This window comes from Haliotis rufescens, unplaced genomic scaffold, assembly GCF_023055435.1.
Source record: "Haliotis rufescens isolate VD_foot unplaced genomic scaffold, xgHalRufe1.0.p SCAF_2, whole genome shotgun sequence".
In the NCBI taxonomy this organism is placed as follows: Eukaryota; Metazoa; Mollusca; class Gastropoda; order Lepetellida; family Haliotidae; genus Haliotis; species Haliotis rufescens.
In genome coordinates, this window is record NW_025963890.1 from 20,339,089 (window position 1) to 20,445,415 (window position 106,327).

The following is a 106,327-nucleotide window of genomic DNA, read 5'->3' on the forward strand; positions in this document are numbered from 1 at the left end:
TCTTTGTGTGTGTGAGAGAGTGAGTGAGGAAGAGGACAAAAAAAAGTTAAAAATTAACTGAAAATAATAAAATTGATGCCATATTGAGTATGGTCTCCTGTCACTCAAGTTACATATGCTCAAAACATGGCTCTTTATTATCCCCCCGGCATATAATGCGGGGCAGAATTCGAAAACCATTCAGTGTATTTGATCGAAACTTGGCAAATCTATCAGGCACATACTGAAGTAACCATTTTTCCTTCTGCCCAGCCTTTACTGTAATGCTAGAGCCCAAAATCACACCCATGACAGGGTTTTGCACCAAGTTTATAAACCTATTCATTGGGATCGCTATTAAGTAAGAGACTTCTTTCTATAGGCTTTAACACCTATTGTGAGGTTTTACTTTCCAGTCGGGTTAAATTTCATAAACAGGGACGTTGTCATGTCCCTGGGATTTTATATAATGTCCTGGGTATTTTATTAATATAACTTCCGTTCAGATTGTAACATGTAATGAAATGTAAAATCAAATGACAAATGTTTTCTTTATATTCCCGAGGATCGAACTCGCAACCTTCATATCTGTAGCCCAGTGAGTCTACCACAAGGCTACAGAGGTGTTGATAAGCCTCACTGGATTTTAGAATGTGCTTTTCAAGATTCGTACGCCAGCAACAGATATTTTACAAGTGTTTCCTAAGGTTCATGGAAAGTATGTTCGAAACATAAAAATGTTGATAAATGTTGTTTTAAGTTTCTTTTTTCGGTTTATAAGTATGGAAAAACACTTTCCCTCAGTTTTGGTAGACAGAGCATGCCCTGGGGGTCAGGAAAAAACGCGGTTTTTCCCTCTCCCCAGGGCATGCTCTGTCTACCAAAACCTCGTAAGCGTTTTTTCTCCGATACAGAGACCTGTATCACTGGACAAGGCATGTTTCTACATGAATATTTTTGGTTACATCAGTCAGTTTATGGCAAAAATTAACTGTGGAGACTAGAAATATTTTGGCTACACTGTTAGCAAGAAATCTGTGTGTGGCATCATGCTTTGTGAGATGCTGTCTAAACGAGTTACATGTTGAAGTTATTTTGAACTCTCTCCATAAGAATACTCCACTGATTTACACATCCACAAACAAATACACAATATTTTTTTCTAAAATTTTATTTCTGTTTTGACATCTTAGTACATCCAGTTAGTGACATGCATTGTATGTGCCGCTGGTAAGTTCAATCACAGAATGTCGGCCAGTTGAAATGTTATAAAAATGAGCCACATAAAAGTATTAAAACATATAATAGAATGAAGCACACTCAGAAAATGTAGCACCAAATTCTTGTGGATTACTAACTAAATGTACCATAACATGAAAACAGGGGAATTACCTGTGGCATCAAATGGACATTGTTAAAATTTGCAGAATCAGCTAAAACAAATATGAAACGAAACAATTTTCATCTCAAACTGACATAACATTTATTCATAAAATTTGCAAATTTGAAAAACATTGAGATGAACCATACTTGAGCATCCATTGATGCCAACAGGAGTGGGTGACTACATACATAAATATCTGACATGTCAAAGATAATTCACCATCTGAGTCCCCTAAATTACTGGCCTCTTGAATGCTACAGTGTAACAGGTGAATTGACAAATAAAATAAATTGTGGATTTCTTTTGATTTGTACAAATTGACATAAATGCTCACACATGACTAAAGGAACAGTAAATGGTTGGTGGAAATTGGCTTGCTGCTCGTGAGCTTGCTCCAAACTAACACCGAGATAATCCTGCGTTTTCATTTATCATATTGCAATCTTGATATACTCTATCAACTTCTAATTAACAGCGATTATAAGCAGAGTGTGTTTCCATATTGTAAATATCATATATTAGGAATAAAATTGTATTATGCGAACCCATGGCGTGTATACATATTTTGTATTCCTGACATATGTTTACAATGCAGGAACACACAAGGGTATAATTCTTTTTATCAAATCATGTTATTCATAAAATAATAAATGTTAAGACATTATTTCAGTGCTTGAAATACAATGATATGAAAACAATGATAGAGTGAACCGCCTCAATTATCTTATAGCGCCAAATGATTTGAATTTGCCTGTGTAAAGAACATCCACACATGGGAGTATGAGTAACAGTTTATTGAGCAAGTAGACATTGCATCGATATAAGCGGCTTATCAAAAGTAATTAAAACCATTTAAACCTTCATGAAAACAAAAAAATGATATTGTAAATGTATTAAAAAGTGCATAAAAACGTGTTAGTCATAACAGTAAAACTCATTCTCAGCATATCAGGATATAAGCTGTAAATATATCCATCAATAAACACATTTATACCCAAAGATTTCCTGAACAGAAATTATAATTAGTTTACATGCCAAAAACCTTAACAATGAGGAAGATTTAATTCAAATATAATTCTTAATATTAATTTTTTTTTTACAGCAGTGTATATCCTGATATGCTACAAGAAATATCTGCAAGATGTCAGATACTGGACACTAAAACTACATAAATATTTTGATGTGGGAAATGACTTAGAAAAACTTCCCTGAATGAAATGAGAACATCCTTTAAAACACATACCCCAAAATAAAATCTAAAATATTCATTTGTTGGACGAATCACAGCACTGATTTTTTTTTTTTTGTAGTAACAGGAACCAGTCACATCTCTCTCCTACATCAAAATATTGATCAGGGATGGGAGGGGAGGGTTTGAAATCATCATCAGGGCATTTTCAGGTTGCCATGGTTACAATTCAGATTCCAATCTTTGGTGGCATTATTGTTTACAACACTGCATGTAAGTTTTGATCTATGATCAGTTTTCTAAGACCTCCTGATTAGTTCCTTCTGATGGTAGCTGATACATGTACACAAGGCACTGAAAGAAACTGTATTATGATTCTATCATATGAACAGTTTCTTTTACTGCCAAGTGATGTATATATGCTAGGAACAAAGGGAAACTGCATATGCTAAGTTTCTTTTGATACTTAATGTATGTTGACAAACATAAATCATGTGTATGATGCTGAGTTAATAAATGTCACTGAATGGGAAGGTAAAATGTTTCTAATATTTCTCCTTGATAGAAAATCAGTGACTTAGGATGAAATGCTTGCAACATGTTCACAGTAAAATGTATTTGAATAATTAAAAGTAACATTCTCCTCCCAACATTCATCAACATTTGATCAAATGTCACTGTAATTGACCCTTGTTTAAAATATATCGGATCAATCAGTTGTTTGCACAAGTGCAAATCTGCATCATATCAAACAACATAACACAACACAAAACAAAAGTTCCAGCAATGTTGTCCTTATGTCATAGTCTGACTCAGTTCATGCTCTTGTATACCCCATAATGCTTGTTAGGTTTCAGTAATATCAGAGTTGAGGGACACCCCCCCATATTGGGCATGAACAAATCGCAACTTCAACATTAACATATTTGAAAACACATGAAAACAAAACATAGACAAACAAACATATTGGCACATATATGACACCCAGCATACACTGATGTACAATTCATCAGGAGATTAAACATCATAATTTATGTATGTATGTAACCATGGCAACTGATATATTATGCTGAGCTTTAGTTGACTGGGCAGGAATCCATCTTGACACTGCCAATGGCACTTCCAGAGCCAATGTATTGCATTTTCCCGTCAAGCTGCACATTCCGTATACAGCCCACAAAGCTGGTCTTGGCATCAATACCCTTGGCAGAGTAGTCTGGGGAAGACAAAATGGAGACACTAAAGTTTCAGCTTCTCTTTTTTTCTTCTTCATACCATCTACATGATCATACAGTTTATTACTTTTTACGAATTTGAAAAAATTCAAAGTCACCATGATTATGCAAACAATATAAGAAACTAGCATTAATGTGTTCACAAATGTATTTCTTTAAAAGAAATGTTTAGTTCATTTTCCTTATTTGCCTAGTTTTAAGGGAAACTGAACAAAGGGAGGTAATTTTTCTCACCTGGTGCGCCACCAATGAAGAGTGGATCATTAGTGTCCGCTGCGGACACTCCAGGTTTGCCCTGTCCGATGGGGGCAGTGACACCATCGACCTCCAGCTTCACTACCTCTTTGGCCTTTATAGCTGAAGCACAAACAACGCAGGCTCATCTACATGCAGGAACATTGCAGTGGGGATTTTATGCAACTTCAAGTCTTCTGTACACAAAAACTTGTATTATGAGCAAACTTCTAGTTACACAGACATGTACACTATCAATAATATTTCTACATTAAAAGCAACCATTACCACACCAACAAAGTATGTTCCAAATTACTGTTGACAAACAGTGGGTGGACGTTGTTGTCTGGAAGCATTGTCTTACCTTTGATGACATGCCACTTGCCATCACAGAGAGAAATGGACGTGGAAGGTGTGAAACTAGTTGTGATGGCTCCCATGCCATTGTCAGCTCTCAAGACGATCTGGAAACAAATTCAGTTGATCAATACCCATCTCTGTTGAATTGTTGAACATACATACCATCAAGAAAGCAGGTAAGCAAATGGGTGTTACAGTTCCTTGGGAACAATGAAGTGAAGCAGGTGACCAAAGCTTAATGGTGCAAACAGAAATCCATTATGTTTTGTTTTATTTATTTAAACATTTTTTATTCACAAGAAGTGAACAGGATTGGGGGGGAAATGTCAGGGTATAAAAGCATTTAAATTGCTACCAGATACGGATCATTATGAATGTCACATATCATGACTAGCCATCTGGTCAGGAACCTTAAGAAGATCATTATAATTGCCATAACAAGAGACATTCAGAATTCATATACCCAAGAAAGCTCTTATAAAACACCTGGTAAGTTTGAAAAACATTTGGTACCCAATGAACTAAATTATATCGTCATTAGAGTATGTGATTAGAAATGTTGTGACCTGGCACATACATATCCAGTGACAATAGTTTGCTTACCTTGCCATCCACCATCTGCAATACTAAGTAGTCTCCTCTGCCATGGACTGCCAGAATCAAACCAGTTACTGACCTAGGTTTGATTTCTACACGTATCAGGAGGTCAAGGCCAACCTTGAACTTATCATCTGAAACAATTAGTTCAATCACCATTTGAGAACACTTTATTCGGAAAACGTCCTGTATTCCTATTTTGAGGTGCCAATGAGATGTACATGATAAACAACATGATTATCACTTGCGCTATCAGTACTAAGACTAAAAAAAGGTCTTAGTTCTCAGGCGCCGCCGCATCATTGCCTGAGAACCAATGTTTTTCAAGCCTAATATGGCAACAATTTCCAGAACTCATTTGATTTAACAGTAGCCTATGAGTGGCATACACAGGGTGACCATAGCCAGGAGTGGCCTCACAATAAGACAATCATAGATGGTCCTACAATAAGCACACAGATTATTTACCTCAAATCAAGAAAAGAAAATGCATGTCTATTGTGTTGAGAGGTTCGGCTATTGTTGGCAGTATAAATTATTCACATATAGAAGCACATAATCATGATATCTTTTCTTGGTGCCAGGATGATCCAGTTGTTCATTACTGTGTAAACTCACATAATTTGACATATCCTCCATCAGCTGTGAAGAAGGAGCCCGCCTCCATCGCATTTGAGCAAGGCTTGATAGCAGTCTGCTCTGATGGTGCACCAAACATCTTATCGTTTAGCTTGAAGTTCTTCAGGCAACCAATGAAACTGCCAGAGACGTCCTACAAATATCATTATCATATCTCCATGTCAGGGTGATGAGATCTGATTGGTTCACATGATCTTGATAAATACTATGAATCCTGCCTGGGAGGGAAATAAGTTTCTGAGCGGGAGAATAAATCCATTATACACAGCCAAGAAGACAGGGTGCACATGGATTTATGAGCAGGAGAATAAATTCCTTGTACCCTGCTTCAAAGTAAAAGGCTGCATGTTTTTTCAGAGTCATTGATAGTCATGTGACATAGGACAAGTTAACATCAGCTTAATCGAACAAGGTGTTTTCTATCAATATTAATTCTTTTACAATGTCAGATTAAAACATATTGGTAAGATTATTTCATTGTAGCAGTATCACGAGGGGTATATGTGATTTTATGCAAGTGGCATGAAACCACATGTACCCCGAGGGATACTGCTTTGTTTTATACTCTTCAAAAAAAGAAACGTTATACAGATATTTTTGGCCATAAAAGCAAAATTAGCGGACCAAGAGGTGCAAAATGAAGAGGTTTAATGTGTTATAGTGTCAGTGACAAATTTCCCGGATAAAAATGATCACAAGAAGGACAAGCAAACCATAAGTCAGGAAACATGTACGATTTGGAAAAATGCACCTTGTGCATTAACAAAATGGGCCACTATGAAGGGTATTAAAGTACAGGGTTTTTGATTGCCTGTCATCTGTGTCAATCGAACAGTGACAGTTCAACAACATGCCAAGATTAACAGAAGTGCAAAGAAACAATGTCATAGGCCGCTTGCTGGCAGGGGAATCCCGATCAGATGTAGCCAGGGTTTTCAATGTAGCGCCCAGTACTATCACAATGCTATGGGATCGGTTTCAAACAGCATGGGTCAACATGTGAGCGGCCAAGGTCAGGACGACCAAGAATAACCAACCCACGCAACTGTGTATTCCAGCAGGACAAAGGACAATGCTCAACCGCATACAGCACAGATCACAAGAGACCTGTCTACACAACAACAATGTTGATGTTCTCCCCTGGCCCTCCAGATCCCCGGATTTGAAACCAATAGCGCACCTGTGGGATGAATTGGACAGACAGCTATGTCGATGTCAACCACAACCTCCAACCTTTTGCGTTGCAGGCCGAGTGGGCTACCATTCCCCAGGATGTGATTCGCATACTCGTCTCTTCCATCGGCAGGAGATGTCAGACCGGGGGACATACGCATTATTGATGGTAGCTGACCTTCACCTTGGACTTTTCCAATGTACCGATAACTGTGATGACTACAATCACCAAGCGTTCTCTTCACAACATTTTGGCTCAATACCGTGTACGGTTCCTCATATAAATGTATTTTTCTACATCACACAAATCTGGCTTTACATTTCTTTTAAGAGTATATAATGTTCACTTTTCATGTGTGTTTAAGATTGTTTAATAACCAAAAGTGAACGCACAATAACTCATTTTTATGAAAGGCAATTTTGGACTGACAAAAGAAGCATGATAATCTACCACAGATTGAACACCATCTTCCAGATTTCCTACCTTTAGATTATTGGCAGCTTTCTTCTTCAGGTCCATGGGAATGCCACCAACAAAGTAAGGTGTCCGTACATTGATGGATCTGGTACGCCCAATGGACCGTCCATTACCTACTCTCTCTTTATTAATCTCCAAAGTACCAAGTGTTTGGGCCCTGGAGAAACTCACCTGGAGGAGAAAACAATCCATCAGAAACTAGCTAAAACACTGTGCAGTCAAGAAAATACTTTTCATCACTTGTGACAGACCTTTTCATTATTCTTAATTCTATAAAATCTTAAATAAAACTAAATACATCAGAAATGACTGGTTAGTGTAGACTTACTTTATGCCACTCTCCATCGTTATATTTTTGGGGGCTTGTTACCACGGCAGCCCCGCTGCCACAATTGAAGGAGTACACCACTTGGCCTCCCTTCATGAACAAAGCAATGTGATCAATGTGGCGGCTGTCAGCCATGTACATGATGATGCCATCCTCTGCTGTAGTCTTAAACTGGCATTCAAACAGTGACCTGGAAACAATACAATTAAATATATGTAATAGCCAGTAAAATTTGACTTAAAGTCAACTCAACAAATTTACAAGAAATTTTAAACAATATCAATGTTGTTGCATGAGAGTGTCATTTGAAAACAACTGACCTAATCCTGAACCTTGATGGCAGTTTCTTGTACTCCTGTCGACTATCAGCGGTCGACCCAAATCTGGTTCCATCAATCACACCCTCTGCCATCATGTCGGGGCGGTCAGGGAGAGCACACTGACCTGGCACTGCCACATCGGGTGTCTCGGTCACAGCTGAAAGGAGGCACAATATCGAGTAGGAAAAGTAATAAAATCCACAGTACATTCTACTTTAATCCTAAATATGTTCAGGATAGATCAAGTGAAACCATGACATTTCAACAACATAACTAGAACATATAATTTGATCCTATAACAGCCATAGTAATTCAGCAAGTATGAACAGAACACTTTAGTTTGACCCCAAAGACTCACTCTCCTCCTCGATGTCTGGCTTGGTCTGAGGTGTTGGCTTAAGTTGAATGTCCACACCCAGCTCACCACTCACGGGACATCCAGCCAAATTGGCACCAGAACGGTCACTCTCCTGTATACTGGCGAAGTTCACAAACCTGCAGAGAGAAACACATAATGCAGATACCAATGATTTGTATGTGACTGTTGACAATGAAAGCAAAACTGGCCTCTCAAAATCAGACTCGCCTGTATTTGTTTAAGCCATGGTTCAGCTGGATGTGTTTCAAGAGAAGGTAGAAGCATATACCCTCATACTTATAGTATCATATTTATCTTACATCAGTGTTCTCTTTGACATAACTTATATCAGCATGTTGTTCAGGAGAGCCATAATACTCTAAAATACAAATCAAGTGGCAAATAACACGAAACACATTGGCCTAATCTTCAGGATGTGTACTAGAAACAAAAAGATTATCAAGATCTAAAATGTGAAACATCTGCCAAGAATATGTGAACTTGTAAATTTTACAATAAATTGTATATTTATATCCTTATCCTACCTCCCACTATATGCATTATTCTTTCTTCTTTGATCCTCTATGTACGATTCGAAGATGATGCTACGAGAGTGTAGGATTTTGACGATGGGCCTGGTGAGACGGGTAAATAGCCACGATGCCGAAGAAATTCAAACTGGGAGCATCTTCCATTGGTAACGGTGGCCAAGGAAAAGCAATCAAAGGAAATGTTGGTGCTCCCATATGTAAATATGTGTCCTGTAGATCTAAACTGATAATGAAATCACCGGGATAGAGCAAACATGCGTAACAGCATGATAGACATCTGGAAGTGAAGAGGTATGACTAGTTAAACAGTTTCATGTTGAAAATAAGGCAGAGAGAAAAACTGTCCTTTTTCTGAACCAGAAATATCGGAGAATAGAAACTTGTAGTGGTCGAGCCATGCCCAGGCATTCTATTTAATTTTTGGTTTGTAACATTTCTATGTCTTCTGTGAGGATGGGAAGATGTTTGACAGGAGATTGGAAACGGAACGTCCACCTATTTTACCGACACCTTGTCCTTGATGGCCTCTTCTCTGGCCACGAAATGAGCTGGATCTCAAACTGAGCACTTCCCAAAGATCCAGTTGGATGAGCATGAAAGAAGGTTGCTTACAGTCCTGTTGTTGTTCCTCTAGCCGATTCCTCTAAGTGCAGTAAATCGACCGTCACCTGAAGAGAAGTGTCCCTCTGGACATCTTGAGCCATCTCTTGGATACATCCAGCGAGTAAAGAGTGGGAAGACCAGGGTAATTGGTAAAGTCAGTTCTTGAACGGTGGGTACCAGGAACAATGTTGGAGAACTCCCCGTCGTCGCAAAGTGGTGATGGATGCTGCATGGTGGACCAAAAGATCCAGAATGCCCGTCATCTTGACTTGGATCAAGTCAATCGCACCACGAATGCAGGCTTCTTCTGGAGAGGATGCATGATCCAATACCATGTGGAGATCCTCTATCGTCGAAAGAATGGTAGAAACTAGGGGCAACATATGACGAATCCAGACCCAGATGAACTAAATCTCTGTCAACTACTGAAGAGAAGGAGAAAGAACGCTTCGGTGCCAAAGTGGCGATGTCTCCGTCAAATTCAGGGGCTGAAGTGGAAATGCCATGAGAACCCATCTCCTTCGATATGAAACGAGGAGACTGTACCAGTAATCGATTGCATAATAGACGGAAAGAAACCGAAATCCTTGTCTAAGTTGAAAGGAGGGACAAAAAGGAAGGCAGAAGTACACTTCTGGAGCTGGAGCTGGAGCTTATGTGCATCCCAGATGGTGTAGCTACATTGGTAGGATTCCGTGAAGTAGGAATTGGTAGGATTCCGTGAAGTAGGAAGTGACTATGTGGAGCACTGTAAAGTCGCTGTGGGCTCTGGTACAGTCGTAACCAGAGTACATCGAACCTGAGGAGGAGAACCCGAGTGACGTAAGGAAGCAAGTGTCATGTGTGTTCTTAGGCGAAGGACATCGGCTAACTGTGGCTGAGCAGCTAGGGTTGTCTCTGTGTTTAAGGCTTGGTCAAGGGAAGTAGTCCAGGTAGGCAGGATCATAAGAATACCCTTGCCCATGAACTGAGGATAGCGATTCCAATCTTGTGTCAGATTAGCGTATGCAAGGTCTCAGACGTTTAGAGTCACGCTGATCTTGTGAAGTGAGTCACTTTTTAGATGTTCGTCTATTCTTTGAGGTTCATTGAACCTAAATCGAAGGGTGAGTCCTTGATGATTGCCAATCCGCAGACAATCGCCGATCCCTGGAGGTCTGAAGAACCTTAGGTGCAGAGTCAGTGAGGTTCGCCAATGCTCCACTGATACGAATCAGATACACGGACTGTGGACGGGAGCTTTCCCATTGAGTGCTGTTTCGTAGATTGAACCTAACCAGGGGATTGCCAATGTTCGTGAGACCCGTGATCTGGAAAAGATCTCTCATGAGATTAATGATGAGTGGCGGAACGAGAACAGTGAGGTGTATATGACGTAGTCAAAAGGTAAAGACAAAACATCTGTAGAGATATTCACGGAGGCTACAGTCGTGAGAATCCCTTCCCATGACAGACTCTTTGAGTTGTCAATAACTGATGAGGAGGGCAATGGAGAGACATTCCGAACCTTTGAAGAGTTTGTCGAATCTAAAACGCCCATGGCTGATGCTGCAACAAGTTTAGAGGAATCTGAAGTAGCTGAGAGAGCCTTACAGACGTCCGCATCTGAAGATGGGTTCACCAAGGTAGACAAGAGGAGGTTCGTAGAATGTGGTTCAGTGGTCACAGTCCAGACATCATCTTCCTCGTCATCATTCGAGATAACAGGTATCAGAGGGCGTGAAGTAGACCCGTTCAACGAAGTCATGGATGATTTTGCCGACTTCCTCATCTCCTTGGAAGGAGTCTTCTTCAACTTTGTTGTTTTCCCCATAAATTTTGCCATTGATCCTGCTACCTGCAGCGGCAATTATGTATTTAGACACCGTAAGATGCACAGATTGTTCGTCCATGATGTCATTGCGAGAAAAGCACTGAGAAGAACTTGAATAATCCACATGTAAATACACAAGAAAAATGTCAAAGAGTCTCTGTAAGAAACAGGATGTGGTGGCTACAAAAATTATGTGTTCAGCATGTGTAGGTCAATCAGCGTAGGGAGTGAGGGTGACCTAGATTGTTGGGGGTGACCATGGGGATGCTAGGTGTGTTCAGGTGAATTGCTTTTTTTAGGAGCTTGAAACCTTTGTTGAAGCACGTTTTCCACTTAAGATCGAAGAAGAAAGAGAAATGCATAGTGTGAGATAGGATAAGCTTAAAAGTATATGAAATCCCATATCCTGTTTTCAAATTATCAAAATAAAGCAAAATGTTAAAGCTGTGTTTCATTATTCTACGGGAGATTTCATAAGCATGATTGTAAAATCTTTATGTGAAGCCCATTAAAGAATTGAAATGATTACTTATATGATGTTAGGCTGCGAAAAAAGCTGAATCTATAATCTAGAATGTGCATACATTGTTTAGATAATAATCTAAATAGCGTGAAAAATATTAATGAATAGAAGCAAAGTGTGCTAACTGAATGAAATCTTATCTGTTATCTGATATTACCTCACAGGAGTGTCTCTCCTGAAATGTTCATGTGTATCAAAATTCAAGAAAAAAAAGGATATTGCATTATGACCATACAACAAAGAACATTCCTAACAAATACACCACTTTGTGTAAACTGACAAAATATCTATATTTGTTCTCCATTGTATATGTTGTAGTTATAGTTTCTCACTGACTTTATAAACAATAACATATTCTCTGTATTACCATATTTTCTTGAGTATAGTGCGCATCTGAGTATAATGCGCACCCTCCTCTAGCGGATTCAGTATTTTGCGAATTTTTTTTAGAATATTATGCGCAGAAATAAATTCCACCGTACCCCTCCAGCGAATTCCGGTAAATGAACGGGTGATGAGAAACTTGGTAGGTATAAATTTGAAATTAGAGATAAAAAAAATCCCCAGACATATTGATTTCCTGTTTAAATTGTATTTTTTGTTCTGCTAACAGTTGTTTTACATCCAGGGATTAATATTACCTTGTGTATTTTCTCGTAAACTAAGCTGGAAACAGCATTCAGCTGTACACACGTTTTCTTGGAATCTACCGGTGATTCGGTCAAGACACATCCAATGATATAACTCTACAGGATTTTAATGCAAGGATCGGCAAAAATTGTATCTGAAACTTTTTTTTTTTAATCAGGAATAATATATTCCAATATTTTGTAATTTTAGTTGCAGCTTTATAAAATATATTTAAAATAATTATAACCCAAAGCGAAACAGCTGATTGCTATTGCCGGTTATTATTTTTCACATGGAAACAGTTTGACCAGTCACCGTCGAGGCTCCTGCGCACATGATCACGAGAACTACATGTTGACACAGAATCGTCAAACTATAACAAATATGACTTTTAATGAGGTAAAGTATGGCATTTATGATGTATCCATCCTCTGTCAATTAAAGTTCGTTTCAAGGCGTCAATAGCTGTAATCTGACCGTGGTTGCTGTTATATAACGGTGAGTTGTGCGATCTTCCGATCTCTTAACACACGATTTTGCCGAAATTAATTAAAACAATGTCAAAAGGAATTTTTAATAAAATGTATGAAATATGTTACAAACATAAGTCCAGATATACAAAGAACACTTTTTATAGCCAGACTGTAATTACATGATTAATTTGCATACTTCAGTATGGATTTGTTGACGTATTTCTGGTGTTATGTGCTCACGGTTATGTCTTTCCATTGGGGGGAAAAAACTTCAAAACTCATTATTGCGTGTATAATGCACACCCCCTTCTACACAGCTGTGGTTTTTTTTAAAAGTGTGCACTTTACTCAAGAAAATACGGTAAGCACCCTACTCCAATAAGCACCCTCGGACCAACTTTAAGGTCAAAGTTTTGTTATTCTCAGTTTGAAATTACTAAATCACTAAATCCCATTTTTGTAACTGCTGTGCTGTATTCTGAACATGATGTGAAACCCTTCAGACTCTCAATAAACCCATGTTCCCCACACATGTGTCTGGTGTACTACTCCACATGCTCGCTCACCGCTTATTGACTGTGACATCTCCTATGCATCCTATGAACCTGACAGTGGTTGGTGCCATGCCCGGCTTGATGTTGTATTGTGGGGGCAAACCACCAAAGTACAGTGGTGTCTCTGTCAGCAGGTCCACGGTGTCGCCCTCCGCAGGTGCATCAACCATCTCCAGGTCATCAATGTTCATGGTTAATCTGAAATAGAAGAGTGAGTGAGTGAGTGAGTGAGTGAGTGAGTGAGTGAGTGAGTGAGTTAGGTTTAGCACCATCAGTACAGTATTTCAGTTACAACCCAGCGTGTCACCTTGATGTGGGAAGAAAGTCTGAAGCAGGTCTGAGGCATTTACAACAAGCACAGCTTGGTTTTAAAATACAAACAATCAGGGCAAATATTGGATGCAAACACACATCAGAGATTTGTGGCATGCTAAAGGGGCACAAATCTACACAGCAAATGGTGGCAGCTTAGATGACTGAGCCACCTGTCACCTGGGTCCCCATCTTCCTGAGGCAAGGGAGTTAACTGACAATAAAAGTCCAATTTCAACTCTTGCTGAACTAAGCTGGAATTGTTGAGTTATATTTTGGGTGGACTAACAAAATAGACATCTGGTTCATAAAATGATGTGCAGATTTTGGTCGATTTGCAAAGGATGTTTACCATCAACTTTGTGTCTGATATTTTCCAAATCTTTTCATGTTTTTAATCAAGGTGCTCACGTGATTTGATGCTCTTCGCAAAGTAAGACACGTTTTATTACAATATAGATCTTGATTATCGATCAAATCGTCTTGACTGGGCACTGCCATTTTGCTTGAAGAAATTGCAAGTGATATGAGAGGTGGAATCTGATTGGTCAAAAGGAGAGACATAGAAGGGACATAATTTGTAATAGCCACTGGTGGCACTACGATCAAGCTCTGAAATTCCAGCCTAGTTGGCAAGGGTGTAAACTGGACTTTTATAGTTAACTCCCGTGCCTCGGGAAGATGCTGGGTCCTTGAAATACAACAGTTTGGTAACTTGTCTCAAGAGATCACTAAAGGATCGTCTGTGGGTTTGTCACGAAGTGAGCATCATAAAATCAGACCAGAAGTTTTGCATCTGAACAGAACAAGTTTTGTTCATATCAACACTTATACCCCCGAACAGCTGAAGAATACTTTTGATATTCGAGATATATTGGTGCCTTAACATTTGAGTTGGTTTCTCTTAAAAAGCACAATAATATACATCACACATATTTTGGCACTGCACCTCTCATAACGTAGAAAGTTTTCCCAAATGTGAAAACAATCCATGCAGTAGTTTTCAATAGTTGCCCAATTGTTTGCAGGCCAAAAGTCCACAACATAAAAAAAACAGTATTTATTTTTCAGAAAATCAACAGATAGAAGAACGGACAGAAGGATGAAAGAGAGAGAGAGACGGAATTCCATGGTATTAAAAATTCATTCTAAGTTCAAAACATGAAAAAAATCATATTCTTTTTCAGAAAATGCACATATCAAAATCAAACTTTGCACTGCAACTCTCCTATTAGTATAGAAGTATGGGAAGACGATGCATATGCCGAATAACCATAATAATACAGCCGAAGTACTGCATGCAACAAAAACCATAAGAATGCGTACATTCACCAACAGTTTTTATTGTAACCTGTTATCGAGCAAAAAGTTCAAAGTGAATAAAGCACAAATTCACTGTCTTTTCTGGGAGATCGGTTGTGCCACTACGAGTGGACCAAACTGTGTGCTCATGTTGAAGCTATGGCTCGAACTTTGTGCAGATGAGAGGAGGTGGGAGGTGCGAGTCCTTGCGCCTTGTAAGCTCTGAGAATGACCGCTTTCAACCAAAAGGAGAGAGTATTACGTGTAATCTCTTTCTTTGCATTGGTTGAGAGCGGTATGAACAGCCGTCGAAAATGTTGTTGTCGCTGTTCAGATCGCTGCAGGGAAATACGAAGCGCACGAACTGGGCTTTTCTGAAAGGCTCGTAAGTCTTACTAGACAGGTAGCGCAGAACGACATCGAGGTCCCAGGCCGGCAGGCGGAATTAATGTGACTCATTGTCAACCATGAAGGCACGTACAATTTTCTGCAATTCCGGTATTTTAGTGAGCCTGTTGCCCGTAGGAGACGGCTCGTCTAGGTAGAAGGCGACCCTGATCGCCTGCTGATGGAGCCATTCTACGACCGTCTTCATGATCCGTGTGATGAAGTCTTCCCCCTACCGGTAGCTTGTCTAAAGGTAGTAGACTCAGAAGACAGTGACGGCAGGGGAAGGGACCTCACTACCTCCCCCGCTGGCTCTCTGTCGACAGCATAGCAAGCGGTTGTAGCTGGTGACGAGGCAGTGTCCATGGATTCCCAATGCCTGTCTACTACAAGAATCTTGGAGGGCGCTGGTTTCTTGAAGAGTAGCCCCCAATCCAAGTCCCTACTCATGGGTGATGAAAACGGCATGCCATAGATCGGGTAACGCGATCGAACAGGTGGTTTGCTGAAACTCTGCCCTGGCAGAGCAGAGGCAAGTTCTGGTCCATATCGTGAGCCAAGGCTCTGAAGACATCGGGAGGAGAATACTGAAGAGACTGCGGCGTATCTCCGACCTTAAAGCCAGCACACGTCGGTTTGTCATTATCATTTGATAACTCAGGCAAAAAAGTGAGATAGCCAAGCCATAGCCAGGCTGTCGTCACAATCCATCGTCGACGTCGATTGTGTAGACGTAAATGAAGGTACTGGTGTACTGGTCGATGATCCATGGACCTCCGACGTAGTCGAATCCTTCTTGGTCGACGCCGTCAAGGCGAGTACCGCCGCCGTGATCTGGCCTATCAAAGCTGGGTCGATATGAAAGTGAGACGAGGGTGACGATCGGTCATTATCTCTACGACGCTGTTGTCACAATCCATCGTCGACGCCGATTGTGTAGGCGTAGATGAAGGAACCGGTGTACAGGACGATGGTCCATGGACCTCCGACGTAGTCGAACCCTTCTTGGTTGACGCCGTCAAGGCGAGTACCGCCGCCGTGATCTGGCCTATCAAAGCCGGGTCGATATGAAAGTGAGACGAGGGTGACGATTGATCATTATCTCTACGACGCTGATCTCCCAAAAACTCCCTTCGAGAGCGTAGCACGTCCCCTTGGGAACGAGGGCTACGTTCTCTAACTGTAGAAGGACTACGATCCCCATCGTAGTTATCGTCCGAATCGAACTCCCGACGACCTCGAAGGCAACGAACGTCCTCGTGTCGTTTACTGTCTCTCGATGAGGCACTCGACCTGTCGTCCCGGGGCGGGAACGACTTGTAGAGTGGGATCCGTGTTCACTGTCGACCTATCATCGTTGGTAGGACGAGAGACGGACCGACTGGGGACCGTAGGCCCCTCATGGTCCTCGTCATGAGCCGGTCCCGTCGTAACGGGGGTGGCTGAGTGATGCTCTCCATCAACCGATTGACGAAGATCAGTCGTGCGGGTAGTATCATCAGCAGGCGAACGGTCATGTGTCTTGTCGAAAACATAAGTTGGCTGGGGCGGGTCGTTATCAACTGATTTCTTGGGTGTGGCCAACGCGCCACCCCCAGGGCCAGATGTAGAGGCTGCAGAGTCCAGGGATCCAACCGATGACCTACTCTGCTTGTAGCGCTGGTCAGTAGCTTGCTTCGCCAACGCACGAAGATACCAATTAAAGTTTATTAAAGTGATCACATTCTTTACAACGTTTATCCCACGAACACGTTGAAAATCCGTCCTGAATTATGCAGGAAGGACAATGGTTGTGAGGATCTACTTTAGACAGTATACTTTGACATGAGGCAGAAAAGCCTGACATGTTGCCACGTGTATAATCAAGTCAAACAGTGAAACACGTGTTGAACACAAACAATGGATTACCATGGATTACATTCCAGGAGTCTACAGGTAAGACATATTATTACTACTGTATTAGAACAACAACTGTAGACACACGATAAGTACTAGTAGAATACAAACTAGCAGTCTATCGCGAAAGTCCTTTTCGAGCGACCAGCTCAGATGCGCGCTGAGAGATTTGTGACATGTCATAGGGAGGTGCGTGCGCAACCGGACGGAAACAAGTTTATTGTTTACATTCCAGCTTCTGGCTTCTTGTTAACGTGCGACTAGAGGTATGAGATACCCATTTGTACGACTGAAAACAGACTAAAACATAGCTTTATTATTCAGAAAATCCAAACATTGAAAACAAAGTTTGCACTGCGTCTCCTATTGGTATAGAAAGTGTTCACCAAGTTTGTAAAGAATTTATGCAGTAGTTTTCAAGTTAGAGATCCTCAGAAGGCCCCACAGACGGAAGGGTGGAATTCCTTTGCATAACTGTACTCCCCCGACCCTATTAGGCTGGGGATATTAATATATGACCAAAATGGAAGAAACTGCAGCTTCCCCTTGTTGCTGGAGCACTGTAGCACATTTGAATATACAGTGGTATGTATACCACTACTTACTTTTGTCCACTCTTCATTATGGAGACATAGTGCCACTTGCCATCGCTGTATTCATTGACTTTGCTCTTGAATGTGGTCATTTCCCCACCTGGGTCAGCTGTCACGACAATTCTGCCCTGAACGATGCCTACAGCAAATGCACTGGACTGAAACAGAACACATGTGTATGTGTGTGATGAGAATTGACATAATAGATTGAGCACTTCAACATGCATTTATCGTATACAGGGTGGAATTCAGAATGTTTTACTAATTGCAGTGCCATCTGGCATTCTTTATTGTCAACTTTGTCCATTAGCAGTTTGGTGTCCTTTTTGTGCACCGTGGTTCTTTAGTACACATTCTTCTTTCTTTACATATGATGTCTACTGTTTGCGAGTTGTTCATTGGTATTGTCTTGTTCTTTGTGTTCATTATTCGTATGTAAATAATTACATTTATTTGCAATATTCGTTCTTTATTCGTAACATTTGACTATAATGACCATAATTTACGCCATTTCAACTTTGTAATTTTTTATTTGATATTCGAATGGCCACCCATAGACAACCTTCTGAACGTAAGTCATTCTAGGAAATACCCAAGTAAAAATTCACATTTGTTTTCTATTTTTTTTACCTTGAATATACAACTGCCATAGTAAAATGAAAATGCTACACCTCAAGAAAATTGGTGGTCTTATTATCATTCAGGAAAGATTCAGCTCCCAAGAGCATTGTGGTTTCTCAGAATAAGTTACAGTACCAGTTTCTTTTTTTGGGTTTAAAAAGAAAATAATAATCACTAAAACAAATTTTCTTGACAATTGTGTTTTTTAATACTGTTTTTGAAATGTCCCTACATTCAAAGATGAACTTGTTTAATCAAACATTATACTGAACTTGTGATAAACTGTTGATTATCAGAGTGACAGCTCACCTGGTCGGAACTAGCAGCGTAAAGTATAAGACTTTCATTTTCAAATGTTCTCATCTTGAATGTAATGTCAAACATCTGCCCAATACTCTCGGAGGAAACAGCAACAAAGCCCTGGCGGTCAGCCGTGAAGGAGGCCACTCGGGCAATCTGCAGGTAAACACAAGCCACATATAATGATAAACACAATCTACATTCTCCTCTTGCTGACCAAGTTCATTAAAAGAAAACGAAACCCCTGAATTACCATAAGTAGTCTGTTGAAACATAGTTAGTATGGGTAGATATGCCACAGAAATGTCAATGGCCGTACATGGTGGCACGCTTAGGCTTGCATGGTTTGTTGTTTAATGCCACACTCAGCAATATTCCATCTATATAATGTCACTTTGTAAATAATTGAGTCTGGACCAGACAATCCAATGATTGACATAATGACTATTTATCCAAGCAATTGGAATAAGATGACATGCATCAACCACGTCACTCGATCCTGTTAGTTGCCTCTTACGACAAGCATGGGTTGCTGAAGACTAATTCTGACCCAGATCTTTACGGGGGATGTTTGTATGGCATTCCACACCTGCAGTTACACACATGATACTACTGAAGCCGATTACCCTGAGTCACACCTTGAATCTATTCTTCAGTACTATCAAAAGTACCATTTACGTGCTCTCGAGTTGACAGCCTTGGTTCAAGACCCAAGCTGTCTGTGTACTTGCCTGTTCTGGGCAGCCTCTGGCTACTCCTATAGCTCTCTTGTTGTCATTCAAGTCCCAGGTCTGGGTGCCAAACTGGATGTCCTTTATACACCCATCAAAGCCTATACTGGATACATCACTGAAATATATCATAACACTTGCAACTCACTTCAATTTAAAACAGGTCATATCTCTAAATATGCTCAATTAATAATCTCGTGTATCAACATTAAGTACTGATTGTTATGTTTGCCCAAGAACATCAAATGCTATGTGAGTAATCAGGTGACATATTGTCATTGTAATAAAAGTCAAGGACTGTCACTCACTATTGTGGTCTCTGTTTGAAAGTTTAATCATACTTATCCCCAATGCCATTTTCCGTGACTTATGCCAAGCCCAGTGACCCACTTGGGCATAACACTGTATTAAACAGTTATATCATGACATATGGCTCTGACAAAAGAAGTAACATAATCAAGGCAAATCAGGGATGCCTGAGAGACGCAATTCAGCACAGCAAATTATGGCACCTCAGATAACTGGGCCATCTGTCCCCCTTTGGACAAGCAGAAGACACAGAGGTTAACTCCCCTCCAAAAGTCACCATTGTGACCTGATCAGCATATAATTCATAACAGGAAGTTGTCGTGAGCTGCAGGGAGTGCCACTCACTTTGTGGGTACAAGGATCTTGTTGTAGCCCCCTATGAATATGTCATCAGATATGGACAGCTGCTTGAGAGTACCTGGAGCATCCCCTTGGTCAACTGTGGATAGAACATAGCATACTCTAAAAATCATGCTGTCTGACACCTTATAAATTGCAAACAATCAGATCTTAACCTAATGAGAAGTCTGAATAACTCATTTATCTTTTAATTAGGCTTAAACAAATGATAGAATTGGTTCTCAGCCAATGGTTATTGAAAATATAGTGCGGGTGGGCAGGGGGTGTCTTTTTTTGTCTTTTTTGTTGTTGTTCAAACTAGGATGTAAACAGTTGTGTGACCAAATAAACAGTTGTGTACAATCAACCAGAGAAACGGCCTCGCTACATAAATGTATTCCTTAATGAGTAAAATCCTGGAATGTAGTATTTGACTGGTATTTGTTTGTTTTTAAAAATGGAATTGAAAACAAAACGTGCGGCGAACTTTATGATGCAGGCGGTGCCTGAGAACCAAGACTTATTCCTTTTAGCCTTAGGAGATAAACATATTTTTGAATGACATTTGAAATGTTGAACTTAGCATTGTTACATCCACATGTAGCCTAGCTCTACATAGAAAACATGGTATGTCTATCTCCATTTTACCATGACTAAATTAAAAGCGAACTTGGTGTTCGCCAAGATAGTGAGTGCAGCAGCATGGGTTAAGTTCAATCTTTTGAGCGGGTTGTCAGATTGAACAAAGAAAAACTAAAACTTCAAATAAGACTCTTTTCGTTGATTTATATCTTGTCTTTTGTCCAAAACATAATGCCACACATACTTTGAATATTGTAACCTATAATAGTATATATTTTATAATGTCTAATGAAGATGGCTGACAAAGAACCACAAATTTTAACTTCTGCAAAGATGGGACTGTCAAAGTGAATGTTTCAGTCATAGGTGGTTACTGCGATTTGAAACCACTGACCAATGAAACTAGAGCATTTACGATATCGATGGTAGAATTTCTATTAAATCCCTGTTAATCCTTTACAAAGTTGTCCTACAACAATATAGTGGTAGTTCTTACGTGCTGGTTCCTCTATTTAAAATAATGAAACCACCAATAACAAAGTCATCCAGCCAATGGATATAAGGTGTTTCCGGGAAAATTAATAGTTCTCTTTTTTTGTGCCTTATATGATTAGCATAATGCTTTGATTCATACTGAAAACAGAAAGTGCAAGAAAAAGGATTTGTTACTCTTCTCAAACTACGGCACTGCTGGTTACAATAAAATCATATATTTGTGACTTGACATTCACACAAATCTGACCTGTCTTTCCATCCACCTTGAGCAGTCCCTTATTGTTGACTCTACTGGCTTGTAGCTGGTGCCACTGCCCATCATTAAACTTGTTGTCAGCCATAAGAACAGCACGGTTGCTGCCAAGGTCAAACTGAAAGAAGATCTTGCCATCCCGGAGCTCCAGAGAAAGAAAGTCCTTTTTGGCATCGGCCATGTACACCAGGAGGCCATTCTCTGCATATGTCTTGAATTTGAGAATGACATCGATTGTTTTGTCTGGCCGAAGTCCAAGCGCCGCCTTGCTGAGGATTACATACCCCTTGCCATTGAACCGCAAACCATTAGAGCTGACACTCTTCATCACATCCCTGAAAAAACAAATATGCAGAGCAATGTTAAAGAAGGCTCACTCATGGTTGACCTAAGATACAGATACTTGCCTGCAAAAAGAAGTATGATAATTAAGTTACATCTGTCAAATGTGATACATCTTTCTTGTGAGGCTATTTAATGGACAACCTCATAGTTTGCTCAATGAGCATGATGGGTCTTGTTTCAGCAAATACTTCAGCTACAGCTGCCAACCACGTTTAGGAGTTGGAAGTTTGAATTAATACCAGAAGTGTGTCTTGTTTGTTTGTTGTTTAACGCCACTCTCGGCAATACTCCAGCTATATCACATCGGTCAGTAAATAATAAAGTCAGGACCAGACAATCCAGTGATTGACATCATGAGCATCGATCCACGCAATTGGCGAGCCTGACAGCCCGATCCCTTTAGTCCCCTCCTACGACAAGCATAGATGCCTTTTATGGCAAGCATGGGTTGCTGTAGACCTATTCTACCCCGGATCTTCACAGGTCACCAGAAGTGTGCTGCTAAGGCCACCCAACATTCCATGATATTTCATTGGATGTAATGTAGGACCTTTCGTGCCAAAGGCATCCTACAGGTTGATCATCCTCATTATGTGCAAATGCCCAAAGCATCCAGCAGGTTAATCTTCCAAGCTAATCAATGTACACCACTGTACTCAGATAGTAATATCCAGAGCAAAGCAAACTACCTTGACACTATGTAAATGCATGTACAATTGCCAAATACCTTTCATTCTCTCCATAATAGTTGTTCTCTGCCATAATGAAGTTCCAGAGACCAAGAGACTGCTCATCAAACTTGAGATCCTCCATGACACCAATGTACCTCCTTCCATTAATGCTACTTGGGAGCTGCAAGACACAAAAGTGGCAATTTCTTCATGCACTGAACTCACATTATACCTCCAAGGAGCTCATAACAGAAAACTTGTACTTTTATATTCATGCTGTTTCCGATAATTACAATTATCTGGCATCAGCAAACATGGAGGAATTTACTTCATGATAAACTAAGTCATTATTCTCAGTTTAACATTCATCAATGAAACAAAGCAATACAAATGCATAGCAGTGAAATCTAAATATGTTTTACATTTGTTTACTTATCCTACATTACCCTTTAATACATTTACTGCTTCTTTTGACAGAAAAAGCAGGATCAAAAGGGGATGAGGGGATGCTGAAATGGGGTCCTGATGTTTGTCCATGCAAAAGGATTAAAAGGAGCGCCATGTGTCCTCATAGAGTCTCCGCGTAGAAGGTCCATGTGCCATGGCTATGGCTTTAGCTGCTCTTGCCGTAAGCTCTTTTGAGATGGTTCAAGCGTACAGATGAAATCTTCCTGACGACGGAGGTTTGGCTATCCAGTTTGTCCCATGGGATTGTTCTTGGCAAGGTTTCTGAGGTCCACAACCCACCCACTCACCTGTCACCAAGGGGCATCCAAAATCAGAGTAAGTCCAATCTTCTGTATAACCTTGAGAAGAAGTATAGGAGGCTGAAAAGCATACGCTCTTCGTCCTTTCCAAGGGACACAGAGCATTTACAGCCCACATCTGCGGATCCGGAACCAGAGAGCTGTATGGAAGTTCTGGCTGGTGGCAAACAGGTCAATGTTTGGTTGCTCAAGATGCTGCCTAATCAAGCTGTGGAAGCCATCTTGTCTCGCTGGGAAAGAGCAAGATGTTCTGACACCATGGGATGTGTTGAACCAAGAATTGCAGGTCTAGACGATCCATCAAGTGAAAGAATCTGAACGTCTGCTGCAGCAGAGAGTGGGAGTGAGTCGTTCCCTGGTTTCATAGACACCAAACCACCGTGATGTTGTCGGTTGAGATGGCTAGCTTAGCATTCTGGAGGCAAATCTACCAGTGGGATATTGCTTGAATGAGTGCCTTCAGCTCCAGGTTGTTGATATGCTATGTGCGCTGCACGTCGAACCACAGCCCTGAAGCCGTCTCGTCCTCCAGGTCAGCACCCAAACCTTGTGGTAAGGCGCCTGCAAACAGGTGTGATGTAAGCCATTCGACTCTCTTGTCCATCAAGTGGGATGAGGCTTGAAGTTGGACTGTAGAGCATTGGACACCCATGGGTCCTGACGTCTGATTCATAGAGTAAAGAGACCTAGGAAATCCTGGTCCTGAGTATTCTCAAGGTTGTCATTCAGAAGTATGGGGGACGCTCTAGGTATTGCTTGTTGAAGATGGAGAAATTGGTGTTATGCCTGGGGTGCTCATAATTTCTATCGCTTTCTTGGTCAACAATGTGTCGATGTTGGCCACCAGAAGTTGATGTTGCTTTGTGGGTTAAACGAGGGAGCTGTAGTCAGAGGCGATGACAGGGAGAGGAGATACCCATATGTCACAATTGTCTGTAGCGCAAGATGTTTGTGACGTATGAGTCTTCTAAGATTCTGCCAGAGGAGACCTAGTGTCACCAGACACCAGGAGTGTCGACAACTTAGAAGACTAGGGGTGGGAGGTCCCAGTCGTTGTTGTCCGGGTGTTCACTTTTCCCCTTCCTGTCCCCACCACTGCCTTGAAACTTGCCACAGTGGGGACTGTGACTTCCCTTTTCGACGCCCCTTTCCTTGAAAAGATGACTAGTTCCGAGCATGGTCTTTCAGGAAGGAGCACCAAGCACAGTAGTTACCAGTCTGAGAAGAGCGCTGAGCCAAGTACTCCATGGTGCCTTGACGGCTGTTTCATCTTGTGCATCCCAAGATTGGATGTCCTATATCTGGCCATTGAATATGCCATACAGGTATCGATGTTTCGAGGACCCATCATCCGATGAAGATCCAAGTCTAAGATGTGAACACTCTCTGCCACCTTGAAAGCATGGATCGGGAAGTCCTCCCTCTTGAACTTGGGCGCCTTGAAGGCTGGAGTGAAGGAGAGCTGAGTGAAATCTTCATCCAGTACACTATTCAAATCCTTGAGCATAGGATCTGCAGGAATGGATGTGGGCTGTGACCATATCTTGTCATTCTTGTCCACTCCATAGCAAGTCGGTTGGCCCAACATTTACAGAGGTTACAGGATTAAAAGTAAGCTAGACAAAAGTTAAAAACACTTTAGAAGCCAAGAAGACGTTTTAGGTAAGTAGGTAAGGTGATATACATAATTACATAATAAGCTATTGGGGAGGGGGAGGTGTGTGACACTATGTACGATATTAACGATATGTTAATATTCAAAATGGCAGATTGGAACAACAAAGTACATGAGGATTACTGTGGCTACAAGTCACCATCACATGCAAAATATTATTGCAAAAGAAACAAGCGTATATTCGACGAAGTCATCTATATCCCCTGCCCATTTTAACATGTTATGGTCCCAAACCAGGTAACTAACCCAACATTTCTCTTAGCCCATGTCAAAATAGCTGCAATGGAAATTCTAAAATAAACATTTCTAAAACTCCTTAATATCAATTGGCACCAGTTCAGTATGTGCTTTATATATAGACATGCAATGTTTGGCAAGGAAATGTTTAACAGTTAAATTTGTTATACTCCGTAAGTTAACCCTAACCTATATTAAAACTTAAATCCAACTTGTTGCCATGGAAACATAAAAAATAAAAATTCCTCAGTAGCAAAAGGCACCAGTTCAGTATGTGCCTGGTAGACATGGAAAGTCTTGTAAGAAGGTATTTAACAGTTTTTGAGTTACGCTCCGGAAATGAACACCGCCCACCGTCCAACTTGTTGCCATGGTAACAAAAATAATAACTAAAATTTCAAAAATTCGTAAATAGCAAAAGGCACCAGTTCAGCATGAGTCTGATAGACATGCAAAGTTTCATCAGGAACTATTTCACGGTTTCTGAGTTATGCTCATGAAACAATTTCGCACGCACGCTGGAACCCATTTCAATATACGGGGATAACAATACATGGTGGAATGTGAAAACACCAACTGGATGATGGAGATAATTAACATAGATTTCATTCAGAATGAACAATCAAACAGGATGAACTAAGAGGAGCTGGACAATTTTATTGGACCCAACTTGTCAGTCTGGTGACTATCAGTAATGTGAATATACGTAATGTCATCACTATTCCCATGGTCATGTGGGCACTGTGTGATAGGGTCTGCCTCAAATCTTTGGAAGACCATCTTCTACAGCTGGACATCACACAGCATCGTTTTTTTGTCAAAAGAAAGGAGTAATGCAGGATAAGTTAAAATCTTGTGTTTATCTGTTGCAATAAATCCTTCAAATCAAAATTTCAAACATACAGTGATTATCTCTTTTTCACATATTCGAGACCACCTACCATTACTCCAGTTGGTGCCCCTCCCACATAGAAGACTGCAGTGGCAGGGTGAAGTCCCAGTACTGTGAATGTCCCCTGAGATGTGCCCTCAACATTGTCGTCCTCCTGTTTGTCTGTCTGGATTTTCAGGTAGCCAGTCTTGCCAATCCTCAAAACAAGAGACTCAACCCATATATATTGTGTACATATAACAAAACAGCAGCACCTTAGAACTGTAGCGCAACTGATTACAAAGGCTAAGACAAGATAGTTAAGATTGCTGTTGACATAAGCAATATATAATATCAAGGAAGTGGTTGTTAATTTTCAATAGGAAAAATCTGCTATAGATATACATATAAAAGCAAACATCAGAGTTTGTCTCCACAAACATAAGACAGGAGATGGGACAGAATCAGGGGTCCGGAAACCGTCATATGCGCCGGACATGTCCGATTGGGAATCTCAAATGTCCGTTTTAAAATATTGCTTACCGGACATTTTAAAAAGTATTGTCCGGACATTCTTAAATTTTGACCGGACATGATCATCAGTTAGGACTGAGCAGTTTCTGTCTGCAGTTGCAACACAATGAAGATTAACTACACTGACAAGCTTTGTTTGTTTTGATTGCTGTAAATACATCGTACCAACATGATAGTCGAATCGGTCAATCACTGTAATAGGCAATAAACTGAGTTGACACTGATTAATTGAGGATTAATTACTGAGAACATCTTGTTAATTTGAGTGAAAGGTGTTTACAACTGTACATTAATACCTTGCATCATCGATGTACCTCATTATCCTCACAATACTACGATACGTAACCTCAGACAAGAAGCGAAAGCGTGACGACAGCCAGTCGACCGATGCAGATCAGTCGAGCGGATCTGCCAAACCCTCAAAGTCTGGACGATCATTTTGTAAGTCGTGGCTAACGACTTTCACTTGGTTGACATACAATGAGGATTTGCAGATTTTATTTTTTTCAGTAGCTAGTCATATATTGAATCTTGATTGACCGCCATTTTGCTTTCTCGGACGATCGATATCCAATTTTTTTATGGTCAATAATAAAGTACAGATGAAAAAAGTATTCAAATAACTATTGCTATCAACGATATTTTAGTATTTGTGATTAAATTATCTGTCTTGTTTTTAAAAAAATCTTTAGTTAAAAAAAAACACTTTTCCCGTGAGGTCACGTGATAACCAAATATGGGATAATAGTCTCGATCCAAATGTTACAACGCGTACACTTGAGCAGACTCATGAATATAACTCATGAATATTAATTAGACCGTTCACTACGTTAACAGATCGTTATTATAACAGAAACAAACGTATGTTTTCCATGTAAATCTAAAATGATATTATTTGTTATTAATTGTCCGGTGAATTAAACAATTTAAATTGAAACAATTCATAATTCATCATATTATGAATACGTAAACTTGTAATGTGTGTGAAAAGTCATACTAAAAACGCTATTTGAAGGGGGCGTGGCCTAAATGCAAATGTCCGATTGGGATTTTAAATTTTCCGGACCCCTGGACAGAATAGTGCTTATTGTTCTATAACCAAAAAGAAAAAGTAATTGTCATAGAAAAACAGAACTGCTATTTACAATGTCATTAATAAGTAGCAGTAGTCTTGTATTGTGTGGGAATAGGTTGAACATTTACTGTCATGTACCTAATGACATGAGAAACTTATCCTGGTTGTTGTTTATCAACACACATATTAATATTCCATCTATGTGATGACAGCATGTAAATAATCAAGTCTGGACAAGACAATCCAGTGATTGATATCATGATCAACAATCTTCGCCATAGGGGTATGATGAAATGCAATCAACCAAGCACAGAGTCTGACTACCCAATCCATTTTGTCCCCTCTTACATTCAGCAAAGGTTGCTTGGGACCTATTCATAATCCGGAATACCCACATGGGGCAGAGAAACTTATCCTGACCTTGTGGCGGTGAGCTGATGCCATTGGCCATCGTTGTAGGTTTCAGGGCTGATTATAGTGGCAGGACCAGACCCAAGGTCAAACCGGAACACAGCCTGGCCCTTCACCAGTTCCAGGGCAATGTAGTCGTCCTGAAACAAAATCACAAATCTTAGGCCATAATAAACTAATAAGTAGATTTAGAAAAGTGAGACATATTTTTATATTTTTGTAATTGTCTAAAACTGTTCAAGGCATATGCGTGTACTGACTGTCAATAAATGTGATTCACATAATGTGTGTATGCTTGGTAGGACAATGTTTGTTTGTTCGTTTGTTGTTTAACACCATACTCAGCAATATTCCAGCTATATGACGGCGGTCTGTAAATAATCAAGTCTGGACCAGACAATCCAGAGACTGACATCATGAGCATCGTTCTACACAACTCGGATATGATGATATACATCAACGGAGTCAGCGACCCTGAAGGCCTGATCCTGTTAGTAACCTCTTACAATGAGTATAGTCGCCTCTTACAATAAGTATAGTTGCCTTTTACGGCAAGCATTGTCGGCTTTTATGGCAATCAGGGCTGGTTGAAGACCAATTCTAACTGGGAATCTTCATGGGTGTGGAAGGACTATGAATATGGTATATTTCTTAAGTAAAGAAAGAAAGAAAGAAGAAGAAAAACAGTGATTTTCTTTGCCAATATTTGGAGACAATAATAAATAAGACTCAGTGTTTGTAGTGAAGCAGGTGGGGAGAAAATCTAGTGAATAATTCATTATCACCTAATTGAAGGCAATCTTATACAGACAATGCAGCTGTCAACTCGGTACAAGATGGGACTTGTCTTTGTGATGTTACTGGTCATTTGAACCGAGCTCTACAGTAACATTTACACTTACCGGTAATCAAACTGTCAAAAACAGCCCTATTTCAAAGAATCATGATTTGTCGTGCACTGATTGAACATTTCAGTATTTATCCAGCCATCACTCAACTTACTTGTCTGCCTGATCTCTGGTCTCCTCCCATGTAGTAGAGCAAACCATCTTCTTGGGTGGTCTTGAAGAACAGGGAGATCTTGCTGTAGGATCCTGCTTGCTCCAGATTGGCTGGGTTACGCAGTGTCAGACTTGTGTTGCCCACAAATCGGATTCCAACTCGGATCTGTAAAATAAAGCACAACCATAACCAAATTCTTACAAAAGATACTGCTGTGCTCTCCTATTTACATGCTTAAACGATAGCACAAATTTCAACCAGACACAATTAATCTGAGATAACATTGTCATCATAATTTTCTGAATGTTGCCAAGAAAGATTGTCCTGCTGAAGGAAATTCTTGTCCAGTTGAAGGATAATTCTCTGTTGATTTAATGTTGCGAGATCATTATTGCAACGACTGTTACCCTGTTAGCTTCGTCTCTGGCCAGTGCTATCTTCTCCTTGAGCTGCGCCATGTTGATGTTGACCCTGCTGCTGATGCCTGTCATGTTGCGAGCCTGCTCTCCCAGGGGGGTTAGAAGGAGGGTCAGACGACGGACGTCTCGTGCACTGTTCACTGAAACAATTTTTCAATCCTCCATGCTAAGAAAGAGTCAAATGCCTACATGTATGCATGTAGTAAGGGAGACAGTGAAAGTCCCTTTTAGCCGTAGTCAGTAGCATTGTTTTGTTATAACAGCCTGTAACATGTTATCTGGCCTGGACCAGAGGTTAATCATTTGAACATGACACCATACAAGTACAATCACAAACACAATTAACATAAGCCCCAAAATAATCTTTTTCTTCATCTAAAAATATCTCCTCCAAGTGATTTAGTAAAATCTAAATATTTTTTACATTTGTATATTTATCCTGCATTACTCCTTAATGTATTCACTGCTTACCCTGTGACAAAAAGAATGATGGTCCTGGGTGAAGATGAATAAACTGTTCTTGAATCCATCTTTTATACCATGCCATCGCCGTCCCTGTGACCTCACGTGACCTAGGTCACCTCTTCACATCACTGCCAGTAGCTCGAGCTTGAAAAACATACTTATGAGGTTTCTGAAGCCAAAGGGAGGCAAGGGAGGTTCTATCTATGTGAAAAAAAAATTGCACATAGGAATTAAAGAGTAGTTCCCTATACATCTTTAGTAATAAAGACATATAGCTCATCAGCCAAATCTTTACTTACTCGAAAAATTGAGCCCTGTGGACAATTGCTTGTCTAATATTCTTCCACTGGCAAAATCTGATCGACTGCACCAGAAAGGGAAAGGCTCTGTATAGGTCGAGTTCATTATTTGCGTGGAGGGTTGGTAACTTGCTGAGCTGCAACCAATGGCCCAAAACTGTACACCTTCATCGTCCTCGAGTCACATCACGAACATATTGACTGGCGAAAACTGTGTCAGACCTCCAAAAATATCCTTCGATGATTATTTTAATAGTACAATTGCTGTGTAAGGCCATGGTAGAGGCTAGTGCCCTGATCTCATGAGGATTAATCGCTCTTGGTGGATATAAACTGGTGATCGAATAGGCCTGAAGGATGACTGCACGTAACCATAGAGATATGGTGTTGCGACTGACTTCGGTCGGGACATAGCAGATACGGGTATAAATAACCGCTTCCTGGAACTACGCCTACTCTTGGAACAGCGGATGAAAATTCGCAGTGTCCGTACCGTACATAATATTATAAGTTCACCCTCATCTTCACTACCCACAATTGTTGATAATAGTGGAATGGTGAAGGAACGATCAGGTTTGCCTGGTAATTGATTCTTAGCAATAAAATCCCAGCACAACCCGAGATGCACCGCTCCGTGCGTCCCATGCTCAAAACGAACCCAGGTGATGTCGATCGCATGTAGTTCACTCACCCGTGCCACTGTGGCTAACGCCAAGAGAAACACTGTTTTCTTGGTGAGGTCATAAAAAGAGGATGCATAGAGGGGCTCGAAGGGGCGCCCTTGCAAACCTCGAAGTTCAAATCCCATGCAGGTGGGCGGAACTTGGTCTTCTGATCCTCAAGCCTGAATGAGCGTAATAAGGCCTGTAGGTCCGGGACCTCAGTCATCTTACTCTTATCCGGAACGGCCAACACTGAGTTCAGTGCAACCAAATACGTAGTAATGGTGCTCCCTTTCAAGTGTCTTTGGGTAAGCAAATGTAGGAGGTATTCAGCTAAAAACTGAGGTGACGCATAAGTAGGGTCTTGACTTTTTGCCTTGCAAAATGTTTCAAATGATCCCCACTTGTCATCGTAAAGGCTTCTCGTAGAGGAACGATGAGCTAACGTTAAAGCCTTTGCTGCCCATGCCGAAGAGCCCTTTGCACTTAACACCTTTTTAAGATGAACCAACCATGCAGACGGAACCTGTCTGGTGTTGGATGAGGCAATTTGCTGTGAGGATGGATAAGTAGGTTGGACCACTGTTGGAGGGGTAGTGGATCGTTTTCTGCTAGATTTCTGAGCTCGACGAACCACCCTCTCACCGGCCACAAAGGCTCGACCAAAGTCAGAGCAAGTGTCCTTGTCTCCTTGATCTTTTGTATTACCCTGGGAAGTAAGACTGGTGGCGGAAAGGCATACGCTTTTAGTCCTTCCCAAGGGATGCTGAACGCATCCACCGCCCAAGCCTTCAGATCAGGTAACAGGGAGACATACGTCATGAGTTGGTAATTTTGGCAAGTTGCAAACAGGTCAATGTTTGGTTGCCTGAACTTCCAAAGCAGTAACTGAAATGCTTCTGTGTGAAGTTTCCATGCGATAAGGCATCAGACAGAATGTTTTGACATCCGGGGATGTGCTCAATGGTGTAGGCATGTGTGTGGCTTTGATTTGCGCTACCCCCATGAGGCATCTTGAGACACAGGTGCACTGTTCGCAGATCTAGCAGATGTAGAATTCTCAGATGACTACAAATTAGGGTCAATTATAATACTCACAAGATCCTCTGGATTAGAGGATTTCGGCGGAACGTGCACTTACGCACAGTAACAGCCAACATATTACCCGTCAAAGATAAAGGTTGCGTCGTAATGACCGAATCCTGTCCCTCGCTAATCAGCGATTGGATCTTCCTAGTCTCACGATGGGATTGCTGCAAAATATGTTTGTGACCTGCCTATACCTTGTAAAACACTTTGGAGAGAGATTTACACAAAAATCACATTTAGAATTTGGTGCACAAATTTGCGTACATGTGAAACAACGTGGATGAGGGTCTTTAATAGATTTTTCTCCACAACAATTAGTACAACACGCAAGCATAAGTTATGCAATAAAGATACTTTGATGAAAAGGGACTGGAAAAACTGCTGTAGACAATTAATAATTTAACGGCAAATTTTGTAACAAGTTGAAAGTGTATTCAATGATTTGTATATACGCAACTCAATGCTAGTAGTATTCAAAGCTGGTAGTATTCAAACACACATGAAATATGTTATACATACATAGCTGAGAATTGTAAACAAATTGACTACCCTGGCAGGCAAACAATTGTAACACAATTCAAAATGGCAGGGAACAGGTAGCACGTGGTGGGAAAATAAGACAAAGTCTTTTTACGCCTAAATAAATCACATACAACTTCACAACATGTTGAAAGTAATATGAAAGGAATACATCACATGTCGCAGAGGAATTTTACAATAGTAGACAAAAACTGAAGGTCTAAATAAATCCAAAACGAGAGCTCTGCTGGTACACGTCCTAGCTGTAGCGCGACAGGCAGTGATGTGAAGAGGTGAAGAGGTGACCTAGGTCACATGAGGTTACAGGGACGGCGACGGCATGGTATAAAAGAGGGATTCAGGAACAGTTTATTTATCTTTACCCAGGACCATCGCTGGGGCCCTGTCCCAGTTTTTTGGTCACAAGGTAAGCAGTGAATGCATTAAGGAGTAATGCAGGATAAGTAAAAAATACACAAAATACCTAGGTAGATCACATTTACACATTTCAGTGAATTTACACATTTCAGAAAGGGAGGTTTCATGGGGTTCTGTCACTCCTGGTGACATGTCACGTCTCCAACCTTGTTTCTGAACCCCCTCCAACAGCCGTTTGGTAGCAAACTTCTGGTTGGTGAGCTGCTCGAGCTTGCTCTTGTCTTCAGGCAGCAGGAACAGGATTGACTTCACGCGCTCCTGCGCACCTCCAGCACGCGAGTTAGCATCCAATGATTCATTCGTCACCTTCATAGCTCGATCTCCAGAATCACCTGAGGTAAAGTGAAGTATTGTAAGCTAAGCAGGGACATATGGTACACAGAAATGAACACATCAGGAAATCCTGATCTTTTGTCTGTTTCTAAAGGTCTTTTACCATTAGCCTATCTACATCCATTTACAAAGTAATTTACAGTCTCAACATGAAGATTACATACGTGAAGGTAGGTCGCGAAGAGCAGCTGTAACTTCATCCAAGTCCTCCTCTGTTTTCAAAGTCATCAGATCGAGGCTGGCCGTGGCAGTGACAGCTCTGTTCAGTTTATCAAGCAGGTCTGTCAACAAAACAGCCTCATCCTTATCTCCTCATGCTATGTTACTTTAAACATACACCCCGTTCAACAAAGTCCTACATGCCGCTTTGAAAGTAAATCTTCAGTATAGAGAGTGAGTTAAAATTTAACGTCACATCAGCAATATTTCAGCCATATAGTGACGTGAAATCTTCAGTACATGTTTTGATGGATACATTATTAGTTCCTATATAACCATTTATCGAAATTACTTCATATATTCATTGTGAAAATGTATGATTGAATCTCTACAAGGTACTAGCCAAATCTTAGCATGAGGGATGTTTGTCATTAAATAAGCTGCCTTCATAGAAGCTACAATCCTGTTTCCAGGGGCTCTTCAAAGTCATAGAAACAAAATTCCTTAAAAACCAGTTTTCCACCATTACATACTGTTGTAATACTCAGCAATAACAACTCATTCCACTCCCTAATGTGTATTTTAGTTTGGAGTATTTCCTATCTTGTACACGAAAAAATCCAAGAGTTTAGAAGTACCGTTCTTTGTATAATTATGGGCAATGTCTGCCGATGCCAAGAGTGTAATGCTGCGCTCCCTGGACTTGGCAGATTTGTCACCAACACCACTGGACTGGAAAGGAGAGATCAACGAGATAATCCACAGTGTTCTCTCACTCTCATACTCACACACTAGCACACACACAATGTATTATCACAGTAACCTTGAAAAAAGGTTTAAAAAATTAGTCTCTAGGAATATTACTCAAGAAATGAGTGCAAGTATGACATAGCATGATAAAGGTCTGAGTGCATGTTTAAAATGCTCCAGTAATATCCCGATACAGTCAAAGTTTCACCGGTAGTCACCCATCCTAATCAGTTACTGAGCTTGGGCTAATGCCGCATTATACAGTGTTCCAGTTACATCACAGCATATCGGCTTAATGTGTGCGGAAAGCCCACAGTGATGCAGGTCTTGACACTTACCAAGTTAGTGAAACCCACAGGTATGGGTATGGTGCTGACAAACCAAGAAACATAACACAAGGCTTTATTTGGATTCGAACCCACAATGGATGTAAATCTGCACAGTGTTTTGTTTGTTTGGTGTTTAACGCTGCACTCAACAATATTCCAGCTATATGATGGCGGTCTGTAAATAAATGACATGCATCAACCAAGTCAGTGAGCCTGACCATCAGATCCCGTTAGTCACCTCTTAAACCAAGCATGGGTTGCTGAAGACCTATTCTCAACCTAGATATCGAAGACCTATTCCTTAAACAGATACTGAAGATCTATTCCCTACATGGATACTGAAGACCTATTCCCAACCAGATATTAAAGACTTATTCCCTACGGGATCTTAACAGGTATCATCTGTATAGTGAAATGCAGGCAAAAAGACCCAAAAGGTTTTGGACAACTAACTTTGGTGAGAGCATCCTGTCCATCTTGTTCTGCACTGGCAGAAGCATTTTCAGCACTGTTGATGGCATCCACTATATCCTTGTAGGCATTGGCAGCTTGGACAGCATTAGCGGCCACCTGCCTTGTGTCTGTATACATCCTGGACGGAGAGTCAGAGAAAGGCATCACATCACTTCAAATTTGCCACATTCTGTGCAACTGATACCTTCACACAACCGAGTCTACATATCTTAGTACAATGCCTTCCAGGCATACATGACAATTGAGTCATTTAGGAATATCTGAGATCCATACCTTACTTATATTAGTAATCTACAGTCATGTCCCGTTAATCAACATGGTTGGTTGATTATTTCAGAGTATGAAAAAAGTAATAATTAAGTAGTATCAACGCTTGTGACCGAAAATCGGACAACTCTAAGATAGATAACGATTCAAACACGTAATAAAAATGAAATATTCATATTGTTATGTTACATTGTCAGCAGAATGTTTTCTAATCATGCAACCTCCACTGCTTAACACAAAATATCTGGTACGAGCTGTATGACTGATTCAAAATAATTTAAACAGTCTGGAATGTGCCAAAAAGCTCAAGAAAGCTTCTTTCTTAGTGGCTAATGTTGACTTCCTGTTAGTCATTTCATTGGTCAAAGCTCGCAAAAGGTCGTTCTGATGTGTCCTGTAATGAGATGTCCTCAGCGGTAGCAAGAACTTGTATCTGATATTAATGAGATTGAGGTAATCTAAGCATGTGATTAATCCTGTTTTGTTTATTTAAAGCATTAATTGTTTATTGTTAAGCAGGTTTATCTCTGTAGCCACTGTAATATGCAGCTACTAGCAGACTCTTCTCGCATCAAAACGTGGGGCTGTGTACTCACGGGGAGATGACAATGGAGTACGCTGATCACTGTGTCAAATTAACGAGACTGATGAGTGATTTTGGTAATTTGTTGCAAATTAAAAGGTGTGTTGGAGTCGGAGTGCGAGAAAGTCAGTTTAACGGTTCAAAATACCACTGATTTGATCGGTTCCCATCATTAGTGTTGGATATAGGCGATTATTGGATTAACAAGTGTCTGATTAACATGACTTGATTATAATACTAATCACCACAAGAAAAAATTCATTAAGGGTTTGAAAAATTCATTAAGAAATTGGAAAATTAATAAAAACAATTTTTTTCCTTTGACTGCGCCCCTCCATATGACACAGATTATATGTACTAAGTTTGAGATGAATCCACTGAATAGTTTAAGAGAAATTGCGTGGACAAAGTTTTCGGACGGACAGATGGACAGACGGATGGATGGATGGACGGACGGACGGAACCTTGGTATAACTATATACCCCAGACATTTTGTAGGGGGTATAATAACTGCACGATTGACTGCGTATTGCATTGCATTTTCAACACCCAAATCTGTTAACCACATGTTACATGTGATTAAAGTGTATTGGCCGAATAGAGTGCATAATATAGCAACTGTTGAGGACCTTTTCCCACAAAGCTATCTTTGCACAAAGGTGATTGTAACTTCCATAACTTGACATAGATCTAGCTGCAGTGGTCAGATCGCTTTGTGGAACAGGGACCTGCACAGTAATAAAATCAGGGGTGTGAGTCAACTCACTGGTCAAGGGCCTCAGCCTGGTCCTCGAGGTCATCTGCTTTCTGCATGCTCTGGTTGACCAAGGGCTCCAGCTTCTGAAGCTTGTTAGTCAGTGCACCCTGCGACTCGGTCATGCCGACAAAGGCTGTATCCAACTGGCCTGCCACATCTTGTAGAGCCTGAACAGAAACACTCTCCTTTTGTTAATGGATGATGGTGCTTATTGATACCTTTCAGATGACATGTTCTGTCAGTTTTTCATCTGACTCATCTCAAGTGAGCATCAATGGAGCCCACATCTACTTCAACAAGGTAACCTTTATTAATAATGCTATTGCATCCAGTTTATATGATATAGGGGCGAAAGGACAAAACTAAATATGTTTATTCCCATCTCATAATTTTACATGGATGGGGATTTGAGAATCATCTGCAATACTGGAAATAGTTTCATGGTGTCTTCAATGAAGAGGTTAAGTATTATGCCAAAAGCTCCAAAGTTAATTTCCTTCCTAACTACAAACTGTGACACAAATAACTGATAAGTCTAATGAAAGTATACAGCCACTAGGTGCACAATGGTTTTACTTACCACAAAGGCATCCTCACTCCTGTTGAGTGCATCTCTCGCACCACTAATCATCTCATTGGCATCATCCAACACGCCAATTATATTTTTCTCCAATGCACGGATGTCTTTAATGTCTTCCTGCAAACAAACTTGTTTACTTGCACATCACTTCTATCTCCAAATAGGTGACTAAATGCTATGTAACCTTACATTAAATATACAGAATGTCTATATATAACATACAGAGCAACAAAATATTGTATTGTAGAATGATTATGTGGAATAACTTTCTGATATTTACGAATGTGCATTTTTGCAATTCTCAATGCTGATTGGTCAGTTGAAGCCATATGATGTCAGTGCTTCATTGTTGAGAAAAAGATGACATGATGTCATCCATTGTTCATGTCACAAATTGATTATGTCATCTGAATAACAGGCTGCCTTCTATGAAGTTTCTTGGAAGGGTTGACATTTCATACTGTATTTTTGTTGTTTTTTTCTCTGTTAAAATGGCCATGACCAATATATGCAGAGACGCCAACCCTAATTGAAGCTTTGGAAGTTTGGAGTAATCAGAAAAAGAGTCATGGTAAGAGTGCCATGACATGATGCTGGTTTTCGTTTGACATTTTTGTTAGGCCTAAAATGAACACGAAGCATGGGTACACATGCATTGATGCTAGTAATGTAGCTGCACACACAAACCGCACTATTTTGAAAACAGGACGATAAATATCAAAATAAGTAGAAAAATGACTTCGCTTGCTTGTGTATGGTTAAAAATGACAAAATTGAATATCAATCCAAAGATATAAAAAAATGGACATCAACATCAAAAAAGTAGAAAATAGAAGCTCCACATTGTATTTCGAATACCTCAGAACTATGGATTATCTGTCACTTGTGAAAGAAAGCTTTAAGTCATGGCCAAAGGCTCAGTCACTCTTGACAGATAGAATTACAGGTTGAGTTTTGAGTAGGTTATTATCTAAATATACAACATAACACCACATGATGGCAATGTTTTGAATCTAAGCTACATTGGCACAGCCAGCCTTGATGTAAACTTATCCCTGAAGACCCAAAAATGCAAATCCCAGCAATGACAATGCCTAGTACAAGTAGATATGTCAATTAACATGGCCTAGCCCAGTAGCAACAGACGTGGCTATACTTAAACAGTATGGCACATTCCATGTTAACATTAAAAAGTTGAACAAACTCGCGTGACGCTTAGTCATAAATAAGTGATTAACGTGGCATAAATGGTGTATATCACATCAAACTTATGTTAAACTAACCAGTAGTACTGCCAGGTCATTGTTTTTCAACTGATCATAAAGTTCATGGGCCTTCCTGGAGTCAATGTCAGAGAAATGAGTATTATTCCGCAGATCGTTGTATCGAGCCTCAGCATCAGTGATGTTGTCCTGGATATTGTTGAGGAGCTCCAGCTGCACTGCTGCGGCCATCTGAAGCTGATCGGACCGGTTCAGGGCTGAAACAGGGAATAGAGCAGGGCTGGTGTACAATGTGTTAAGAGATTTCAACTGAGGAACATTTAGACCATTTGAAGAGAGAATAGTTTTACATTTTTAGCAATATTCCATCAATATCATGGCAGGGGACACATGAAATAGGCTTCAGACCTTGTACTGAAGTCAGGAACATCATTTTTTAAAATATAATAACAGCCAGCTATATATATCATGTTCAGTGACAATGACCTGTTACTGATCACTAACATTGAGATGAGTCTTCAGTACTTGTCAAAATAACTTGAACATTTCTGACCAAATAAACTGACAGTACAAGTGAAGCATAAAACAAGAAATCTGAGCATTCAAATTTCCACACAAATTAACAAAATACTTTAAACTTCCCAAAGTATATGGAATTTGCATTTGTGTTTCAATAAAGTTCTTCATTGAACTTGAATTCCATTTTTGACAATGCTCCATCCACACATCATTACGTCTTTCCTCATAACATTATACACTTCACAAGCAACAAGATCAATCTCCACAATATTGCTGGCTACACTGAATAAAGAATTGAATGGCTTAATTTCTAAAGTGCATCTTCTTCATACCCTTCTGTGCCTCCATCAGTTCCATGAGAGCAGATTCATTCCTGGGGCTAAAGTCTCTGGACACAATCTCCTGCAAGATGCGTTCTGCCTCTCGGATGTATGTTTCAATGTTGGCCACCTGGATTCCGGCCAGGATACGTTCTAATACCTGGTTGACGTCCGTCACAGCAGCTGAAACCAAGTCGCAGTTCACAACACCTCTACACAGGTACACCCAAACTCACTTAAGTTATTTAGGTCTATCAAACTTTCTCCTACCACTTTTCATTTCTCAGGAATATTTCCATGATGATGCGGTGCCTGTATATCATCTAGTGCCATGAAACTGACTGATGACATGTTATCTACAATTAGTTGCTTCATCATACAAGGTATTGTTTTCACTCTTATTCCTTATTTCCTGAATCTTTCACAGCAAACTGATATAGAAACATACCTTCAATATGAAAACAACCAACCCCAACATACATCTGCCTTGGTGACATTAGAAGCAATGGAGAACAAGTATTTGTCACAGAGTGACGAAATATCCCCCGCCTGTACACCATAGTACCAAATATGAAGACAATCCAGCGATTAGTTCTTGAGATATTGTGGCAACACCGTTTTCCAACTCCAAAAACAGATTTGCCTGCTGTGACCTTGAAAATGGGGTCAAGGTCACCAAATCTGACAGGTGTATGCGGTGTCTGTATATACACTATAGTTCCAAATATGAAGACAATCCAGCGATTAGTTCTTGAGATATCGCGGCAACACCGTTTTCTAACTCCAAAAGCAGATTTGCCTGCTGTGACCTTGACAATGGGGTCAAGGTCACCAAAACCGACTGGTGTCTGCGGTGTCTGTATATACACCATAGTTCCAAATATGAAGACAATCCAGTGTTTAGTTCTTGAGATATCGCGGCAACACCGTTTTCCAACTCCAAAAGCAGATTTACCTGCTGTGACCTTTAAAATGGGATCAAGGTCACCAAAACCGACTGGTGTCTGCGGAGTCTGTATATACACCATAGTTCCAAATATGAAGACAATCCAGTGTTTAGTTCTTGAGATATCGTGGCAACACCGTTTTCCAACTCTAAAAGCAGATTTGCCTGCTGTGACCTTGAAAATGGGATCAAGGTCACCAAAACCGACTGGTGTCTGCGGAGTCTGTATATACACCATAGTTCCAAATATGAAGACAATCCAGTGTTTAGTTCTTGAGATATCGCGGCAACACCGTTTTCCAACTCTAAAAGCAGATTTGTCTGCTGTGACCTTGAAAATGGGATCAAGGTCACCAAAACTGACTGGTGTCTGCGGAGTCTGTATATACACCATAGTTCCAAATATGAAGACAATCCAGTGTTTAGTTCTTGAGATATCGCGGCAACAAACAGGTGGGACGTACGGACGGACGGACGTACGGACGGACGTACGGACGGTCGTGAATACTATATCCCCCGCTTCGCGCTTTCGCGCGGCGGGGGATAATAACATTCCACCCATCAAATTGCAGCTCTTAAAGAGGGTGATTTGAAGGTTTTTTTTCAAGCAGGTCAGCTACTAACATTGGCTTACTCAAACAAAGTCTTGACACATTTCTACAATCAAAGAAGAAAGTATCTTTGAAGCCTTACGTATGAAAAATGAACACTCAACATAAATCCCGGTATTATTTGCTGAAGCATCTTACCACTGCCCTCCTGAGCGCTCTGAGCGATGACCCTCTCTATGTCAAAGGCATCTGTCTGCAGGGAGTCCACTTCACCTTCTAGGGCTTTAGCCTCCGCCATACTAGTCACTGCCTGAACACAAGACACAGTCACTGTAGAACATAGCGGAATCTGTCCATCTTGCTAACCATTAAGTCATCGTGCAATGGATGCCTTTTTGTATAACTGGTAATCTATTTATCTAAGTTATCGAAGTTACAATTCAAAATTAAAAGAGATACTTACTCGATTTAAAGTTGTCATTGCGTTTTCTCCTAGTTTTTCAATCTCGTCCACAAACGGGGTGACATCGATGGGATCCGTGTTCTTGTACAGGTTGCGAACTTGAGGCTGACAACAGAGAAGCAGGATTTCAATTTGAGTGAATGAGTTTGCTCTAGCACTTCTTTCAACAGTATTTTAGTTATATCATATGGTTACATATGAAGAATATGTAGGACATAAGGTTTCTATTTCACTTTGTGGTGTTGTAAATACTAGAATGTTTCAATGAAACTTAATGTTGAGAAAAATAACAGGCTACAATAGGTGCATGTAGGCCTAACGAGGCACACTTGACCACTAATCTGTACTTAAGACCAACTAGTTTAGTTCTAAAACAGCTAGAACATCCTTTAATACTTTTACCCAGATAAAAAAAATTCCAAATCATACTATTGCCCTCACCCCCTTCACAATATAATAGCTGCATAATTTACAAGAATTGAATCCAGGGAAGAAAAGATCTTCAGCAACCCATGCTTGCTGTAAAAATTCTACTTTTGGGATCGCTGACTTGGTTGATGCATGTCATTGTATCCCAATTACGTGGATTGATGCTCATGATTATTTACAGACCGCCATCATGTAGCTGGAATATGGCTGAGTGCAGCATTAAACAGCAAACAAACAAATACAAGAATCAGTAGGATAACATCCTCATGCAAGACCAGGGAACAAGCTTCTTACCCTGAGGTCAGCTATGGTCTGGTTGATTTCGGACAGTTTCTGGAAGGCAGCAACTCCCACAGACACACTAGCCAGCGTGCGCCGACTTACTGTGACGTTCCTGTCCATGAAGTCAAGGTCATCCATCAGAAGATGAACACAGTAGCCGCATTCTGACAACATAAGGCACAAGTAGTTATTCAGGCTAATCACAAATGGTCAGTGCTTCAGATTGTTTTCTCTTTGTTTACACAAACAAATGACCCTGCGCTTCTCAGCACTGTGAGTACCCTGGACCTATATTTTGGATACCTGACCCTCATTTTCATTGGTAATTGTCTACTGCCCCTTGAATACCATAATAATCTGCAGTTCCCTGCAACTTACAAAGAATAATCACAAAATACAATGAATACACAGCTGCCAGGGAAAGATATTAATTCCACACACAGAAGATGCAATACCTTGACATCCAACTTCTGGTATGAGGACCCATCTATCCAAGCACCTGTCACACATCTCCCCAGTGACACCAGGCAAGCACTGACACCGCCCAGTGTCGGCATCGCAGGTAACAGCTCCATCTCCCATACATTCACAGCCTGAAAACAGCCCAACAGTAAATGTATCTGTCATGTCATGGTTCCATTGTATGTCAAGTTCTTGGGGATGGTATCTTCCTGTATGAGCATTTACAAATGGTAATGAACCCTAGGGCCTAAATAATCCAAATAATATATATTCAAGGCAATATTTTCATTTTGAAAGATTCCAAAATAGCAATAATCATAACTGTTTCTGATAAATATTTGAACAAATAAAGTGATGATATGGCTTGAATTAATATTGAATTGCACTGATCAGAGAAAACAAAAGCATGAATTAGAATCAGTGCATTAAAGTGTACTATCCCTAAAATTATATATACTTTAGGCTAAAAATATTATTTATACTTATCCTGACTCATACTTATTGTTTATCTCTAATCATTTTTGAAAGATAGTGGACTGAACTGTATTCCTTGAGAACAGAGAAAACATCTCACCCAAATGCACCCCTATACTGCACATGCACAACAGAAGCACATGTCCAAGCAGGTTTACTCATCACTCTCTCACTTAATGGGACAGTAACCAGACTTCAATAAGTCTACATGAATACTGGATGAGTTTTCTGGTAGTAAGGCCTATCTTCTGTTAGGCATAGTTAATTGTTGTGCGACCACTAAGCACGTGAATTCCAGCCACATCCACACAGAAAAATCTAAGGTAATGGTAAGCAAAAACCGTATCCGATATCTACAAACAGCCTTCCATAATTGTAAGGATAGAGCAGTTTCCATGCAGTGCCAACGTTGATGCTATGGCTCTCACTTCATGTCGTTTGAAGGTTGAAGGGGGGCTGGCCTTGCCACTCTATAGGCTCTGAGGACTACTGCTCTCATCCAGAAGGAAATGTTTGTGCTGGATATTTCTGTGGTATTTATCCTAGATAACGGAATGAACAACCTTCTTAAGTTTTGACGTCTGGTGCCTTATCTGTTCAGGGAGATGCATAGAGCTTAAAATGGATAAATCCAAGGTGTCCTCAGACCCTAGAACTGATGAAAGTGGTGGAATATGAATCTGTCTGTCTGGCTGATTCTTCGGGAAAAAATCCGATGCATTTTGGCCGCTGTCAAGTCAAGTATGTGAGAAATCGATTGCATGAATTTCAGACATTCTAGTCTAGTAGAAATAATGTCTTAGATGAGTTAGATTCATTCATTTGCTTCATTGGTGAGGTGGTAGAGTACCACATTCAGATCTCAGACTGGTGCTCTGAATATCTTCTGCTGATCTTCAGCAAGGATGTAAGACCACTTTGGTGAACTTGATTCTGTTATGCATTGTAACCATGGAACTAATTGCTGCAACATATGTTGAGCCTCCTTTGAAATTCTTTGTACTTCACAAATGGCAAAGGAATTCTGCTACTTATGGTAGGGTAGTGTTGGTTGCTGTAAAACCTTTATACTCATAGGTCATGTTTATAGGTCACAAACTGGTCAAAGCTGTTTCATCTATCATCTAATAAATTCGTTGTAGATCTGCGAAGGGCTAGGGAGACTGCCTTGGCTGCTCTGCCAGAATATCTAGTAAGGTTGAACAGTATATGTTACATACGTGAAGTTCGTAAGCATCTGGGTTTTGATGAACTTGCATGATATGAGGATGAAGAAGGTTTTGCCAGTTTGGGAGTTTAACCGTTGGTATCCCTGGAAACATGACGAGCTCTGGTGACCAAGTCGTAGTCAGCCAGTAAATCGTGATCAAAAGCAGTAATAGGTATTAGTGCCGGTGGTCAGAACACATAAGGGTGTCACCCTTCCCAAGATATCACCAGGGCGTCTTCGGCTCAAGCTAGTGGGTCTGGAACTGGTGAGACAAATGTCGTTGACTGTTAGTTGAACCCGTAGATAGCTTTGAATCTTTGTCCACTGACCACCTGGCACCTGAATAAATTTTTCCTTGTGAGGAATTGGATTCCCAAGAATTTGAGGTCTTGTGATGGAGTGAGGTCTGATTTCTGGGAACTGATAAGTGAGTGAGTGAGTGAGTGAGTATTGTTTTACGCCGCTTTTAGCAATATTCCAGCAATATCACGGCGGGGGACACCAGAAACTGGCTTCACACATTGTACCCATGTCGGGAATCGAACCCGGGTCTTCGGCGTAACGAGCGAACGCTTTAACCACTAGGCTACCCGACCGCCCGGGAACTGATAAGACCACTAAGTCTCTGTTAATAATGTTAGAATACAATCTCCGAGTAGATGGACAACTTCATGTGCTTGAATCCCATCGCCCATGTAGAATGTGCTGCGTATCCCCTTGTTGAGTATGAAATCTACAATTGGTTTGGTCACCTGAGAAAACAACCACAGAGCCATAGAAATTCAAAAGTACAGGACTGCCCACTGGAAATGTTGTCCTTCAAACTGGAAAGGTAGGATGAATGGGGACATAGGCAAGTGTCTTGAAGGTCGATGCTTACAAGATGATTGTGCCGCCGTCTTATTAGGTGCTTCAGATGCGGTAGGTGAGGCATTCTAAACTTGTCCGTTTTTTAAGATATTTCCTGTTGAAATCTTTCATCTTGTATATTAAATGAAACTTTTCTGTTGAGTTCTTTTTGGGGACCAGAAAAATTGGGGAATAAAATACCAGAGGTAGGGCATCAGGCTGCACTCTTTAAACCACACCCTTCGATGGAAGGGTGTTTATTGCCTTTCCTTGCTTGGGTTTTAACCTGTCCAGATATATAATGGCCAATGAGGTGAGTGTGAGGGGTGGTTCCTCTCAAAGTGTTGGTTTGTAGCCCTTCTTGAGAATGTTGCTGACAAATGGATCATCTAGAATGTCCAAGTTTCTCCAATATCTGCCATCTATTGTTATAGGCTGATTACAAACGGCTGGAGGTGGAATGTCCTAGTTGGTTGTCAGCATCCCATCAATGATAGGCATGAGATCACCTGGATCCCCTGCCATGCATGGATTGGTTACTTGAATTTGTCTTGTGACTTACGAAGAGAAGTTGACTTCCCCCATCTGTGGGAATAACATCTGTCTTTAGCCCTTTGGATGCCGGAGAATATGCTTATAAACTGTGTTCTTTGTACAGACTACATAGAATTCATCATCTGGACTGACTTAATCAGCATCTGGTCCTCATAATCTTGGACTACCTCCTTGTCTGACAAAGAAGAGGCTTTGCATATAGGTCTGATCAAAGGGAGTTAGTTATGAGGCCCTGCCGACGTAAAAGCGTAAGGCTGGCAGACGTAGAGCTAATGTGGCCTGAGATGAACTCTTGGCTTTTCTTTTGAGCAATCAATGCAGAGAGAAACATCCTTAAGCATTGCCTCATTGATCATGAAGAAGGATCATCTTGTAGTGGTGTCAAGTTGTGATAACTTTTTATCCTCCATTTGGTAGAATCTACACTTCAAATCAGACATAAGAGTATTACCTTTGTCAATCTCTGCAGCGCCAAGAAAAAAAGGGTGAACGTATCTGACAGTGACGACTCTCTAGATGGTGATGAGATAGGTATCTATCTGCAATTAATGATGTGGATAAACGGGGGTATGATCTGTAGATTTTTACTCTTCTTCAAAGAGTGGCTCAAACACGTCTTCTTCCTGTAAAAGGAATGAAGTGCTAGGGTTTGAAGCTGAAGATGAACAGCGGAAAGTCTGCAAATTCTCTGCAGAGGAAGATGAAGATGGTGTATGCTGATTGGAGTCCTTAAATAAAGTGTGATGTTGTTCATTGCAAGTAAAACTTGTTGTGTAACATTGGTGACTATGTCGGGGTCCATAGTAGGCTGCATAAACCTGGCAGGATGTGCGAAGGAAGGTAGCTGCCCACTAGAGGGTGCCTGTGAAAGGGCTGGTGGCTGCATGAAAGTCTGCACCTCAGTGTAGATAGGTTGCGGTGTGAAGGCCTTCTGAGTGTAGGGAGGCTGCATGAACACCTGCATGAACCCTTGAGGCTGTGCGAACCCTCAGGACTGCATTAAGGCTGCATGCTGATGTTGTCTGTGCATGTTGGGATGCAGGCTTTGAAGACCCATTGTCAGCGGCATCAGTCTACTTTGTGATATTCACATAAGCTCAGACATGTTTACTCTTTGTCAGCATTGAATTTGATGAAGTTGATAAAGGATTCTTCTTCTTTGCCAGCGATTGTAGATTCTTCTTCATGATGCAGGCATCAGCAGAATATTTTTTCTTTGGCCTGGTTGTACCCTTTACAGGGGTGTCAAACACTTCAGCTACCCAGGGAAGCAGTTGCAGGTATTAACTGTAAAGAAAGCAGATTAGTAAATAATTCCCCCGAGAAAGTCTAGCTCTCTATCTTTCTCTGAAAAGGATGTCGGTGTGGTGTTGAGGATGACGCAGCTCAGGGATGATGCAGCTTGAGATGATTCCCCCCTCTTACCGTCCATCTTCTTCCTCTGTACTGCAAATACATATTCTGAAAATGTATCTCCCCCGAAAGGAGAGCAGGAACTACACTTCCGCTCTTTAGTACAGTGCTGAGGGATGCAGGAAGCTTTGCTAGGAAGGCTTGGATCACAAATGCTCAGGAAATTATCCCCAACCATTCGGTTGTTGCAAAATTGAGAGAGTGATGTGTAACCGGGCTTGATCATGTGCTTCCGGTGTGCAAGTTCTCTGGGAACACAGTTCAGGAGGTTTCCAGGATAAGCTAAAATAATTAATTAATTAATGACAAACCTTACAAGAAGTGAAGATGAAGGGGCTTTTTGGTATTTCAAGGCATAAAAGTGAAACTTTCTAGAAAAGCACTGAAATCAGTTACATAATCAATAGAAATCTCTGCTAAAAGGCATGTCCTTTGCACATGATTCTGATCATTCCAAACCATGTGTTTTTGAATAACTAACAAATAGTGATGATACTAGGTGAAAATGTGAGCATGTGCTGCCCCAAGAAGACAGTGGATGAGTCATGTTTTCTCTGAGCCCTGTGTGAAAGCTGAACATATATTTGATACACATGAAATATGCACTGACAACATCAACAATATAAAAACAGTTTATGTCCTCACGTTGACATCCTGAAGAACCATAGTTCCAGTAGCCCTGCTGGCACTGGTCACACTTCTGTCCAAGGACATTGGGCTGGCACTCACACTGACCAGTCCTCAGGTCACACTGGGGGGAGATGGAGGCAGACCCACAATCACAGCGGTTGCACCCAGTACAGTATTCAAACCCCCATGTGTAAGGCTGCAAGTGGAGCAAAAACATAACACAGGGTGGGAATATGTCAAATAGATATCTAGGATAGAGATTTTACCTCGCTGTTAAGGCAAATAAGGAAATCTGAACAATGCTTTACTTGATTTGACTACATTGTACCATATTTTGGCATCACTTAACATATTATTATCTTAAATTATTTACTCTTTTAGTTTCTCTTTGATTCTGCTTTCCTTCCAGTTATCATCAAGAGCCCCCTTACAAAGACATCATGGTGCAAAACTGTTGTAACACCCATTCTGTAACATTGATATGTCATGCTTACTTCAGTTGTAGTACAATCCCTTTGTGAAACTTGGTCCTCGACACAAAACACTATCTCTCTATGTTCTTATTATCTCTCTATGTTCTTAAACAAAATATTATTTCTCTATGTTCTTAAACAAAACATCATTTCTCTCTATGGTCATCTATACATCTGTGTTATGATTGGTTGGTTATACTCACTGCACATTGGTCACAGTCCAGGCCAATCACATTGGGTTTGCAAGCACAGACACCATTCCCATTGTCACAGCTTTCCGAGCCACATTGGTTGCAGGCACAGGCTACAATGGTAAACAGTCACCATCTTATAGCAAACAAGATATAGATGAGCAGTAATTCATGTTAGACTGGAACCTGTTAGGACAGAATCCCTGACTTCTGGATGACAACTGTCAGGAACATGACAAACAAAAACACATTATTCCATACTCCCGATTCATGAACAACAAAACTTTGTTAATCTTGATAATGTCACTTGGAATGGTATCTTTCATATTGGCAGGGTATCACTGCATTAAGTTATTAGAAACACCAGTTTGTTCTTGCACTGGTCTGTGATAGATTGATGGATAGAATTGGAAACATGAAATTGCTATTAAACATTAACATATATGTATAGGTCAGCTTCCACTTTTGCTGAATTAGGTTGGAATTAAGTGGCTCGATCATAGTGCCACCAGGGATTATTACAAGTTATGTTTCTTCTATGTCCCTCTTATTGACCAACCAGATTCCACCCTTCATATTACTTTTTTTTGCTTCAAACAAAATGGTGGCATCTACTGAAGATGATCTCATCACGTTAATCGAAAAAAACGTTTCACATTCCCTGCCTCACAGACAACCAGTGCATATGGATTGTAGCACAACACTTGAGCACTTTGATTAAAAACATGAAAAGATTTTGAAAATAACTGTCGATGCCAAGTTGATGGTACACATTCTTTTCAAAGCTACATCAGTATGATGATAAAGGAAGCAGAGGTACTTACATGCACAGTTCTTTCTCTGAATGGCATCCCCATAAAACCATTCCTGGCAGCTGTCACAGTAGCTGCCGGCTGTGTTGTTGAGGCAGATGAGACACTCGCCTGTGTATCGGTCACAACTGTAGGGGTCGTTCAAATTTATGTTGCCACTGCACCCACATTGCTGGCACCCCTCACCAACTTTGTAGGGGTTACCATAGTGACCAGAGGCACAGCTAGGGGTAGAAAGGGAAATGGTACAGATGAAAAAGGCATCCTGTCATTGAGCAAAGACAGTAAGGCTGACAAAGAATAAATAACACAATAGTACTTTACAACATCTGAAAGTTAATCAGACACTGAAAAAGAAAACAGTGAGGCAAACCAGTGGCTGTCGGGTGAGCTAAAGTGAAATGGGGTTTAACGTCACATCCAGAATTATGTGTGTGAGTGGCTGCTCGTACTAGTCCGGACTGATGCCGATTTATAGTGCTAGCCCTCTGAGATACCATGCTGCAGTTTAATACGAATACCCCACTCAGTCACAGTATACTGACTCCGAGCCGACCAGTCCTTGTTTAAGCCCCTTAATGCTGAGCACCAGACAGGGTAACAACAAGTAGCACCTTTTAACGTCTTTTGGTATAATGCGGACGGGGATCGAACCTCGGACCTTCCGCTCTCTGGGCGGACGCTCTACCACTAGATCACAGAGGCAGTCCCAGTGGCTGACAGACAGCACAAGCAACTATCAATGCATTCAGGGTACAATGACACATAAACATGTCACACATCATGACCACCCGATTCTTTCAGTTAGCTCTTAGTACTATGGGATACTGGGGACTTTTACAATGGTATCTCATATTTCTGAATTGATCCCACATTTCAGAATCCACAGCAACACCAAAATGTCTTGTTTCGCATATTATGAACAGCTGTGGAAAGTAGACTATTGCATTACATGCACCTACCTCTCGCAGTTGGGCCCATAATATCCTGGGAGGCACTCACAGAAGGTAGTCAGACCATTATCTGATATGACACAGGAAACAGCAAAGCTGAAAAGAAACAAATGTTACAAAGTAAAATAATTAGTTCATCAATAAACCGTTAACGCTGAAATCCACTGCAGGACCAGGTTCGTATCATGAATTACCTGTGTCATTAGCAGAGTATACAGGATTTTATGCGCTTGGGCGTGTACACCTCAAGACTGAAGGTCAAGGGGTGTTCAAGAAGGTTCAACTCATAAAATCCTGGACACTCCGCTAATAACACATGTAATGAATTTATCACTACATGTTCACAAGTGAGTGAGTGAGTGAGTGAGTATGGTTTTACGCCGCTTTTAGCAATATTCCAGCAACATCACGGCGGGGGACACCAGAAATGGGCTTCACACATTGTACCCATGTCGGGAATCGAACCCGGGTCTTAGGCGTGACGAGCGAACGCTTTAACCACCAGGCTACCCGACCGCCCCTCATGTTCACAAGACATATTTTAGGTGAAATACCTATGTGTGACAGTGTCTGATCTGCAGTAAGACTGCCAGTGGGTTCAGTATGGTAACTCAATGTGAACATAATTATCACGTAGTAACAAGATGATATCCTATGGGTTTTACAAGATGGTGACTGGCCAATCAGATTGCTGGATTGTATTATGAGTTATGATAAACCCCTAATCGGGTTTAAGAGATACATGTTCTAGTCATATGAAGAAAGCCATCATTGTGTTCATAAAACATGACTAAACCCTGCACTCATGATGCCAGATGTCACTCAATGTCCCAACTTACTTGTTAGATGATAGTGGCAGAGGACAAGCACAGATCTGACAACCCCCAACCGCTGGGTCACCAAAGTATCCAGTCAGGCATGCTTCACAATGAAGTCCTGTTGTGTTGTCTTGGCAGTTCTGGGAATGAACAGAATAATTATTAATGTGAAAAGGCACCCACACAAACAAATATTTTCACAAAGTTTTACACTCGGGTATTCTAATCTTCTTCCAACTCGTATATCCAGGAATGTTCTCATAACTAATCGTATTATGATCATTGTTTCTTCTTCATTACTATAGGGAATTTCTACAACTTACCAAACACTCTCCTGTGATGGGGTCACATGAGTCTGCATGTCCATTGCACTCACAGGGAACACAGATGCCGAGGTAGGGGGTGGGGCGTGATCGGTAGTACCCTGGTGCACATTCCTGGTAAAAAAGCAACACATGTCATGTTAATAATACATAGAATATGTTCAAGCACAGTATTCTGCTCCAGTGGGAGGCTAGATTTAACCACAACACTACAGTATTCTGCTCCAGTGGGATGCTAGATTTAACCACAACACTACAGTATGCTGCTCCAGTGGGAGGCTAGATTTAACCACAACACTACAGTATTCTGCTCCAGTGGGAGGCTAGATTTAACCACAACACTACAGTATTCTGCTCCTGTGGGAGGCTTGAGTTAACCACAACACTACAGTATTCTGCTCCTGTGGGAGGCTAGAGATAACCACAACACTACAGTATTCTACTCCTGTGGGAGGCTAGAGTTAACCACAACACTACAGTATTCTACTCCTGTGGGGGGCTAGAGATAACCACAACACTACAGTATTCTGCTCCTGTGGGAGGCTAGAGTTAACCACAACACTACAGTATTCTGCTCCTGTGGGAGGCTTGAGTTAACCACAACACTACAGTATTCTGCTCCTGTGGGAGGCTAGAGATAACCACAACACTACAGTATTCTGCTCCTGTGGGAGGCTTGAGTTAACCTCAACACTACAGTATTCTGCTCCTGTGGGAGGCTTGAGATAACCACAACACTACAGTATTCTGCTCCAGTGGGGGGCTAGAGATAACCACAACACTACAGTATTCTACTCCTGTGGGAGGTTAGAGATAACCACAACACTACATTATTCTACTCCTGTGGGAGGCTAGAGATAACCACAACACTACAGTATTCTACTCCTGTGGGAGGCTAGAGATAACCACAACACTACAGTATTCTACTCCTGTGGGAGGCTAGAGTTAACCACAACACTACAGTATTCTACTCCTGTGGGGGGCTAGAGATAACCACAACACTACAGTATTCTGCTCCTGTGGGAGGCTAGAGATAACCACAACACTACAGTATTCTGCTCCTGTGAGAGGCTAGAGTTAACCACAACACTACAGTATTCTACTCCTGTGGGGGGCTAGAGATAACCACAACACTACAGTATTCTGCTCCTGTGGGAGGCTAGAGTTAACCACAACACTACAGTATTCTGCTCCTGTGGGAGGCTAGAGATAACCACAACACTACAGTATTCTGCTCCTGTGGGAGGCTAGAGATAACCACAACACTACAGTATTCTGCTCCTGTGGGAGGCTTGAGTTAACCACAACACTACAGTATTCTGCTCCTGTGGGAGGCTTGAGTTAACCACAACACTACAGCATTCTGCTCCTGTGGGAGGCTTGAGTTAACCACAACACTACAGTATTCTGCTCCTGTGGGAGGCTAGAGTTAACCACAACACTACAGTATTCTGCTCCTGTGGGAGGCTAGAGATAACCACAACACTACAGTATTCTGCTCTTGTGTGAGGCTAGAGATAACCACAACACTACAGTATTCTGCTCCTGTGGGAGGCTTGAGTTAAAGACTGAGAACGGTGGAATTTGCTTCAAGTTGTTGCTAATAGTTTATCAAAATGTAAGTGACAGGCGGACATGAGATTTGGAATCTACTGATAAGGGCGAGGGGACTATGATGGCTGGAATGACCTCTTTGTTTATACACAGTGGGAGCTTGCTTTTGCTGCCTGTCTCCCAATCTCAAGCATCTCCCCACTGTTAGTCCTGCACCATGACTGTGGAATATATTTTTTTTATGAAAAAAAAAATTAATCTGGAAACCCATACAAAAGCAAGTTAGCCAGCTCCAGCTAGCTCTATTCCACAGCATAGGGAATTTTTATTTTACTTTTAGAGTCAAGAAGGATATTGTGTTATATAAGATTTCAGAGACTAAATGTTAGTCTACCCCACTGTCTGCTGTTAGCCTTGCTCCTTGTATTGAATGATAAGTCCACGGATGTAAAGTTGTTCTATCCTTATAATAGGCAAGTCTAGGTAATCGGTCAGTCTGAGGATGCAAGTCTGTTATAGGACAACTTATTATTAGCTTGAGTTAACCTCAACACTACAGTATTCTGCTTCACAGGGAGGCTAGAGATAACCACAACACTACAGTATTCTACTCCTGTGGGAGGCTAGAGATAACCACAACACTACAGTATTCTACTCCTGTGGGAGGCTAGAGATAACCACAACACTACAGTATTCTACTCCAGTGGGAGGCTAGAGTTAACCACAACACTACAGTATTCTACTCCTGTGGGAGGCTAGAGATAACCACAACACTACAGTATTCTACTCCAGTGGGAGGCTAGAGATAACCACAACACTACAGTATTCTACTCCAGTGGGAGGCTAGAGATAACCACAACACTACAGTATTCTACTCCTGTGGGAGGCTAGAGTTAACCACAACACTACAGTATTCTACTCCTGTGGGAGGCTAGAGTTAACCACAACACTACAGTATTCTACTCCTGTGGGAGGCTAGAGATAACCACAACACTACAGTATTCTACTCCAGTGGGAGGCTAGAGATAACCACAACACTACAGTATTCTGCTCCTGTGGGAGGCTAGAGATAACCACAACACTACAGTATTCTACTCCAGTGGGAGGCTAGAGATAACCACAACACTACAGTATTCTACTCCTGTGGGAGGCTAGAGATAACCACAACACTACAGTATTCTACTCCTGTGGGAGGCTAGAGATAACCACAACACTACAGTATTCTACTCCAGTGGGAGGCTAGAGATAACCACAACACTACAGTATTCTACTCCTGTGGGAGGCTAGAGTTAACCACAACACTACAGTATTCTACTCCTGTGGGAGGCTAGAGATAACCACAACACTACAGTATTCTGCTCCTGTGGGAGGCTAGAGATAACCACAACACTACAGTATTCTACTCCTGTGGGAGGCTAGAGATAACCACAACACTACAGTATTCTACTCCTGTGGGAGGCTAGAGTTAACCACAACACTACAGTATTCTACTCCTGTGGGAGGCTAGAGTTAACCACAACACTACAGTATTCTACTCCTGTGGGGGGCTAGAGATAACCACAACACTACAGTATTCTACTCCTGTGGGAGGCTAGAGATAACCACAACACTACAGTATTCTACTCCTGTGGGAGGCTTGAGATAACCACAACACTACAGTATTCTACTCCTGTGGGAGGCTAGAGATAACCACAACACTACAGTATTCTGCTGACCTCGCAGGAGGAGCCCTGGTAGTTAGGAGGACACTGGCACTGCTCCACAGAAAGTGCTGCATCCCCTTGCCCTTCCTCAGTGGCCGCTTCAAGCTGGACTTCAGACAGTCTACAACAGAGTGACAACCTTCAGAACAAGCCAGCAGGGCCAGATAAAATCATTTTTTCAATTCATTGTCCTGTATTTCTTCATTCCACACAGGGACTAACTTTCCCTGTGATATGCAAGCTGTCAACATCAATGCAAAAAAACATGTACAGTGAAACCAGACCAGTAAAAAAATGTTGGGAATCTATATATAGGATAGTGTCAAATAAATACATAAATTCAGAAACAGGTTGATGTATACGTCACTGGGTGCAGTACCATCTGGATTTACAATGTTCCCTTTGCTTGTATCTGTGCAAGTTGGACACTACAATGTGAACAGTGAGACGTGGAGCTGTACCTGGCTTCATCAATGAGTGTAAAGTACGAGGCCCTGACGTGTAAAGCCTGCAGGTTGATGAGGAGCATCATGAACTGCTCTCTTGTTACTGTGTCCCGGGTGTTGGCATGGACGAAGTTGTACTGGAACCACATAGCAAGTCATATAGATGAAATTGTATTGGAACCACATAGCAAGTCATATAGATGAAATTGTACTGGAACCACATAGGAAGTCATATAGATGAAATTGTACTGGAACCACATAGCAAGTCATATAGATGAAATTGTACTGGAACCACATAGCAAGTCATATAGATGAAATTGTACTGGAACCACATAGCAAGTCATATAGATGAAGTTGTACTGGAACAGCATTCACTGTAACCCTTATATAGTTACCTTAGATAGTTGGACAATCTCATACCAGTGCTTCAGTCAAGGCAGATCTAAACATTTATATTTACATTTGGACATAAACCAAAGAATATATATATATATATATCTATTTTAAATTATTTTTTTTATCTTTGTTGCTATGAATTGAAAACACAGGTTTGGAGATTTGTTCTCACCTCGAATAGCTGGACTTTCAAGTTGACTTGGGAGTTTGGTGCTGGCTGGTCGTTACTGAAGTGAACTATTGTCATGTTGTTACCCTGGAAGATAACATCATAAATATCAGATACTTTGCAAGATTAAGAAACATTATCTATTGAAGTAGCTCTTATTTAATATTTCTACATGGAATGTTAGCCAACTTACCACTAGAATCACATCAGACTTAACAAGTCCCTCCGAGTTTTGAGCTTCGTCGTCCCTTGGGAGGGTGAACAGTACCTGGTACATCAGGTAGCCACCATAGGACTTGATCTGAAGAAAATAATCACCATGGGTTACTGGTATATCAGTACATGCTAGAACATATATCATTTCATGCTTATGTCTGGATATTATAATCAGGTACTTATTGAGTTTTCCTGCATACACACACAATCCTATATATAAATAGTTACAAGATAAATATTGAACTAACATCATGCCAGGATGCCTATACAACATGTTCAAACACGTTCTGATATAAAATTGTAAAGAAATGTAGGAAAGGGTTTTCAAGCATAGTAACGTTTTAAAGGGAAGCTATTGTAAGAATGCATGTACCAATATGTTTTAAAGATTTCATCAACACTATACATCACTCCTGGGTCAGCATTTTATCCACAGTGTTGGTGATTGACAAGGTCATGAGACAATTACACCTGCAACTTGGACCTGCCTGCTGATGACCTACCTTGTTGCCCAGGTACTCTGGTGGGGCCACCCAGTATATGGCTTCATTGGGGTCAATGATGGAATTGGCTGCCTTCACTGCAATGGTGGATCCGGCCTCAATTACATCAGCATTCACATTTGTCACTGCCCAGTTGTTCATTTGGGTCACCTAAAAAACAAACAAATGTCTCTTTTCCAGGAAAGATTCTACTGTAGTTCTTCAGATACAAATATATTTACAGGATTCTTCAGTTTCAGGGACTTAATATTCAAGGCACCAATCATGTAGACAGTTTCTAACTCGCTTCTCTGCTCCGAACATATCATGCAATAAGAACCTACTAACAAGAGCTTGGATAAGACCCAGTCTACTAATTTACAAAATGTCTGCTCTGGCAAAAACTATTTTGATACATGTATCAAGCAATCTGATCATGCATACAATGAAGTTGACTGAAGCTTTATCTTCACTCAAACATATAAAAGCCAGAATGGGGGATGCTCACATAGTCAAAAAGAAATGTGAACATAGCGACTTGTAGTTTAACAATGGAGTTTTAGTATTATTGTCATTAAACAGTATATAATGTGACTAACCACGGGTTCGGATATTCCTATGGGTACCCGGATTCTACTCTGGACCCGCCCAACCTAAGTACCTGAGTGACCCATCCCAGCCCAACAATAAATCATTAAAAATTTAATCAAGCTACAGTCAATTTGGAAGTTCTTTGTTCCTGAAGTCCCCACTGCCATTAGTTGCGCAGCTCTCACCAGGTTCCAGAAGAGGGGGGAGCTGTCACAGTAGGTGGTGGCACCGAAGCAGAAGCAAGTGGTGCATCCGCGAAGGTTTTCCTGGTTCAAGTAGTATGTGTCTGCCGCACACCCATCGCATCTTGGTCCAGCAACATTCTCCTGCAACATAAATGACAGTGTGTTGTATTCTGGAAGACTTAAACTCCACATTTTGTAGTGTTTCCTTGAAAAACATGCTAGAATCTGAACCAAAACATTTCTACAATAAATCAAGATGTCAAATGGCTGTATCCTATGACCGATGAGTGAAACAACTGAGAGAGAGATTGGCTCTTATCTGATCATCCACGCAATACGGTCTGATAATTACACTCATGGAAAAGTCATGCAACTCACCATGCAATTTTTACAAGTTTAAGTAGTGAGCTGGTGTGCTCTCAAACCTGGATTCTCCAGGAGCATATCTAATAGTTTTATGACTGTAGTCCTGCTACCTTGCAGATACACCTGGCTGAGTTCTGGTCGCAGATATCCACCGTTGTTCCCCTGATGTCACAGTCACACTGCCGGCAGTAGGGGAAGATGCTGTGACCAGGGTCACATGTGTCACACTTTCGACCACTCACATTCGGAAGACATCTGGAAACAAGTCGAACCGTCAAAACTGTACAGCATCACATGCACTAGCAAACACTTTAACAAATCATACACAGGAAGTGAAAAATAAGTACTGAGTGAAAATATGAGCGAGTCAGGTTAAATGTTTGCTCAAAACAGTTTTTCAGGCACAGTAGAGTGAAGGTGGAAATAAAGAAAGCCTGTGAAGCTGGTCTTAGTTTCGTATTACTTTGGAGAAACCAATGAGCATGAGTATGATGCTGACACATCAGTGCAAACTGGGGTTCAACCACACTATCCACACTGACCTGCACTTTCCTGTCGTCTGGTCACAGTTGAGGTCTTGACCCTGGACTCCTTGTATGTTGCACTTACACTCCTAGTGATGGAGATAGCATGTATGAAACTCAACATGCACAAAGGTATTTGGCCACATTGACAGGGGTAGACTACATGAGATTAATGGGGAAAAACAGTTCTCTTCAAGAAAATAGTCATTTTGATGTTCACAGACAAGACTGGTGGCTTTGTCTTAAGAGAATAAAATTCTACAATGTTCAGTTGGAAATATTTTTCACATTAAAAGAAAAGAAACAAGTATTCAAATGAGCAGACGATCATACCTGGCATCCAATGAGAGCATCAAACCCATAGGTCTCCGGCTCACATCGGTCACACCTGTCCCCCTCCACATTGGCCGGGCAGATACACTCTCCATTCAGGGGGTGGCACAGGCCATACAGACAGCTACAGGCTGTAAGGACAAATACACTCACATACCAAATGTAAAGACAGATGATACTTGGCATTTCTTGTCAAACAAGTATTTGTTACAGTGTGACAATGTCCCCCTGTCGCTACAAAACGATACTGTAAATACTTTCCTTAAATTTAAGTAGAGTACCTACTGTGTTTTGAAATTTGATGTAGTCCCACTGTAGAGTAGATACCTCTTTATTTTAAATTTGAATCAAGCGCTTTCAAAACACAGTAGGTTTATCTCCATTCTACCATGACGGCAACAACACTTTGAAAAAGGTGCTCTCTTGCAACGCGTAACAACACAGGTGCACAGGTCAGTAATCTTAGAACATTCCCAAAAGTGGTCACAGGTAGTTTGTATATGAGACAATTATTACTAAAGTTCAAGATTAAAAACACCATAGTCGTGAGTAGTTCATAATAAGTGTTCAAAACACATAGGTTTTCAAAATAAGTTGACAAATAACACTCCAAACTTAGTCCAAAGAGAGATGTTTTAATTTCTACCAAACTGTTGTACACTGTTGTACACTGTGGACTGACTGTCATTTCTCGGAATTTTGGGAGGGAGGTCATTTCTTGGAAATCGAACATGCCATCATTTCTTTTGTAGGGGTGACGGGTTATAGAAAAAGGTTTTAAAATGCTAAACAAATATATTTCTACAACAAACTTTATGAATTAACATTCTATTATACATTTAGCATGTGGCAGTGTTATTAGTTAGTTAGCAATTACCCCCAGTAAACAATAATAAAATCAAAATAAATGCCTCTCCACCCAGAACTTGGATGTGGCAGAACTTGACCTACATCACAGTTACTCACACCTCCCAGCTGTCAATGGCTGACAATCTTGTGTTTACATTCTCGAATGAAGCAAGATGACAACCCCGATCTATGTTGTGGTTCAACATTAACATGTAGATAATCTGGGATTGATCAAGCCTGCTGGTACATCCATATGTTTACCAGTGTGACAGAGTATGACTGAACAGCCGCTTTTTAGGCTGCAGATGAGCCAGATATTTTGAAACGAGGAATCTGCACGCCGTGACCTGTCAATTTCAAGATTTCACGGATCCAAAGCCGGATAGTGACAGAACTTAGACATTTGTGGCCCAGAAATAGTGGATCGTGTATGATTTTCTTAATTGTGCGTGTTCTGAAATGAATTTTCATCAAGTTTGATAAGCTGTCACTTCAGTTGGGACATTGTTTTTGTGGACTTTCGAAAGTGTGTTTTCTGATGGACTTTCAAATCCCCTCCTGCCAAATTCTAACGGTGGTGGCTGACGGAGATGGCAACGAATATCGATCACAAAAATGCTTTGTAAACAACATGTTATCATAAAAGTTTTTTCAAACAATTTTTATAGTGTTCTATTTTACTTTCATTGTCGGTTGTTTCAATGAGGAAATAGCTTAAATTGTTCCGATTCTGGTCACCATAGAACATTTCTCTAACAGTTTCATAAACATTTCATTTGTATGCAAGAAGGGTTGTGGCCTAGAACGCCCCAAACATCGGATATCAAACTACCGTATTTCCTCTATTTGACTCTACACTGTCTATTAATGTCGCGAGAGCCCTTGAATCGGTGTGTATTAGAGACCTGGCTGGTATTAGTGACCCAGTGTGTATTAGACGAAATAAAGATTCGTTTTATGGTTTATATCGGGGTGAATCTATATTGCCTCAATATGTAGGCTTTCTATGTATTCGTGTGCACGTTTTTTTGTGAAAAGGCTTAAAATATTTGAAAGGGGTTTCCGTAGCAAAAAGGAAACCTCTTTTTAACCAATCAGAATCAAGCATTCATCAATGTCATGGTAGAATTCTCTATGATATCCCCATAATTAGTAGTGACACCTGTAGCCATATGTGTCTGTATCAGTTCATATAATCAGGTGACAGTGTGGTCACGTACCCATCCATGAACTATTCACACTCAACAAACATGGAGGCAATCTAATTCACCTTCATCTGGAAACCTTAATGATCTATTCTGCTCTAGAATCCTGATTGAAAAACATTCATAAAGGGGTCTGATGTTCTTTTTAAAACATGTACTATGAAAACTTACGTTTGCATCTTGGAAAACCGAAGTATCCAGGTTTGCAGGCTGTGCAGTTGCGACCAATCACGTTCTCCCTGCACTGACACTGTCCACCAAACTGATCACAGTTGAAGTTGAGAGACCCATCAATGTTGCAGTCACACTGAAGGGCGCCATTGTTAAACTCTGAAGTCAGAGTGAAGACACTCTCACGACAGAACTTACTGTTACTCCTGAAACAGTAAAAACGTGCACAATACAGGTAAATACATATATATTCTGATATATAGGGAATATACTTCATTTGTTTGTGTATTCTAAAACAAATGTGAAACAGATTGATGTGTACATACCTGAGTTCAAACCCATCATTAACACACTCAGTGAGGAAGTCGCCTGATTTATCAATGGGGTGAAGGTCAAGGTTACGCATGTTGTATTGATTGGCAGGAGCCATGAGAACATAGTCCTGAAAGAAAAAGAGTGGTAAGCTCAAATAGGTACATTGAAGGAAGGACAGCAAGAACACAGAAAATTAATTTGGAAACTTTAATCAATAAATAAACATCTGTTAACAAGAAAATAATTCACTTGTCCTCCAATTTAGCTAACTGCACAAGAACATTTCACTTGTTCTTACACTGTGTAAACTAGGGCTGGGACATGTCGAAATTTACTACCCAGGTAGCTGTTGTGGAAAAAAATATTATTTATTTTGAGTATTGGGCAGTACAGTTGATACATTTGCATAGGGTAGGTCTATTTAAAAATAGTTTCTTGTTTAACGCCGCACTCAGCAGTATTCCAGCCATATGATGGCGGTCTGTAAATAATCCAGTCTGGACCAGATCATCCAGTGATTGACACCAAAAGCATCGAACTACGCAATTGGAATATGATGTTATGCATCGACCAAATCGGCGAGCCTGACTACCCAATCCTGTTCGTCGCCTCTTACGGCAAGCATGGGTTGCTGAAGACCTATTCTAACCTGGGTCTTTATTGAAAAAGTAGATCGAAGGAAATGGAAGCAATTTCTGGCACAAATGTAAACATGTGGAAATAGTATCAAAACTGCCAACAACATTGGCAGATGCATATACTCAAATAATAGATCACATTCTTTTTACACTTGGCATTTGGTTAAAATATTGTAAATGAAAATTCTAAGGGCTCCATATGGCAAAAAAGTCATACTAGATAAGGTCTTTTTGTCACAACCACAGATGCACATACTCAAAATATTATCACGTAGTTGGAGAACATTTCAATACCGGGACTAATCAATAACGGAGATTCCTCGTCTCTTGTTTTACGTTTTTTGGTCAGTTTCTTTTTTGTATTTCTTTCTTTCAAAGAATAGTAATTGTGATCATGATGAGTTGAGTTACTTGTTTTTTTTCTATGTACTGTTTTTTATCCAGTGTCAGTAACTGTTGTGGAATGTGGTTTACTTGTAACAATGACTGGTTTGAGTTCATATGAAGATGATTGATTGGTTTGTCGTTTAACGCCGCACTCAGCAATATCCCAGCTATATGACAGCGTTCTGTAAATAATCGAGTCTGGACCAGACAATCCAGTGCCTAATATCATAAGCATCGATCCACGCAATTGGGATCGATGCCATGCATCAACCAAAGCCTGACCATCCGATCCCGTTTGTCGCCTCTTACGACAAGCATAGTCGCCTGATATACTGTTAAGATGTAACATAACAATTCCTTCATACTACTAAACAGAAGTAAAACCGCTTGTCCATTCGGATCAATCTGACCCAAACCACTCCGCTGATGAGAGTCAAATAATACATACGAATCAAAATCCGTAAAAATTGCAATGGAGACATCATTAAAAGTTACCAAAAGTGACGGGGATATCAATATTGCTTGTTGAAATGATTCTATGAAATTTGTTTTCCCTGCTTCAATATTTCGAGCACCTGTGACGGAACAAAAAAACTTATCTGTTATGTAGACAATATCCCTTGAGGCAGTGGCTGCTGGGAGCTGATTATGACCTAAATACCCCCTCATAGCCTTCGGTGCTAACTATGTGACTGTAGAGAGCTGTGCCTTCATCCAACAGATTATCGAGGTCAGTGGAACACGGTACAGACGCAAATAGATTTGAGCCATGGGACACAAAATATACGAGTGACCAGAGCTACGGCTGTACATTGAATTCCATAAAACGGTTGAAAAATACTACAGTCTTGATGCAAATTCGCCGACACACTACTCCGATTTTGCTTTGACTTTGCTACCAAACGTTTCACATGTGGCTATGTGCGGTGCACTGATTAAAAAAAATACGGGGGACTGGGTTAATTCAAAATACGGAATATAACTATTCCAAATATTTCCAGTGAACATGAGCATCCAAACAATCAAAAGTGTGGTATGTAGAATGTGGAATTCAGCCATATTACATTTAAATTGAGATGTCGTCGTTGTTCATGAATAAGCATATTCAGAACATAATTTTTATTATGCTGTTATTTACAATCTTCTTCTTTTGTATACACCGTGAAAATCAGAAAATTAGTCCTTTACGAATAAAGGACATCGGATTACACATGAATGGTTTAATAGTGTCAGCTAATGACCAGAAACGGTCAGATGCATCAATTAACTACATGAAGACGATTTTGAAGTATCTCTTATTGCTGGAAAAGAATAGCATCAACATTCCACGCACATGATTTGTATGTTTTGTTTCCGTAAATTCGTGGCTTGAAATTTCAAATAAACCAACATGTCGACATACATGCCACCAAATTAACGTTTCCCGTATACTTCCCCGCCTTAAGGGCGGGGAAGAATAAAACGATCATGCATACACTGACGTTGATAGAGGTTTTATCCTTACTCGAACATATAAAACGAATGCTTGCAGAGTCCGAAAGAAATGTGAACATTAGCTATACTTGTAGTGTAACTATGTAGTGTAGAATTTCATCGTTAATGTCATTATACAGTATATCACATGACTAACCACGGATTTGGGTAGTCATGTGGGTACACGGGTACCCGAGTTACCCGTACCAGCCTTAGTGTAAACTGTACAAAAACATTTCATTGTGAAAGCTGTACATATACATTTCATGGGTGATTCAGTTGTGAGGCTGCACAAGAACATTTCATTGGTACAAAAGAATATATCACTTGTCCATTCATTTGTAACCTGTAAACTATTTGAATGGCTCTTACCAGCCAGATGTCTCCACCTTGTGTATTGTTGAAGAGCATACGGACTACGGGAGACTTGATGGAGAGGTAGTTGCCACTGTCAGGGAACTGGATGGTGCCTCGGCAGCCAGATGTGCTGGGGCAGTACTGCGGTGTGAAGTACCCTGTACAGAGAGGCACACATATACAACAGAACAAACAACCATTCCTTTTAGCACATCTTCCACTATCAAACGTTTGCCATGAAGACATTGGCATTTTCACAATTGCTTTGGACAACCATTTTGACAAGTACTCATTGGACAGTTTGCAACTGACAGAACATTATACCAGACCAGTAACATATCAGATGGTCATGATGGCGACAGAGACAAATCACCTATGACCTCTGTCTGTCCCAAGCCCTAACTGTTAGGGGGACCTCTAGACTCACGTAGGACCTGTCTGTCGCCAGCCTTGATGCCGACGGGGACCTATAGACTCACCTATGACCTGTCTGTCGCCAGTCATGATGGTGATGGGAACCTCTAGACTCACCTATGACCTGAGGTGAAGTGAGGTGAAACTGGGTTTAACGTCGCGTCCAAGATTATTGCACTTATATAGCGACGTGCATGCACGTGTGTGTGTGTGTGTGTGTGTGTGTGTGTGTGTGTGTGGCTGCTTGTACTAGAATGGACTGATGCCGATTTATAGTGCTAGCCCACTGAGATACCATGCCGCAGTTTAACATGAATACCCCACTCAGACACAGTATACTGACTCCGAGCCGACCAGTCCTTGCTTTAACCCCTTAATGCCAAGCGCCAGACAGGGTAACAACAAGTACCATCTTTTAACATCTTTTGGTATGAAGCGGCCAGGGATCGCACCCCGGACCTTCCGCTCTCAGGGCGGATGCTCTACCACTAGACCACGGAGGTGGTAATGGTGACAGGGACCTCTGGACACACCTATGACCTGCATGTCAGTGGACCTGATGTTGACAATGACCTCTGGACTCACCTATGACCTGTCTGTCGCCGGCAGTGACTGTGACGGGGATGGTGAGGCCAACCTCTGAGGGCATGTAGAAGTGTACAACAAACACATGCTGGTTGGGATTGTCTATCTGACCCTCAATCTCAACAGTGGTCTGCAACATAAAGCAAAAACAATGAATGTTTGTCTTCTTAATTGAAAATGTAAGCATGAGAAATCAAAGGAAAACTGTTCGATGAAACTGTCTATGTGTGTAACTTACATTCATGTACAAGAGATAAGTTCTCACCATAATGAAGTGCAAAAGATTTATAGCGAACTGATATCTGATCACCGACAAGCCCATCTACCACTAGTTAGTGACATGTATAGCGAACTGACAAATCTCACTGAAGTGTTACTGACAATTGTATGCAATCAGAGGCGTATCAACACAATCGCGGCAAATCAACAAAATCACTGGTGAAGATTCAACCTTGTTAAACTTGCATTATGTTACTCTTACCTGTCCATGTAATTGGACTAATCTTGTCTGTAAAACAAACTTTTTAAGTGAATCACCGGTAGATGCGGGAGGAAGGTGTATGTGTATTGTGTTTTGTTTTAGCCAAGATGGCGGATGTTTCCAACAGAAAAAAGTATATAATGAATAACGTATATAACAAACTGATTTCTCCAGTCTCTTGTAGTTCATTATATCCATGTTCTACTGTACATAGACACATTAAGATACTCACACTTGTAGAGTTGAGCTTGACAAGTCCAACATTGGGATCCTGCATATTATATGGGAGTTCTGTGGCAAGTCTATCTTGGTTAGGAGACTGTTCAAAATCTACACGGAATGATCCGACAGGTGATGAATATGTTGAGGGGATACACCTGGAAGGAGGAGTATGTTTGTACAGGTTGTATTTGTAGAGGTCCACAGACCTAACTAAGCCAGCAACACCAGATGACCACTACACTTACTTACACTATCAAACTGACATTACCATTTGGTAACCAAAACAATTACATCCCAGCCCATGTGTGCAAGAGAAATCAGTCCTCAAAACGTCTCCTACAGCTACAACAAAATGTCTTTATTCAAGACAACTTCAAACAGTGCAGGTAGCGAGTCAATGTTTAACACTGCAGTCAACAATATTCCAGCTATATCACATTTGGACCAGGCTAACCAGTGATTGAAAGCACAAGCATCAAACCACAGCACCAGTGTGATGTCACACAATCAGTCGGGCCATAAAGTCTCATCATTCAATGCCAATTTTACTTGGCTACTATGAGGTACTGGGGATTCCTCCAGGGCCCACTTGCACAAAGCAATCTTAGCACTAAGATGATCTTAACTCCCATACTTTAAAATAGGCTTACAATAGCCTTAGTGCTAAGACCGTTTGGTGCAAGTGTTCCCTGATGTAGAATCCACACACACAGTGATTTGGATGATTTTTAGTTGAATTCTTCTACGATTGAAGTCTGAAGGAATACAGTCGACACAAAGGCTTTATGATATACAAAACTGCAGATGATACATGGCAAAGCATACATACACTCCATTGACTTTGATGCAGATGATACAAGGCAAAGTATACATACACTCCATTGACTTTGATGCAGATGATACAAGGCAAAGCATACATACACTCCATTGACTTTGATGCAGATGATACAAGGCAAAGTATACATACACTCCATTGACTTTGATGCAGATGATACATGGCAAAGCATACATACACTCCATTGACTTTGATGCAGATGATACAAGGCAAAGCATACATACACTCCATTGACTTTGATGCAGATGATACAGGGCAAAGCATACATACACTCCATTGACTTTGATGCAGATGATACATGGCAAAGCATACATACACTCCATTGACTTTGATGCAGATGATACATGGCAAAGCATACATACACTCCATTGACTTTGATGCAGATGATCCTGGGTCTGATGTAGTTGGTTGACCACTGACCATAGGGAATAGCAACAACTGACTCCTGAAATACATAAAACATATATCATAAAGTTTCCTTCTTATATTCCCTGTCTTCTTCTTTACATCAGCTAATGCACCTTAATCCAACTTAATAGTGGTCCTGCAACAATCCCTTCTTCTAACAGAACATCATGAAGCTGCAGTAAATGAAGATCATCAAACTTAGAAAACACTCAAGTTGACAGACATTACATACGAGAAGATGGAACACAACTAGGAGTGGGAGGAGTCCACATTTACTACCCGGGTTCCCGACCCTACCGCTTAGCCGTTCCCATGAATTGAGCTCAAAATATCCAATTGGGAGTTGTTTTAGCGGAGCCCTGGAAAAAACTATTCACATACACACATAAAATTATATGATCATGCATGCACTGAAGTTGTCTGAAGCTTTATCAAACCTCAAAAAAAGAAGAAGACAAAGACAGAAAGAAATACAAGTATTAGCGACTTGTTGTGTAACCATGGAGTTATATTGTTATTGTCGTTAAACAATATGTCACGTGACTATGGGTCTGGGTAGTCCTGTGGGAACCCGTGTCCTGCTCAGGCCCCACCCGACCCAAGAACCCGAGTTAACCGTCCCAACCCTAAACATAACGCTGTTAAGATTAGACAAGTCAAAGGTGTACACAGTAAACTGCTATTGCACTGAAAGTACTTACAATGGCTGCCTCAACATTGTCATCGCCCCGGATGGTGAGTGAAACGTAGCCTGTGCTGATATTGAAGACAGCTACCATGCCCAACTCATCGTTCAGCACCTGGCGACACAGGGAGCTGGAAGAAATACAGAGCCGCCATCATCATCAAGGTAACAACCATACTAGATGCTTGGATAGAAACTCAAAGATGTCAAAATGTACCATCAATGAGATGTTGAAGAATTCTTTGATACATTCTAATGTCTCATGCAAGATCATTTTCTGTGAATTTCAAATACTTGAAATGTCTGGTTCCTTGAGTGATGCATTTGAACATACAGTTAACTACGGTTATAACAATCGTTTTAACCCTAGTTCTATTAAAATGTAAATTGGGGGCTCTCAGTTGCACACAACCTCATTTGGGCTTCACAAGTCATTCCATGCCCTGTATACTGCATAGGAATGGCTTGTGGCCCCCAAAGTACCTTTCTTCCAAATTTACAGTCCAGGGCCGGCACGGTCTCAGGACTTGTTCATTACCCTCAGGGTAACTAGCATTCATTCACTCAGGTCGGCACGACCCTTTTCATTCATACCCGCAGGGTATGTCTTTGTATTTAACAACTGAGTAGCCCCTAATAATTGCCAATGTTATTCATAAATATTTTCATGAATCCTATTGTTTTGTTGATAATGCACAAAGCACATATTCAGTATATAATTATATACAGCAGATGGACGGGACCAAAACAACAGTTCATCATATACGTCAGTTATAAGGGTGTTCGTTATAAACAGAGTTTACTGTATTACATTTGACAAGATTGAAGGGTAAATAATAAGGACATTTAAATGTGCTTCTTGTCTCAATTGTACAGATGTCATTGACAGTCCAGATCCCTTGATGTAAAGAATCTTCGATTAATATTTTGCTTCAAGGCTGTCCTAATCCCTCAGCGCAAAATGCTGATCACCCCTCACCTGTACATGCATTCGTTGAGTCTGAGTTTGGCCTTGCTTCGGCCGGCCTCGGAGGCCACGTCCACGTCCAGGTTCTGCACCAGCCCCTGTGGGTTGTGGTAGTTGAAGACCAGCACATAGTCCCCTGGGTCCGGGATCACAAGGTCAAGGTAGAAGAAGGTCTGCCATGGCAACAGGTTATAGTTCAGTACAACATGGAGGTGACATCACAACAAATCTCCACTGCCACAACTGTGTGGATTGGTCAGAGTTTGGTGAACTTGTTTGTACTTCAACGACATGTATAGATAACGGGAAAGAACTGACCTTTTCCGGCTTCACACATGCACTGTTGCATTAAACCTGAGGATAGGGTTACCTCAAAACTATTAGAGAAGCTGACAGTGAAGAAAATGTCTGTTGAAAATCTAAAAGATTATATAGTGTGATGACAGCCAAAACAGGAATTTATGACCATGATATAATAGAGGTAAGGTATTAAAAAAGGAATTATGACTTTTGTAAAGATATGATCTCTCTTACAATGATGTAAACGGTGTACTATTGTGAAAACACTGAGGTCAGCCATCCTCATAAACTCAGTCAAGATTGTTCCACTGTCCCCTGATCACCCCTTTTGTAACTATATACATCAATATTTAGGATCACTTTTTCTACAACAAAGGGAGAGTAGGCATGGCCTTTGACATACCAATTTGTTAGTTAACATTTAGCCTGCTAATTTTCTAGCACAATTCTTAAGCCAGCATAAGGCACTATAAATAGGGTGGGTGATTTTAAACATTCAAGGCATCTTTAAGCATGGAACAAATGGAACAAATATTGTGTCGCCATCTTACAGCTTACCTGGTTGGCATTCAAGTGTGCCATGCCTGTGGTTCCAAGTTCATCCACTACATCACCATCAGGATACAGACTCACACTGACCCTCTGTTGGTCCTCGATGACATAGCCATCCTCACCTCGCACAGTGGGGTACCAGGATATGTCTGGGTACTGGTAGTGCAGGCAGCTGCAAGGGTAACAAACAGTGTTTGGGGTTATGCAAGCAATGCACTACAAGGTGTTTACAAAATAACATGCTGGCTGCAATAGCATAACCCAACATCTGAAGTCCATAAACAGACCAGATCAACCTGACAACATTATAGTTTTACTCTGCTGTCAGCAGCAATATTCCAGCTATATTACTGTACATAGTTGAGTTTGAGCCAGACAAAGCAGTGACTGAAAACATGCGTAACTATCAACATCATTGGGGCATGATGACATGCAAACAGTCGAGCCACAGAGCCTCACCACACAATGTGTTGTAGTTGCTTCTTACAACAAGCATGGGTCTAAGGACCAATTCTACATCAGAATGACCAAAGGCAGGGTCCTTCACCAAGGAATGACTAACTTCCAACAGTGAGTCAGAGAGTTGTGTTTAAAGCCACTCTCAAAAATATTCCAGTCATATCACATAAAGTCAGCTTCATGATGAAAGCTCTAAGCGATGCAGGTCTCAGACGTTTACCACTTAAGTGAAACACACAAGCACAGGTCTGGTGCTGACAAACCTTGAAACTTAATATGGGTGAAACAGGATTTGAACCAACTATCACAGGTTTGTGGAGTGGAATGCACAGAGAACTGCTCCATACTTTCGACAGAAAGGGTAAGGTACAACTTACGGGCCTTGGTCTCCAGGGACAGTACAAGGTTGAATAATCCTTTTCTGTAGAACACTGGCCTCATAGTAGCCTTGTGGTATCAGCACAAAGTAGTCCTGAAATAAACATGACATTCTTGCAACAGAATTCTATAGCCTTGTTGCTTTCAAGATTTCATGATAGTCAAAACTGACCAAAAATAACTTTCTTAAAGACATTATCCTCTCTTAAAATTGTAGACTGTAATGTCACAATAAAATTTAACTGCAACCTAATCAGTGCTGAAAATATTGCAACCGATAATATTCTTATATAACAACTGTTATGAAACAAGTTTTCAAAAGTAATCATAAAAAGGACACAATGAAATATCAGTAATTGATAAGTCTGGTATGTAACGATGCTCACCAAGAATACACTGTCTGGGACTTTTGTGGAGATCCTCCACCTCCCAGGGTTCAACACAAAGGTGGAGCCCGTTGCCGTGCTGCCAACCTTGCTGAAGGCGGGGTCACGGTTGGGCAGGAACACAATCTCACTGGACTGCTCAATGTCGGTGGAGATGTCTGGTGAGAGAGTTACCTCCCCCTTGACCGTGTTGTCATTGCGGTTTATGTAGCGGTAGATTATCTGGTACAGGCTGGGCTTGTTGATGTATATGTCCAGCACAACCTCTGGCTGTAAAGACGACAAGGCTAACAGTAATACTCATCTTCCATTGAAATGTCTGGCGTTTGAGTACATATTTTAACAAAATCATAAACTTCAAAGAATATAGACTACTTTTATAAGTTATCATCTGACCCAAACTGTCCAGTTCCTGTCAATGTATATCAAATCAATAGACTTGCCTGGATGTCAATAAGAATGGCATATCCCCTCCAGGAATAGCCCGGGAAGATCCTCTCATCGTAGCCGTAACGGATCTGAGCACCCTCTGGCGTTGTGCCTTCCTCAATCTCATACTTATACTGGTGCAGGTCGGGGTAGAAGTGGGACTCTATCGGCCTGAAAGTACATGACACAACTCCACAAATGTGTCTCCTTCTACCATACAACCCCAATACTATTATACAATGAATACATAAACTGCCCTGCAGAAATCATGCTACTAATTGCTACAACTGCACCCACAGGATAATGAGTCAAGATACCCATGAAAACATGGTACCTTCCTTTGCTGAAAATGTTAAGACAAAAACAGTGTCTGTGACAAAAACTTTCACATCTGATTCAATATATTTCACTCCTATAATATGGGTTATCATAATCAACTCCTGAAACAAATTTTAATAGACTCAGAATTTAGACTAGTGGATAAGGTTGCAGACGGGTTCAGTTGAAAATGTTATGCCAGATCTGTAATTTTGTGATGGAAAAACAACTGTCAATGATTACTGATTGAAAAATTGTTTAGGTACATACAAATCACATTTCTGTCCTGCAACTCTGGGTTTGCAAACACACTGTCCATTGTTCTTGTTGCAGGATGTTGTGATGGAGCCTCCAACATCACAGTTGCAGTCTGAAGGAAGAGGTCAAAGGATGATGTCTGATTTGATATAATTACTATAACAAGTCCTGAGGTTGAGAACTATACTTAGGATATCCACTGTCCCATATTGTAAGTACAAACACAACTCTGGGTAGCTGATGTTTTCACTTTCTTTTGGGGTACCTCCTGGGGTTTTTTCACGGCTATCTACGACATATTACAAATACACACAAGAGTCATCAGAAGAGAACAAATCCTCCCGGACCCTACAAATTCAAAAGAACAAATCATCTGGCTGTTACTTTTAGTCCAACTTGATGAGAGAATTTCTATCTAATCTGTCTGTCTGTGTACAAGAGTAGTTATTGAGCTATCAAAACAACACCATGGAATTGGGATTCAGATCTTTGTATTTCCATGTCAGGTACACACCACTATGAACAGAGAGTCAAAGTCAAACTTGTTCCCATGGAATTTCTTTATTTTTTTTTAATTCCTACATAGCAAAATGCACCACTTCAGGATCTGTTTCATATATCTGCCAATTTGTTTTTTAACTTTTTTAATTTGTTTTTCGATTAATGCTCCAGAAACGAAATGATTACAGACAACAGACAATGGACAGACAGACGAGACATCAACTATATTCCCCTGCATTATACGAAGGGGGGAATAATAATCTGCAAACTTCACAATAACAACAAATCAGAACATTAATCAGTTTGTAAATTACCTACACTATTATTTGGAGGGACGATCAATGTTTTCCGTGTATTAGTAAAATGATGCGAACTTACCTTGGCAACCAAACGGATTTCCCTCCATGAGACCAAAGTAGCCATCAAGACACTGGTCACAGTTCTGTCCCCCAGTGTCTGGCTTGCACATACACTGTCCCGTGTTGGTGTCGCACACATTGATGGCACCCAGCGTGCCGGGCCGGAAACACTTGCACTCTGCAATACATCATGCCAACAATGTTTGCATATATATTTTAAATATATTTGAGTCATAATCTGTTTAAGATTGTCACAGTTACATAAAGTCCAAAAGGGCTGCAGTGACAAAACAGACAGAAAAGTATTCTCCCTCCTTACATACAAGGCAGTCTCTCTTAAATGAAAACAAATCCTTGATATTTTCACAATTCATTGTCCAAAAAATATTACTTCAGAGATAACATGTACTACTAACTTTCAAAGAGGCTGCATTCTTTTCTCCTGACAACAGATAGATGTTTGCTCTCCTGCAGTATTTGTTTCAAAACATTCCTTGCATTGTGAGCAGCATAATACAACATTTCATACCAGTCAAAATACACCCCATCTCACTTCATACTTTCCCAACTGCTGCATAAGATAAGGAAGTTTCAATCCAAGATTTTCAACCAACTGTACCTTCACATCCACTTGGGTTGTTCCTGTTGAGGTTCCAGTAGCCAGGGTTACAGGTGTCACAGATGCGCCCCATCACCTCGTCCTTGCACTCGCACAGCTGCCCTTTGGTGACCGTTCCACAGCCCCCAAGGGGGTAGCCAGGGATCTCCTTTGCTCCAGCAGGGTTGCAGTTGCACTCTACTCACACATCATACACTCACATTTATAACTGAACCTATTAACGGCATCCACAAAAGACCACAAGAACTCATGTTCATATGTTTAACACCAATACAAATAGCGTCATGATTTTATTACAGCCATATTACGAGAAATTTAGAAAGCTAATAAAATAGCAAGACTGGTGTAATTTCTTCACCTAAACTCCTACTGTTCATATTCATAACAGAAGAGTCAGCTCGGAAGATTGTGTTGTGATCAGTTTTCATTAATGAGATTCATAAGGTTCTAAAAATTAAAGTTCAACAGAATAAGAATAATAACAAAAAAGTACTGGATATTAGATTCCATATTCACTTGTATAAGAAAAAAACAAGTGAAGTGAAGCTAAATGGTTGTGTAATATACAGCGATATTTGTAATGGTCAGCTATTTCATGCCTGAAAACCCTGAAGCAATTACGCATAAAGCCATGAAGTGGTCCATCAACATGTTACGTAGCTCACCTTCACAGTACGGGTAGTTGTAGAGGCCCTCCTGACACTTGTCACACATGAGCCCCTGGAAGTTGCGTCTGCACGAACACTGGCCTGTTGTCTGGTCACACGTCCGTGCCAGGGACCCATATAGGTCACAGTTGCAGGCTAGGGGAGGAGAAGAGGGAAGAATGCATCTCATAATTTGTCAGGATACTGTCTTCTGGAGGATGTCTTGAGACTTTCTATGATATATGTGTGAGGCGCAACCCTGCACAGCAAATTGTGGCACTTTAGATGAATGGGTCAACTGTGCCTCTGCCTTATCTTGATGAGAATACATTCATTCGTGAGCTTGCTCACATTAAATGTAGCAAGGTCTCTATTGCTATCAATTATTTCTTTGTTTGATCACAGCTTAGCAAATCTTCTGGTCTTTATTCTAAACAGGAAAGTTAAGTCACAGTGCCCCTGTCTATGCCTCCAAAGAATGTAGTAGTCATGTACTCACGGACACAGTCAGGGTATCGGTAGAAGCCTGGTGCACAGCGGTCACACTTGTAGCCTCCAAAGTTGGATCTACAGCGACATTGGCCACTGTCTGCACAGATTGGGCTGATGGATCCTATGTCAGCACAGGCACACTCTGGAAGAAAGGGGACATGGAGTTGCTTCTCTTATATCATGACCATTTTCCTCATATACCAAGCCCTACAAGCAATTTATGACATTCTGAAAGGTCATCTACAAACGTTGCAGATTTGGGTTCAATAGGATGAATAACTGAAAAACACATTTAATCTAAGGGTGACAAAAAGGTAATCAATTTAGGGCTATTCTTTCGTAAAGTAAGTAAAACTTATGAATTTGGTATCATCATGTCTATTTGTTGTGTTTCATGTATCGTAATGAAGGCCACATATCGCAGTTTTGATGTAATGTTTCACCTTTAAAATTTAGTTTAAATAAACTGTTGTCTTTCTGAATAGGACTCACCTCTACAGTCGGGGTAGCTGAAGTAACCGGGGGTACACCTGTCACACTGTAGGCCGGAGAAGTTTGGTTTACAGAAGCAGTCTCCAAGCTGCTTGTCACAGATCTCACCTTTCGTTCCCTGGGGGTCGCAGTTACAATCTGGAGGAGCAACACATACCCTATCAACCATATATACAAGCACCTGCGCCCAGCAAGTCTCATACACCTCACTTCACTGGTAATACATTTGCAACACCAGAGTCACTGACTGAACCTTACGCAGGATAATAAATTTCCATGTACCAGTACACAAAGGTGATAGATATCCTTCACAAAGACAAGGTATTCATTTTCAACCTATTATACCTATCACACCTTAAGGCAATATATTCATAAGTTCAAATTTGTACTCCTTTTTCTGCCATTAACTTCACATTGACAATTGGATCTGAACATGTCTGGGTTATAAGTAAACATCCATACTTTGAAAGAAAAGCTATCCAGGTATTGACAACTTACAGTCACAGTTGGGGAAGCTGAAGTAGCCATCTGCACACATGCTGCAGTCCCTGCTGCCGTAGTTCTGGGTACACTGACACTGCCCGTTGCTGATGTCACACGTGGTGGTGGGGGAGCCGATGCTGTTACACACACAGGCTGCAAAACACAACCTGCATTAACTGAGATGTGCTGTCTCTGTCTGGGGTCACTGATACTGTTGGACCAGGAGGTTGACCCAACAGCTTATCCGATGGATTGGATGTTTTGTCAAACTCTGTGTGACGAACAAGGTTGTTACTATAAACTGACAACAGGCTGTTCCAAGTGGAACATTTGCAGACATCAGCATTTTTTTTGTAATACTAATCTTTCGGGTCCCTGTGAACCAAATCAAATATCGTTGCATAACCAATTTCAGAACTGTTAAGACAACATTGCTGATCAAAACTTTATGAATAACAACTTCTGCAGTTTATGACATTTTGATGTAGATTCTTACACTGTTATCAAGCTTGATATTGTAAAATATCGATTGACTCAAGTGATGTCACCTGTTCTCTAACACCTGATTGGTTGCTATTTCAGTTTCCATGAAAGAACAGCCATGTATGATGCACAGTTCTCACAAAGCTCTTGCAAGTTGGCATAAAAACTCCAAAAGTAATTTAAAGTTTGAATGAAACCTATACGCCAAATATTTAATGTTTGTCAACATTAACATTTTAGAGTGTTCAAACTATTATTTCACTTTTACTTTTCAAAATGACACAGGCTTCAACATTCTGAATAACCATGTTCTGATATGTGTACCCCATCAGGGGACAATGACACGTAATCAACCAAGTCACCGAGCCTGACCGCCCATCCACTTGGTTGCCTCTTACAACCAGCATAGGTTGTTGGGATCTATTCTAACTCACCCTCAGATGTACTGATAATAACAGTGACAGCACTTACGCTGGCATGTGGGGAAGTTATAGTACCCCAGTGCGCACATGTCACACTTCTGTCCGTCAAAGTTGGGTTTGCAGGGGCAGCTTCCACTCTGTACAGTACAGATAGAGCCCTCTGTACCATTGAAGTCACAGTCACACGGGATGCAAGAAGGGTAACCATAGTAGCCCACACTGCATCTGAATTAAAAGAAATTTCAACATTGTAAAGCATCATCTTCATAAGCAATTCCAGTGAGAGCTTGTTTTAAAGTAATGGGGCCAACTATGAGAAAGAGTACAGTTTCATGCCGCTTTTACAATATCACAGCTGAGGACACACAAAAATGGGCTTTAAATGTCGTGCCTATGTGGGGAATTGAACCTGGGCCTTCAGCGTGACGAGTGACCACTTCAACTACACGATTACGCATAAGCCCCCCGCTGTGAGAACGAAGAACATGAAGAATATGATCTTCAACATGAGCACTATCACCATATCATCTCAATAGTCTGTGCTTTCTGCAAGATCAAGACAGGTATAACCTTGATAAATGTATTTTCTTAACACTGTCAGGTTCAAGCAGATAACAAACAAGGAATGAGTGATCATTGTTCATGATGCAGTCTGCACATTCTGGCAATAGCATGACATGTTGATTTATTTGTTCTGGACCAGACAAACCAGTGGTTCATCTTATGAACAATATCCCACACCTTCAGGGTACATTGACATACCCTTTGGTGAGACAACACAGACCCTCCAAACAAATGTTTTATGCAGCTACACTATTTCAATGATGTCACACTGAGTCAGCTGGATGCAGGAGGAAAGCTTGAGGCAATGAAGGTCTCAGACCTTTACAGCCAAGTTGAAACCCACGGGTATGGCACTAACAAACACAAGAAATATAATCAGGCCAAATCTGGGAATCGAACCAACAATCATAGGTTTCTAGCACCTGCTAATTGCGGTGACTCTGACAACTTGGACAACCCATTCACCCTCTAAGCAATGAATAGGGTTCAACCCCTCCTACCTGTCACAGAGCTCGCCTGTGTACTCAGTCCGGCACAAACACCTGCCAGATCCCTCCTCACACTCTCCTGTAGATACACGTAGGTCACACTGACAAGCTGTAAAGAAATACTATATTGTTACTGCATCCATTCATTATACACAATTAACATAAGAGCCACCAACAAAAAATAATCCTATGGTTAAAACTCATCTTAGGACTTATATAAACATACATTGAAATCATAAACAAAAGTTAGTGTACTGTCACAACAGTGTAAGCATTGTCAGTGAAGAGGTTTACCTCAGGAAACCTCACAGTCATGTTTTGCTTGTGCAGAAATCTGCTGTTGATAATCTGATTATATGAAAGCTTAATTGTCCAGAATAACACAATTCTAAAAGTGGTGAGCATCAGCAAGGTTCTCGTTACAGCTGCAGGTGCGTGTATGGCTACTCAGCAAGGTTGCAGCTACAGGTGCAGGTGTGTGTATGGCTACTCATCAAGGTTCTCGTTACAGCCACAGGTGTGTGTACGGCTACTCAGCAAGGTTCTAGCTACAGCTGCAGGTATGAGTACGGCTACTCAGCAAGGTTCTACTTACAGCTACAGGTGTGAGTACAGCTACTCAGCAAGGTTCTAGCTACAGCTGCAGGTGTGTGTATGGCTACTGTGTGTACAGCTACTCAGCAAGGTTCTAGCTACAGCTGCAGGTGTGTGTACGGCTACTCATCAAGGTTCTCGTTACAGCTTCAGGTGTGTGTACGGCTACACAGCAAGGTTGCAGCTACAGGTGCAGGTGTGTGTACGGCTACACAGCAAGGTTCTAGCTACAGCTGCAGGTGTGTGTACGGCTACTCATCAAGGTTCTCGTTACAGCTTCAGGTGTGTGTACGGCTACACAGCAAGGTTGCAGCTACAGGTGCAGGTGTGTGTACGGCTACACAGCAAGGTTCTAGCTACAGCTGCAGGTGTGTGTACGGCTACTCATCAAGGTTCTCGTTACAGCTACAGGTGTGTGTACGGCTACACAGCAAGGTTGCAGCTACAGGTGCAGGTGTTTGTACGGCTACACAGCAAGGTTCTAGTTACAGGTGTGTGTACGGCTACTCAGCAAGGTTCCAGCTACAGGTGCAGGTGTGTTTACAGCTACACAGCAAGGTTCTAGCTACAGGTGTGTGTACGGCTACTCAGCAAGGTTCTAGCTACAGGTGTGTGCACGGCTACTCAGCAAGGTTCTAGTTACAGATGTGTGTACGGCTACACAGCAAGATTCTAGTTACAGGTGTGTGTACGGCTACACAGCAAGGTTCCAGCTACAGGTGCAGGTGTGTTTACAGCTACACAGCAAGATTCTAGTTACAGGTGTGTGTACGGCTACACAGCAAGGTTGCAGCTACAGGTGCAGGTGTGTGTACGGCTACACAGCAAGGTTCTAGTTACAGGTGTGTGTGGCTACACAGCAAGGTTCTAGTTACAGGTGTGTGTGGCTACACAGCAAGGTTCTAGTTACAGGTGTGTGTACGGCTACACAGCAAGGTTCTAGTTACAGGTGTGTGTGGCTACACAGCAAGGTTCCAGCTACAGGTGCAGATGTGTTTACAGCTACACAGCAAGATTCTAGTTACAGGTGTGTGTACGGCTACACAGCAAGGTTGCAGCTACAGGTGCAGGTGTGTGTACGGCTACACAGCAAGGTTCTAGTTACAGATGTGTGTACGGCTACACAGCAAGATTCTAGTTACAGGTGTGTGTACGGCTACACAGCAAGGTTCTAGTTACAGGTGTGTGTACGGCTACACAGCAAGGTTCTAGTTACAGGTGTGTGTACGGCTACACAGCAAGGTTCCAGCTACAGGTCCAGGTGTTACTCACCACGACAAGCATTTGTTTCATTGCGGGGCACTCCGTAGGGGCGGAAGAAGCCAGGAGTGCACTGCTCACAGTTGTTGCCCATCGTGTTGTCCTGCAGAGTTAAACATCAAGTCATGTTTATGAAATCTTATGTACAGGGGAAAAGGCAAATTATTATGCCTGTAGGTTTATATAAATCCATGATAATCTTGAAAGCACTAAATAGATATGCAAGCATGCAACGGTCAGCACCATTTGTATGAACAGAGCAATGGTCAGCACTAGGGCTGGGGCGAGTCCAAATTTACCACCGACACCCTATTACCCGACCCTGCCTGGTTACCCGCTTTTGGTATTGCATTTAATCGTGCTATGGAAGAGAAAAGTCTCGTGAAAAATGGATGAACATCAAAATGTGTCCTTCATACACTTATGAACTTCAGTTTCACGGTCATGTGATCGACATCTCGTCCGATGGAAAGCCGTATATCTCGTAAACTTCACATTAAAAAATTATACATGCATGAACACAGGAATGGTTTTCACAAATCATCATGATCAAAGTGTTTGTTACTTTGAATTTTCTTCAACCACCCACCCTGCAGTTCTGGCAGACGCCGCCGCCCTCATAGCTGCCCTTGATATCAATACTCTGCCGCAGTCGGTCCACCTCCTCATCGTACACACACTCGTCACTGTGGCCGTAACACTGGCATGCTGCAAGGACAACAAGAAGCAGGTGAACAAAAAGCAATGCTTTCACCTGCATATCATGTATCATTCAGACTGATTTCTTGCGCAACTTGCAGGAGATTTATGACTGTCAAGGACAGAAACCTAGACATTCCACAGGACAGTCTGGTAATCTACCCTCTCGGCCACACCACATAACATAAAGATGACAAAAGTAAAGATACTTACAACACTTTTACCAGTATAACATATAAAAGTGATTTCCCAACCTCATCTGACATGATGACACATTGATTGGTCTAGAATATATACAGCTTTCACTGAACAACAACAATAATAAATTAAACTTTACCTCAGTCCTATTTTAACATGCTTGTCTACTAGCCTAGACTCGTATTTTGATGTTATTTTCACATTATTTTCTTATATTCCCAGCATATGGACTAAATCATTAAATGAAACTGACCTTACCACAGTTACTAGGCCAGAAGAAATTTTACTAGAACCACATTTCAGACTAGTGGCTAAAATTACAGACTGAAGCAGTACTTGTAAAGCACACCTGCCCTACAGGGAAACTTGTAACTGATAATGTTATATGTGTTTCACCGTATTCGTCGAGTTTGATAACATGGTGAATGAGGCTCATCACATTGATTACAAGTTTTCACCATGTTACAATCTCGTGTGTAATTCAGGAGGACACATTACAGGTTGAGCCAATTTACCATTTCACCTCAATATATTGCATTAATTTTATTGTTAAACTTACGTTCACAGTCAAAGTGCAGATCTGCTAAAGCACGCTGCCACTTTTTCTGCACAAAGCCTGGACAGCAATACTCGCACTGATCTCCACATGTGTTGTGCACACAGTTGCAGAGGAGCTTGTTGGCATCGTTTTGGTCCGGGCGATCACACGTGTTGGCATGACCATTGCATACACATCGGCCTCCGATGGAGATGTCCTTGATACTATAGTAGTACTGGAAAGAGTTGGATCTTGGTTTAATCATGTATAACATGCTCCAGATTAGGACAGAAAAGAAACTTGTTGACTACTGGACTGACTTGCAGCTGGAGTGGAGATTAAAACATGCAAGGTTAATAACAATAATAGACAACATCTGCGATAATGGAAAAGGAAACTGTTGTGTCAAGACACTGGTTTTGATTTGATAACAAGGAACTGGCACTCAGTGAGAAAACTCACTCATCTATCAACATGATCAAGTGAGAAAACCATGAGTGATAATGAAACACATTTGATATTTATTTGCTATGTGGTACTTTCTGTCCGTAAGGGAGAACAGCAAGGCATAAAATTAAGAGCATCTTTTTCCAATTTTATCTACAATGGCCAAAGCTAAAGTGATAACTCATCATATAAACTTAATACTTCATCATTTGTAGTTACGTACAATTTAAGCTTTCAACATGTTAGATATATCAAATAAATTAATGGTAATTACAATGAAAATACTACATGTTCAAAGAGCTAATTTCCAAGTTCAAATGGTAAATAGAATCTGAAATGTAACATGGTAATTTTAACATATTAGTTTAAGATATTGTGACTTAAAAAATGTATCCAAGCACTCCAATGAATAGATGACATATTGCTGCAACAAGCTCCAGCCTACCCTCCTTGTGACTGTAGGATCCCGTCTGGCTACAGCCATCAGATGGCCAAGAAGGGTTTTGGTGCGGATCAGCCTCATTCGGATGTTAGTAGCCTTCGTCCACTCCTGGAGGTCATACGCATAAGAGAAGTTCTGGGCATTGGGTCTCCCATTAACAAGCGAAACCACAATCTGTAAAACAGAACCATGCAGTTACCAGAAAACTTGTACAGTCATAAAATCAAATAAATAAAAGAGAAATTCTTTCAAATTGGTCATCAACCCTGGGTATCTGTTGCAGTAATCATCTAGAAATACATTTCATGGCACCAATGGGCCATGTCAATGAACTCTGACCACCTTGAAACGGGCTGATTGGCTTGGTTACAGAATTACTTCTTTGTATTCTCAGTAAATGCATGACATATCATTATGGTGAATGTAATAAAAATATTACACTGCATTACATGTGTGTACACCCAGTCGTGACTACTTATGAATACAACCTGGTGTCAGTCCTGCAGTGTCTGTATATAGTGCATTATAAGTAGCCATGGCTAAACAGTGTGGTGACATTACCTCTCCATTCTCAAGAGGAACGACCTTGGAGAATTCAGTTGTGCAGAGAATTTGATTGTCACGTCCAATGCTGGTGTTGGCAGGGGTGTGGAAGAACTTGAGACAGTCACTTGGGGAGTCAGCAAAATACTGCCACGGTTGGTATGTGGTGCCAAAATCTGTGGATCTCTCCAGAACCCAGACTCCCGGCCTGGGGGAGTTGGCCATCTTGATGAACACATAGGCGACATGGAACTCCTGAAATGGGAAACACATTCTCTGAATATTGTCAACATATAAACCATGTATTTTCTCTTCAATGACATGCTGGTCCAATGTAAGTTAGATATAATTGTAAAAGGGAGAGAGCTATCAGTGCTTTATAAAAGTGTTACATGTTAAAGATGATAATTTCACAAATTGAAACCAAACTTTAGTTCCTACCTCCTTAAACCCCACCCACTAGAAACAAGATACATTGGAAAGTGTGAGTAGTGTGTATAACTAGTATGTGTCCAACTTTCTTTTCAAGAGTAAGTGAATGAGTTTACAGGTTTACAGTATTACAGTTACATCATGGCGTATCAGCTTCATGTTTGAGAACAGCACGAAGTGAGGTAGGTCTCAACATTTACCACTTCTGCGAAACCTATTAGCGCTGTATGGTGTGACAAACCTAGAAACACAATTGGGGTGGACTGGGATTTGAACAAATGATCCTAGATTTCATGGTGTATCTATGATGTTACTTTGATGAAACTCTGCACAGCAAATTTAGATGACTGGGCCACCCATGCCCCCTTTCTTTTCAGGAAGGAACCATACTTCCCTTGTCCTTCCAACTGATTCGCAGACTTCATTACTCAGGTGAAATCTAACTGTCCAATTTGGAAATGCTACAATCAATACCTCATGGAGGTCTAAATCTTGGAGTAATTGTTCGCCATTGACATTTGGCACACTGTGACATGAATGCTGGTGAAACATTTTAATTTGTGTAAATAAATCTTTATGTTTGCAAATTGCTCCCTCCTCTTCTACCAAAATAACTCATGGGTATTGAGCAAAAATTGGAAATGGGAATACAGCATAAAAAAAACAAAATGAGATCACCATGATCACCTGACGTATCTTTAATTGATTACAGAATTTCAAAATATCAACATGATTGATTAGCACCCAGTTCCTTCAGTGACTGTTAAGGCAACTGTTGCATTATTGGCCTTTCAGCTCCATAGTTTGTTGTGAAAAGCTTTGACAGGTCTGTTCTTTTAAGTACCACATTTTCATGATGAGTTTAGTTTGATCCATAGAAAGTAAGATAATTAAGTCTTTGAAGGGCATTTAGAAGTAATAAACATCAGGAAGAGAATTGATGGATGTTATCTTATTTGTTATGAGGAAGACAACGTTCACCTGATGAAGGAGTAAATATATACTCCAAAATGTTGTGTTCCTCATAATAAAGAAGGTGACATCCATAAAGTCTCTCCCTTAGTACTATCATTCCTCAATTTACAATCTAGCTGCCTCATATGCCACTGGCTCTTCTTGACAGACAACATAACATCATGACTGGCCAAAGAGATGGATATAATTTTACACAATTTTTTTCAATAATAACAAAATGTTAGGCAGTTGTGAAATCTGTGACATTAGGCTTGTTGGAGGGTGAAGAGAATTTTATTTACTGAATGTTCGAGTACACCCCTCTACCAAACACGTAACTCATAGCGATAGGTGTGAAGCAAGTAGCGGACCACAACTGTCATGGACAGTTACATCTTAATCTGCTTAGCTTGATCCCAGCATGCTAAGTGTGTAATGTCAATCAGTTTCACAGCATTGCAGGAGCACCATGGGGTTGAAAGAAAAGATTGTTCATTCAACCTGGGTATCTCACTTATCAGGTGTTGGATGGGGTTCCACCCTTATCTACCTTGACGAAATGGACACCTGCAGTCAGGGTACATCACCTGAAGATGATATCCTTATCAAAGTGTAAGGGGGACCAGCCTTTCAGTCAATTAGCCTGCTACCCCCTTTGCAAAGAAAGGTCACTTATCTAGGGGTCACCAGGCTTTGTGGAGGAGAGAGATTAAGCCCAGCAGCCTTTGTTCCATCAGACATGGGCCAGTTTGCTCCCTGCTAGTGAGGCGAGTCACACAATGGCCTGTCTTTGTGGCAATGGGAGTTGACATGGGTCGATTTCAGCCAGGCTGGTCACTGATAGAGGCTAACTCTCAGCTAACAGGATTAACTATGGAGGACATGTATTATTGACTGTTGCTTGACATAGATGGGATAGATTCCTTGTCTTCTTCCTATAGCCATGTTAGCTGGTCAAACTGAGTGCCACTGCTTCATCCCTGGGAATGGAGGACAGTGTCTAATGCTCACAGCTGTACAATGCCTTTTATCCAAATACCGTTTTATCCTACTTGATGATAACGCTTGACATCGATGTAATATATGGGACATTAAATTGCTGAGATCTTAACTCTTGCATTCAACATACTTATGTGTGGACTGTGTATATTGTAAAAATAGCACTGGGGTTTCATTAACAAAATACATTTTTTGGTTAACCATGTTTACATCATGTTTTTATTTTACAATTCCTGCAGAATACACCAAGTGTTGATATTGTATGTTTTTTACATGACTTTTTACACTTATCACACCAGAGATATCAAGTAAAGTTTAATCATGTTAAAGCAAAACACTTATTTGATGCCAACTTGATCTGTTGATTCCAAGAAACATACTACATAATATACATGCTGTGTGTGTGCTAGCTATCATTAACTTCTAAACTGTCAAATTCCCAATGATGTGACAGTTGTGTGACAGTCAGTATTGCCAGCTCATGTCCACATCCACAATCAGCTGTGTGGCAGTCAGTGTCGCCAGCTCATGACCACCACAGCAGACAGCCAGCTACTGAGGCAGTCAATGAGTGTCAGCCACTTCACACATAGTTGTACAAGTAGAATGTCTGGCACTTCACACACTTGGCCTACAGTTGTACTGGTAGTTGTCTATGCCTTCATAGTGGCAGCTAGCTACTGAGGTGTGTTCAGCCAGCCAATGAGTGTCAGGCTTCCCACACACTACACTGTGGTCCCACTTGACAAAACAGAATGGACACAAAAGAGACTCCATACCGCAGAAAAGCAAATATACTTAATCATGTTAATACAAGCAGTTATTTCATTGATAAGTGATAACTGGAACATAAATACTAAAGTTTTAATGCATACTGCTCCAACTTAAAGAAGAGCATTTATTCAGCATGTCTCAAGTAGGACCTGTCTATTATTATTAAGAATTGATCTGCCTTTACTTTCTACATGAATTTAAAGGGTGATAACATCTTATTTCTCAATTGTTTGCCTGTGTCTTTTTCATGTGAAGAATGTCATGACATTAGGGTTTCAGTTTCATCATCAATAACAAAACAATGTTGACTAGACTAACAGCAATACATTTCTCGCATCACAAATTTTTTTTTAAATAATTTTTTCCTGGTGCTGATTTCATATGTGAAATAGAGCTGTCTCGACTTGCTTTAATACTAATGTAGAATGTTTTCATAATATACTTAAATTCCACCATCTTCCCAAGGCAGAGGCGTTAACTGACCATAAAAGTCTAGTTTCCACCCTTTCTGAACTAGACTTGAATTCCGGAGTTACCTTTTGGCTGGACTAACGAGTCTTTGCATAGTCCAATCAAAATCATGTAACGAACTAAAGATCCGGTTCATAAACAACATGGATTTCAACATGCAGATTTCTGTTAACTGCAGGTTTTCCAAAGCATGTGTACCACCAACTGTGTGTCAACAGATATTTTCCAAATCATTTCATGTTTTCCAATCAAGGTGTTCAAATGATTTGGTGCACTTCGCGAGATAGACCCATTTTATTACAAAAAGATCTTGAGTATCAATCACATCATCTTGACTGGGCGCTGCCATTGTTTTGTTTGAAGCAATTGCAAGTGATATGAGAGGTGGAATCTGAAGGGACGTAACTTGTAATAGCCACTGGTGGTGCAACGATCGAGCATGGAAATTCCAGCTATAGTTGGGCAAGGGTGGAAACTCTACTTCATTAGTCAGTTAACGCCCTTGCCCCTGAGGGATGATATTCCACCGTCATGGTGCAGGACTTACTGACTGATTGTCTTCCAAATGATAAGCAGTATTTGTAATGATTTATAAGAATGTCCTATCAATATATGATAAAATCATTAGGTTGTTCTAATGTAATTTGTCTCAAGCAGCATCACTTGTCCTAGCGCTTGGATTTGCTCTCAATCGTACAATAACCATCCAAGCATGTTACTGACTATTCAACTTTCCTAATAAAATGTTCCCTCACTTCTGTGCCCATCAATATGTGCGCAGTAATGGCGGCGCCCCAAATTTACTGACATTTTTAATAAACTCAAGTTTTACACCAACAGAGTGTTTTTTCCCCTTTGTAAAAAAACATTACCAGCTGATCAACACAAGTTTGTAACACCAAAAATACCCGCTATTGACACCTTGAAATGAACTTTAGTTGACAGAGAATGGATACATTAATCAAAAATGACGTACTTTGACTCATCAAAAGTTATATAAGTAGCACGGGAAGTCCCAACTGTGACTGATAAAATTGTTCCATACATAAAATACATCCTACAATAGCAATCAGCTGTACGAAAGTGCTATGCTTATAGTTCTTATAATTATTGTATTAGGTAGGCAGAGCATGTACTGTTGTGTTCGTCATCGACCCCTACGACTCCACCACGGCTAAACCGCTGATCTTCTATGACACTAATAAATTATTTGGACCCAAAAGGTAGTGTTGTAGCGAGGGATCACTGTATTCCAAGTTTTCACCATGCTTACTACATATTCATCATTTCTGCTAAATTAAATATATCATACATGTATGTGTCTGATATTTTTATATTCATGTTGTAACAATGCAGCACTGATATAGTTCATGACCACACATTTTGTCCAGTACAGTAAGTATTGGTAATATCTGACTTAACAGGTCAACATGATCAATAATTGTGCTTGAGAAGAATGTAGAATGTTAATATAGCTAACAAGGTTTTAACATATTCAGCAGCTAAAAATAATATTAAAATTCATCATCACTTGTCAAGTTCACTTAAATGTCACCAACTGGAAGCTGTTACAGATCAACATGGATTCTAACCATGTCTGATCTTCTTTCACATGTATGAACTGGTTGAGTGACTTCCTTCTATCAGGATGATGCTGTTGGGGGTAAATCTTTTTCTTAGTGGTTGCTCTTTTCTAAAGAATGCTAAATTGAATTTCAGTTACTGCAAAATATTCTACATCAAAAGTACACCTAGCAAGATAATGACACAGGCAAAGATATTGGTAATTGACATTATTTCCAAAATCCCTGTTTTGATACAAGAGACTTACTTAAAATAGTAAAAAGAAGGATTCTGTGGAACATAAAGTAAACAACTAAAATATAGTGGTGGAAACTAGTATTTAAGAGTAAACTGCATAAACAGATGTTTGAAGAAAAAGACAAGTTAACAAGCAGATTACATGGTAACTTAATTTGTCTGCAAAAGCTGGTTTCCTCTTCACACTTGTGAAAGGTCACCACCCCTGGTCAAGGATTACACTGAGTGAACTGCGGCCGCAACACCAGTATGTGGGCCTTTCTAAAGGAGCAATTTGTGGCTAGACGAGGGTAAATATCATGGGTAATTGTTGCCCAATAAGTAGTGCTCACTAAATCAAACTGTTAAGCTGAACAAGGGCGCAAGTCAGTCTGTATATCAATTTGGATTAGCTAAGTACACTGTCTGCTACCAACATTCCTGAACAGGTACCCAGTATGGCAGTGGTGTTGGTCAAAGGTCCTGAACTTGTACGAAACATTTGTGAACAATACTAAATAAATAATCTACCAGTCATGAGTAGAATTTCTATGTCAGCAGTATTTTAATGAGATGGAGATAACAAAGGACTGTAATGCATGTAATGATGGCACAGAGGGAGAACCATCCCCACGCTCAGATAACTCGGTCATCAAACATGACACTTACTGACAACCCTCCTTTCTACCACAGCTTCAAAAGCATTTCCTGCTTTGACAAAAACGATATAGAAAATGAGAAAATTGCTTTCATTATGTGTCTCTTGTAACAGTAAAAGAAAACATTTGAAATGTCGGGATATAAGCACCCCTTGCATAACCATAACATTCACAAATAATGTCTGCTCATTACTACATTACAAAACAGTTATCTGTGAGAGAGTGAGTGACTATGGTTTTACGTCAGCATATCCCTCCAGGGGCGGGGACACCAGAAATGGGCTTCATACATTGTACCCATGTGGAGAATGAACATGGATCTTTGGCATGACAAGCAAACACTTTAAACACAAGGCTACCCACTGCACCTTAGTTATCTGTCACACCCAACGTTATAGTGCAAGTATTCGTGACAGAAAACGTATGATGTCCGAAAACCTATGCTGGTGAAAGCTCTGATCGAAAACAGGACAATCCGCGCCAATTGTCCAGTTTTCGATCCTATTTTTCGGAGTGTTTTTTTTTAAAATTTACGAGGAAGATGATTTTTTCCGAGGACTACTGTTTTAAAAAACGCGATTTTCTGCGTTTCCGCAGGTGTCCCAATTAGGTGTCCCATTTCAAATTCTGATCTACAATCATTAAAAGGAAGCACTTTCATCCATAAGTGTAATAACTAAAAAATGAAAACACCTGCACTTAATATGAAGCATTGCCAGTTAACAAATGGTTAACAAACACAATAAGCAAGTCCTTTAAGAAACTACTGAGAAATGACTTCACTGTGTTCCCCAGTGTTCTGTGGAACACCTAAGATAACACATCCTGGTATAGGTAATCACCTCCACAGCTCTGTTAGCATGACCCCCACCTGATGTTTACAACACACTGTATGTACAACATGCCAGCACACTGGCTGCTAACACCTGATGCTGGGGATCTCATTAGTATGGCAACCCTGAGTCCCTTCATACACCTACACTAGGGCTGGAGTGTCAGGGGGGTACTAATTATTGCAGTAAGTTGATACATAACTTCAGTGAAATGCACAAAGTTAAAATGTATGTAAGGAGGGCTATAGTTTCGGGTTTCCTCTTTTTGCACAGTTCCAAAAATAATTCTATTGAGATTGCATAGCATGGTGTACTTAACATGCTTTGAACTCACTGACTAGAAGTAACTGATAAAGTTCAGATCTTGAGTGGCATTTTGACTGGTAAATCTTAATAACAAGTTTTGCAAGTACAGACTCCTACACTATTGTAAACTATTGATTCCAAGTCTTCCTTTGCTGAAACATCAATAATGCCATATTATTGCCATGTAATCTAACCTGACTTGACACACCATCACCACACAGTCTCCCCTATAATGCCACACCATGACAATAGAGATCCTTCTATAATGCCATATATCATGGAGACATCTCCCCTTTAATCATGATAATGCCACATCATGGCCATATTGTCTCCTCTAACATGCAACATGACTATATAGTCTCTTCTATAATGCCACATGACTATATAATCTCCTCTATAATGCCACATGACTATATAGTCCCCCCCTATAATGCCACATGACTATATAGTCTCTTTTATAATGCCACATGACTATATAGTCTACCCCCATAACATCACATTATGTCTCCTCTATAATTTCCCACCATGACCATATAGTCTCCTGTATAATGCCACATCAGAATGATAAATGCTACATCAAGCCCATTATTATTCTATTTCTCATGCTTATTACATCCTTGCTAACTTGAATGAACTTCGGAAGTAAATATCAATGAAACTGTCAAATCCCAGCGCTAATTATTAGCATCCTTCAAAATACAAAATATCAAGAAAGCTGTTATGTCAACTATGTATTCAATTAGGGTATCACAGGGCAGTGACTTTTGCAAATGGCCAGTGTAAGCCAGTGGTCTGGATGCTGTTCTACCAATGCTACATGACAGGGTGTCTGGACCATCCATTACACTGACACAAAGCCCAGTCCTGAAGCTTCCTTGTGTTGTCCAGCCAAGCTTATGCCCTGCACTCACAAGCATGGGGCACATAGCTGACATACCTTTCACACACTCTTATCACTGACATCCCTAACTATTCTGAACAGTATTCAGATAACTAACTTACTCCCAGAAGTCAATCTCAAACATCTTTATATTTCAACATTTCCAGAAGTGTAAATCAGGCTTTGCAATAGCTGTTGCATATTGTTGGTCAGTTCCATAATCAATGACGAGTTACTTGGGGTAGTAAATACAGCAAATACGTTCGTCAGAGAAGAAAGAAAGATTCCTATTAACCACGATGGCACCAAGACAAATGATAGACTTGGTAATAACAAGATTGCTCCACAGAGATATATATCTCAAAATGCAAAATGAACAGTTTCTTCTTTAGTTCTGTCTCTGTCATGAAAGCAAGTCACTGGCACTGAGAAAGCAACAGATGGAATGAGGTCACATGACCAACTCAATCATCACCAGGCATATTCTAGTATTCTGCTGTATTCTGTTCAAAATGAATTTCCTCTTTTATTTTCCACAATCTTTTCATATATTAAACGATAAATATGTCCAATATCGGCTCCAGGACTCATGTTTGTGGCGGCAATCAGTAGCTTCTGACACTGTGGATGGAGGGAGGCCGGCCATGTGGCGGCCATTCCTCCTTCCTCCTGTCATCAGCACCAGGGCGGCCACATTTCCTGCTAGCTGATACAGAATGTCTGGGAGCAAGGGTATCAGGTTCCCAAGAGGGGAGTATTAATCACACATTTCCTCAGTGCAATAGCCCCCAGATACAGAGCTTGGTGCCTGCTTCCCCTGTTCTGTAGATATAAGGAGGGTCTTTGTTGCACTGCAGGAGAGGCACTTGTCAGGCCTGATCACAGGAACAGGGAACACCACTTGATGCAGTTGGCAGTGTAGATTGAGTATATAAACAGTTCATGATCCCTAGTTTATAATGTTCAGTATAGAAATTAGAAAGCAACAATGAACGTGCATAGTATTACTCATACTAACACTATACTTTTACACAGAAATCAGAATATAAATGTGTTTAAAGTGCAAAGAATTATTGCACTATTATGCAGAAAATTGTTACAACTATACAAGTGCAGAGCATTACTCTACTTTCAGAAAGAAATTAGACTACAACCACTAAAACAGAGCGTTACTACACTTTTACACTGAAATCGGAAAACATCTACAAGTCCAATCTATGACATATAACATAAACTTAAAACTTTCTTTCCATGGCAATGATGGATAATTGTTGAACACAAAATATGGATATTGATGATCTTGATGATCAATGCTGACAGAAAAGAGACTCACTCCTCGTAGCCATACCATACTCCTATGTATTGTCCTAACACTATGTTTCTATAAACAGTGTATACCAGATATATAACAGTGTAGGTCAGATGTACCATACAGCTAGCTACCAGAGTATGTTAATACGGCAGGCACCAAACTTCCTTAAAAGTCACAAGTGAAGCAAACTCTGTCACTAATCTTTGGACTATCTGGTAACCACCATATAACACCTCCTTCATGCCCTTATCATTGTTATCCTACTGTGGTACATGTATATACAGAGTTATACAACGCCTATGAAAATCAGACAAAAAGGTCAACAATTGTTATATGACAGCAGCAGTTTGTGAACTTCAGTGATATGGTAGGTACTTGGCAAACATATATTGCATAACAAGAACTTAACATGTCCCCTGCTTAGTTTGCATGTTTTGTGAGCATGTAGGCTTTCAGTAAAACTGAACCGGTTGACCCAAACTTTGCAATAATCACACACAGTATTTACAGCCCACTTACGTCCAATTTTGTAACACATGATAACACTGAGCAACAGTGCCGCCTTATAATGATATGACACATAATGGAGCAAGCTTCCCAGGTTAGCTTGGTAAACATGTGAAATTACATTTCCTGTTTCTCATGATCCACCTATGTCAAGACTTGTCCCCTGACCCAAATTTAAAAAAGTAAAAATAAAACTTCTTCAACTCCTTTTCTTTTTCAAATGGGGTTTAACGTCATTGTTGCATTTAAATAGTGCTGTGCATGTCTGCATATTCTAGTTTGGACTAAAAACCATGCCACAGTTTAACATGGATGTGAGCTAAAGTCCAGCAAAATCATGGCAGGAGACACCAGAAATGGACTTCACACATTGTACCCATGTAGGGAATTGAACCTGAGTCTTTTGCATGACAAGCCAATGCTTTAACCACTGTGCTACCCCACCGCCTCTATATCACACTTAAGACACAGTTTATTGACTAAGCCAACCAGTCCTTGTTATATTCCGTTAATACAGAGCTCCAGGCAGGGAAACATAAGTACAATATCTTACAGTCTTTGGGTATGATGTAGCCGTAGATCGAACCACCAACCATCCGCTCTCCTGGCAGATGCACTATCCACTGGACCACACAGGCATTTTCTTTTCAACTCAATTATCACTTGGGATATCTCACAGATAACCATCAAATGGTAAATGAGGATCAAGTTTACTTTAACAGATGTATAACTTACATAAAACATGCTCAAGAAATAGAACAAAACATAAAATCTCCTCTGCTTATCACAAAGCAGACAAGGGACACTTAAGTATAGTGGCATAACATTATTATTACATTATATTATACATTTATATACTCCACTTTTCCAGGTACTAGTATCTGCTCAAACATGGTCTATTTGTTTCCGACCAATGGATCTGTTTGCATTCCAGTTGTCATTCTCAACTCCCTTGGGAGGATACAACCCAAGCTGCCTATGGGCACTAGAGGGTTTTTACATCCATTAACCACTGGTTTCTCTGGTCCTGACTTGATTATATACATTTACGTCTTGATACAGCTGGTTAAATAACAATCATACCAAACAAAATAAGAGTTGAGACAAACCTATATTGTTACACATTGTATCAAGTTGCCAGCAATACTGTAAACACACATGCCCCATTGTCAATGTTTTCACTTATAGAGAAACCTGCATTCTGTTAACTGACCCAGATAGCACATCGGTCAGTCATGCTGAGTGTGCTATTTATTTGGCTATCTATGTATCAGTACCAACACATGTGAGGGCTACTTTAATCAGTGTCAGTGTCAATAGTTAAGAAAGAATGTGAACAGCTTACACTAAGAACCTCATTTCATTCAGTCCAGCTTTAGAATTATTTACCAGCCTATGCATGATCATGAGGAGTTTAAGGTGTAAGTTTGTTTCTAGGTTTGTCAGCACCAGACCAGTGCTTGTGGGTTTCACCAAAGTTGTACAATGTTTTATATGTCTAACACCTGCCTCACTTCAGGCTTTCCTCCCACATCAAGCTCCCACTCCCTGATTTAGTAGGATACTTTTCAAAGCAGTGTTCAACCAAACTCACTCACTGTTGTAAGAGGACTAAACTGAGGAATGCTTGGCTACAAAATGAGACTAGATTAATTTTGTGTAATGGTGTCCTAACAGCATGGATTGTCTTGTTCAGGCTGCACTGTTCAGGCCACTGGAACACAGCTGTAATACTGCTGACTTGCACAACCCATGTCAAACAGGTTCCATCACACCCCAACTCCAGTTCTTCACAAAGAATACTGTTCTCTTGATTTGGTGACATTAAACTGGACACCTTTGAAAACTTAATTTCAACCGTTCGAAGAAAGGATTCCCCACCAACCTCTCATGCAGGAGCATGCTATCCTGATTGACACAAGTAGGAAGTTGTTCGAAAGTGGAAGTTGTTAGTTTAGAAATGTAACTTTATCAGCATTGATAATGAGAAAAGCACAAAAAGAAGAACAATAGTCTGCGGCTAACCCTTATGAGATTTCTCACTGTGTACCTAGACTAACAACATTCTTGGTTAAAAACCAAGCATGTATTACAGTATACCCACACTTTATGTGATACAGGTTGTATCAACATTTGTTAATCTTATTTCATCAAATATGCCACTAGATCACATAGCCTGGTTTTGTGTATGACATGACCAACAGAGATATGCAAAGCCTTTGAATTTATGTTATCAATTACTCTGGGTATTTGATAGTTTTCAGAAAATATTTATACTCCCTTGGACCTAGCCTATTTGGTATTTTTAAGCCAAGGGGAAGACATTTTCGAAAATTTTCTGATTTTAAATGCTATTTCTGATTAAAATGCTGTATTGGGTAACTTTTAATTTTCTTCAGTTCACGTGTTGTCCCAGTGTCACATAAAACCTCGATACATGGCTCAGCTGCAATAAGATAGACGTACCCCTTTTGTGAATTATTCCCTGCATTAGTTTATGTAGAGATGATGCCTGCACTTGATCATTAAATAAATACGTGTAAAGACATTTGAGTTTGCAAGCTGAAAAAGCTGCATTGGTTTGTTCTGCAGTGTTGTTGTATGCTACATGTATTTGGTTATTGGAGAAAACACTTTATGGTGATAAACATTGCCCATTTTATGCAACTATGCAGGTTATCTGGAGCTCTTACCTCTTCTACAAAAAAAAGAATAGAAATTAATGCAAAATATTATTTTCTTACATCATTGATGCTACATTATTTAAGCCAATAAATAATTTTTTGGTAAGGTTAAAAACACTTTTCAGTTTTCACATTGTGAAGATTTGATATCATAAGTACTGCATTGAGGGGAAGAAATTCCATAATTTGTCCAACATGTCCAAACTAAGAACAAATGTATTTCTTGGCAAAACTTGCCCATATCAGAATGAGCCATGAAACTGGGTCAAAAGCCACATGTGTGTTATCACAGAAACTAGATACTGGTGGCAATGATAAGGTTTCCACGGAAACCAGAAATCTGGTAACTGTGCCATATAGTCTGGGCCTGGGATGTCCTGCATCACCATCAGTAGCCTCATCACCATGAAACTTCAACAGCCGATAAATGTTTCTTCAACAGCAGCAACAAAAGTAGAATTGTTGAAAAGTAAAGTAACCACTGGTTACCAAATACAAACTATATCAACCAAAATATAAAAAGAATATGTTGTGCACTTGCAATGGCCTGCATGCTCTATTCCCAAGTATCCAGCAGCTCTTGAGGTCTGCATGTCCATATTCCCCAGTATCAACAACAAAACAGTTATTTGGCTTCAATGAAGAAATACATGTAGAAGTCTGAATGCCAAACTTTATTGAAGGCCTTATGAAAATCTATGAATGTACACTATAATTTCACTTATGGCTTCTAAGGTATTCAATAAAAGAATGTAATACAAAAATGTTATCTGAGGTAGAACAGCCATGTCAAAATCCACCTTGGGTTCCTGATAAACATTATTAATTTCTAGGTATTCATTTACTCTATCTCTTAGGATAGAAGTAAACATTTTACAAAGGTTGCTAATATCTGTATCAAGCACCTGCTTACGTGGTTCAGGTAAGTGTATGATCTGTGTGTGGCCCTCAAGATGTCAGATTAGTCAAGTGTTTGACACTCACTGCTTGAGATTTATCAGGGAAATGGACCTTATGCACCCTTTTACCCTGTAATCACCACACTCTATTGTAAGGGTCAGCAAACACTGATAACATGTTTGACTGTGTGATGCAATGTTATTTCTAATTACCGATACAACTTAGACCCTACACTGCAGGATTTTAGTTCCTATAATGTTAAAGAACAATGACTGATAGTCATCAAAAAAAATCCTGAATAGTTCCTTTTTTCAAATTTGGTAAATGTACAGAAGACTGTCCTGTTGATATTTGATAAATAATGAAAATGTTCTAATGCCATTTGTTTCTAGCAAAATCACTGCATTATATATGTTAAGCTATTAGCTATCTTATCCATGGCAGACAATGCTAGGGATTGTGCATATCTTCATCCTGGGACAGCACTTAATCATAAAGATACCCTAAAGATACCAAAGAAGTATTCTAATCATTGACAACAAAGTGTCAAAACTGACTTAAAAGAATCATAACAATAGCTAGGATAGCATGTATAGTGATTTGTGGAAGCAACAATTTATTTTATACTTTATTAGATGAAGCATGCATAAGGATATGTCATGATTTAAATCTGGCTTGTCCACAGATAATTTTAGATTACTTGTTAGGGAAAACAAATACTAAAACAGTTATTCATTATGCTCAGGACTATTCACTGTATCTAACCCTTAAAAGGTTACTGGATTGTAAAAGAAATTTCTTCATGCTTATTACTCTCCAAAGTGCTCTGATAGCCATGATAACGTACTTATGATTAACATAAACTCCCAGTTAGCATGGTTAGGTAGATACAGTATTGGGCACTTCCCATGCATTACAAGCATGGATGTTTGTTTCCTGAAGTCAAAAGGTCACCTTAACCTGTGAGTGCTGAATGTAGGGTATTGTGTTGATGGAAGCAGAAACACCTATAACAGTATAAGCAGTAAAACCTACATCTAAGGAGATTGTTTCTGTGATGTGAGTATTAATACTCTAACCCTGGTTGCTGGCATCTTAACTTGTTGCATTTTATTTTTATATTACTGTGGGTTTTTGTCATTCCATTAAATATTTATCAATGGAAAGTTTTTATTTCCAATATTGACACACACACACACCCATAATAATGTTTAATAAATATATGAAACATCATTGGCTTAAACATGATAAGTGCAGTTAACAACCACTTAATCAGTGATTCTGGGGCCTATATAAATACACATGAAATGTAAAAATTACCTTCTAAATATCATTTATACATGTACATAGTTCTCTAATAAAAACTTGAGATGTAACATTCTAGTCCATCTGATTTCAAAGGCTTTGGAGCCTTTTGAGCCTTTTGAGCTACACATAGTTTACTGACTTTTACTTCAGATGTCTGTAAATTCAGCATGGAACAAGTTTTATTTCACCCTTTAAATTTCGTAAGTTTGCAGGTGCTACTTTAAAATACAATTACATTTTTCAGTGATTTCTAGTAACAGGTTGAATACAAGGTGCATTGTTCGGGGGGGGGGGGGGGGAAATTGAAAAGAAAACATTAAAAGTAATAAATTTGTAAATAAATCTGCCAAATTTAGAAATATGTTTATTTGGAGCTTTCAACATGCTTACTACAGTAAACTACGGTTATAACGAACACGCTTATAACGAACTTACTTTTTTGGTACTGACTATTTGCTGTAGTTATGTTGTGTATATGCTTATAACGAACTACGGTGATAATAACGAACTAAAATTAGTAGTCCCTTTGAGTTCGTTATAACCGTAGTTTACTGTACTTCCATCTTGTTACATTAATGACTTTACTGGAGCTGCTGTTGGTACGATAAGCACAATACATTTGCCACAAAATCAGTATTCTTCACACATACTGTAACAAAGGAGGGGGACAAAGGTGGGGTAACAAGATGGTCATCTTCCAGTCTTGACCCTTGTCAAGTGCATTAGTATTGACTCATGGATAGCAGCACAGCTGCTTGGACCATTGTGGACAGTCGCTGATAAATCAATCAAACCTTCACATCTGTACTCATTATAAAACACTTTATAGTCACATAAATCATAGGCTTTCAGCCTCTTCTTGAAATCACAGATCCCATATATTTTGTTTTAAAGAAATAATTGTTACACGAAATGTCATTATACTACAGTTTATCAATAGGGTGATAAGAAAGGGTATGACATACAATACACTAAGATCCAAACAATGATTAACATCTTTACTCAACTGAATACACAAATTGAGCATTATATGTGAACTAACAATTACGAAAAAGAACACTATTCTACAATGTCAAGGAAATGATACTTGTTTCACATGCATACTAAACAAATGTGGAACAAAAACACAAAAAGGGGTTACTTTGTGCAACACCAAATGGTAAGAAATATTGGTTTGGGATAACACTTTTCAACAGTGTTTTCAGCATGCAATCCTTGCATGAAATACAGGTAGTTTAACCTATGTACTTCCTCTTGCTTATCCAATACAAGGAATAGCCATAAATAAGGAATTACATGTTCTCACAGTGTAATCCTCAAGACATAATCACCTTTCTTCAGGGTGTAATAATAACCCAGTGACAGGTGTTTAGCTGATATTTATCTGTATTGACCTCTGTCTAGGTAGTTAAGAAATCATAATACACATTTCACGTCCCATTGATCTTGAATGCCTCCAAGGTCTAGACTGTAACACCACCACCAGATAAGGTCTGAAGTATTGTTGCATTCACCACAAGTCATCAGATTTCAATGCCGAAGAAATCAACAAGTTTTTAATTTTTATTAGTATGTACAGCTTGAAAATAATCTTTATGTTAGATGTCTGCCTGCACAACCAACCAACCCCCCAAAACATATATGATAAGGATTTGAGCAGCAATGCATACATATATAATTTTTGGAGGGGGATACAGGCAGAAGTCTTTTCCATCTTTATGTTTAGAAGGTCATCTGCCTTATTTTATTTATTTCTTTAAATGTCTAGATTTCTGTACTATTATCAACACTAAAGGAAATTATGTTTTCAGTCACTGATATTATAAATCATCAACTTGTGCATTTCAAGTGGTATTATCAAAACACTGAAGTGCCTAATTATCACAGTTTCTTTGTCTACTACAGCAATTAATTATGTCAGTTTCTTTGTGAAAGTGCGTCATAATTATATCAACAGACCCCAAGCCATTCCTCAAGCTTGAGATGATTAACTTTACAGAACTGCAAATCATCACGGCAAACGTCCCTTGTAAAGCACAGAGTAGAGACACCACGGGTTTTTGCTTCAAACAATGCTTGTAAGCCTGACAAAATGTACAAGTAATCAACATCTCACGCGTGCTGTGTAGGCAGTATACTATGTAGACGCTCTCAGTGCAATGTTAAACAGCTCCCCGGTCTACCCACTGTAATACATGATATTCGCCTTGTCAGCCATTTGAAATGAGATCGTGGTGTGTGAACGAGACTTGTGGGCAGAAATAAGCATGACACCAACATCTCATAACTATATCAGTTTTACTTTGTTTAAAGAGTTAATAAACATATGATTAGTCCGCATAATTTTAGCATACACAATGAAAGTAGAAAACATTCATTTCTTGGTTTACAGATAGAAAGCGATGCAACCCCAACATCGCCACAAAACTTAAATTTTACTCACACCGGAGAGGATGACATAGTTTGAAGGATTTAATTAAAAATTTTTAAACTTGTCAAACATACCTGGCCCAAGTTGATGGTAAGATTGACCTCGTTATACTGAACACCTCGGGATAATGGAGGACTCTGCCACCATCGTTGGGATCCATCTATTGCGTATTCGGGTCCATGGTTTTGGTCGGAGATTTCGGGGATGCAGTAGTCACAAAGCTGTCCCTGTATCAGTTCCCTCGATTCCGCTCCTCTTCCCGTGGCTCCTGTCAAACGGCAAAAAAGTTCGGCATTTGGGACATCCTCGCCGCAAGTCGCCGAAGCTGTTATATTCCTCCCTTGAGCTAAGTTGAAGTATGGGGGAGACAACACTTGTGCATTGCTGGTGTATATTTTGCATAAAAATATTAAAATCAAACAGACGAGAGGGGGGTTTCCTCCCGCCATCTTGAAACCTAACAAACTTCTCTCGAGGGGAGCCGTCTGGTTAATAAGCACCCGGACAGATCCATTACTTTTATGGGGATTAAGGCCTTTGTCGCCGGCGCCTTTGAAATCTATTTTCTCTCCCTTTCTGCTCGCCGCAAGTGGCACATGACTTCATCAAAAGTTTTATAGACCATGTCTTGTCGAATACGATGAACTACGGGGACCGATTAATCTTTTTCACAATAGTCAATGCGCTGGCCGGCATGTTAGTCACCCTTTAAAATTATAGACTCGCCCAGAGTTAAAAGGAGTGTATCGTCTGCTCAGACCTCGCTGACAGCCACTGATTATCTCATGGGAGTTTTGCGGTTTCTTGGCATACCACGAGCCGACAATCGACAAACGATAAAAATATGAATGAAAGGCATATCGCTTTATACACGGACAAAGGTTTGGTGAGGGTTAAATATTTACTCTCTTAACGATGAGTATAACATGTTATGTTTTAAATGGGCAATGTTTATGTTTGAACGGTGAGTACTGTTAATCACGACATGCCACACTCCTCCCCCCTTATATGTACATACTTCTTTATCGGTCATTCATCCGACTACTGTCTTGGGTTTGTTGTCCCAACCGCCCACCTTCTGAGCTAGAAAAGGATTTTGCTATTTCGCTCAGCTGAATAAGTGCCTGTTCTGATATGTCTACAGAAATGTGAACCACAATAACATTACGCTAGTTTTTTGTTGTTGAAAAACTGTCAAGCCCGGAGCAGTTGTCAAATATGTTTTAATAGAACCATTTCTCGTGTTGTCTGCTATCGCTGTTATTGCTGTTGTTAGATCGTTTCATAAGTTATAGAGGGGGGCATTGTTATCGCAGATGTCCCGACTGAGAGTGTATTTGTGAGAAATAAGGGTATTTGAGATAGGGGTGATAGGGGTAATATACTACTCCAAAGAAGTAAAGAACATCCGATTCTTTCATTGTTACAATGTGACGCTGGTGTCTGGTTTCTACGTCTACACGGCCTTGACTAGAACGTTTGTCATGTAGTGTTGGAATGTGACGCTGGCGTCTGGTTTCTACGTCTACACGGTCTTGTCTAGAACGTTTGTCCTGTAGTGTTGGAAAATGACGCTGGCGTCTGGTTTCTACGTCTACACGGTCTTGTCTAGAACTTTTGTCATGTAGTGTTATATAGTAAACAACGTGAAGCTGGCGTCTGGTTTCTACGTCTACACGGTCTTGTCTAGAACTTTTGTTATGTTGTGTTGCAATGTGACGCTGGCGTCTGGTTTCTACGTCTACACGGTCTTGTCCAGAAAGTAGCTTATGTAGTGTTACAATGTGACTCTGGCGTCTGATTTCTACATATACATGGTCTCGTGGCGAATGTTGTCATGTAGTACTGCATTGTGACGCTGGCGTCTGATTTCTACATCTACACGGTCTTGTGTAGAATATTGTCATGTAGTTTTGCAATGTGACGCTGGCGTCTGGTTTCTACGTCTACACGGTCTTGTCCAGAAAGTAGCTTATGTAGTGTTACAATGTGACGCTGGCGTCTGATTTCTACATATACATGGTCTCGTGAAGAATGTTGTCATGTAGTACTGCATTGTGACGCTGGCGTCTGGTTTCTACATCTACACGGTCTTGTGTAGAATATTGTTATGTAGTTTTGCAATGTGACGCTGGCGTCTGGTTTCTACATCTACATGGGCTTGTCTATAGTGTCTAAAGCAGTGTTACATCCATAATTAGTACAAACGACCTTTCTTTTCCCAGTTTGAATAACGAGCATAGGACCTATACTCCAGGGCTGTATTGTGTATGATCGATACAGTGCCAGGTTTCAGTGACTACAAATCAAAACCGTGATACCAACATGTCGGCCCATTCTGCAGTGTATACATAGTTTGTAAGACACTCACGTCTTTGTTGATACCGGTATAACTTACACGTGTACACGACCGTTTACTGGTTAGTCAAAACCGCGTATCTCCTCCATTTCCGTCAACGGAACCCATTTCCTGTAATTTGGGATGAAGTCACTTGACAATATTTGAGCTTAATGTTTGTTTGTTCACATACAATGTGCGCCTGTAAAGGTCACTCTCATTATAGTCGCCATTGAAAGCATAGGTTAAGTTTGCCTTGTGTGTGGTCATGTGACAGAAATTTGATATGGAGCTGACTGCCCCGTGCTGTGCTTTCTGCACATGTAAAAAATAGATGGTAAATGAACTGCGTATATCATGTATAGATAGAAAGCAATTCAGGTGATGGTTGTACGTTGTAGTTATGTGAAGTAACTGTGAATTCAAGAACACTCATTACTATCGGTTGCAGTAAACAGAAATACTGGGAAAACATAATTTTACCTCAGATTTAATTTTTTTTAAATGTGTTCGTTGGACATGGTGGAAGTCATGGAAGAAGTGTGTCTTTAAAAACAAAAAAGTCCGTCTCCTCGCTACACAAATGAATTGTATGACCCTGCAGGGCCCCGTTTCACAAACGATCGTAGTGCTATGAGTATCGTAACTCCTGTACACGCCAGTCGCAGCGCTATGATCGCTTTGTGAAACGTGACCAAGTATATTCCAACTAACACGATGAGAGCAACCCAAACATGCTATACAAAATGTAGAAATGGGCCACATCCAATAACTATTTTCACTGAACCTACAACTGGATAAAAGTGTGATCTGATCTGTGATCGAGACAAATGTAAGCCTTCCACTGAAATACGAGAATACGCCAGTAATCCACAATTTCTACAAGCTCGCCTGTTCATCGCTGGATTACGAGTGTTAACTGTTATGTAGGCGCTCATCAATTCCCCTTTAAAAAAATCGGATTTTAACAAACGTCCTAACAGTGGTGCAAACCAGTTAACAACACAAGAGTCTCTTTGTCGCTTGTATAAGTAGTGTACCAAAGACCCACAACATTTTGTAATATGTTGATGATCAAGTTAAGCCAGCCTAACTGCCTCTTGAATTAAAAACACAGCAAAGTAATTACAAAAGCCTTACGCATTTTTCCCGGTGTGTAGGTTTACGGAAACCGGCATAATTATTACTAAAGTGAATTGTGCATCTTAACACGGGATTTTTCTTTACTTTTATCAGCGCACAGAGCACTTATTAACAGTGAATGCTGCGCCACACAAATGTATTTATTATTATGGTTGTTTGTTTGTTTGTTGTTTAATGCCGCACTCAGCAATATTCCAGCTATATGACGGCGATCTGTAAATAATTGTGTCTGGACCAGACAATCCAGTGATTGACATCATGAGCTTCGATGAGGACACGATGACATGTATCAACCAAGTCAGCGAGCCTGACCACCCGATCCCGGTTATTATTATTATCTTTCTGCATGCATACTTATCGTCTGTGATTATAGTTGTTTCTGCATGCATATTTCTCGTTGGTGAGTCTTAGTTTTGCCGTACTGCATTTCTCGTTTGTGTGTGGTTAGTTTATATTGCTGCACGCATATTTCTCGTTTGTGTGTGGTTAGTTTATATTACTGCATGCATATTTCTCGTTTGTGTGTGGTTATAGTTTATATTACTGCATGTAAATTTCTCGTTTGTTTGTGGTTAGTTTATATTACTGCATGCATATTTCTCGTTTGTGTGTGGTTAGTTTATATTACTGCATGCATATTTCTCGTTGATGTCTTAGTTTTATGTTTATGCATGCATATTTCTCGTTTGTGTTACTGTAGTTTATCTCACTCCATGCATTTTATCCTTGGCGTATATTAGTTTTATCTTACCGCATGCATATTTATCGTTTATGTGCATTTAGTTGTACTCAGCTGATGCATATTTCTCGTTGACTTTCAGTTTAACCTAGCTACATGCACACCTTTCTTTGGTGTGTAGTTAGTTTTATCTCACTGCATGTAAATTTATGGTTGTGCGTGGTTAGTTTTAAATAACTGCATGCAATTTCTCGTTGGCGTATGGTTAATTGGATATTACTGCATGTACATTTCTCGTTGGTGGTTAGTTTGATATTACTGCATGCAGATTTTAATGTGGTGTGTGGTTGATTTAATACTACTTCATGCATAGTTATCGTTGGTGTGTCTTTATCATACTGTATGCATATGTCTTGTTGTTTATTCTTTAGTTTATCTGACAGCATGGTTCTGATTCTTTTCTAAGTTGTATCTTACTATATATCTATGTATTATTTTTATTTCGTTGTACCTTACTACATGCATACTAGTATTTGTCGTGTATGTATATTTAGTGCATGTCCATGTATTGCTCGTTTTTCATTAGTTTTATCCTACCGCATGCATAGATTCTTTTAATTTTCTTTAGTTTAGCTTCAGATAAAAGCTTTTGGTTGTATCGAAAAGAATTTAACTCAATTCCCATCAATCTACGTACTATTCACGTACTGCCCTCTTCTTACTAGAAGCTATTTGAGCACCGTACATTCACTTGTTAAACTTTTCTCCACAGAGCGTCAAAGAATGTGTATATATATATATCGTCTCTAGACTCGTGAAATGTGACGACATAATAACCACACGGGACTACACAAACATTTAATATATATGAACCAAATGGCCTTTTCCACACTTTTATCGGCCCCTATGCGCGTTTGTGATATCTATATAGCCCTCGTAATTCGTCGCACTTACCCACATCTGTCCACGAACGCATATTACATTCGTCTCGCAAACAGAGTGTGCCCCCACATTGCTGTCTCAAATTTGTTACGTTGGTTTTAACAACAGTCTAAAGGCTGGGGGTCGACCCGAATCGACTTCTCCACGTATAAGCTTCAGGCGTGGGAAGAGTAAATGAGCTTATACCTGCTTTAGCACGCGACTGAGGACATTTGAATTTTTTTACAATTTAGGTGTTGTATAAGTTCTGCATGAATTGTCGTGCAAAGGGTTTTGGAATAGATGGGAGGTTAATTTCGTGTTATGGTCGTCACATATCAACAGCGATGTTATTTTATTGTCGGAAGATGCGCTTTTGTTGACGATCTTCAAAAGGGAACAACAGAATATGTACCGCTTACAAAAACACCCCAAACACCCGAGATAGCCTAAATGCATAACTGAAGTTTTTTTCTTCACTCAGTGTATTTAATACGAACACTAAAGATTCTGTATACAAGATTGTATATCATGCTTCATTACTTTCCCCTTAAAGGAGTAAATCCTACAATAAGCTCTCAAGCTGCAAGGGACCCAGTCGTCTAAGGCGCTGCAATTCGATGCGCAGAGTTGTGTCTCTTAGGCGTGCCGGAATCATATGATCGTGAGTTCGAATCCCTAATTATGATTTTATAAATAGATTTGTCAGTACTCACTCACCCATAAGCAACGAAATACAGTTAGGATACACACTTTGAAAGTTTATAGCACGGGTTATAGTCTTAGTTATATAAGAAGAAACATATTAAACAAGGAATATTGGGATTTCTCTTGACTCCTCAACCTGTATAAAGAAAACAGTGATTGGCTTCACATCGAACCCGACAGTTTGTCCGCGACAAGCATGACCCTTTGGTTTATGTTCCCCTTCAAAGTCTTCAACACAAATCATGTAAAGATATCTTTCCATGTCGACTGGAATTAATCTAAAATAATGCGACATTTGAGAATGAACACCAACACATCATGCATTGCTTTCGTAAGGGAAACACGCCCTACAATTAGCATTTCTGGAGATATTGAGCAATGACTTTCAGTGTTAGTTCTCGTGTTTCAGCAATGGATCGGGATTGAGGACAATCCGAGGCTTAAACAGACTATATATATGTAGTGAACCGCAAAAGAAACGTCAACATGGATAGATATATGAGAAACCTCATTTGTCCAAACACTGTAAACATACTTTGAGACATATTAAAAATATGAAACTTGGAAAAACTGATCATCAAGGTTGAAATTAAATTGTCAAATGTTCTTAAGGTGAAACACAACACTTTTCTCTTAGAAAATGGCATCACAAGTCAGTATCTCGTGCGTCGTCCATGTGCATTGATGTCTGCCGTGCAACGTCGATACATGGAATGGATGAGGCGGTTGATGAAGGCCATAGGCACTTGAGCCCACACTCTGAGGAATGCCTGACGCAGTTCAGCTGCAGTTGTCGGCCTTGGTCCGACGTCATTCAGCCGTCTTTGAATCTCGTCCCACAGGTGCTCAATGGGATTTAAATCTGGACTGAGGACAGGCCACTGCATGGTTCTGAGGTATATGGCGTGTGGTCTCAAGACTTGATCAATGTACCGAGCTGCTGTGACACCATTGCCTCTCCCTGGACCAATGTTCTGGAAGACCACAGGGCCGACCCTCTGTGCACGACCAATTCCACCCCACGCCACGATGCTCGGACCACTCCATGAGTCTTTCTCAACAACACAAGCATCCGAATAACGTTCCTCGCGGCGTCGCTAGACTCTCTCTCTCTCTGTGTGCCATCTGCTGTTGAGATACAGTACCGGCTTTCGCCAGAGAAGAGGACTCTTCTCCACTGCCGGTGGCGCCAATGCTGGTGCTGTTTTGCCCACTGAAGACGGTCCCGGCGATGACGTGATGTCAGAATGGGTCCTCGGTGTGGCCTGTGACAGTGGAGGTGTCTGCTCGTCAATCGTCGACGCACGGTGTCCGCACTAATGTGTCGCTGGTGTGTCCCCATGGTCTGTCGAGCAGTTTCCGCAGCAGTAATAAAGCGATCTTGAAGATGCTGTCGCACAATCTGACGATCCTGACGTCGGGTAGTGACCCTTGGTCTTCCACTACGTGGCCGGTCATCTGTAGTGTTGTGGTCTGGTACCGTTGCTGGAGCCTGTATATGGTCCTTACGTGGACTTGTAATGCATTGGCTACCTGCCGGGCGGTTTGTCCAGCTTGTAACTCACGAAACTCACGTGCATCGGGTTACCATGGCCGTTGCCGTGATGCGTTTGGGCGATCGGTTTAATTGTCATCTGCTTTGTTTTTTTATCATCAAATTTCATTTTTCCGGACAAGGTAATGTTAAATTTTAGAAACTTTGACAACAATTACCCAGATATTTAAATGACAACTTTTCATGCAATGTTATTTATGGTGACGTTTCTTTTGCTGTTCAGTATAATTTAACGCGTGTATATGCCACTACATGGATGATCAGATATGTACTGACT

At 40.5% G+C, this 106,327-nt stretch overlaps 1 protein-coding gene across 1 annotated transcript; it reads right to left on the reverse strand.

Moving 5' to 3' along the window:
- Positions 1 to 1,347: 1,347 nt before the first annotated feature.
- LOC124138839 (laminin subunit alpha-like) lies at positions 1,348 to 99,181 on the reverse strand. Its single transcript, XM_046505723.2, has 74 exons — positions 98,781 to 99,181; positions 81,475 to 81,711; positions 80,917 to 81,087; positions 80,046 to 80,259; positions 79,179 to 79,297; positions 78,602 to 78,692; positions 76,748 to 76,844; positions 75,733 to 75,908; positions 74,794 to 74,931; positions 74,296 to 74,433; positions 73,811 to 73,945; positions 73,330 to 73,467; positions 72,665 to 72,841; positions 72,065 to 72,223; positions 71,198 to 71,297; positions 70,624 to 70,780; positions 70,181 to 70,450; positions 69,794 to 69,888; positions 68,964 to 69,129; positions 68,118 to 68,278; positions 67,155 to 67,269; positions 66,408 to 66,490; positions 65,221 to 65,365; positions 64,508 to 64,637; positions 63,524 to 63,666; positions 60,665 to 60,780; positions 60,339 to 60,544; positions 58,114 to 58,244; positions 57,799 to 57,869; positions 57,367 to 57,511; positions 56,891 to 57,031; positions 56,136 to 56,285; positions 55,610 to 55,717; positions 55,420 to 55,503; positions 54,867 to 54,988; positions 54,418 to 54,526; positions 51,149 to 51,262; positions 50,847 to 50,965; positions 50,017 to 50,103; positions 49,067 to 49,278; positions 48,255 to 48,355; positions 47,594 to 47,774; positions 42,441 to 42,578; positions 41,998 to 42,149; positions 41,275 to 41,379; positions 41,010 to 41,121; positions 39,327 to 39,497; positions 38,536 to 38,732; positions 37,253 to 37,369; positions 36,682 to 36,839; positions 35,045 to 35,183; positions 34,151 to 34,244; positions 33,518 to 33,634; positions 33,167 to 33,352; positions 29,537 to 29,688; positions 29,130 to 29,294; positions 28,137 to 28,267; positions 26,178 to 26,325; positions 22,614 to 22,738; positions 21,536 to 21,876; positions 20,218 to 20,311; positions 19,564 to 19,681; positions 18,842 to 18,988; positions 17,924 to 18,069; positions 13,434 to 13,619; positions 8,275 to 8,411; positions 7,917 to 8,073; positions 7,597 to 7,786; positions 7,275 to 7,439; positions 5,597 to 5,750; positions 4,985 to 5,112; positions 4,386 to 4,485; positions 4,022 to 4,144; positions 1,348 to 3,768 (listed from the first exon to the last, which is right to left on the reverse strand). The coding sequence occupies exons 1-74, from the start codon at positions 99,153 to 99,155 to the stop codon at positions 3,629 to 3,631; spliced, it is 10,860 nt and encodes a 3,619-aa protein (XP_046361679.2). The 5' UTR covers positions 99,156 to 99,181; the 3' UTR covers positions 1,348 to 3,628.
- Between the last annotated feature and the right edge of the window lie 7,146 nt (positions 99,182 to 106,327).

Excerpts from the sequence above, each read along its gene's own strand:
- LOC124138839 (XM_046505723.2), bottom strand. The coding sequence starts at position 99,155 with ATGGCGGGAGGAAACCCCCCTCTCGTCTGTTTGATTTTAATATTTTTA. Across the intron at positions 71,298-72,064 it reads AAATCCGTTTGGTTGCCAAG|ACTGCAACTGTGATGTTGGA; the intron begins GTAAGTTCGCAT and ends CTCTTCCTTCAG. Across the intron at positions 70,781-71,197 it reads GCAGGACAGAAATGTGATTT|GCCGATAGAGTCCCACTTCT; the intron begins GTATGTACCTAA and ends ATGTACTTTCAG.